Source organism: Nymphaea colorata, chromosome 2, assembly GCF_008831285.2.
Source record: "Nymphaea colorata isolate Beijing-Zhang1983 chromosome 2, ASM883128v2, whole genome shotgun sequence".
Lineage (NCBI taxonomy): Eukaryota > Viridiplantae > Streptophyta > Magnoliopsida > Nymphaeales > Nymphaeaceae > Nymphaea > Nymphaea colorata.
The window spans coordinates 16974156-17115106 of record NC_045139.1 but is presented as its reverse complement, the minus strand read 5'-3'; the positions used below and the strand labels follow the sequence as shown (position 1 = coordinate 17115106).

General features: G+C 38.9%; 12 protein-coding genes and 1 long non-coding RNA gene across 25 annotated transcripts; 8 read left to right on the top strand and 5 right to left on the bottom strand.

The window, feature by feature from the left end:
* Positions 1-6081: 6081 nt before the first annotated feature.
* Positions 6082-6896, bottom strand: LOC116247468 (protein WUSCHEL-like). The gene is given in 4 exon segments (XM_031619647.1): positions 6082-6131; positions 6134-6169; positions 6255-6651; positions 6741-6896. Coding segments are annotated over 4 exon segments (639 nt in total).
* Positions 6897-8136: 1240 nt separating this feature from the next.
* On the top strand, positions 8137-9574 carry LOC126409818 (uncharacterized). Its single transcript, XR_007572602.1, has 2 exons — positions 8137-8916; positions 9231-9574. It is a non-coding gene; the product is annotated as an uncharacterized LOC126409818 (long non-coding RNA).
* A 7539-nt stretch (positions 9575-17113) lies between these two features.
* LOC116248420 (HVA22-like protein i) lies at positions 17114-27098 on the top strand. 3 transcript variants are annotated; one of them, XM_031621196.2, is made up of 8 exons: positions 17114-17386; positions 18750-18851; positions 20000-20099; positions 20201-20299; positions 20981-21037; positions 21131-21194; positions 21286-21492; positions 26148-27098. In XM_031621196.2, the coding sequence occupies exons 3-8, from the start codon at positions 20068-20070 to the stop codon at positions 26730-26732; spliced, it is 1044 nt and encodes a 347-aa protein (XP_031477056.1). In that variant the 5' UTR covers positions 17114-17386; positions 18750-18851; positions 20000-20067; the 3' UTR covers positions 26733-27098. The 3 variants fall into 3 exon arrangements, with proteins under 3 accessions (XP_031477056.1, XP_031477058.1, XP_031477057.1); XM_031621198.2 differs by having other exon boundaries at positions 18750-18858; XM_031621197.2 differs by lacking the exon at positions 18750-18851.
* An 870-nt stretch (positions 27099-27968) lies between these two features.
* On the top strand, positions 27969-37750 carry LOC116248419 (RNA demethylase ALKBH9B). Of its 4 annotated transcripts, none has more exons than XM_031621195.2 (10): positions 27969-28323; positions 28808-29515; positions 33178-33263; positions 33350-33660; positions 33758-33829; positions 33934-35397; positions 35815-36075; positions 36185-36403; positions 36994-37122; positions 37228-37750. In XM_031621195.2, the coding sequence occupies exons 1-6, from the start codon at positions 28137-28139 to the stop codon at positions 34181-34183; spliced, it is 1614 nt and encodes a 537-aa protein (XP_031477055.1). In that variant the 5' UTR covers positions 27969-28136; the 3' UTR covers positions 34184-35397; positions 35815-36075; positions 36185-36403; positions 36994-37122; positions 37228-37750. The 4 variants fall into 4 exon arrangements, with proteins under 4 accessions (XP_031477055.1, XP_031477052.1, XP_049932376.1 ...); XM_031621192.2 differs by having other exon boundaries at positions 27970-28323; positions 33916-35397; XM_050076419.1 differs by having other exon boundaries at positions 27970-28323; positions 33916-35397; positions 35809-36075.
* LOC116248421 (uncharacterized) lies at positions 35866-37428 on the top strand. The gene is made up of 4 exons (XM_050075896.1): positions 35866-36075; positions 36185-36403; positions 37027-37122; positions 37228-37428. Exons 1-4 carry the CDS (start codon positions 35866-35868, stop codon positions 37426-37428), a joined length of 726 nt encoding a protein of 241 aa, XP_049931853.1.
* A 4505-nt stretch (positions 37751-42255) lies between the features above and the next one.
* Positions 42256-43931, bottom strand: LOC116249054 (protein WUSCHEL-like). The gene is made up of 3 exons (XM_031622168.1): positions 43520-43931; positions 43349-43434; positions 42256-42600 (listed from the first exon to the last, which is right to left on the bottom strand). Exons 1-3 carry the CDS (start codon positions 43929-43931, stop codon positions 42256-42258), a joined length of 843 nt encoding a protein of 280 aa, XP_031478028.1.
* A 6063-nt stretch (positions 43932-49994) lies between these two features.
* Positions 49995-61813, bottom strand: LOC116248917 (uncharacterized). Of its 2 annotated transcripts, none has more exons than XM_050076343.1 (13): positions 61493-61813; positions 61219-61346; positions 60166-60286; positions 58102-58183; positions 57942-58012; positions 56779-56820; positions 54344-54468; positions 53603-53696; positions 52910-53299; positions 52732-52837; positions 51417-51503; positions 51109-51302; positions 49995-50951 (listed from the first exon to the last, which is right to left on the bottom strand). In XM_050076343.1, the coding sequence occupies exons 1-12, from the start codon at positions 61606-61608 to the stop codon at positions 51195-51197; spliced, it is 1470 nt and encodes a 489-aa protein (XP_049932300.1). In that variant the 5' UTR covers positions 61609-61813; the 3' UTR covers positions 49995-50951; positions 51109-51194. The 2 variants fall into 2 exon arrangements, with proteins under 2 accessions (XP_049932300.1, XP_031477814.1); XM_031621954.2 differs by having other exon boundaries at positions 49998-50948; positions 61493-61812.
* A 1059-nt stretch (positions 61814-62872) lies between these two features.
* Positions 62873-74684, top strand: LOC116248311 (zinc finger CCCH domain-containing protein 1-like). Of its 5 annotated transcripts, none has more exons than XR_007572590.1 (6): positions 62873-63162; positions 69309-69402; positions 69507-70348; positions 72143-72246; positions 72896-73020; positions 73730-74310. XR_007572590.1 is itself a non-coding variant. In XM_031621039.2 (5 exons), exons 2-4 carry the CDS (start codon positions 69366-69368, stop codon positions 72242-72244), a joined length of 981 nt encoding a protein of 326 aa, XP_031476899.1. In that variant the 5' UTR covers positions 62873-63162; positions 69309-69365; the 3' UTR covers positions 72245-72246; positions 73730-74310. The 5 variants fall into 5 exon arrangements, 2 of the variants coding, with proteins under 2 accessions (XP_031476899.1, XP_031476898.1); XR_004170995.2 differs by having other exon boundaries at positions 73727-74310; XR_004170994.2 differs by lacking the exon at positions 72896-73020 and having other exon boundaries at positions 62874-63162; positions 73727-74031; positions 74138-74684.
* A 7069-nt stretch (positions 74685-81753) lies between these two features.
* Positions 81754-84353, top strand: LOC116247127 (uncharacterized). The gene is made up of 2 exons (XM_031619102.2): positions 81754-82550; positions 83569-84353. The coding sequence occupies exons 1-2, from the start codon at positions 81860-81862 to the stop codon at positions 84243-84245; spliced, it is 1368 nt and encodes a 455-aa protein (XP_031474962.1). The 5' UTR covers positions 81754-81859; the 3' UTR covers positions 84246-84353.
* Positions 84354-90243: 5890 nt separating this feature from the next.
* LOC116246910 (uncharacterized) lies at positions 90244-93720 on the top strand. The gene is made up of 3 exons (XM_031618825.2): positions 90244-90403; positions 92559-92667; positions 92773-93720. The coding sequence occupies exons 1-3, from the start codon at positions 90324-90326 to the stop codon at positions 93592-93594; spliced, it is 1011 nt and encodes a 336-aa protein (XP_031474685.1). The 5' UTR covers positions 90244-90323; the 3' UTR covers positions 93595-93720.
* Positions 93721-99784: 6064 nt separating this feature from the next.
* Positions 99785-102437, bottom strand: LOC116248532 (WEB family protein At3g51220-like). The gene is made up of 2 exons (XM_031621379.2): positions 102073-102437; positions 99785-100462 (listed from the first exon to the last, which is right to left on the bottom strand). Exons 1-2 carry the CDS (start codon positions 102190-102192, stop codon positions 99956-99958), a joined length of 627 nt encoding a protein of 208 aa, XP_031477239.1. The 5' UTR covers positions 102193-102437; the 3' UTR covers positions 99785-99955.
* Positions 102438-105691: 3254 nt separating this feature from the next.
* Positions 105692-110159, bottom strand: LOC116246749 (AP-2 complex subunit sigma). Its single transcript, XM_031618608.2, has 6 exons — positions 109946-110159; positions 109744-109842; positions 109548-109598; positions 107854-108027; positions 106814-106873; positions 105692-105985 (listed from the first exon to the last, which is right to left on the bottom strand). The coding sequence occupies exons 1-6, from the start codon at positions 109946-109948 to the stop codon at positions 105944-105946; spliced, it is 429 nt and encodes a 142-aa protein (XP_031474468.1). The 5' UTR covers positions 109949-110159; the 3' UTR covers positions 105692-105943.
* Positions 110160-111199: 1040 nt separating this feature from the next.
* LOC116247605 (uncharacterized) lies at positions 111200-139152 on the top strand. 3 transcript variants are annotated; one of them, XM_031619798.2, is made up of 36 exons: positions 111200-111520; positions 111609-111985; positions 112882-113232; positions 113407-113532; positions 113640-113725; positions 115416-115524; positions 117360-117455; positions 117545-117607; positions 117803-117862; positions 118003-118068; positions 118810-118873; positions 119246-119349; positions 119439-120668; positions 121955-122956; positions 123154-123489; positions 123617-123875; positions 123958-124180; positions 124318-124675; positions 125517-125666; positions 125752-125973; positions 126046-126267; positions 128028-128678; positions 130343-130606; positions 130683-131039; positions 131377-131768; positions 131854-132283; positions 132381-133679; positions 133760-134020; positions 134125-134415; positions 134575-134997; positions 135942-136373; positions 136853-137131; positions 137235-137637; positions 137723-137871; positions 137967-138170; positions 138757-139152. In XM_031619798.2, the coding sequence occupies exons 1-36, from the start codon at positions 111463-111465 to the stop codon at positions 138874-138876; spliced, it is 11517 nt and encodes a 3838-aa protein (XP_031475658.1). In that variant the 5' UTR covers positions 111200-111462; the 3' UTR covers positions 138877-139152. The 3 variants fall into 3 exon arrangements, with proteins under 3 accessions (XP_031475658.1, XP_031475657.1, XP_031475659.1); XM_031619797.2 differs by having other exon boundaries at positions 111201-111520; positions 118792-118873; XM_031619799.2 differs by lacking the exons at positions 111200-111520; positions 111609-111985; positions 112882-113232; ... (5 more) ...; positions 117803-117862; positions 118003-118068 and having other exon boundaries at positions 118867-118979.
* The last annotated feature ends 1799 nt before the right edge of the window (positions 139153-140951 follow it).

Genomic DNA, 140951 nt, shown 5'->3' with positions numbered 1-140951 from the left:
ATGCCTAGGACCTTACAACTCATCGTGACAACCAAAGAAGTTGATTCTACAGTGGTATCTAGAATTATCTGTGAAACAGAAAATTCTTTTACCACATGCACGAATCTGTTTGTACCAACATATCTCTTCATGGAGTGTGACGATGTACACCAAGAAAAATGTGCAAAAAATTGTGGCTTTTATGTTAATAATACAGAACAACATTCATAAACAATCAGAATTATGATAACAGACATAATCTTGAATCCAATTCCAAAAGGATCCTATAAGGTCTAATGTGTACTTGCTAATGACTAAAACAATGAAGATAACAAATATTTGCCTCAAGAAGATTAATTCCTCTACAACCCACTTTTTGAGACAACTGTTGGAAAATTGCATGCATTGAATGTCATAGACTTGCTATACACAAGCTATCATTTGTGTTCATGTGTCCTGCTGATCCATAATCTTGGATGAGTGGATCAAGGATTATGTAAGAAACAAAAACTATAGATTTAGAAACCAAATGTTTCTTTATGCACACGTATAACAAGTACACTGCTGATTTCTTACAAAAATCAACTATCCAAATCATGGAAAACAGTTCTCTAGGAAATAAGAATGAGAAACAGATAGTTATCTTGTAATATATTAGTCCACCAGATTTATTGATGATAAAGAGACTGTAGATAGCAGCCATGAGCTTAACCTGAAAACAAATGAAAAACCAATCAACTCAATAATGAAACAATTTTCATGCATGTCAAGAGTCAAGTAAATCAAAGCACAAAGTAGAAGCAAGTCTAGCCACTCAAATTCTTTCATATCCTTCATAACCGGAGATGACATGTTGAAAGCTCTAAGGCTGTTCTAAATCTTCAAGTATGTGCTATCTTTGCATATCACTCTTAGGTCTTATCATATGCAGAGAACAAAAAAATAATCAGTAGTTCCCTTCGAAGAAACGAAATAAGTAGTTTTTAGCCATCATCAAGAGAACATGATAACAAAGTATAAAGGTATAAAGAAGAGAAACATATCCACGGAATCACGAACTACAGATAATTGAACTTACATTTCAAAACTTTGAGAATTCAAAGCTAAGATATTATCAATAACTATTTGGGACCAAAGACCAATCTTTGTGCAACTGCTCATTTGATCCATTAAGTAGCATGTTGCACCACAAATCATTACATAAGCTACCTATCTTCACAACTCAATGTCAATATATTTATAAAATAAGAAATTTAAGAATTTAAGTCGTTCCAATGTCATGATGGATGAAGATTTCATTCACCATTCAAGGAAGGGCGAGTTAGCTCTAGAGCTAATTGATTCACTTTTTTTATGGTTATTGAGAAAAAACTTGTCAAATAGCTAGAAAAGAGAAAAATAATACAAATCAATGCGATAAAAATCAAAGTTCTGCCACAACTATTGACTATAAAAAATAAGAGTGGATCTGCTTACAAATATTACAACTTCGTTTGCTAACATCAAAAGATCTCAACATTTCTATATATATGACATAAAAAATGAAAACTGTTTGAACAAGTTGCTTGCTCAATAATGATAAAACTAATGAAGAGATCTCCAACAGAAAAAAAACAACAATAAAAACGAACAAAAATTTGAATAGTAGTTTATGACTTCATGGTTCAACTACAAAAAATATGTGCACAACCTAGTTCGATCATTCTAGAAACTGTTGGCAGAACTGAAAAAGAATTACACAAATCCAGTGAGGATTTGCAAAAGAAAACCTACTCAACTCCCTCCACACTATCAACTTTGCTGCCCATAAATAAAATATCTAGGGAATTAGATAAAGGAAAACTAGGACTACCCAATTCTCATTCAACTAGAAAACAAACTAGGCTAGACATATGGACAAAGCAAATGAATAGATAACTACAAAATCACAAGCACAAAAGGCAAAAACCATAGCTGAACATTAAAATTGACTTGATTCGATAAAAATTGGTTGTATACATTACAGAACACAAAAAGAAAATGAAAACGATTGTTTTTTGCTCAATTTCTTGTGCTCCTCTCATGTCTATTCAATGGGCTGAAAAGCAAATTATGGCAAAGAGATATTTCACATGTTGCAGCTACTCATAACTACCACTTCTCTGTTTTCTTTTTACATGGGTCCCTTTCATTTGAGGTCATGCTTAATTAGAGAAAAATTGTTGGAATAGGAGGTCGTTGGTGCATTTGGGCTCCAGGTGGCGGGCAAGGAGAAAACAATTGAGGGAGTGAGAGATAGAGAGGAAGTAAGTTGGTGAGAGAAACCAGAGAAAGCGAGAGGGAGATGTCACCTGCCACGAGCACTGCGGGTGGCCGTCAATGGTCCGGTTTGCCTACAACTATTGAGTGAATAGAGGGAATCAATGAGATAGAGCTTTGGGGGTGAAGTTTCACCCAGGAAATGCTATTTGTCGGACTGGATCCACCCCTCGGATCCTGCCTACTTCAACTGATTTTCACCAAGTCGGTGGAGCTCATACGTATCGTTCATGTGTATTGGAAACGAAAACACTGTCTCATGTTGTTCATATGCATCAGCTTGTATAATTACTTTCAAATGTGATTAAGTTTGAAATTAATGTTAAATTGTTATTTATTATGATTTTTAAAATTTATTGCTTTTGAAATCCAGAAGATCTCTTACAGAAGATGAATTAGAAAAAGTGTGCTGAAATTTGTCATGCCTGCTTTTAACATTCCACACCCTTTTCGTGTAAAATGTAGAAGTGGATCTTGGCCCTCAAAATAATAGAACTCTACCTAAAATGGCGTTACGATGAAGAAATAAGATCTCAATAGTCAATATCATATTTTTAAGCTTATAAAACTCATTTTTGTGTTGATTTCCACCGTGTAAAACATGAAGATTAATAAAGTTTAGGAAAAATAATGACGGGTCCTTATATATATATATATATATATATATATACTTCGCTAACTTTATTTCCTTTTCATATTGATACTGACCAAAACCCATTTTGTGCAGGAATTGTAAGTTTACTGAAATAGTTTTTGGTTCAAGTTATCAAATAAGAGCATCATTTACACTAAGTCAAACAGTTCTAGCTATAATAAAGCTGAGATCGGAAGCAAGCCAATGTAATTAAACACACTAGAGAGACTGCATGCATACATATGTGTGTGTGTGAGAGAGAGAGAAAGAGAGGGAGAGAGACAAATAACTAAATTTAATGTATTATTGTGTACAATTTATTACATGATGATACATAACATCACAAGTAGGATTGTGTTAATGGGCACCAACATAGTTGATAGAGTGGGAAACAACAAATTGGATGGGCTCGGCAATGATAGAGTAGACTTGGTCCATAAACTCATGCTCCAAAACACCGACCCCATCTTTATAGTCTTACATGTATTGGGAAACCCTCGTAATATTGGAAGCCACGTTCATGAAGGAACGAGAGAAGACGGTCTGTTACTACTGCTGTTGAGCTGAGAGTTGCTCCCTGTTCTGCCTCCTCCACGCATCCCTCAACAAATTCCTTATGTATTGTCGTGCTTGCTTCTCTGCTACCATTGTCTCATTCTATTAACGATAAGGTCGAAAGACAATCGTTTTAGAGATATTCAAGAAAAGAATCTCAGTAAGATCAATCAAAATTAATGATAAAGGAAAAACAAAATCTTTCCACAAAAATCAGATTTAGTTTCATGTTTATCGTTGCCAAGTTTATAGTGTTAATGATAAGGTTGAAAGGCAACCATTCTAGAGAAATTCAAGGAAAGAATCCCAGCAAGATCAATCAAAATTAATGATAAAGGAAAAAGAAAATCTTTCCATAAAAACTAGATTTAGTTTCCTATGTTTATCGTTGCCAAGATTATAAAAACTTCAACTATTTAAACTAGTTCTATGCATTGTATAACCAAGGCTCGTGGTGGCCTTCCATGGTGAAAAACCATGCACGTTTAATGAAAAGAATCTTTTCATTGCTAGTTTTTGTTTGTTTTGCTTCTTCTTTATTTTTTGACTTGATATCAGAGCAGGATGCTTGATGAAGAAGAATGAAGCCCATAGGTGGCCTGTAACGACCAAATACATCGCTGCCTTCTTCCCCAAAATGAAAACTCGATGTTGTGAAGAAAATCTTGAGGAATCAAACCTGGGTTTTTTGAATCGCTTCTAAAGCATGATCTACCTTCGCAAAAAAAACTTCCTGAAGCAAATTTGGGCTCGCCAAATCACTACCAAGATTAACAGATAGATATGACATGATCCGAGTCGTGTTTAAATGAGGCGAGCTTGTGTAGTTGGAACTCTACCCGTTTATTAAGTCAAGCTCGAGTTCGATTTATTTATTAAATGAGTCGAGTTGAGTCAAGCTTGTACATGAGAATGTTAGTCGAGCCCCAGTTGGCTCGGACCGGTTGTAGGTCCCTAGTTATGGCCGCATGGGTGATTAACTTTAGTCTCCTTTAGCTAATGGTTTGCGTAGAAGGGACACCAGTGGTTGGGGCCCATGAAAAAGGCTTCGTTTTGAGCACACGCAACTTGAGAAAATAGGTACGTCGCCTCGCTGAGAATGATAAAGACCATCTCTCCCTTTTTTTGTATGAAAGAAGCCACATGGAAGGACCGACAGCAGCTTTTTAAGCGGTTTCTATTTTTTATTGGGGTTCTATCGATTCCTCCAAGTTTATGAGTGAACAATTTGAGAAAAGAAACTCATTTCGGTCAGAAAAAGTTTGAGATTCTTCATCCAAAGCTGAAACTCACCATGCGCCTCTGATCCCAATCACGTTACAGATATCTAAAATATGTAAGGGTATATATATATATTATATTCTATTTACAAAATAGGACGCTTTTTGAGAGTTTCATGCATTTGGTTAGTAAGTTGGGTTTGAGTCTTTTGAAAATGAACAACATGAATTTAACGCTTTGGTATTTTAAGCAGGTCTGGTATTTTAGGCGTTATTGTGAGGCACTGAAAGCATATTTGGTATTATGAGAAGATTAAAAAAAGGGTGAAGGTTTCAGCTTTTTGTTGAATGGTAGGATGAAATATTTGTGGTTCTCACTTAAAACCAAATAAATAATTAAATTTGAACGTTGTCCAAATAAACACTATTATTAAAGTAGATCATAACTAGTGTTAATCAACTAATTTTTTATTCAATGCAGCAACCAATTCAAAAGGGTCGAACAATTTGGTCAATTTTTTGCAGGTTGGTCCGAATCTATGTTCAACAACTGATTGAGCTGAATAATTGACCCTTAAAAATTAAAAAAATAATAATAATAATGACGCTAGGCTCTTTCTAGCATCTCTACTTGCTTCGTTTTTCTTTGATTTTTAGTTTTTTTTTTTCATAAAAACAATCCCTGTGCAGCTTAATTACCTCTGTGCAGCTTAATTACCTCTTCCGACTATGTTCCGATTACTGTTTCTCTGATTGCTCAATAATGTGGAACGGCGGAAGGTTTGTGTGGGCAGGCGTTCCTACCAATTTGTTCATTGGCATCAAATCACCGGAACTGCCCACATGCCACACCACACGAAGAGTTATTTCACGGTTTTCACTGTTTTCTCTTCCTCTTCTTTTTCTTTTATTCAAAATGTCTTACTTCTGGGTGGAATTGCCACAACATGGGCATCCTTCTTTACAAGAATTATTGTTGTTGCATCCTATTAGGTTATTCCCCATACTAATATACTCTAAATCAGATTCGGTTTTTTTTTCTTCGTGAAGAAGGTGGATTTGGGATAGAAGATTACGGATAAAAAGAGAGTTGAAGCCCCTTTTCCCCCGGCCTATTGGGTATACAGCTGCTTTAACCTACCAACCATAGCCATAGACATGAAGATTCAACCTACCAACCAAATATTCTTATTTATTTTGTTTATTTGCTCATACATTATGTTGGTAATGTTCCTGGTATCTTAATATCGAGATTTGACCAGTAAAAGAATTAAAAGGCAGAAGATGACATGGTGGGGCCATGAAGTCTCTCTCTCTCTCTCTCTCTCTCTAAATAGGTGGCTAACAAATACGAAAAGAGAAGTGAAAACAAAGACTGGTTGGCCGCCGTTTCTCTTACCCGAAACTACCTCTTTCCACCAGGGCAGAGCTAACACCAGCCATCTGCCCCCAGAGACTATGCTTGCTCCACATGAAGAAATTCCTGCATCAAGAAAGAAGAAAAAATCAGACAACAGAGAGGGAGAGAGGTCTAGAGAGAGGGAGAAGGTTGTGGTTGGTGGGTGCACCAGGAGCACTGGTATGAAGGAGGGAAGTGGAGGAGGAGGTGAACTTGGGAGAGAAATCATCGGAGCAGGAGCTCCACCCGACGGCAGAGCACCTTTGCTGCACGGCCGCGTCGGTGCTCAGCCTCTTCTTTTGTCTCTCCCTCGCCTTATGGTTCTGGAACCAGTAGAACACGTTCTTCCCCTCTATCTTGCCATACTGCCTCAGCCTGGCCGATATCTTCTGTATCTGCTCCGCACTGGGAGACCTCACCCCATTGTTATAATAGAGCTCTCTCAGAATGCGTATCTGCTCCGCTGTTGGTATCCACCTGGTGCTCGACTGCCTGCACAGGAAGCTACTCTTGTTGCTGCCTCCTCCTGCACCACCAGCGGAACAGATACGTATTCTAAGGGAGCTCTATTACAACAATGGGGTGAGGTCTCCCAGTGCGAAGCAGATACAGAAGATATCGGCCAAGGCAATATGGCAAGATAGAGGGAAAGAACGTGTTCTACTGGTTCCAGAACCACAAGGAGAGGGAGAGACAGAAGAAGAGGTTGAGCATCGACGCGGCCGTGCAGGAGAGGTGCTGCCGTCGGGTGGAGCTCCTGCTCCGACGATTCTCTCCCAAGTTCACCTCCTCCTCCACTTCCTTCCTCCATACCAGTGCTCCTGTGCACCCACCAACTACAACCTTGGAGAGACTTGGCTGCAAGGAACAATTACCCATCTACCACAAGGAATAATCATTCATCTGCAAAAGGAGAAACCAACAGTGTTGGGAGGAGTGCTTAGAAGAGGCCGCGAGCCTCTTGCAGTTGAAGCAACTTGGCGACAACACAACTGAAGACACAATGCCAAAGCCTGATGGACCTCTTCAGGTGAGCAAAGAAAACTGACCGCAACACGACAAAACAAGCGATTAAGAGGGAGGGGGTTACCCGACTTGATGCCACATAGACCGGTACCACCAACCCAAGCCCCCTGGGGTGGTCGCAAAGGCGAAGGAGGAGGGAGGGTGGCCATGACACGAACCCTGTATAAGAACAAAGTGGTCGGTCCAAAGCAATGAAGTCCATCACACGTGTGTGCGCACCCACACCAAGGCAGTTGCGTTTGGACCCGCTCAAAGCCTAAGTTGAGCACTGCTCCGTAGGTTGGTGAGACACAACTCAGCGCAACTTGAGAGCAAGACATCGAATAAAGACCAATCAACTAACAAAATGCTTCAAAGATGGTGATGAGAACACAAACTGTAAAAAACATTTCATCGAACAGTTGTCCCACAACTCCAAAGAGGTGAGGAGAGAGGAGGTGAGGTGAGGAGAGGGAGAGCGGGCAGAAAGAGAGAGAGCGGATAAAATGGGAATGTATATCAAAATTGGAAGACAAGACATCCCTTAGATACAAAAATTGGGGACAAGAAGTCCCCTAGTTACAGTAACAAACTGTAAAACAAAAGCAAAAGAGGAAGTATAAATACAACGTATAGAAAAATAAAAAAATAGGTAGAAAAAGAGTGGAAGGACAGACCGACATCATCTCTCAGTCACAGAAAAAAGACGACATCGCAGCTCGAAGAATGCCGTGTGGCAGCTTCCACATCTTTGACTTAAATGGCCCACCGTGTTATCTTGAGGCTTTTAAACCTTTCACTTGTCAAATCTGACATCTAAGATAGCATGACCTTAACTTGTTCCGTACCAACATAATGTATAAGCAAATAAACAAAATAAATAAGAATCTTTGGTTGGTAGGTTGCATCTTCATGTCCATGGTCCGTATTGCTTGTTATATCCCAACAATGGCGGAATATGAATCTGTTTAAATGCTGAGTATCTTGAAGTTGTTGAATGATACGTGCTGTTCTTGTGCGGCAGGACCGGTACGGGGAGGGTGGCTTCTGTTCAGGGTCGACTGGGGGATGACTGAGACGAGTGCGGACTCGTACGGTTGTTTCGGCCAACATGATTCGAACGAGACGCATGGGGCGGAGGGGGACATCGAGACTCTTCAGCTCATCCCCCTGCGTGGGGGGGAAAACTCGGAAATCGGTTCTGACAAGCCGGAAGCCGACGAGTTCTATCCGAGCTGGTACTTCGGGGACGCCGGCGGCGAACAAGGAGCGTCCCTCGAGCTCACCCTCGGCTCCTTCCCAACCGCCGATGGCTTCCTCCGGGGGTCCGGCTCCTCTGGCATAGGTGGGCTCTGTCCCGGTTCTTAACCGGCCGAGACATTTCGCTTCGGTGCATGTCGAGAATCCGGTGTTCGAGTTTTTGATCGACTTAGGCATCGACCACCTCTCTCGCTTCTCCTTTCTTCGGAATGGAGACACAGAACAGACAATATAAATATTTGTTTTTTCTTCGGAATGGAGACACAGAACAGACAATATAAATATTTGTTCTGTTCCTTAACGTTCCGTGGTTTACCACGGAACGCCGTCGCCCGACCTCGTTGCAGCTCCCCCCGATTTCACCCCTGCTCCCTCCATCTCACCCTCTCGCTGCTTCCCCTCTCATTTTCTATTGCTCTCTTCTCTTTCTCTCTTCCTCTTCCTACCTCTTTCTTCCTCCCCACTCTTTCTTTTCTTCCTCTGTTGGCCCCTTTTTCTGCAGTTGTTAGCCTAGGGTTCAACTATGAATGAGATGTGCTCAATTCTGGACAGTATTGCAGTTGCAAGTGAGTCTCCATCCCTCTCTCTCGCTCATTTCATTTTTTGCCATCTAGTCCAGCTTGTAGGGCTGCCCCTTTTTCAGTAGGTGCATTTCTTAAATGTTTTTTTCTCTGTTTCTCTCTCTCTTTTGGTCATTTGGATGTATATAAAGTGTTTGTGCATTTGACTGAATGAGTTAGTGTTTGCTTTTATTTGTAATTTATGTGTAATCATAATTGTTTGTAATCAAATTAACCGTTTTATTAATAGATATTATTTTCAAATTCTGAAAAATCAAAACATCTTCTTTAATTTCATGTTCATCCACTTCTTCTGACAGGGAGGTGGATGATTTTTATCCCTCTGAAAGAGTAATGTGGACAGTTCGGTCTGAACAGTTGCGCATGCTCGTTTCAGTATTCGGGCCGTCGGTCACTATTAACACCGTCGTCATCCCCCAAGAAAAATGGCCTTCCAAGTGGCAGTGAAGAAACCACACACCTGCATTGTCACTCGTCCCGATAAGTCAGTCGGCTATATTCAATTGTGGCTTGTTATCATATTCAATTGTGTTCCATATTTTTTTGTATGAAAATTTTACAAAATTTTAAGGAAGCCCACTCAAACTCCTGGTTTGTTTATATGTTTATCATATTCAATTTGAGCATCTCATTTCTATCGTTTCGGTGGAGTTTACTTTTCTTATTCTCTCATATTATCTCTCCTTTAATTATTTTTAAGCTTCACTCCTCACGCAATTTAATTGTCTCCTCGTAAGTCTCATATTTAATAAAACACTTTCTCTTCTCCCCTTCTTTATCTATATTTCACCTTCTAATATTAAATTAATAAATGCTCAATTTTTATGGTTCGAAGGAAACAAATACTTGCGCAAATCAAGTTTACAAAGATGAATGAAAATGATGAGCAGACTCTTGGCCATTGGGCCATTGTATAGTACTTCTATAGAGTGTAGAAATGGAGAGACCATTATTAAGAGCATAGCAAAGTAAATGCAATTATGAAGAGTTGAAGATCCATGGACAATGTAATTGTTTTTTGCATAAAAAACAAAAATTATTTTTTTATGAGTTGGTGATCTCTCTCTCTCTCTCTCTCTCTCTCTCTCTCTATATATATATATATATATATATATATATATATATATAGAGAGAGAGAGAGAGAGAGAGAGAGAGAAAGAGAGAACTAATACTTCATCTTGGCTATTCAAACACTTTTTTTTGAGTATTCTTATAATGGAACAAGGAACTTCAAAAAACAAACATTGGATAGAACGAACTAGACAAACAATACAGATAGAGATAAAACAAACGCTGGACATAAGGAACATAGTGTTCGTTCCTAAAACTGTCAAATAATAGACAGAGAACACCATTAACAGGCAGAACAATAGTATGATAGATAGGATGTCCTGTTTGTTTTGTCCTATGGTACAACTATCAAACGACCTCTAATGTCTCCCGCATGTGCCACTGTGATCTTGTTCGATTCGTGTTCAGTGCACCATCATCTCATCTGAACAATATAATTGTTCTCTCTCTCTCTCTCTTTATGTAGTTCTCTTTCTCTCTACCCGTTACAATAACTTAAAACATCAGCTACTTTTCATGATCTTGGTTCTAAAAAACATCGAATCAAACCCTCAAATAAGTTTAATACCATATGTTAAGGTGTCAAAATATCATCTATTTTGAACATGTCGGTATATTGTAACAACCTACGATCAATCTTTTGAATATACATATAATGGATCAAGAACATGTTGTTCTTGGGAGACTCTCCCTATCTCTCTGTAGGATTACATAAATAAATATGAATTAATTACAGCACACTACAAGGGCAGGTGAATGTCCACTTAGATGCACGTGAACAGCATAATCTCTCATTGTTAATTTTTCTATAATAATAAGTCTATCATTTAGACGCCCTAAAACTGACATCATAATCATCCTCTTATTTAAGATCACGATCGCGTTCCTGATTTTGACAAGAGTGATTTATACGGTTGTGAATCAGCAAGATGTTCTTTTGAGATCTTCCTGACTTGTTCGTTTTCAACAAAACCATTATTAACTTCCTGAGAGAGAGATAGATAGAGAGGTGTTCACAGCTCACGTTAATGGTACTGAACTAAGCGATGGTGACGTACTGCTGAGAAGGGATGAAGAGACTGCTACCTCCTACTGTTCGCAATATCCCTGGTTATCCCACAATAATGGGATAAATAACTGATCAGAATCTGGGACAGCCTCTGAGCAGTCACTACCTCCTAGCTGTAAACATTTAGATGCAGTAGACTTCCCTTTAGCTATATATATTGAAATTCAGCAATGTACCATTGAAGCTTTGCGACAGCCCAAACTCTGGAGGAAAAATTGCAGACGCCCAACTTTACATACCATATATAATATCTGGATAAGTTGTCTATATATTAAAAAAGAGTTCTAACCTAGTTTACCCCAGATAAGTGAGTGTGAATCATATCCTGAAATAAAGGATAACATCTCTGGCTGGAGCATCCTTGTGAAAAGGTAAGCTGATGCTGCAGACGTCTTGATAACAAAAGGCAGTGTTATGTGAGTTTCTGATCAGCCCAAGCACAGTCCATGCGTTAGTTAACAATTTCACAAAGAAAACTAAAACTTGGGCCATCTTAACCAATTGACACTTCGATTTGGCAGGAAACGCTGTGGCACGTGTGTGTGTGTGTGCGCGTGCTTATATATATTAACAAAATATAAAAGAAAAATAAACAAAAATAGGGTCAAGTATAAACGAGAAACTTTTTGCAAGCAATTATTTAAGAAACTTTCTGCTGGTTACTTACAAACTTTATGATCATGGTTTTAATTTTTAACCCAAAAAAATTAAATGAAAAAGGACAAATGATTCTTCCCTAACTTCAGTTTGTCCAAGGTATCAAAGCTAGGCCCCATAAACTCCAACAACATTTACAATTGAAGCATTGTGAACCACATGAACTTTTACACCTTTTTTTTTTTGCCCGAACAACCATATCAGCATGAGTTGTAGCTTGGGGCGGAGCTAGGATTTTTTCAAGGGCGGCTCAAATGGTTCGCGGGTCGAGCCAAACTAAAAAAATTCTGCTCATAATATTCAGTGTCATAAGGATATGCAACAACTTTAGCATATAGCCACCTTACTCCCCCACAAGTATAGACATTATCAAACTTATGGAGAATAGGGATCAAAATAGCTACTGCATGTGAGAAAAACAACCAAATGCAGCTATTTATTCAACTCGAATTTTCTCAAAGTCAAGCATTCATACCAGGGCGGAGAAGCTGGCAGCAGCCTTGCCCTTGCCACTCTCAGATTTTAAAAACTTTACTAATTTATATGTAAATCTAAAAATAATAATTTAATATATATATATATAATTTAAAAATTTATCTTTTGGCCCCTGTTAAAAGAATAAAATATTAAGCTAAGGCAATTAAGGTGCCCTGTTAATTTAAGTAGAAAGAGGCAATTAAGCTGCACAGGGATTGTTTTTATGAAAAAAAAATGAAGCAAGTGGGGATGCTGGAAACAGACCTAGCATTATTATTATTATATTTTTTAAAGGTAAAATATTCAGCCTCAATCAGTTGTTAAACATCGATTGGGACTAATCCTGCAAAAAAATTGACCAATTATTCGACCCTCTTGAATTGGTTATTGCATTGAATAAAAAATTAGTTGATTCACACTAATTGTGATATACTTTGATAATAGTGCTTATTGGAACAACATTCAAGTTAAATTATTTATTTGGTTCAATTGAGGATGATCCAACAAAAAGTCGAAACCTTCACCAAAATCCGCTTTCATTGTCTAGAAATAACACCAAAATACCAAACCTGCTTAAAATTACCAAAACGTTGAAATCGTGTTGTTCATTTTAGAGGTCACATCCAACTTCCATGAAACTCTCCTCGGTTTTCCTTTTCCTCAAAAGCGACCAATTTTGTAATATATATATATATATATATATATATATATATATATGTGCCCATACATATTTTAGATATCTGTAACGTGATTGGGATCAGAGGCGCATGGTGAGTTTCAGCTTTGGATGAAGAATCTCAAACCTTCTTCTGAGCGAAATGAGTTTCTTTTCTCAAATTGCTCACTCTTAAACTTGGAGGAATCGATAGAACCCCAATAAAAAATAGAAACCGCTTAAAAGGCTGCTGTCGGTCCTTCCATGTGGCTTCTTTCATACAAAAAGCGATAATGATCTTTATCATTCTCAGCGAGGCGACGCACCTACTTTCTCAAGTTGCGTGTGCTCAAAATGAAGCCTTTTTAATGGGCCTGAACCAGACTGGTGTCCCCTCTACGCAAAGCATTGGCTAAAGTTAATCACCCATGCGGCCATAACTAGGGACCTACAACTGGTCCGAGCCAACTGGGGCTCGACTAACATTCTCATGTACAAGCTTGATTCAACTCGACTCATTTAAACTCGACTCGAATCATGTCGTATCTATCTTTTAATCTTCAGGCGGGTATCTTTTTATAAAACTTAATACCCTTTTTTTTGTGGTTTCCATTTTCATTTAATGAAAAAAAAAATGTATGTATCAAGTGACACGAGCTTAAATGAGTTGACTTATAGTTCAAACTTAATTTATCAAGCCGAGCTCGAGCTCTTGTCGTATAGCTCGACCCCAAGCTCGAGTTGGGCTCCACCTGCTAGAGCAGAGCTCAAGCTTGAGCTCGCTTGGCCAAGAAATCCAACTGAGCAATGTGTTACTCAAGCCAAGCTGGCCAGGCCATGGCCTGGATTTGGGCAGGAAAAAAAAAAGATTGAACTGAAATCAGCCAACTTAATGGATAGCTAAATATGAATCAAAATTCATAAAACTAATCCAGATCTACAACTAATTCGATACATACAAGTCTAATACAGGTTTTTATCTTTTCCCATCAATTTAAACTGTTTTTAAATAATTCACAAAATTCATAAAAGCAAGACAAGCGATACAGGAGGGGTTGTCGGTATGCCGTATCGGTTGCCAAACCGATCCGATGCTGTTGTATTGGATTGTGCCAACGGATGGTACAAGACAGATTAATAAACATAATAAGCTTTTTCTAGTGGGGGGACCTTTTAAAGACACAACAATTATTAGGGGACTTCTGACATGTTTGTCTGGCCCTACAACGTTCTCCAACCATCTCGTCCTGCCAATATCTGGCATGTTTGAGTTGTGAGCTGTCTCTGTCTCTATTCGTTTCTCTCACACGAGTTGAAAGCTGTACCACTATCGTCTGTAGCTGTATCGCTCCGGTATCTATTGTATGGGTTGCCGATCAAAACCGTTTCGGCCGAATATGAATCTTAACATATTAAGCACAGTTGCATTAATCAAACGTTTATTTATGGTTACTAACTACTTTAGAGTAAAATGTTTATAAACATATCTATTTTTTAGATTGCAAAATATTGCAAACTACTAAATACATACAAATACTAACATTAGATGTTATTGAGCTATAGTAGATGAAAAAAATAAAACGTGAAGTTTTGACATACTTAACTTTTTCATCTATTTATAGAAAAAAATGCACTATAAAAGTTTACAGCCTAACTCCGCTTAGTAGCGGAGTCAACTTTATAACTTGATGATTTTGAGTCACAGGTTTGACAACTATGTCGTACAACACCTTCGCTACAGTCAGGGGCCAAGGCCATAGCCCCACCCTAACTAACTTAAAAAAAAAACATTAGAAAAATAAAAAATTATTAGTTGTATAATGTATTTTTTTTTTATTTTGGTTCAAGATCCTATCCAGATCCGAAGTTGAACTATTTGACCCGAAAAAATCTTGGCTACAGTTTTTACAATGGAATGCTTTCGTAATTTAATTTTTTAATTGAATGCCCCATTTAATGCTTCTATATGTATATGTTGTGCTTGAGGACAGCGAAACTTAGATTTCCCATGCACTCCTCGATTTGCTACTTACCTGGCTGCCATACCAATGGACCAAACTATGGTTTCCGAGCCTAATAATATTAATTGCGGTAGCTGCAAATATTTGTAGAGGAAGACACAATGTAACGTAAAACATATAAAAATAAATACATATCCCTGTTTGACCCGATTGTTTAATCAAGTGGGTGTGTCCAAAAACACGAGTCTAGCTCATTGCTTTCAGTAAATTCCGCCTAACCGTAGTCAACCTAATTTATTTTCACATTATATTAGACATTAGCATGACTTCGAGACTGTGAATATGAATTTCGTGGGTTGGGTTTGGTTCCAAGGGAGATGCGATTCTTGGATCGGATTGGATCCATTTACTATATTTGATTTATCAGATGTTAACATGTTTGGATTTTAAGCTAGATTCGAATACAAGGGAATAAAAGCTTATACCATATTTATTTTTTTAAACGTTTCGAATCCAACTTCTAGATACATCTGAACTCGAACCACGTTTCTTGTGTGTTAAAAAGTGACTTTCAAAATGTATGGATATTTTATGTATGATGCTTACTTGAAATTGAATATGCATTCAAACCCATATTCTTCTAGATATGGATCGGGTCGGATAGCAAAATCGGAACCGGATAGGAGGAGCTTGACCTGAGCGATGGGGGGCTCTGCGTTTGCGTGCACGCACGCTCCGCTGGTTGGTGGGGGCCACGGATTCGTTTGGGGAGCCCTCGTGGCTTGCCACGTCAGCACGTGCGTATCCATGCTGGGCAAGTAAGTGGGGGCCACCACGTGTTTACTCTCCGGCACGCTCACGACTGCCTCCTCGTGCGGGACCGGGAAAGAGAACGTGGACGGAGGAGGGGCGCAATGACCAAAGAATCCTCGAGCGATTGGCGTAATTATCCCAACGGTTAGGTTTCCTGTTTTTGGAATACCGAACTCCCGTCGCTTCGTCCCCTCCTCGATATCGCAAAAGGCAGAGAAGACAAAAATGCAAGGGCATTTTCGCCATTCAAAAATGAACGGATGCGTTGCTGGTGCTGGGGTCTGCGACTCTGCGGGGTCAAAGGTAAATTCCGGATAAATGTTAAGGACCCTTTCGTCATTATCCGCGTTCCTTCATCTGGTTCGGGTACGACCCGACTCGCGTTTGGTGGAGCAGGGGTCGTACTGATGATAGTTTTCAAGGCTAAACAATTGTCCTACTCTCATATGGATCTGGATTTTGTGTTATAAAAAATTAGACGTTAGGTTGGTTTAATATGCGATTCAGACTGGTATTTGCATAATCAATTTCAAGTCTAATTGTCCAAAAAAAAGTCCCACAAAAAGAAAAAAAAAATTGAATAGTGTTGAGGAAGTGTGTAGAGTCACCACCTCAAAAAACCATAATCTCCTAGAAAACACATATATTTTTTGTTTTTCATGGGTATTATTCATATTATACATTTAAAAATATTTCATACCAACCTAGGTTTTGTTGGTTAAGCTATATAGTTTTTTGCATCTTATATGTGTTCATTTTTTAAAACATTGTGTAATTAACCAATCAATTTAAATGCTAATACAAAGCAAAAAAGTTCGGATCAATCTTCACTATTAGTTCACAAAACAGCAAATAGAAGACGAAGGTTTTATGTTACCAAAAAAACGACAAAATCTCTCGGCTCGAGTGCAATTTCCTTGACGAAAAAAAAAACTGGTAAAAGAAATATTGGAAGGGATTTGTTGTTTAATAAAGTTTAATGTAAAAGTATTATCGAGTGACAATGTGTTCAAAATCACAACAGGAGCAAATAATTTTTGTATTGTAAATGTTTCAACTAAATAATTGAAATGTTCCACTAACGTTTGCTACAATACCAACGGGGTTCCAAAATATCACGGTATTTTCGCGATAAGACATTTATTTATCCTTTTATTTTCAAAGACAGGCGTAATCTCATCCAACGGTCTGCAGGTGAAAGGGTTCATTTTCTGGGGACATATCCGTGATTTTCATAAAAGATGGGCCCCATTCGGGTGGAGCCGTTGTGCCACACCAAATTATGGAAAAGACCCTGCTCTTGTGTGTTAATGCCCGGCACGTCCCCGTCACCTGAATGGGATTAGCATTAGGCCCCCAGAGTGAGATGAAATTACAACTGAACCATCCATTCGAAAATGTGGACGCTCTCGCTTCGGGGAGTGCTCGTGGAGCGGCGTGAAGGCGATTGGAGGGGGCGGACGGACTATAAATAGCGGGAGGGATATCGCCGTCGCCTGAGAGAATTTCGAAAGCAGGGGGAGAGGGAAGGAAGGGAGGGCGCGCGTCTGTCCGTTCCGCTCGTTCATCGGCTTCTACCGGACGGCCGCCGTGATCTCTGAACTGAAGCACCTCTCTTTCTCTCTTTATCTCTCCGATCGGGCACTCGAATGCCGTAGACCTGTTGCAGGCCGACGATTCTCGCCGTTGTTGGCCGTTCGATGAAGGGATCTTTTACCTTCATCTTTTCTGGCGTCTCCGAGATACGGAAAGGTGCGGTAGATGCATCGTCGGTTCCTTCTCTTCATTGTTCTTCTCATTTGCGTGCTTCCCTGGACTTCATTACCCCCCTCTTCTGTGCTTGTTTCCTGGTCCATTTTTCTTTTCAGGCACTGCTTGCTTTGTTCTTCAAAGTTAATGGTGCCGTCTGCGGGAACACAGTATCCAGGAAAACAAAATTTCCGTTATTTGTCGTCAATATGCCGACATTTTCGCGTTATTATGAAAAGCTTTCGCCATTCTGGGCAAATCAGATGGCTATCGTGTAAAAAATTTCCAGGATTTTTTTAAGAATAATTTTCCTCTGAGTTTCACGGTTCTCAGTTTTCCATTTGTTCCTCCTCAAGTACCTTTTTACTTTTTCCTTTATTTTCCTTCTGCTCTTGAGTTCGTCCATCATTTTTGCGATGGTTGCTGGTTTTTCGCCCAATTTTTGTGTGCATTCGTCCACTGTTTGATGTCGAAGGCGTTCCGATTTTCATTTCTTTTGATAACATTTGTAAATTTTAGCCTGATCTTCTCCGTTGATGGAACTCGTAAATCGGGCTCGTTTATTTGAGGTGATTGATTTGTTTCTCTGAAACTTGATTTTATGTCAATGTGTCCCTCGGGGACGACATATGTCTATAATATACACACACACACACACACAAACACGTACCATTATCGTCGTGCATCGCTTGTGAATTTCGTGATCTTGTCATCTGTTCATTTTTTTCTTGTATTTTTTTTCACTTATTGGTTCTTATTCTGCGATGCACTTTTACATGTTCTGGTTACTGGGTGCGGAATCTTGATCAATTCTCCCATCATTTAGACTGTTCACATACTTTACGTTGATTATGACAACATATAGTTTTTTCAGTTTATTCTTTGTCCTCAGCTCCATGTACTGTGGATACGACGGTCAATTTTGAATTGCTGAAACGTCTCCCGGCCTGTAATTTTCCTCTCTCTTTTCTGTTTTGTGGATTTTGGACGCATTTGTCTTCCCTTTTCTTTTGAACTCTTTTTTTCCATTTGTTCCATTCTTTGGCCCGATTTTTCTCTGCGCTTTTTTTCTGTTCCTATTTCTCCCTTCAGTTATCTAAATTATCTTTTTCCGCACACTATTTTTCACTTTCAGTATGATTACGCAGGTATTCACTTCTTTTCCCGTTTCTATTCAGAATCTTGGCTGATATTAGCATTTGAATGCTGGATTTCATTTGTATTTTCCTGCGCTCGTCATAGGTTCTTTTATTTGAATATTTGGATTTTTTTCCCTTTGTGTTTCTGTTTAAGCGTGATTCTTGGTTCTTGGCCGCTGACATTGAATTTTTATCGTGATTATCCTTTTCTTTTGTCATGTTGACAGCTCATGTCGTTTTGATTTTGACATTCCTTCGTGCCTGACGTGGTGGAGGGGTTCTCGAGGTTGGACCATAATGTGAATGTTTGGAGTCGTATCAAGGATTTGGTAAAGGGTTCCTGTCTCTCCTCTGTCTGCCCGCTATCTGCTTACTCGATTTGTCAGAATTTCGTCCCTTTTTTTGGTTTTGAATCTCCTTTCTTTCTTGTCCTTCTTTTGTTTTCATTTCTCTTGGATGCCTTTCTCGTTTAATTGTTTGATTTTTTTTCTCCTCGCTTGCTTCCCTTTAGCTATCCGAATCTTGCTGCCAGATGCTAGCATTGAAAATTTGATTTCAGATTTTGTACTTTCCTGATTTAAGTTGTAGTATCTTTATCTTCAATAACGTCTATTTCTTATTTACTTCTATGTAACACCCGCTGGACACTTCATAGCTTTGGAACTGTTCTTGGTTGTGAGAAAAGACACTGTCTGATATCTTTCTCCTCTTTGTTTTTCTAGTAAATAAATCACTTCTTTACATGTGACGAATTATATTCCCTCTCTCTCCCTTCCTTAGTGGCTTGTCAAATATTTGTACATGAATTTTTTAAGATTCCAACTGTTTATCTTTCAAATCTTATTTTATGCTTATCTGTTATTAAGTTCCCCCTAATTTAAACTTTTTGAGGATATGCCATACGGCTGTTGTCATTGAATGCTGGTTATATAAAAAGCCACTATGCCTGCCCTAATGATTTTAAATGTAGGTCAAGATGCGTTTTCTGTGACTATGTTATACATTGTGTCTTGGGTGACTTCTCCATTGGCTTACCCATTATTTTTGTTTGTGTTAGACATTCATTTTTCAGGTGAACCAACTATTGTTTGGTAATTGATAGAATTCGTATTGGACCATTTCATACTTGACTTCATAAGTTCTTTGAAGGAGTTTTAATGTCTCTTCTTTATCTCTTTAGTATTCAACAATTTTTTAGACTTTTTTCTCCCAGTTTGGATACTTATTTTGTAATATTTCTACTTTCTTTATCATTAATATTGTTCTAATATGGAGTTTTACTTTTGACTATCTTATCATTTTGTTTTTATGGCAGTCTATACACTTGTTATAATTTGTTTTTTCAAAGCACTGTGCATCTACTTAAATTGTTCCTTTGGTTATGTTCCAATTCCTTTTCTCATATTCACATATTGTTGTGTCTACCTGTTCTTTGTCCAACTGTCTTTTTGTTGATAATCCTTTCCCCTTTTCTCAGGCTTGCTTAAAAGTTGGAGGAGGACTTTCAGAGCTTGGAAAGTTTTGTGTTTGTGCTAAACTGCAAAAATGATAGGGTCATTTGTCACCAGAGGCCTCGTGTATGTTGTTAGCAAAGCATGCTTTCTTCCCTTTTCATGTTCCGTGACTACATATATTTATTTTTTTCCCATTTTGTTTTTGTTTTTTCCTATTTTTTCAGGATGCTTCTTGGCTACATGTATCCTGCCTATGAATGCTTCAAAACTGTGGAGAAGAACAAACCAGAAATTGAGCAGTTGAGGTTCTGGTGTCAGTACTGGTGGGTGTAGTTTTCCCATTATTCCATGCGAGGCATTGTTGGCAAACTCAGTGAAGTTTCTCATGAATAGTCCAAGTGCAATCTGAGTGTCTATTTTGGGGTTCACCAACTTGGGGGAGTTTTTCAGCGTGCTCCATCAACATGGTTCTCGTGCTTGGTGTACAGTAATTTTTATTTTTTGGTGTGTAAGAGCATGATATCTTAAATGATTTTGAAAATAAAAATCTGACTTTGCTTCTTATGAATCTTCTATCATTTGTTTTATGATCTTAATGGGAAATACACATAGAAAAGGTACATCTTATGAAGGTAAAGAAATGTGCTAGTTGTCACTGTTAATCAATTTGTTTATATGTGGCTTTGTTACTGATATTATATGTCTATTTTAGTTTCTTTGGGTGATAGCTTAAGTTTTGATAATTTCTATACTCCTATGCATAGTGAGTTAGTGACGCTTAAAGAATTAGGGTCCTGCCTTGTCCTTAATAGTGAGCGAACCCACCATTTTCCATCAAATTTCAGGCATTTTAGGTCCAAGCTATGGGTTTGCCAACTATGATCTATGTAATAAACACAGTAAAAACAATATCGTCTTTGAGGGAATTTGGTTAGAACAAGTATGATTTAAATTCATTTTTCCTGTTATCTGGATACTGAAGCGAGCAATCTGATGAATTTCAGGATTATAGTTGCATTTTTGACAGTTTTTGAGAGAATTGGGGATGCTTTTGTGTCATGGTAATGTACCTTGACCGTTGGCGATTTTGTATGGTTTCAAAGTTTCAATTCATACTGTTTTTGATTGGTTCCTGTTGTTTTCTCTCTTGGAAGGTTGCCAATGTATGGTGAAGCCAAGCTGGCATTTTTTGTCTATCTGTGGTGTCCGAAAACAATGGTATTGATTTCATGCTAACTGCACTCATTCCTTTTGATAAATGGGTATGCCATATATACCTGACTAATTCTTTTCTCTCGTAACTCATTAGGGTGCAGTATATGTCTATGAAACTTTCTTGCAACCATATGTTGCAAGACATGAGACAGAGATTGATCGTAACTTGCTTGAGCTACGCACAAGGGCGGGTGACATGGCTGTTATGTACTGTCAGAAGGTTGCAAAGTATGGTCAAACACAAGTCTTTGAAATTCTTCAGTATGTTGCTTCACGATCATCCGGTTCTCGTACAAATCAGGTATTTGTTGATCATGACAAACAAGCTTCTTCCACAAAACTGTTGATTGTGAAATAGGCTTTGCTGATTTAATTACTTTGGCTGTGAGAATCTGTTTGATCTTTATTCTGTACAGATTTATGCTTCATTAGGATTCAGATACTCATAAAAATAATGCATTCTCCTCTTAAAAGAGCAGATCCCTGTATCTGAGGAATTTAGGCAGTAAGTTCTTAGGGGTAAATGCACATGGGCGTTTCAACTCTTGTGCAAAGGTTGAAATCTAAGAGAAGCTGGTTAGTCCTGTAATTGGGGGGCATCATCTCCTGAATAATCACGAAGGAGCAAGGAAGGGCATCAGCCCTAGTGATCAAGATATGGAGTGAGTTAGTATCAGCTGCCTCACAATCAGGAAAATGCGGGGGAGCTCTTGTGACTGATCAGAGGGATGTTGCCAGAGGCTCCAGCCCCTACAAGTGAGGGCCTGAGGGCATGATGCCATGAACCCAAGCAATTCTTAGTAGGTAATGCTCGGGAACTTCAGCTGCTACGAGTGAGGGGGTACCATATGCATATGTGTGTGTGTGGCCATTGTAGCTGTATTCACGTTAAATGTGGTGGGTCACATTAATAAGCAAATGCTTTTCTAGAAGCCGACATCTTTTGAAGTATGTCCAATTTTGGAAGTGCCTAGGTGAGTTGATATATATTGATTTTAACATTGGTAACGCCAAGGTATTTGTTAAAATTGATATATATTGATTTTAATGTAATAATGCTTAAGCACAACTATAATATATTTAGTTATAACTTTATGAAGTTGGTAATTGGTCGCATAAAAGGATAGAGATCCTTGTGTAAAGTCATAATTACTATGTAAGCTGCAATTTAATTTGTCAACTAAAGTCACATGAATGCTGACATGGGTATCGGTATGGGGGGAGCGGGTACAGACAATGGCAATGCATTTTGGACAATTAATATGCAAAACTTTAAAAGTAATGTGAAAAGAGCAATTTTTTTTTCTTGTAAGCCATATCCAAATGTGTTACCGTCCGCTTGTCGACGAGTCAACAACTCAACACCAGTATGGTGGCAATTTTGCAGTGTTCATGTCATTTAGGTCATGCATAATATGAAAGCATAAGGAAGTCTAGGAAGGCCTAGTACATACCTGTTCCAACAATGCCTAGGCATGGCTACAGCCATACAGGCTTGTACACAGCTGGGATGTGGGTTTGATTGCAGGATGAACCCTTCCATTTTTTGACCTGTTCGAAATTGACAGAGTCCAAATTTATCCAAAATTTGGGGGCTTTTAAGAACTGTTATGTGTACATGCGGGAAGGGTTGAGCCCTCGATCCTTCCTCACGATTCCCGAACATTTCTAGACTAAACCCTCCTGTGAAAAACCATGTGTAAAGCCTTGTGCTTTTACGTTATCCGAAAACACTCCAGCTACTGTGTATCTAGTGAGAAAACTCGATGTCTGTGAAGCTGGCGATATACTTTGCTTGCATCTTTGCTAGAGTTCAGTTCCTCTCTTGTCTTTAGTGAAAAACCTGAAGACAGACCCTATGTGAGACGTTGTGCTTCTCTGGTGTCTGAAAGTACTACAGTAACTATGCATATGGCGAATATTCATTCAGTGACGTCATTCATTCAGCAACATTCACTGGCGTCTGTGCATCTCCTATGAAGTTCCTCTTTCGTCTCCACTGGCTATCTTCTCTTCGGCATAGGTATGCCATTTCCTTCTGCAGCATCTTCATGATGTCCTCCTTATCTCGTGCCTGCTGTCTTGCCTGCTGTCTTCCCCTTTTTCTTTGCATTCTCTTTCCAGCATCTCCATCCCTCTCCCTTTCTCTCATCCTCTGCTTCCATCCCTCTTCCTTTCTCTCATCCTCTGCTTCCATTCCTCTTCCCTTCTCTCATCTCTGCAATCTTCCTCCTTTTTTCTCTCCCTCTGCCAGCTGCCAATCCCTCTCACTTACTTTGACTCCTCTCCTTTGCTCTCTTTCTCAATTTCTCTCTGTTTGTTGCCCTTTTTCTTTCTCAGTTTCTCTCAATAATCTTTCTTTTTTTCTTGCATGTCAATGATACATACATGACTGAATCACAATCCATATTGTTTGTTGTCATCCTGAATGCACAAATGGATATGCTTGTGCTGGCCGAATTGAATATGCTAGCTTTGTTTATCGACACACATAATGTAAGTTATGTAACTGTTCCAACTGTGGTTTAGAGGATTGTTGCCCTAATTACTCAACCACTGTTGTCGACACTGAAAACCCAATCTAAGCACTTGCCTAGGCATTGAGCAGCTGTCTAGACTCCTGTTATTTTCCTTGCTTCTTTCTGTTGAATAGGACTGCCTAGTGGCTGTCTAGGACTCACCTGGACCTTCTTGTGGAGTCTGCTACCACCTTGTGGGGTCTGCGGGGTCTGCTACCTAGGCTTCACTTAGCATTAACATGCTAACGATAGTGGTGCTTCTTGTGGTTTTAAGACCACAGTTGTGTGTCATCTGGGCTTGTGTTGGATGAAATCAAAATTGTTGTAGAGAGGTGTTATTGCATGTGTTTGACTGTTTGTCTACCTGCTATCTATCTGTCGTGTTACAGCATAATTATTGATAAGCAAGAATCTTTCTCTCACAGACACATGTGCAAACTGCAAACACACATACACAATTCCCCCTTTTCCATATTCAAATGAGTTTCTCATTTTAAACCTTATGGTAAATTATCGTGTAGAGCTTGCAAATGATTAGTTCAAGCCTGGTTGCTCAAGGGAGCTTAAAACTACAAATAATCTTCAATGGTTGTTGTTGTGAAAAAATATGATATATCGTATGCTACTTTCTCCCTCTTCTCTCTGTTTCTGCACAAACAACAATATATGCTGTTAGACAAATATTTGTGGTTTCTTCAGGCATTTTGTTCATTAAAATCATCATTTCCATCATTTAATTCAAACCCAATTCTATGTACACCTATGCCGCGTGGGCGCCAAAAAAAATTGGGTGCAGGTTGGTAAGGGCAAAATTATATAATCTCTTATATAAGTAATTTTATTTGTGTGTATTGTTATTTTCTTTTATCATGATTACCTTTATCTCATACAAAACTCAAAGTTTTATAAATACATGGAGGAGAGTCGAGAAAAGAGGGCAAAAAGATGAGGGAAAAGGATAAGAAAAAAAAAGAAAAAAAAAACAAGAGTGAGTGCGGTCAGCTGCACCGGACTCAGTCAAACAGAGTCGGGCGCCGTGTCGGGTCGCACCCGCTCCTGCATTCGAGTCGACTCGGGCACTTCAACAGTTTTGGCGCACCTGTGTGACTTAGATGTACACACTTCCAATCAAAGACATCTCTCGTAAGAGTGAACATTAACCAATTCACATGATTTCTCAATTAATCCTCTTCTCATAAGATTGTGATCAGTCTGGCAGTGCTCCTAGCGGGCCACAATGAGCACGACCTTCCCAAGCTAACCCAGCCAACTGGACTGCCTCCTTGAGGTTGCAGCGAACATCACCAAACACTTCATGGAATGGAACCCATAGAACACCCGACCGTCCCAATTGGACCATGTAACAACAGCAAAATTTGTATGCATAATCCCATTATCTTCCAGCCGCTTATCATGCATAAGGAGAGCCTCACTTAAAGGAACACCTCTATCCACCTGAATCTGTTGGATGCCAGTCAGTTCCTTGCAGAAATCTGTCAAATGGTGATGACAAGCAGAACAACATAGGTCTGAAGATATCCTTCTAACTGCCCAGTCATGCTATTCACTAGAACAGATGGAAATTCAATAATTTCTTGTGGATGAGGATTTTTTTTCCTTGTCACGGGTTGCCTCAAAATCAATAACCACAAAATACTGAAAATCTTGAGGATAGCCTAGACGCTGCATCCAGTAGGGCATATACTGAATGTTACTTTCTAATGGGAAGGGATGTTCTCTATTAACTGGACAAAAATAGCTCTCTGGGAAGGCTTGCCACTGGCTGGGTTGGACCTTTTGATACTCGTTCTGAAAGTTTGACCAAGCAAAGAATTTTGTTGGTATAACCACAATGAGGAGATTAAAAGTACAACCTTCGCAGAAAATGAAGCTTAGTGCTTAACTATTTCTAGAACTCAATCTGAAATTTATGCCTAAAAGGAGTTGTGTGAATTGTTCCTTCTAGTTGCACACGTGAAGGCCACATTTTCTTTTGTTATTTCATTTTTTCTAACAGTATGCTTCAAGGTTGCATTGAAGGAAAGCAAATTATTAGATATCATGGGCTAGTACTATAACCAACTAATAAGAGGCCTGGTGGTTGAAGCCATATTTGATGTCCTGAAAATACCTCCTTTTGAAGAGTTGGAGGCCTGTCTTGAATCAAGTTTTTTAAATTGTGAACTGTTATTTGATGTTGTTAATGCATAAAAACCCATGTTAAACATCATATTGAAGCGGAAGCAGTTGTATAAGATTTGCACTGCATTTTGGAAGGGAATTAACATAATTCACTGTTTTTGGGTTGCTATGTGTGTCAAAGTGAAGTAATTTTTTGCAGTAAAGAGGGAGTTCTTAGGAGGCCATCGCGTTCCTCTGCCATTTGACGATACTTCTAATATTTACTTCAAACCTGTGATTGGTTGTTCTGATACAGCCGCAGCAGCCGCCACAGCCGCAACCACAGCCACAGCCCCAGCCACAGCAGCAGTCGCAGTCAAACCCACCTTATGTCCGGCCATCTCAAGTGGCTTCTGCAGCTCGCCAACCAGTTGCAAGGCAGCAACAACAACCACAACGTGAGCCACTTCAACGTCAAACAAGCTCTGCTGCAAGCCAGCGGCGAGGGCTAGCCCAGGAAACTAATCAACCAGCGCTGCAGGCTTCAGCTCAGCCACAGATAGAGGAGCCTCCTTCCCAGCTTCAACCTTCAACAGCATTACAAGCCCTGCCTCCACCACAACGATCATCCTCTGGGCAAACCCTGCCTCAACCACAACGTACATCCTCTGGGGAAAGCATTTCTGGTACTCGGGAGGCATCTGGTCAAGTGTCAATGCCACCTCCTCCAAGCGTTGCTGAAATAACGGAAGCAGAGGCAACCTCTGCAGAAACCTTACCAGCATCAGAAAATGGTGTTGAGAAAACTCCTACTTCCGAGGATGTTGTCATGGAGGATACTATTCGAGTTACACGTGCGAGACTACGAAGGACCCGTGTGGTGAAACAGAATGGTGTATAGCAATTTCTTTTTCCTTTTTTTTCCATTTCTTCAAAATTTCATTGGCGGCCTATCTCATGTCTTCGAATGTGCATCCAGCATGATGGAAATGCATAAATGGCCCAGTAATGATCTTCCTGTGTTTAAAATTGTGGAAGACGTTTGGAATATGTTTTACGATATCAGGTTTGCCTCCAAATCTGTGTTTTCTTATAGCCAGACAGTTAGTTGTATGCTATGCTGATCTCCATTTGGTGTGGAAAGGGCATTAATGGTGCCAAGAAGATATTGTATCATGCTGAATCCTGAAGCTACTGTTTAAGGACAGAGGCAGACAGTTGAAATTTTGGAAAGCAATGAGAAACTAGAATCTTGTTTTTGTCTGCATTACTTGCAGGGTGTGCTTCAAAACCTGATCTTATTTCGAATCTTCTTTGCGCAGCCAGAGAATGACGTTCGCTTTGATCTCATGGCGGGGGTTTTGGTCGTGTTGAAGAAAATCGCAAATTGAAACCGTTACAGATTCTGGGGCTTCGTAAGCAAAATGTTGTGCCCATTTAAAGCGAGTGTTTTCTCAATTTGATTTCCGACTTAGCCAATAGATGCATGTGGTAAGTACGATCGTATTTTTAAACTCGCGGTTAACTGCTTTTCACGGTCGCAGGTGATGATAATCGTTGTTGGAACATGGTTGGCGGTTGTATATCCGAACACAGGCTACATTTGTGCAATCTATATATATAAAATCTTGGAAATCGACATAAAACATATGTTTTTTAAATGTAAACAATTTTTGTTTATATACAGGTTCTGAATTGAATGTTTTTTCTTCACTTACATCCAATTTAAAAATGATTTTGTTATCTTTAGACTTTTGGACGTCGAGCTTACGTTCATATAATGATTAACATATTATTTGCTTATCTTTTAGGATAACATTTGGTATATCTTCAACCGTTTCTATGTATATCAGGCAGATAGATAGTCTATGAGACGGCAACTGTTTTGCTGAAAAAGTTCTGAATAACCTCTCAATTTTGTATGTATCAAAAAAAGAATCACTTGCACTTTGAAGAGAGTTTTACTTTAAAAGATTCTTAAAAAAAATTCACGGTCACATTTTTTTAGTCCAATACTGAACAATTTTACATCCTTTACATTTGCTCTTGCCTTTAGCAGTAAAAGAGATAGTGACTTACCAGAAATTACAGACAACTTTCGATTATGAAGATATTTATTTGTTATGCAGTTCTTTCGGAAGTACCTAAAGAGGAAAGAGATAAAATCTACCTGCGGATCCAAAATTATCACGGAGAACAGCGCAGGGAGAGGCAGAAAGGCATTGGCGGGAGGTCGCCGGGAACTTGGAAGGTTGACCCGTGAGAGAACCAGAGAGGGTGCAATCGGAGGCGGGAGACGAAGGGAATGGCGGAGGCGCCCCTGTTGTCCGAGGCAGGGTCTGGCGACACCTTGGGGGAAGACCATCCGGTGGAGAGGGAGACGCAGTTGGCGGGCGAGATGCTGGCGCGGTGGCTTCCCTTTCTCTCGCGCGGCCTATGCAACCACTGCTCCCGTCTCCTCATGGATCGCGCCAACCACCTCCTGGCCTCCTGTATATCTCTCTCTCTCTCTCTCTCGATTCTCTGTTTCTGTATCGTTGTAGGCTCTTGTCGGCGGGCTAGGATTTTGATGGAAAGCTACGGCATCGGCCTTACTGTCTTCCTGTTTCGGTTTTGATTTCTCTCTTTCTCTCTGTCTCTCTCTTTCCGGAGTGTAAGATTTGGACGGCTGGCTAGGATTTTGATTTACAGCTGGGGCATCGGCCCCGCTATATGCCTGTCTAGATCTTAATTTTATGTTTCCGGCAAGGTTAGGGTTTTCTTGGGAACTTTGCTCCCTCCATCTGGCTCTAATCTATTGTGATATTGTTTTTCTGTATTCTTAGTTTTGAGTTCGAACGATGGGTAGGGTTCAGTAGAAAGGGTGGTTCCACTCTCTCTCTCTCTCTCACACACACACACACACACAAACATAAGTTGTCGTCCATCATAAATTTAGTTCTACTGTAACTCGCGTGCTGATGCTTTCTCTCTCAGGCAGTCTTCCACCTTTTGACGAGGAAAACTCGTTGGCGAATCCCTCAGAAGTTGCTGCTCGTTCATATGATGATGGGCACTGCACGGAGTACCCGTTAGAAGAGATTGCTTATGCACATGAAGATGAAAACTGGCCGGAGAACCTATCAGAACCGACTTCTCCACGTGAGAATAGTCAGTTTCCGGAAAATCAGTCAGAGTCGATTTCGCCTCGATACAATGACGGGCACTTGTGGGAAAGCCCATCTAAACGGACTTCATCACCTCAATGTAATGACAAGAGCCCGGAGGAGAACTCACCGGAAGCAGCTACGCCTCCACACAAGGACAAAAGCTTGTTCTTGGCAGAGAATTCAGCTGCGAGCAACACCACTCACATGTCGTGGGCTGATATGGTACAAGAGGATGAGCTCGAAGATCTGGCAGCAGTTAATTCTCGAGCAGAATCTAGCAGGGGCACCAATGGTGAGGAAGGTCCAAAGGATGTGAAGAAACCATTCTTATCGAGGAGCCGTAGAGAGTACTTACGGTTCATGAATGTTGGAAGGAAGACGGATTTCATTTGCTTGGAGCGGGTCAATGGCAAGATTGCCAACATACTGGAGGGACTGGAACTTCACACGGGTGTGTTCAGTGCTGCCGAGCAGAAGCGGATAGTTGATTGTATCTACGGGCTTCAAGAACTGGGGAAAAGTGGGAAGCTTAAAGGTAATATATTATATGAAACTTACTTTTCTTTTTAAGGTTATTCTATGTTTGCTTTTATGCATTTCAGAAATATACTAGATCATGAAGCTTTGCTCTTGTAGAAGATACTACCTATCAAAAAAACTAGTAGTGAATCTAACAAGTATCTAATAATCAAGTACTTTAAAATATGTCCGAATAGTGATTATTGCTAACGACTCGTGGATTGGTCAGGCTCTGTACACTGACGAACTGAAGTATGCATATCTGTGAATGCTTGAGTATTCTTTTTGTGCAAATTTACACGAGGATGATCTTGTTATGGTTTGGTTGCCAAGGGTAGACGCTTTAACGCTTGGTGAGAACTGCTCCTGACCAATCTACACGTAACGTACAAATGATCAATGTCTTCTGCTAGGTCACACTGTATATTTCCATTTTATAGATGTGAATCCTCCATTAATAACCATAGCCACAAACATAGCGGTATGCGAAATTAACATAAACATAGCGGTATGAGAAATTAACAAGAAAAATGCCAAGAACGAAGAAAACTTGAAAAAACAGTCTTTAAAAAAAACGTGAAAAATATATTTGTCACGTTTTCCCCATCTTTTCCTTTTTTTTTTGTTTTTAGCTTTTTTAAGGTTAGTGACATCATAGATTCACCTTTCAACTTAAAATTAAATTATTTATTATAATTCGTATCATCATTAAGTAATATTTTTTGTCATTTTGTCTAGTTTCTTTTAATATCTTATTATTTGTTTCTTATTTGTTTTATTTTTTCATTTTTCAAAAAATTGCTGAAGTATATTTTTTGTCATTATTTGTTTCTTATCTTAATATTTTTTGTCATTTTATCTAGTTTCTTTAATATCTTATTATTTGTTTCTTAATCATGCTTTTGATGAAGTATGTATTTTTCGGCAAAAATACTTATGGGGAAATTTGCAAGCTTGTTGCTTTTTAAATACTTCTTGATGCTAAAATATGCTCTCCAATGAAGCAATCCAAGTAATATTGATTTACAAATATTCAGCCTGCTTGCTTCAGTTTGTCTTATTCGATTTAGGTCTTCTGATGTGTTTGTATACATTTCTAGGCTTACGTTCTTGTTTGTATGTATATGATGCTTACTGTACCAAAATTTCTTACTAAAGGCTTTTTAGTTTTTATTGACTAGGTTGCAAGTTGCAAACAGGAACAAATTAAATGACTAATGATGAAGTAATCAGGATAATGTTTTAGAAGTTGGAGAAGTAATTAGTTATTACGGACTAAGTGACAAACAAGCTGATTCTTCCTTTTATGCCTTTGTATCTGTTGTGCTGTATGCTTACTTTGCGAATGTTTACCATGTTTTCAAAGAAAGACATGTTATTGAATAGATTGCAAGTTGCAAACAGGAGTAAGTTAAATGATTAATGATATAAATCAGGTTAATGTTTAAAAATTCGAGAGGTAATTAGTGATTGGTGACTAAGTGACAAACAAGCTGATTTTTTCTGGTATGCCTTTGTCTGTTGTACTGCATGTTACTTTACGAATGTTTTCCATGTTTTGAAATTCCTTAGAAAGATGTGATTCATCTATAACATACTTTTTTTGGTTGTCCAGTGGGAATTAATCTGATATGGTTCCATATGCTATCTGCTTGCAAGCCTGATATAGAATTCTTTCTTAATTTTACTTGTTGGTCCATTTTCTGAGAGTGAACAAGCCAATGGGCTGTGTCAATCTGGTCCATTAATATCTGGTCCCTTGGCAGCCTTCTTGTGATCCAATGTGAAAGTAATCCCAGCCCTTTACATTTGGGTTGAGAGTGTATATAGTTGTGTTTGAGATAGAAGATTGCAATTTTGCTTTGCACTAAATTAGAATGAATTTATACATCATGGTGATTACATGCTTAGGAGTTTATGGATACAAAACTCGTATAAGTGGAATCAGAATATTCGTTTTATAGATGTGCATATTTCATCTGCATTTATAAATCTTTATATTTGAAAGTCTAGAACACAGTTATGGTAGGGAAATTCTGCATTGATGCTATACCTTTGCCTCCTATTTTAGGAACAAAATGCACCTAGTCTTAAATTAAGAAAGCAGAAGCTATACTATACTTTCTTTCTTTGGTAGCCACTTTTGCTTTATTTTTGTATAATAGTTTCAGTGAAACCCTAAACTGAATGATCCCAGAACCCCATCCTTGTAATTCATATTTTTTTGTTGCCTAATAAGAATAAAATTTCTTAGGTAAGCATCTAATAGCAAACAACAGGGTAGTTAGGACTTAGAAGCCAGTTCCAAGCTGGCTTGTATACCTTGTTACAGGAATACAATGCCCAGAGCCTCCACAAACATATTCTATCAAGTGAAATGGCTTAAGAATCTGATTGTTTGCTTTATTTTGTATACTAGTTTCAATAAAACCCTAAACTGAATGATCACAGAAGTCCGTCCTTGTAATTTATATTTTTTTGGTGCCTAATATGAAGAAAAACTCTTAGGTAAGCATCTAATAGCGAAAAACAGGGTTGTTAGGACTTAGAAGCCAGTTTCAAGCTGGCTTGTATACCTTATCACAGGAATACAATGCCCACAGCCTCCACATACATATTCTATCAAGTGAAAGCCAAACTGGTGTTTAAAATGGCTTAAGAATCTAGATTGTTTAAGTGCTAAAGTTGACATGTGCACACCTATCCGGAAGCGGACAAACTGTAGTATGGTGCTACAGTATTATAAAACGAAAATCTGATGGAGATATGAAGGGATTACTCCAAGTATCTTCTTCGTTGTCCTTTGCATACGAAAGGGATGTTATAATTTGGAGATCATCATCCAGTTTATTGGCATTTGATGTTCTTTTTATGATGCTTATAAGCTAATTTTCAAGATTATGTGGAAATGTGAAGAATGATCTTTCTGCAATGTCAGAATTGATATAATTGGCTTGTGAGATTGTGCTGTTGAAACGTGAAACAATACAGGGATGCAGCATTGAAATGTTAACCTGGTGTAATATTGAGAATTATTGTGGTTGGTTGCAAAATTACGCCATGTAAGGTACATATGTTTGATATCAATATGGTATGCTACTATGCTTATTTCTTAAGATCCACGATGTTCTTTGATATGTCTAAACCATGTTTAATGTATCCTGTAATTTGCCATGAATGAGTCGCTCATGGCATTAGACATATGGGACCTAAGGGTCCTTGTCAGACCTGGGAAGGGGCTGCTTTCATTCAGTCATTTGGTACCTTCAAAGTTTGAGGATAGTTATGTCTGATGTGAAGTCTGATTCAGGTAGTTGCTTTCAGGCAGATGCTATGCAGTCTTTCAGAAGATGGATAGTTGTTATGCAAGTCTAAACCCAACCACATAGGTTATGCATTGGAAACTCCTCTTCATTTCAAGAAGGGAATAGTTGACTAAGCATTTGCTTCTCCTTTTCATTTCCCTGTGCTGAGTACCAGTTTAGTGTTCGGCTGATGTGACTGGATTTCGAAATTTGAAGTTAAACCCTTCTTGGTATTTGTTGGAGAAGCATATGATTTTTTAATGATGTGGTTTATGTCTGATTGCTTGATTTTCTGTTTGACATGAAAGAATGATTAATATCTGAAACCTGCTTCATATGAAACTGAGTGTCTGATATGCTAGTTTGCTTCCAGCTCGTACATATTCCGAACCGGAAAAATGGATGCGTGGCAAAGGGCGTGTTACAATCCAGTTTGGTTGTTGCTATAACTATGCTCAGGTGAGTGGGTGTTGAAGGATCTACACGTAAGAAACTGAAGATGTTTTTGCTTCTCATCTTGTTGGCACTTGCCCATGTCATTGCAGGATAAAAATGGCAATCCGCCGGGAATATTGCGTCAAGAAATTGCTGATCCTCTTCCTCCACTTTTCAAGGTTATGATTCGACGGTTGGTTGGGTGGCATGTGCTTCCACCTTCATGCATCCCTGACAGTTGCATTGTAAACATTTATGACGTTGGAGATTGCATACCCCCACATATAGATCACCACGACTTTGTCAGGCCGTTTTGTACAGTTTCATTTCTCAGCGAGTGTAACATCATCTTTGGAACAAACTTGAAGGCTATTGGTCCAGGAGAGTTTTCGGGTGCAGTAGCTATACCGCTGCCATTAGGGTAACTTGTTTTTTTGATCTCTGCAACCCAGTATGCCTCCACTGTGCTTGATTTCAGTTTTGTGAAGTTTATGTTCCATGTTGTTTTGAGCTTGCAGATCAGTTTTGGTCTTGAATGGGAAGGGAGCAGACGTGGCCAAACATTGTGTTCCAGGAGTCCCTTCCAAAAGGTAGAAGTTTTTGTCTAAAATTTACCATGAAGTGAAAAAAAATCCCTTTCTTCTCTTTTTCAATTGAAAACAACTCTCTTTACCAGGATCTCTGTCACGTTCAGAAAGATGGATGATAGCAAACGTCCAGTTGGGTTTGTACCGGAAAAAGATTTACAAGATATTGAGCCTCTTCCATACAGTGCCAACCAAATAAGGAGAAGTGAATCGGATAAACATCGAAATCATGAAAATTTTTCAGGGGAAAAAGAACGATATCAGGGTAATCCTTTTCATTCAGGAAGTACCCGATTTTCTGGAACTCGTAGTTCTGCAAATAGATCAAGGGGCGGGCCAAGGAGATCAAGGCGCTAATCTTTTTGGAATCATGTGTCTTTAAATAACCATATTCTATCTAGTGTGCTCATATACTTGTCATCAACTGCCATTTTCGACATCATTTTGTTCTTGTAAATAGATTGGTGAGGCGGCATGGAGCTTTGATTGATTTGTTCAACTAAATCTGTTTAACGCGATAAATTCTGTTCCAATTTTATCGGATACTTGTCATATTTTGAACTCTGTGCGATGCCATGTAAACTGGCTCTGGTTTCCTTTTGGCAATAGCTGTACAAACAGAATCTTTGATGGTGTCTACTAATGTGTTACGATCAACGGCACGCTGAACCTTTGAATATTTCATTTGATCGGGAGTAGGATGTGTGGCTGTTTTTGTACCTTGCTAACTGGACAAGGGGATCCCCTTTATAAAAAATATTAAAGATAAAACTCACAAGTGTACCTGGTTAGACGGTGTATGTTTAATTGAACAATGTCAATAATTTCATGATTCTTGGTGTGCATAGCTCGCTTTAAAGTGAGTTATGCAAAAGGGAAGTTCTCTGCTCCCTGGTGGGTCTACCTGTCAAAAAGTGGGTAAAAAGTTTGTAGTGTTAAATATGCTGCTTCCATTAGTAAAGCAGTAAATTACGAAATAAGAAGAGAATAATATTTTAATAGATTTTACGATGACCCTTCTGAAACAAGAAACCACGTAAAGGCTGTTAGAAGTTTAGAACGACGACTGATTTTTGGAGAATAAAAGTCTATAGAATAGCTACCTTGATTTTAAGAGCTATTATTATTATTATTATTATTGGTATAGCTCAAATGAATGAAAGCACCATCGTTTTGTCCATATACAAACCCTTCGGAATCAAGGAATTGACTACATAGACAGCACCACTTTCTTTTGCTTGTGGCAGAGAGCCACCGTCCAACCTCACACGTGTCCCAACCACTAGTTGGTGGCTCACGATCTTCTCTTCATCACCAATAAAGATCAATCCATACAGCTAAAAAGAAGCGCCCGTACACAAGAAAACCGTGGAACTTGAGACGACATGCTTTCTTCAGCAACCAAGTGTTTTGGCAACTTCATAGAATCACAATGTTCAGCGCCTTGATCAAAGCCACGAGAGGAGCTGTCTGTGAAGGAGATCATCCCTGCGAAGGCCAACATTAGGTGCCGCTCTCAGATTCCCTGCCAGCAGGGTTTCCTATGCAGATTCGATCACATATATCGTGAGGTGATAGTAGCTAATCTCTTGAGCTTCTTTTCTTTAACTCCAATCGTACTAATCGTCATGTAAGTTCTAAAATAGTTTGCAGTAAGAAATTTGCACTGCACTAATATATCAGGAAGTACTTGTGTCAGTTAAGGTGGTTTCTTGAAATTTTCTAGTAATTGAAGCTCATATACGCTCTGTTCCTTTCAGAAAATTAACTTGTTCTCTTATAACTTGGCTTTTTAAAATTAGCATCGACATTAAGAGATCGTAGTGCAAATTTAGTTTCAAATTGGCCCCAGTATCGGCAGAAAGGTTCAATGATCATTTTTAACTAAGTTGGCTACATCCACTGGTTTTCATTGTTTGTTATCTCCAAAATAACAGAAATAGACCAACTTACAAATTAGCGATTATTTGCATATGGAAAAGATGCAGAAGTAGGCAAATTTCAGTTTCAAAGAAGTGACCCCTGATTACGTCCGAGGCATGGCTTCTGGATCGGAGCGCGATCCCATCCTAATTCTTCGTATTGATGGCGAAGATCTTCAAGAATTTCTTGCTGCACCTCAGCTGGAGACCATCGCAACTAGCATGTATTCAGAAATTGCAGATGCAAACGACATACATGAGTGCACTGTTAAGGCCTTGAACAAGCTTACTGTGGACCATGGAATGCCACCAACATCTGATCCATGGGTGAGTCTTTCTAAAAAAACTCAAAATAATAGAATGGTGTTGAACTTTGATTCTTTAATACCTTGTGAAGTTTGTTCTGTGGTTATATACATCTTAATACCGACTTCAGGTCCATGCTAACATCGTGGAGCCATCTCTGCAACTAAGTGATTTACCAAGGAACGAGGGCCCAATATCTCAAGAGATCTTCTTTGAGTCGCTTAAGAAAGTTCTGGGAAATGTTGTGGCTAAACTGAAGGATCAGCCTGTAATAGTTGCCCATAGTGAGAAAATATTTGATGGAAGTGGCATAAAGAGGCTCTTCTCTAACAATTATCAAATGGATCAGGTAAGTCCATCCAACTGCATGCCCCAGGACAGATCTCCTTTCGCCACTCTTGTTTGAATCTTATAAACAAATAGGAAGACTTGTTCAAGAGAGAAAATCATGAAATATTTGCTTGCTCTTGTGATTTCTAACAGCAAACTGTTAGTGTTTGTGACTCACATACACAATCAAGCGAAAGGCACTATTTATATATTTTTCATGGAGGTTTTCCTTTACAACCACATGAACTTGATTTTTCGTGTCTGAAAGCTTTGATATGAAGACTCGAAAATCTTGGCACACGGGAAAATCGGCTCTCACAAGGACTGAAATTTTGATCCTTTTCTACTTTTGCGCGGGGAAAAGCATGATTTTTTATGTTGGTCATGGTGTTTTGTGAATGTGATGATGAAAGTGTCCACTTCCTAAGAAAGTGTCTAATGTATCTATCACTTTTGGCAACTCAAGCAACTATTTTCCTACGAATGCTTACTTTTTAACATTTAATGCAAGAAAGAGAGTTTTTGGAATATATATATATATATATATATATATATATATATATAGAGAGAGAGAGAGAGAGAGAGAGATTTACTGGGTTTTTTTTGCAGGCACTAGACTCAGCATGGAAATCCCTACCAAAGGATCAGCAAGGACAGCTCTCAAGGGAGTATCTACGTGTTGCCTTGGATGTCATAGCTCCAGCAGTGAGCCTTCCCGCTTACGGCACCGTGGATCAGGTCTGCCATATCCAGATCCAATTTATCCAGCAGCTTTCTATTCTTCTGACTCATCCATGCTTCTGCTCCCCCCATACACTGAATGCTCTTTCATGGTGATTGCAGATGGATGCAGCAACTGCTCAAGTGTTTGAAATGGTGAAAGCAGGAGAAGAGAGCACACTTGACCAAGAAGAGTTCAACAAGCTGATTATAGAGATACTCACCCATTTGATGCTCAAATTAGAAGGAAACCCAGTGACTGTGTCCTCAAACGCTGTGGTAAATGAACCTATTACCTCAACACTTGTTGCACCATCACAGTGAAATCAGCCGGGTGTCGAACTCGATGCGGGCACATGGCAGGCAGTGACAACAGCAAGAAGATGCTCAATTATATTATAAATTATTGGTTGTATTGCATTATATATTATGATTGGTTGTGGTGCATTATTAAGCTTGTAATGGAAGAAGAACCCCTAGAAATAGACCTTTTTGTTTCTTTTTGCAAAAGAACGTCTAAAAAAGCTTTTGGTCGGTTCCTAACTTGGGGTCCCCTCTCGATAAAACAAGATGCGGCTGGCCCATGAACTCAAAAGCATCATTGAATTATTCACAAAGATATGCATCGATTTTGCTTTTTCTCTAAGCTTTTCTTGCTCATTATTGTGCTTCCTTGACATTGTTTGAAAGAATTGGGTGTTGTTTACATAAGGTAGAAGTCAATTGGATCAAGATGCCTAAGCATAAGAGAATCTGAGTATAAAGTGTGCATTTAGATTCTGGCCATCTTCAAATCCAACTCTTCCCATGCAAAGCAAACCTCGCAGGCCCCTAGTAGTAGTGTAGCCAGGAATTTTGGGTTGAGAGACACTAATTCAAAAATTCTCAAAAAATTTTAAGAGCACCACTACGTACAAACTAGCCCATACTTACTTATATATATATATATATATATATATATATATATATATGAAGTCCGGTGCAATATCTAGATTAGACGGAGACTGAAGTGAACCGTCCAATCTTATAAGTACGAGAAACTATATCATGTGTTGTTAATTAAGAAGATATATTAAACTTAATCATTTCTAAAACATACTGCTGATTGTTTAAAAGGCAAGGGATGGACGGACAGGACCATCTAAACTCTAACGCTTTCACTAAATTGTCGTCGACAGACCCCAAAAAAAAAAAACATGAACTTCATTTGACAAAGCGTAACTAATTAACCCGTTGTAAACTAGAGCTCGACAAGAAGGGGAAGGAGCAAAGTGGAGAGGGAGATCCGGGGCGCACTCGATTTGGATCCGCTCTTAATCATTGCTATTCCCTTCACCAAGTTCGAAAAATGGAACCCGTCCCGCCGTACACGACCCGGAACCAACCGCACTTCGCTTCGCCTGCTTTCGCTCCTTCCGACGCACCCTGCAACATCAACCTTCCTCCCTCTGCCATCAATAAATAACGTGTAACGATGGAGCCCCATGATTTCCGTTCCGACATTCTTCTCTCTCTCTCTCTTTCTCTCTCTCTCTCTCTTATATATATATATATATACTTAATTGTTTGTGTATTTACAAAAAAATTAATCTAAAAAAATTATTATTTCTTGAGTTTGGCATCTCCAATGAAGCTTTGATACAGGTTGTGTCCTTCAAAAATCAAAACTCAATACATCACCAAAGAAGCTTTGATACAGGTCGCGTTTAAAAAAATAAAAAAATGAAACGACTATGTAGATTATTTGTATAGACTATGTTGATTGAAAACTTATCTTCAACTAAAGTTAATTGAGCTTCCTTATGATGTGCATGATTAATCACCAAATGCTATATATATATATATATATATATATATATATAAAGAGGAAAATAGACAATCAAATGGTCTTTTTAGTACTTTTAAGTATGAAAGCTAGCTCGAAATAATTCAATATACAAGGGAAATAAGATAAAATATATATTATTTAATTGATATAGTTTTTAGAAAAATGCCAACTTCCGCCGCCCAACGTAGCCTTCAATTGCAGCAGTCTAGCGTAGCGATGGTGATAGCACGCCCGACTGTCAATGTTTAAGGCGCGTGCTGCACGGCTTGGTGGCGCACGTCACATCTCCAACTACTGGTAATACGCCGTATCACCAGTTATTAACCTCGGAGAAGCTGATCAAACTACTGCAGCTTGCGGCACTCCTCCCTCTTCTTCTACAGATAGTGAAGCTCTGGATTGTTATGACATATTTTTTGTTGCTTGGCTACAATTGTATGTAATTTTGACGTTATCAAAACTTGAAATTTTAATTATTAAAACTAGACATTTCATAAAGAAAAGTTTGATTTAATGTATTTCTTTATCAAATTGTTCTTGAACTTATATTATAAAAGTTGTAATACAACAAATACTTTGGTAATCTATTTGAAAGGGCCTGATTATTGTCCCTTACTTAATTCATAAGAAACAGATGTTCTAGGCGCAGTAATGATATTCAGTTTATTTGTCTGAGACACAAGTGAATTCCTTGAAAAGAATCTCAGTCGGTCTCTCACCAAGAACTTGGAAACACTTGTGGGTGCTTTTGAATTGATATTAATAATTGAATGCATCAAACATCAACTAACAAAACCAGGCATAAACTCCTGTATTTCTAATGCTCGTCGAACTTTACATGCAGAAATTTCGCAATGAGGATCAACCTTTTTCATGTTGTTTATGCAACCTGAAGTATTTTCTCTTTGTATGTATGCATGTATCATCGTTTACATTAACACAAAACGAATCTCTGATATATATAAACATCATATGTTCTATGAAATCTGAACTCAAGATATATAATATCCAAAGACACACTTCAGATCCGAACATAAATCTAAACCCCAAGTCTCACGTTCCGCGGATATAGATCAACCTGCTATAACCAGCCGGTTAAGCTACAATATAGCTGACATGCATTTTTTATGATCCTTTCCCTTTAATAAGATGATATCGAAATTTTCCGCAAAACAAGAAATGAATCCTGCCTTCGAGAAATTTGCACTTTTAAAATGGGACAGCAGTTGGTAAATATGGTGAAGAAACCGCAATGCTTTCAAAAACTGGTGACGGTGAATCTTGAACTGAGATTCAGAGTTCAGGCGAGAGCTGAAGGAACCAACCATCTAGAGCTTCCTCTTCCTGACTGTTTTCAGAGAGCGAAAGATAGAGAAGGCTATGGTGCACGCGCGGGCATGCAAACGAAAGCAAATACGTCACGTTATCTTCATGGGTATTCGTAGAGACGACAAATTCTCAGAGAGAAAGAAGGAAAAGAAGAAGAAGAAAACGAGAGGAGATCAGATTGCAGAGGAGAAAGAAGAAAAAGACAACGAGATAGTCGAGAAGATGAAAAAGTTATCAGACATGAAGGCGTGAATCTGAAGGACCTTGTTTTGAGCGTCGAGTCCTAAAAAACTTCGTTTGACAGAGACAAGGAAGAAAAGGCAGCAGCCTCTTCTCCTAGAGCTTGCTCTTCTCTGTGCTACGCATATGGCCTACCTTGTAAGGTAGCCAACGACATCGGACCATTTGTTCTGAAAAATAAATCTGATATATATATATATATACTGCATGTTTAGCAAGCAGTTTCCTGTTAAATATCCGTGGATTTAGATAGGTAAGGCTCTTCATCCAAATTAATGCTAAGATGTGAGAGTTTACGTATCTCAGAAATGCCTTTTGCACGCTTTAATTACCTGTACCGATAATGATGTTATAATGGCTGAATTGATAAAAAAGTACGCCAATATTTGCAATCTCATGCTTAAATGGATTTAAAGAACAAAAACATCCAAGTATCAATTGGTTAAGATGGCCCAAGTATTAGTTTTCTTTGTGAAATTATTAACTTACGCATGGACTGTGCATGGACTAATCAGAAACTCATAACACTGCCTTTTGTTATCAAAACGTCTGCAGCATCAGCTTACCTTTTCACAAGGATGCTCCAGCCAGAGATGTTATCCTTTATTTCAGGATATGATTCACACTCACTTATCTGGGGTAAACTAGGTTAGAACTCTTTTTTAATATATAGACAACTTATCCAGATATTATATATGGTATGTAAAGTTGGGCGTCTGCAATTTTTCCTCCAGAGTTCGGGCTGTCGCAAAGCTTCAATGGTACATTGCTGAATTTCAATATATATAGCTAAAGGGAAGTCCATCTAAATGTTTACAGCTGGAGGTAGTGACTGCTCAGACGCTGTCCCAGTTTCTGATCAGTTATTTATCCCATTATTGTGGGATAACCAGGGATATTGCGAACAGTAGGAGGTAGCAGTCTCTTCATCCCTTCTCAGCAGTACGTCACCATCGCTTAGTTCAGTACCATTAACGTGAGCTGTGAACAGCTCTCTCTGTCTCTCTCTCTCTCTCTGAAAGTTAATAATGGTTTTGTTGAAAACGAACAAGTCAGGAAGATCTCAAAAGAACATCTTGCTGATTCACAACCGTATAAATCACTCTTGTCAAAATCAGGAACGCGATCGTGATCTTAAATAAGAGGATGATTATGATGTCAGTTTTAGGGCGTCTAAATGATAGACTTATTATTAAAGCAAAATTAACGATGAGAGATCATGCTGTTCACGTGCATCTAAGTGGACATTCACCTGCCCTTGTAGTGTGCTGTAATTAATTCATATTTATTTATGTAATCCTACAGAGAGACAGAGAGTCTCTCCCAAAAACAACATGTTCTTGATCCTTCATATGTATTCAAAAGATTGCTTGTAGGTTATTAGCAATATACCGATATGTTCAAAATAGATGGTATTTTGATACTTTAGCATATGGTATTAAACTTATATTAGGGTTTGATTCGATGTCTTTTAGAACAAAAATCATGAAAAGTAGCTGCTGTTTTAAGTTACTGCAAAGGGTAGAGGGAAAGAGAGCTACAGAGAGAGAGAGAGAGAGAGAGAGAGAGAGAGAGAGAAAGAGAACAATTACATTGTTCAGATGATGGTGCACTGAACACGAACCGAAGATCACAGTGGCACACGTGGGAGACACTAAAGAAAGGAGAAGCGAGACAGGTGGTCGATGCCCAAGTCGATCAAAAACTCGGACACCCGATTCTCGACAAGTACCGAAAAGAAATGTCTAGGCCGGTTAAGAACCGGGACAGAACCCACCTATGCCAGCGGAGCCGGACCCCCGGAGGAAGCCATCGGCGGTGGGGAAGGAGCCGAGCGTGAGCTCAAGGGACGCTCCTTGTTCGCCGCCGGCGTCGCCGAAGTACCAGCTCGGATAGAACTCGTCTGCTTCCGGCTTGTCAGAACCGATTTCCGAGTTTTCCCCACCACGCAGGGGGAAGAGCTGAAGAGTCTCGATGTCCCCGTCCGCCCCATGCGTCTCGTCCGAATCATGTTGGCCGAAACAACCATACGTGTCCGCACTCGTCTCGGTCATCCCCCCAGTCGACCCTGAACAGAAGCCACCCTCCCAGTACCGGTCCTGCCGCACAAGAACAGCATTTATCATTCAACAACTTCAAGATATTCAGCATTTAAACAGATTCATATTCCGCCATTGTTGGGATCTAACAAGCAAAACAAACCATAGACATGAAGATTCAACCTACCAACCAAAGATTCTTATTTATTTTGTTTATTTGCTTATACATTATGTTGGTAAGGAACAAGTTATGGTCATGGCATCTTAGATGTCGAGATCTGACCAGTAAAAGAATTAAAAGCCATAAGATAACATGATGGGGCCGTTAAGTCAAAGATGTGGAAGCTGCCGCACAGTATTCTTTCGTCAGTACGTGTGCTTCATTCATTCTCTCTCTCTCTCTCTCTCTCTCTCTCTAGAGTGTGACCCACAGAAGACGTTTGGTACCAATGAGATAGGCAGCAAACATTCCCGACCCACCGAAAATTTCAATATAAAATGTTTTAAATTTCATTCTCATCAACTCTGCGTCTCTGTGGGTGTGTCTGTTTGTGTAAATGTAGTTAAAATCTAAAGGAAGAGGCAGTATGAGAGGATATTCTGGCTGTGATGGTATATGGTATGACTGAAAAGATACGATATGGAATAATCTACATGCGAGAAGAGAGGGCATCATGGTGTTCTGAAAAAATCAAGGGGAAGAAACTGTTCTCTCTCCCTCTCTCTCTCTCTCTCTGTAAATAGGCGGCTAACAAGATACGAAAACAGAACTGAAAACAAAGTCTGGTTGGCCGCCGTTTTCTCTTACCCGAAAGCTACCTCTTTCCACCAGGGCAGAGCTAACACCAGTCATCTGCCCCCCACAGACTATGCTTGCTCCACACGAAGAAATTCCTGCTTCAAGAAAGAAGAAAAAATCAGACAACAGAGAGGAAGAGATATCTAGAGAGAGGGAGAAGGTTGTAGTTGGTGGGTGCACCAGGAGCACTGGTATGGAGGAGGGAAGTGGAGGAGGAGGTGAACTTGGGAGAGAAATCGTCGGAGCAGGAGCTCCACCCGACGGCAGCGCACCTCTGCTGCACGGCCGCGTCGGTGCTCAGCCTCTTCTTCTGTCTCTCCCTCGCCTTGTGGTTCTGGAACCAGTAGAACACGTTTTTCCCCTCTATCTTGCCATACTGCCTGAGCCTGGCCGATATCTTCTGTATCTGCTCGGCACTGGGAGACCTCACCCCATTGTTATAATAGAGCTCTCTCAGAATACGTATCTGCTCCGCTGTTGGTATCCACCTGGTGCTCGACTGCCTGCACAAAAAGCTACTCTTGTTGCTGCCTCCTCCTGCACCACCACCACCATTGCCATCCTCCTGTTGAATCTGATTCTGCGATTCCATCTACAGCCTGATATTCAACTCACCCTACTAACTCAGTAACACAAACTGGAATTATAAACAGTGGGAGCAGCAGTACTAATATTATAGTAGGACGAGGAAGAAGTAATGGCCGAAGGAATTTGGGATTCACTAAACTGTAAGAGGGAAGTGCATGGTCCTGTGTCTTTATATATATATATATATAGCTGGAGATGACAGTAGTGATTGTTGAGGGAAGGAGGAGAAAAGTGGGGTCACATGCATGAAGGAGATATCGAAGAGTATCTGAGAGAGAAGGACTGAAGTCGACAGAGAGTGTGGAGAGCAGAAAAAAGGTGAAAAGGGACAATGTAGGCCTAAGGAAGGGCGGATGCAGAGGGGACCTTTCTGGAAATTTCTTCAGTGAAAAGGCAAACGCTGTTATCATTATGCCTCTCTCTGTCTCCCTCACTCTCTCACTCATATATTTATGAACCATTAAAACTTATGAAAATGAGCTTCTCATGTACTTTTCCTATCAACATGAACCCATTAAATATGTTATGGTCGTCCGCTAGACTGGTCAAGTACAGTCTATATATTTTCTCTCTCTCTCTCTCTCTCTCTCTATATATATATATATATATATATATATATATATATATATATATATATATATAAAAAGAATGTGTGTATTATTTATTTATTTTGTGCATGTATATTATTGTAAAAGTGTTACTTAGGCGTGTTGTCAGCCGAGTGAGTTGAGTTTGGAGAAGGGTGGCAAAGGAGCGTCCGGCCAGGCGTGCTCAGATCGGCGGATAATCGGCGAGGAGAGGGGGACGGCTTTAGCCGAGGGATTGGGGGCCGACGCGTAGGTTTTCTCTCCGCGGCGGTACGCACGTGCGAGCGGTCGGGAAGCACGTGCACGGTGACCGAGGAAAATCCGTAGCATTGAATTCTTCTGGATTAACGCGCCGCACCAACTCTCCCCCTCTCCTCTCTGGGCTCTATAATATGTGGTGTTGTAGGGTGCCATTAATAATTGCCATGGAATCTGACAGGTATTTACGAAAACGTCACTGGCCCCGAGCCAGTGGGGCAGCTCGGGGATTTGGATTAGGCACGGACCCGACCCGGATTTGAAGCTGCTTTTTCCTGATGAGCGCCATTGGATTATATTTCATGGTCGAGGGGGCTTTATTCTCCTGAAATTGGGATCTTAATCCAAATGAGTCTCGTTTGCCAGTATTTAGAATAATTCCCGGATCCCAATGGCTTGTTCCAATCTTTTCCGATGGATTTATAGTACAATCCGTATTCGAATCGAAAGCCCTGCCGGGAATCCGGTCGCCGGTGGCCTCATAGTGACCGGCGGTACCAATAGGTATGGAGAGCAATACGCTCACTGAATAACTACAAGAATTACATTTTTTGTCGTTGATGTGATTCCAGAAGATGATGTTAATCACAAGATGCGGAGTTTTTATAAAAACTAAATTTGAGAAGATAAATTGAGTTTTTCGACGATCATAGACACTTTCTTTCTGTAAGTATGCTTCGTTTTGGTTATAATGTATTTAATTGCATAAGAATCTTTATATAAATGTTTGTCTCGAATACAAAATGAAAACTATAGTGTCGTTTGAATTTAAAAATATAATTCCAGAGCAAGCAATGAAATACTCTTCTATCTTGTATGAATGTGTTTCACTGATCGAGGCAGTTTTATAAAACAAATTCATGGAATACTGTATCACTGTGTTCTATAGTTCTGTCCTATTTTTTTAGAACCGATTCAATATAAAAGATAACAAAATATTTCTACTGCCAAAATTCAATAATTACGAATTCATGAAATCAGTAATAACAGTCCCTCCTAAGTATTTGTAAATCTAATATAAATGTAAAGGTCTTACATCCACATTTTCTTGATATTTATACTTGGCGAGGTTTGTGGATTTCAACCTGCGAAATTTACGTCATTCTCCGAGCCTGAAATTCCGTGTTTGCTCTTCTTCCCGTTTTTCTTGGTTTTGGTTTTGCGGGAAATTGGAAATTCATGATTTTCCGTGTTTGCGTGATCGGGGAAACTCCCCGACTCCCTCATTATGGCAAAAGCGAAAGGCGGCCCTTATTTAATACACCAAAGACAAATAAGAAACTACGATATACGCCATCCCCCTTTGTAGGCGCCCGGATCGACGAGAATGACCAAATCATTATCGTGCCCAGGTCTGTCCAGTCGATCGTAGGGGCAAGTTCGTAATTTCAATGACTTGTCCTTTGTCATTTTGGGAAATAGGTTGCGGCTACCTCAGAGGCCTTGTGTCAGTTTGCTCTTTGCCTTTGAACGGTATTTTGGTAATTACGAATGCTATGATCCGGGTCGTCCCAAACTTCGGACCCTGGTCTTGATCCGTTTGGTCCAAGAAATTTGTTGGCATATTGACGAAGTGATGACGAGATTGTTGAAGACGCAAAGGCGTTGGTGTCTGTTACAAAATTTTTCTCATATTTGTCCTGTTCATAATATACATTAATGATTTTAATATTATTCTTAGCAAAAGAAACATGTACGTGTCTTCTTATCGAGGATATGACAAATTTCTTTTGGGATTTAAAAACAACTTCTTTTATATATTACGAGGATGATAAGGACGTAAACGGGTTAGATTCTCGGATCCAAAGAAATACATAAATGGTCGGACCCGTTACAATTAAAAAAAAAAATCTTTAGGTTCGCTTTTTTAGGCTGTATCTGTTTTTTAATGTTTAATTAGGAGAACCACTTTTTGAATAAAACTTTCATGGCAACAGTTATGCATTTAATATCCCAGTTAGTTTGTAGACTGTAGTCGTGTTTATCATCATTTATAATCAAAATGAATAATATATTGAAACATGGCAGTAATCATAGGAACCCATTAAGCAGTAGTTATATCAGAAAAACATTTGTTTAAAAATAGGGCCACTTATATATATATATATATAAGAATAAATATTTAAAATTCTCATTTAAAAATAAAAAACTTTTAAGTGACTGACAATGTGGCTACGCCACTGCCATTAAGTATGAACCACCTTGCATGCATAGTATATTTTGGATTGGACTAATAATTTCAGATCTAATGGATTGGACTAATAATTTCATATCTAAAAACAAGAAGGTCCAATGACAGCTTTGATTAAAGGAAATGGCACAGCGGCAGTAGCTCAGATAAATTTTGAGCTAAATGTGAATGGTAGGCTAAGAAGGAAAGGAATATGAAGAGAATAAAAAGAAAAAAGGTGGGAATATATATACCACACAAAACTTGGTCCGAGCTCGGTTAGTCGCATGCAAAGTTGGCCTAGCCACCATACCAGAAAACATGAACCTCATGGTTCAAAACGCGGCTTCTCGGCATCTACTAAGAACTCGTTTAAACTTGCTTAGGCCGAGCCTCTATTTGATTCGACCAAGTTGGCCGGTTCAGCATTGCGAGTCACTGCCCTCACTCCTGCTAACAAGCTGCAAGCGGCTGCCTTAATAAATGTTGTACGGGAAACGCCAAACTCTTAGTCTCCCTACGAGAGGCAGTGAAATTAATGAGAGACAAAAGCAACGAATGTCTCTGAAATAACTGTAATTAAATTAGTACGCGTCATCTCCTGAACCAGTGGAAGCAGCGATTTCCCTTTACTGAAATTTTTACCAAATATTTATTGGAATATTGAGTAAATTTGTATGATCCAAACCACCGGGTGGGCAGTGGAAAGTTTGAGGAAAGGAAATGAGGGAAAACAATTTCTGAATTTGGAGGAAAGGAAATGAGCCAGATGATTTCAGGCACCTGGGGAGCTGTCGACCTGGGTTTTGATCTCCGCTTGAAAAAAGTCTGAAAAAGAAAAGACTGCAGCCAGATCTTTTAAAAGTTTGAGTTTTTGACACGATCTACTCGGCAATGGAATTCGTGGAGACTAATCAAAATACTTACTGAGTTATTTACATCTCTTTTTGACACTAATTTTTCAGAGAGCGAGAGAGAGAAGAAACGGGTGTTCGAGTGCTTTTTTCCTTTTGTCTACAAAATTTCAAGATCGGAGAGGAAAAGAGAGTATCTTGGTCTGCAAAATTTCAGAGACAGAAAGAGAGAGGGAGAGATTGGTGGCTGACACTGACACAACAACCATAATTACAGGAAAGCTTGTGGGCTGCCTGTCTCTGCAATTATTTTTGGTTTGATTTCTGGTGTCAAGAAAGTGATAAAATAGAAGCAGGAATGGAGAGAGTCGAAAGAGAGGTGTGACCTGCAAAGGGAGACGAGAAAGGATACTGATGACGTGAGTTTATGGATTTCTGTTCCAAGGGGATTTTTCTGATTTGTACACATGACTTTCTGAGCTTTGTTGTGGCTGCCCTTCTGGCCTTCACCTTCCCCTTTAGAGGGAGGGTCCTAGGCTTCTAGGGCATGCTCGGTACCTTTCCTCCTGCTCGTTTTTAGGCAATCATGATTCGCCTCCCTCATGGATGGTTTCATCCCAAAGATTTGAAAAGATACATCGAGATATTCATCAAGATACAGTCCTTTCAGCAAACCATCCTCCCCCCTACTCTGCCCTCATCCCTTCCCCTACTTCCTTTCCTCCTTTTTTCCTTCTGCTCCTTTTTAATTATTCTTGCTTTCCACAGCTACTTCTTCCAATCACAGGAAACCCCACCATATCAAAATCTCTGTCTGATCATGCCCGTAAAGGTATGCAGATTTGGAACAAACGAAACCAGTGATACCATTTACCCGAGCCTTCTAACCAGTCAGTACAGTGCCTGATAATGGTAGAGAGAGGGAGGGAGAGAAAGAGAGAGGGTGCCTTTTTGGTCTCCAAGAAAATATGAAGCAGTTTCAGGCAAAAAGGAAGTGCAGCAGACACTGCAGATTGCATTTAAAGGGCTACGTAGTGTGCCATATGAAGGCACCTTCTAGGCTCGACCATTACAAGCAAAGGTTTGTTTTGTGTCTCAGTTCAGGGAAATGACAAATTTCACACAACACAGACAAAAAAATGCATACAAGAGAAAGATGTGATAATGATGAACACGTATGTACTAAAGTGGATCATTGTCTGTTCTAATTATGATGGTTTAATGAGGTTATCACGGACACAGATCACGTTACTAGAAACTTTGTTAACAAAGAAAATGCATATACCGTTCAAAAAGAATGATCGACTTGAAAGTTGAGAATGTAACAAAAAAAGAGATCTGTCATGCCGGGATAAATATGCGATATTTCAAGGAAATACCTTTGCAGATACCGCCTTCTTTTCAAGATCACAAGAAAATGCATATACCGTTCAAAAAGAATGATCGACTTGAAAGTTGAGAATGTAACAAAAAAAGAGATCTGTCATGCCGGGATAAATATGCGATATTTCAAGGAAATACCTTTGCAGATACCGCCTTCTTTTCAAGATCACAAGAAAATGCATATACCGTTCAAAAAGAATGATCGACTTGAAAGTTGAGAATGTAACAAAAAAAAAATCTGTGATGCCGGGATAAATATGCGATATTTCAAGGAAATATCTTTGCAGATACCGCCTTCTTTTCAAGATCATAATGGTCATCAGAATAATGTCCCTAAGGTTTCCAAAAGTTTGATCGTATGTATAGCACTCACATTGTGATGAGGTGAGGAAGAAGATTTGTGCAGGGACAAATGGTGATGGTGACATTTACGGAACATCATTTTGGTGACGCATAATGGAATGGTCAAGTATGACAATATTGACGGTTGATGCTGCCAGCCTGCTTGACAAAGGACAAACTGATGAATTCAGATACCACTTGGAGGGCGTACGGCGAATGATAATATGATTTCATAATGGTAATTTATGAAAAAAAAAACACGATGAAAACCAAGTTGCAACAGCGACCAGGAGCTCCATCTACGTAGCCATATGTTTCAACTTGAAGGACTTTTTTAGAGTTAAAGGTCAGAGATCCAATACCTGAGGTACAGCTCTCAGAACAGTCCAATTTGAAACTACCCAAACTGAAGCTGTATAGACAAAAAAAAAAAGGATAATACATTTATTTCTAAGCTGCCGCCAAACCAACGAAATATCATCTCAAGTTTTGAACCTGGTTTTACTTTTATCCAAAACTACTTTGAAGGCATCGGTTCGGCCAAATCCAGGCCAGCTAACAAGCCTCAAGGAATCAATGTGTTCAATCAGATTCGTGCCCAAAAGAGCCATCCCTATCACTCCTGCTAGGTTCAGGCTCTGCGCCAATCAGCATCATGGATAGAGCTGGGCCATCGGGCCTAATGCTGCAACAGAGTCGGGAGACCAGCCCATCTCAGGTATGAGGGCATAGCTCCACGCCCATCCCAAGGTGAAAATCTCAAGGACTATAGCTGCATTTTCTCTCGTAAGCATTTCCTATTCTTTCTTCACACATATTCCAAGTCAAATTTACAGGTCGTCAGAAATGAACCAATAAATAGATTTCAGAAAAAGTAACCCCTGTTGTTTGCCGTCAAAATTTTAGTGGTGAATACTCACAGAAGTTCTGCCACCACCAGTGGCTCGCTAGCTGCCAACCATTTGCATCAGATAAACACATTTGGAGTTAGATCTGAATTGGATAGAGTGCAGCCGAAGACCACAAACCCTCCATCTGATCCATTGTGCAACCACACCACCACCACATGATTATCGCACTGAAATCCTATAATACATCAAGATCCAAGTTTTCACCGTACTACATCCCATGAGAATGGGAACGATTTACTGATTCCAAATAAAAGCTCAAATCTGTAGGTATTGTGCGATCGTGAACGTCAAATGTATGCAAACCAACTTGAATGCAATCTGAAGGCATTATACATCTAAAAAGCGACGATTATTAAGCAATACAAAATTCCTTGATACAGATGATATAATAAACATCAAAAGGAATGATAAGCTCAGATAATAACTTATCTCAAATCATACAAGTGATCATCTTCACTCTACTTGCCTAATTCTTTGAGGAGAAATACATAAAAAAAAATTATCTGAATCTCTCACCTGCTTGAATGAACCAAAAAAGGGTAATCGAATAAGTTAAGAATATAACCTTATCAAATAGAAGAACATTATTTAAGATCCAAAATTATGCAAAAGAGAGCAATGAAGCAAAATAAACGGAACATAATTCATTTTCTACTGCATGTGATTAACAGGATACCTGCATATTTATGCAGCTGGAAATCATTTGTAATGAGGACCTGCAATGTTGTGGAATACTAGTTCTCGCAAAGAAGAACTAGTCTTTTAACAGTTATCCAGGCATATGTTGTCCCTGCATATCCGAGTACCACTCAGGATGTATCCACCAAATGCACTCATTTGCATGGCAGGATGCGTCCTTGATGGCAAAACCTACAAGAATTTAATTTTCAAAAAAATTTTAAACAATGAAGAACTAATAAAAAACTGATGAATCCACCGAGAACAAAGGAAAAAGGCTTTCTGGACACTTTCGAGAAATGACACCTGGTATTCACGTAGCCAAGGTTCAGAAATTTGCAAGCCAACAGCTATCTTCTCAGCCTGCATATTATGCATGCACACTGCAAGAGGCTGGACATGCACACAAAAAGAGAGAGATAATTAAACATTAGCTTGACATACACAAATAAATAAACAAAAGCAGACATAAAAGCACATTGAAGTGCTTATTTTCCATAGATTCATTATGGATCTTTGTGTCCTATTATTCGATAGGTATTCAACATGTACCTGTCCTAATCCCAGCTGCTGTTAGATGAATAGCAAGGACAATGATGAGTAAAAGTAGCTTTTTCCAAAATAAAATGGGGCATTCGACTCATGCACCATAAGAAAAGCTATCTATCTACTGGAAAGGAATGGAGGTCTCCATGGAAGATGGCTTGGTTGACATAAAACAGATAAAAAACAATACCGTTCAAGAGGAGTATGAGAAACACATATTAAAGGGAATTAAATTTTTTCTAAGGGAATCAGCATCATAACTAATAGTCTGGTGACAGTAAAAAACATACCTACTTTTTCGATATTGTTAGAAACACACCTAATTTTACACCAACCATAAAAAGTTAAATTATGACAGTTAAACCTGGATAAGTGCGAACTAAGTCAGATTAATGATATAATATGACTAAAATACGTCAAAAAAAGTTTCATGCTCATTCGTTTGCATTAGCCTCTGGCATGCCCTGCCACTAGCCTGTTGTGCAGCCCTCCCATTGGGTGTTCTTCCGGGAGACCAGGAGGACCTCTAGTGTTTCTTGCTGCTACTCTCATGAGAGTTCAAGAAGGGGTTTTCTATTCGCCTTTAAGCAATATATCAAATAATAGGAATATGTGTTTATTATATCCAAATTAACTAGTTTCCTTCTATTAATACCCATCTTAGTTAGGTGGTTGTTTCCTTTATTAATACCACAAAGTTACGCAAGAGAAACCTATGTATGCTCACAAGCTAAGCTGCAATTTTTATGCCATTCTGTGGAGGCCAAAATGGTATTTATTGATTTCTCAGTTGAAAGAAATAAACTATGATTTAATTATGAAAAAATTTAAATGTGCTTTTAACAATATTGAAAAGCTACGTGTGTTTTTGGAGGAAGCTTTGTACATGTTTCCAAAAGTGAGGTTGACTGCCACAGCAAATTGTTGAGAAGAACAGAGAGGGCATGACTAAACAAACAATACCAAAAATTTCAAAGGAACTTCCTCTGCATCTGCAAAGAAACAGCATATGCAAAGTATAGAAAACAATGAACAAATATATCAGCTTAACCATCGTGAAGCAAGTTTAATGCACCTGAAGATACTGATGGTAGATAGCAAAGGGTGCTGAATAAGCTAAAAGGGGAAGCAGCTCTTGAACTATATTCCATGGATCTAGATCAGGTGCAGCCATTATCAAACTGCAAAACATGGTATAACTTGTTAAAAACTGGTCACAAGCACTCATAGGTTCCTAAATCAACCATGTTTACCTTGAGAAGCCATTTTGCTTCCACAAATCTACGTATGCTAATGATGGATGCCTTCCATATTTAGCTCCATTTGGAGTTCTGATTTTTTTATAATCAATACCTTCCAATGCATCATCTGATGAAACATTAGTACCTAAAATTCCATTTAAATTAACCGATTTTTCATCTGCAAGGCCATCATTGTGATTTTCCGACTTCATGGAGCTATCCTGTTGAATGACATTCTCACTGGTAGGTGTAGATGTCAAGTCATCAGATGCTACAAGATCCAAAATGCTGTTGTCAACATCTGATACAGAATTTGGTGGTTTGGGATTGGATGCTGATCCAGAGTTCTGCAAATTCATCTCCTGAGCTAAACAGAAATCAGATGCAGCAACAGAGAAGATCCTGCATCGTACAGAATTTTGTTGTTTAAACTTTAAACACATTTCTAAAGTGAGACGTATCAAAATTAATAATTTGCAACGTTCTAAGATGCATTATATGGAACAATAGAACACATCCAGATCAATAATTAAATAAGCAATGAATCACCTTTTAAGAACAATCTTGCATTAAAAACAAAAAAAATAAAAATGTGAAGTTTAGAGAATCAGATACTAATAACAACCAAGGACGTGAGGACATGTAGTATCCAGTACTGTCCATAAAAAAATCAGAAAAAGAGAGAATTCTGCCTTTCAAGGATACCTGCTCCAGATTTCACAATCAAAATTAAATATTCCTATGATGTCCATTGGATAAGGCTTAGTGCCGTAATAAGTGCTGCATATGGAACCAGTACCTACAAAAACACAAGTATCAGATAATGACCAACAACACATCTCTGGAATGCAAACACAGGATTAAAATATACCATACAAATAAGAGATATTTTCCCCAGAAACTTTTTATTAAAATGAGCAATGATAAGTTCCAAATAAAATAGTTTCATACACCTATCAAAATGACTAACCTTGGATAGAAGAAGAAGTATCTTAATAAGCAGTAAGCACAAGAATAAGACTATCTTGTGCATAGCAGTTAAACTACTAAAAGCAAAGGCCTACATGATCAACCACCAACAAACCTTCGTCCTAAGGAAGACCCATAGGATGCTCAGTGTTTCAAAAAATCCAGGATATGCGTTCAGAAAGCTCAGACATCTATTTAAAATGCTATGTCTAAAAGGAATGATGAGCTATTTTGGCAGTCCTAACATCCCTCCTGAATCAACTGATTAATTTATCCCAACTGGTGCCCCCATCCTGAGGCCTCCTCTCCTCCACCATCCATACTCACTCTCTTTGACAATAGATGAATACTGCAACACATAAAGAATGCATCCTTCAAGCTTATCCACCGACTTTGTGAGCAACATGCCACATCATTGTAGCATATCAACAGAAGACTCAAACTAGTGAATGGATTGAGAATCATCAGAAGCTATACCAGAAAGACGTTCTGCCACAGCACCAGTAACAATGCCTCCAACCATATCCACCACTAGAACATCAGAATATGCAGTAATATTAGCCATAGATAAAAGAAGTGACAGTGTATCCATTCGCAAAAACCTGCAAGAGCAACAAAAACTTGTTAACTGGTCAAAAGCAACGATAACACACTCAGCAATATTAAGACGTTTCAAACATTGCTAAGTAAACCCATTTTACCTTACCATTCTTATATAAGATATCGATTAGGTTCTGGACATGAGCCAGTTATTTCACATGTACTCATACTTTGGCACATAGCATACAATACTATCTTAAAGACACTTGAAGGCTGAATCAAAAACTCTCTGTCAACCTAGGGACTAGCTGCAGTCTATGTTGACTAGTCCCTTTTAGAGTATTAGTCAGTGAGCAACTTGGATTTTGGGTCAGTTTTAAACTAGGGTCTTAGGTCAGTCGTACATCTGGTCAGTTTCCTTTTTCCTTTTTGTTAAGATTCTTAAAAAGACAAGCTTTTTTTTTCCTAAAGATTTTTCAGTAAAATACAGAAACACACACACACACACACATATATATATAGGAAATGGCTTCAACTTGCTCCCACTGCGAGAGTGGTTTTTTCAAACCAAACCGCCCTCCCCCTTCTTTTTCTCTCACTCTCTCTCTCTCTTCCCCCTACTTTTCCTTTCTCCCCTTTCCTTTTTTTTTTCCCCTCTTTTCACAGCCATCCTTCCCATGCTAGGATTTGTGGATCTTAAGGAGGGATAGGCACTTGAAAAAACAGTCTCAAAATGGGAATGGTCAACTTATTTCCCACATATATAAACATATACATTATGTCACACTGACATGCCTGGAAGGGCACAATACCTGCCTCGGACATGGGGTGCAGTACATGGCAAAATTATAGTATGTTTTCCTGGTCTGTTTGTTACTTGTTTAGTAATTTATATTTGATGAATATAACTAATGAATATATCTGTTTGTTTAAGATATATATATATATATATATATATATATATGGGGGGTGTGTGTAATACCATTATTGGGTTTTCATTGGCAAGGATTTTCTCAAATATTAATTGGAAAGCTTATTTTCTGGAAAAATCACAGAAATACAAAAAACTAAATATATAAAAAACAACAGAGAAAATTATGAAATTAGAAGTTTTTAGTAATTTTCTTTCAAAAAAAATGGTGAAAATTCAAAACAGTTACTAAAACGTTAGAAGAAACCCCAAAAAGTTTAATATATATTTAAAAATGATTTTTTCAAAAGTCTCATGATATTCACAACATCCACGAGTATATGTGTCAAAATTTTACTCGCTTAGTTTTTTATCGACAACTGACTTAGATTGACTCAAACCATTACTAGCAACTAGTCATAACTAGTACTCTTAAGGCCTTCACCTGCTTGTGTCCAATATTTTGAAAGCAAAATCCAGCAAAAGGATGTTCATTATTTCATCATGCAAAATTTTACCTTGAAAGTTGAAACATATGCCAATATAGAATATGAACTTAAGCAGATCTGTAATTTAGAAAAACATAAAAACACAAACGCATGAGCAGGTCACTCAAGCGATAGGATGCCCACTTTGTGATACTTTTCACTTATTGAAGAAATTTTATCACCTTAAAGAAGTAAAAAGCAAACAAGCATGTTTCAATCTGGCTTTCTGATGAACTGTATAGCTATGACAAGAAATCCACCAAAGTTTGTTTTCAAGGGTCCACTTGCAAAATAATAAAAGTTCAAGGTCCAAAATCATATTTATCTCTAACATAAGAATAAGGTTGCCATCATAGTCATAGGTCATGTATTATCATGAGAGTACAAAATATTCAAATTTTGCCATTTAATCAGAGAGATGATCGAAGCTAACAGTTTTAACTTTAAAGTAACTCAGGTACCAACTCCTTCAACTAGTTAACATCCTTCCTAAGGCAGTCAATGATAGACTGAGACTCCAATAAACTGTTGAGAGGTGAGGATAGTTTACACTTTTACCCAACTTGAAAAAAACATTCGACTGTGAAGGAGTTATGCATTATGCTTACTCTTAGGGTCTTTTTTCTGGTTTTCCCACTCAGAATATATAAGAGCACCTTTATTCCCTTTTCAGGTACTCTTTGACACTGCTGATGTATGTCTTCATTTTTTTGCATTTCTTCAACGATTTTCCACGTTTATAGAGGTGTCATATAGCTATTGCAGACACTGTACAAAAATTTTCCAACACAGCATGGTTTTGCTAATAGCATGTCGAAATAAATTGTGCAGGCGCATCCAGTAATCCAACTAAAGAATCATAGTAAAACAAAAAGAACAAAATTCATGAGTATATGAGAAATCCTAGCAAAAAAAAAATCCCAGCAAGAGAAAATTGAAAATAATCAACAAAAATCAGATGCCCAAATTTGTACCCAATTTTTGCAGGGTTCTTCCGAAAGTAAGTCTCACATATACTGCAAGTGAGAAAATTCAAGATGTTAAAAAGCTTGTTGAACAAGCACCTACAATTTGGTAGCTCATAAACATAAGCTATAGACTAGAGGATCCGTAAAAGGTCAATTGAAAAGAAAACACATGAAGGATGAAAGACCACAAAGAGTAACCTGAAATGAAGTCATTAAAAAAAAAAAGTGTAGATCATAAGAACTGATGTCATTAATGAAACAGTTGTAAACTTGAAAATGCTCTTGCAATTACTGACCTATCAAAATGATAATACAGCAGGTTCCCTATGCTGATCAGTTAGGATTTGTAATTTTGTACAAGTAAAAGTGCATATTATTCATTGTTTATTCGGGACACCAAACATGTTACCATTGTCATTATCAACATTACCAACATTTGCTGAATCTACAGATCCAAGTGTGATCACCTTAAAATCATAAAATATATATCACTAAGCCAGTCCTACCAAGTCCTGAATTCACTTTTCCTAATTCCTTGTACTTGTGTCATATTAATCTTTTTCAGGCAATGTTCTAAATTCTAATAGTTCTTTATACATGTGTGTGTGTATATATATATATATGTATATATGTATATATATATGTATATATGTATATATATATGTATATATGTATATATATATATACACATAGCAGTAATCTAAAACACATACTGAAGTATTCATTTTTAGTGTAACTGTACTTTGATTTCGTGAAACCATGTAACTCATAAACATTTTATTTTGTCACTTAGTCAGGATTTCCCCCTTAGACATAAACCATCACATAAGTACCTTCTACTACAGACATGGAGTCGCCATCAAACATAACTTCAGTTTCGTTTAAACACAATTCTGCAGTGGAAGCAGGTAAAGCAAGTAATTGCCCAAAAGAAATCACTAAGCAAGATAAATAGTTTATTAAAATGTTGAATAGAGCATCCACCCACCTCCTTAAGGGATAAAGAGATTGCACATAACATACTATCAAATCTAAAGATGGCATGGAGTTAAGGAATGAAAAGATGAATGGTTATTAGATGACATGTTTTAGCTGGAACCATGTCAGAACATGACCTTTTTAAAATGGAAGATGTTGTAAGACAAGTCATGTAACAATGCCTCTCATACCTTCGAGTAAATGGTCGCCTCATAAGTACCTTTGGAGCGTATTTCTTTTGTTTTCTGACCTTGTATTTTTCCTACACAGTACACATGTAGGGAAAAAAAAGTAGTAGATGCTTCAGTCAATATACATGATTCTAAGACAACAAAAACGAAGCAAGACTACCTGAGAAAATGCAGTTTTTTTCCCAAATGTAGAGCTGTTAGCTATTAAAGCTTCGATTATTTGATCTCCCGTAGCACCTTCCCTGCAAATTAGACAAACATATTCATTTATTATTGAAAATCAGAAGCTGTACAATCATGTTACAGAGAATATGTTTAACTCTGTCGAATCACTAAATCATTTAATAGATAACTCAAAAGAAAATCTATTAATTTAAATTTATTTTTGAGAGTCCACGAGGACATAAGAAAAAGAAAATCAAAAGCCACAGAGGATGCAAGTTCTTTGTTACAGGTAAAAAAATTGATTTTTCTATGTAGACTGCAAAATTAAAACAATGATCTAAAAGTGAACTACAAGAGGCAATATGTCTTCTAGAAATAATCGAGAAAAGAGGCCGAAAGAGGGTTGACATTTGTTTCACATAGGCCACCTTGCACAACTTTGGAAAGGATACAAAAGACTTTCTGCAAGTCATAGTCACCCTAGGAAACTCTTATTGGATCAGAGTCAGATCACATTCAACGTTTCCCTTAACTGGGTCTTGCCAAGGTACATCCTAAAAATTTGCCATAATGATGGGAACAAAATTAAACTTTGACCCCCAGCATTCAGATAAACAATAGCTTTCCACGTTACTTGCAAATGCAGGTCAACCTTTAAAGTGTTAGATTTGCCACTTGAAAGCGAAAGTTGTACCTTCATACTTTTGAGAGAAGTGAGGTAAAGAGGCTGTCCACTTTGATTTTGTAGCATCCCAAACTTTACAGAAGGAATTTCTCAATTCTTCTAGCCTGCAGCCTTTTTCAGTGTTCCTAATGAGTCATGACCAACCAGCTGTAGAACTATCATTTAACCTGTTTTGCTCTAGTAATTTTAAAGCCTTCATATTGGTTGCCAGCAACCTACAACTGAAAGTCTCCTATATTTTGCCTCCAATATCTATTTTACATATCCTTTTCGCAAATGGTTGCTCCACAATGCAATGGTCTCATTTTCGTGCGTCAGCTTTAACATCGAACTTGAACATTCCAAATTTCCAAGGTGCCCTTAACAAACAGGAAAGAAATCATAGAATAGACAGTTTCACATGGTTCAGACTTCAGACTTCAGACAGAACTTCTACATCCACAATCCTCACCCACTCGACTCATGCATGGGGAGCTCCATTCAGCATTGAAGTAATCAATCTATAGCTGATTTCAAGGAGAGACAATCATGAACCCTTGATACAGGGAGATTTCAGCAAGATATATTTTTATCAGTTTGTTTCCCCTTGCTATTATCATCATTGCAATCTAGCCTGATAGAAGTTGTTTTTTAATGCACCAGCTTTCCTCATTGATAGCAACAACCTTCTCATGTTGGGAAGAATATCCCTTATCTTTATCAGGATACTGTCTAACAGTTCTTTCCCTAAATTCAAATAGTGATTGGCCCTTCTGTTGTTAGACTTGTTACTTGAAAGTGACCTCAGTGAGATTCCATCACGTACTAAAATAAAAAGAGTTGTAGGTTTGGGGGCACATGTGCATGAGAGCAGTTTGCAGCTTCCACTCCCATCCTGCTCATCTGTAAGCATTAACTAAGAGCTTTTTTTTATCCTCCTACCATTGGTCAACCTGTACCACTTGCAGAACTAACCCTTTTGGTGGACACCAAGACAATTTCTTGATATCCATCGTATGCAAGTAACAACTGCTAATAGAAAGGACTTTTGCCAGTGCGCACAGATACAAGAACTGTTTTTGACTTCTTGATCAACCATAAAATAGACTGACAAAACCCCCTTCCATGAATAGCTTCAAAAGTTGCAGTGAAGGATTCACCAATATGTGGAAGATATATAAGAGAATTTCAACGTGCATGATTAGACACACCACCAACAACTGCCACCACATGCGACAATGCAGAAAGCCAAAAAAATGCTTTTGCACCCGCAAAATTCATTTAGTTTCACAAAACATCAAAATATAGTTAAAATAAATAAAGAATAAAATAAGCTGTGGTTCAGCATGAAACTGGGGCAAAAAGGATGACTGTGCATGCAGAAAATAATGTTACCTGCGCAAGGCATCTATATCTTCACCAGAGAGTGCTTGTGCTTTGTTGTTGTCCACTAATGATCTATTGTCCCTAGTTTCATTGTTTAACAATAAATTGTTTTTTTCTTGTAATTGACTACCTGTGCCAATCAAACAAGAAATACTACAGACAGCTGCTTATCACAGAAAAGAATATAAAACAAATATGAGGTGGCTGATCATAGAAAAGATAGTGCAACTGTGCAAGTAATCAAGTACCATTGAAGTAATCAAATGAATATGTATCGTAACTGTAAGACTTATTTCAGAATATATTATTTAAAATACAAAAGAATTAAAAAGTACATGAAAAACAAAAAAACAGCCATAGGTATACACTATACAGTCACAGCAGTTCACATAAAAACGTAGATTTTAGCCTTGAGGTAAGAAAGGAAAATGCTTTCAAGAAGGTCTCGGACTCTCACATATATACAATTTAAAACTAAAAGGGTAAGTACTGCCAATTTTTGCAGCTAAGTCACATGGGTGCACCAAATATGGTGGCGCACCCACATCAACTTGGGTGCAGGTGTGGGCGCGAGTGTGGCTCGGTCAAACCGAGTCGAGGTGCTCCTGGCCGCACCAATTCTTCTTTTCTCTTTTTTTTTTCTTCTATCTTTTCCTCTTTCTTTTTCCCTCTTCTCTCTCTCCTCCCCTATTTTATTTAATAAAACTTGTAAAAAAAAAGTTCAAAAATATAGACAAATAAAATTGCTTATATATATAAGAGACTGTACACCAGTTATATCAAATTATCAACAACTGATTTAAGAGACATCTGAATGCCATAGTAACACTTTTGCAGAAACATCACCAGAAGGGTGCAGCATCTGTTAACCATATTAACCATATACATATACATGCACATCCACAATTGGTATTTTATGCTGTGTGCAACTACATAAATAAGTGCATGTACACATAGTATATATAAACAACATGGATAAAGTAAGAGACATGATTTGCGAGTAATAATACATGTAAACTTCCAAAGTTGTGAAACGAAACGAATTCAGCGAAGGAACCGGACCTGCCGAACTAGAGGAATCCCGAGAAAGGAAGGCGCCGGAGGGCCCAACTTCTAGCCGGAAGAGCGAACCGAACGGGCATCCGATCAATGGCCCCAGCGAGCACTTCTTGTTCCCGATTTTCAGTGTACTGTAAAACACACGCTCGATCGTTAAACAAAAAAGAACGAAAACACTCCAGTCTCCAACAGGTCGTAGTTCGGTTAATCGTGGATATACATATAACGACGAGAACAATAAACTGATGATGATTCTGACAGAGAGAAAGACACGTACGAGGAGGGAGTGAGGCGAGCAAAGACAAGCCGATCTCCATCATTGATGTCGAGTAAGACGCTGCATCCTTCCCAAGCGGTGCGTGGGTCTCGCTGTTGTGGAGCATCTTCCGCCATTCTCTGAATTGCAGAGAAGGAGATGGAGGGAGCGGGAAAGAGGTGTAGGGTTTTAGAGACTGGGAGTTATGCCGCGAGAGAGAGTTCCCTCCACTTCTTGGACTGACCTGCACGAGTGGACGTTCTGTTCCGCGCGGGTACTCGTACGAATGGGTCAGATCTTAACGTCCGTTGTCAACCTACCCGAGTCCATGATCTTGATTGTTCTCTCCGACACTCAAAAACTTTTTCCTCGATCCGCTGCACTTGGTAGAAGCTCCAACATTAGTCACGATATGAAAAATCTTTTGCATATGATATGAAAATCTTTACAACAATATTATACACGAAGGGGAATTGAAAGCGGTCGTGTTGCCAGGTGATTTTTTTTTTTTAAATCCTTCTTTGGAAACGATGTAATAGGTGCTTGAGCAACCGTTTTTGTTTTAATACTTTACTTCAAACCTTTTAGCAGCAGTTTTTGGATTTTTTAGCAACGCGTTTTTGTAAAAAAATTATCCCACAAGGCCACAACATTCAACAGCGGGCAGATTTCAACCTCTTTGAAAATCTACATGTGTGCATTAGCATTTAGCAATAGTTTTTTATGGACTACTTTCTTTCAAACCTTTTAGCAGCCATTTTTTGGATTTTTAACGACGTATTCTTATATTAAATTTCATTCAGCAACATCCAACGGCTGCCATATATATATATATATAATGTCATGTTACATCAAGTATGCTGTTGTTCAAAGCAAGTATGTCTTGTGTGAAATTTTATTTACAACTCATGCTAAGATTGAACCAATGAAAACGCATGGTTCAATTACGTTTGTTATTTATTTCCCCACATCATGCCATTCCCATGCTTCCACATATAACGTAATTAATAAGCGTTCGTGAGGTTCGAAAGCTACTACAATAGTATGTTGCATGTGTAGATATATAAATTTAATTTATTGCATTAAAACAATGTCATTAACATTATTCACAGGTTCTTGACTTGACAAACTCCTATATTTTACAACCACTATCACGTTGTCTTTCGATAATGTTAAATACAAAAAAATAATTTTGTTGATGTACTCACTATATTTGAGGTGAATTCCATTACAGAAATCTATCGCGTTAATAAAGATAACTAGGAAATTACAACATTTTGCCAATAATTAGTTTATTTTATTTTATCAAATCAAAACTTGTTCAATTGATTGTTCACAAATACGAATGAAAGAAGGGAAAACCACAAGAAATGTAAAGAAACGTTCATGTTCATCCAGAGTTCCTAAACGCGTTTGGCAGCAAATGAGAACAGCGCGTTCCAGTTTTTCCGATCCCTTTCAGAACCGCCCGTCCCACAGATTCACAGAACTTTTCGTGCTCCCATCTCCCCCCGTTCTCGTACGCACTGCATTTCATCAATTTCCTCTCTCTCTCTCTCTCGCGCGCGCGCACTCGGGCTGCAGTCTCTCTCAGTCGTCTCTCTCGCAGGTAACCCGACTGCGCGCTCTCTCTCTTGCGGCGGGAAAGGGCGAGGGCAGCTTCTGTCTTTATCTGTCGTCGCCGTTGGCAGGTTAGTGTCCCTATCTCTTGCCGCGTCCTTCTTCGGTGGTCAGGGGCTGTAACAGCAGCCCCTAATCTCTTTCTCTCTATCTCTCTTTCTCTGCTACCATCCTGGGGATGCGAAGGCATCCCCAAATCTCCCTCTCTCTGCTACCACCACGGGGTTGCGAAGGCAGCCCCAAATCCCCCTCTATCTGCGCTGCGGCCGAAAGGGCGTACTGCCTTCTCTGGCAGGGAACTTATATTACAATAGATTTATCTATTTCACTTTTCATTTGCCATATATTGCTGATTGTAGCCTGTTTCCCGAGTTTTCTGATGGATGTCGATCATTTTTTGTTTCAACTCATGCGAATTGAGCTTTTTAGTGGACTTAATTTAGTGATAGAAACGCCCGAACTGTGATTCTATGGACAGGTAGTTTCCCAACATTGTTATGGAAGAACATCTTTTGTACTCATTTCATTGCTGCTTTGATGCCAACAGAGTGCTGCTCAACTAGGGGAGAAATTTAGTTCCTAACTGAAATTTTCTGTCATCTAACCCTTGCATATGATAATTTAGCCAAATTTTATCCTTTCACGGGGTTTCTCATTATTTGTGTTATCCTTATAGCGATGAAGTTATTGTTGCATCATATATGGATTTCGGTGTTTATTATTAAGTGTATCGTTTGTCATTAGGAAACAGTGGTTGCATCTGAAATTGAACTATTCTACTGATGCAGTAGATTAGTTAAATAAGAATTGTTATGTCATCCTGATTTCATCATAGAATTTGATCATTTCAAATTTATTCAATAACATGTATTATGTAGCCAAGTTTTCAAATTCATGACCTTTTAAATAACGTAATGGCCTCTCTCACAAATCAAACTTCTCACCATGCTTTATTCAGTAATATAGCTCCACCAGTATAAAAAAGTTCCACATAGATGAAGGGCCCGTATGAGGTTTAACATGAGCCGTGCAGCTTTATAAATAAAGAATGTGAAGGTTTGATTTGTAAGCATGAGATTCACCAAGTAAATCAAGGTGACTTAATGCCCACAAATCACCTAGGAGCAACGCTCCTGCATGAAAATTGGGGTCCATTTATAGCACCTTCAAGAAAAGTGAATGTAGTCCTTTGGCACCTCCTCATCAAAATAAACGAGATGTCAAGAGTAGAACTTCATGAATTGACAATCAGTAAAATAGTTTTCCAATTTCGCGGCAAACAGAAACTCCAAAAGAACATGATCTTTGCATAGCAAATCCCATGGTTTTGAGGTCAACCAAATTACTTCATGTACATATCCTGACAATGTAGAGCTCAATTAGAAGTTATAATGTACATCTTGCAGACTTGATGACTACTAAAAACTACAATAAAATTGAACCCATCTGGATCTAAAAGAATGTACACTACAAACTTTGATGGGAAAGCATGTATTGGAGGTTTTACGTGCTTCCTCATGATTTTTGTTGTTTCTAGAAGATGATGACTTTTTTGGTAAAGAATATGCAAGAAATTTGGATATTTGTTACATGATTTTTATGACAGTGGAAGGCTAGCATTCAACTTAGACAAAGATGACATGTAAGTAGGCAAATATTTTACACATTTGGAAAAACAGAACTTGAGGCTCTTATTGGAGTTGTACGAGAAAAAATCAGATATATATGGTCTTTCATAACACATATTGTGAGCACTTGATAAAATATTTCCGTATTACTTTTTCATACTTGGGTCTTTTGTTTCTTAACTTCACCTTTTTTTTGTAGTATAATTTCATCTCCCAACATCTAGTGTGTTGATGCTTATGCCTCTAGAATTGGTAGGCAATTTTATCTGAATTTCAGTTAAAGCTTTTGTAAGAGACTTTGTGTGGTGCCCCTTAAATCTCAATGTATATGCTGTAACGTTTTAATCAAAATTAACCATATAGATGTGATATGTATGGTTGCTTTGGTAAGTTATAGCTGATTTTTTTGTTCCCTTAGCAATTGGCACATTTATCCACTGAAGAGAATGTACAAATCAGTTTCTATACATGTATGTATATATGCATGCATGTATGTATGTATGTATGTGTATATGTATGACTCGTGATAATCCAATGAAAACTACTATGATCTGTCTAATAAATTTAATTGAATAGCTCATAGTGGTTGTCACGAAGTAGTTGTGTTTCTCAATTATTAGGATCTTCCAGTGATATTGTATAGAGAAGTCAGTGGTATCTAAACCTATCCATCCAATGCCTGACATCTAGAACAAGCCAGGGTTTGACACAGTCACACGTAGCTCAACAACCTTCATAGGTGTGCACGAATCCATGCTTATTCATCTGATAATGTGCTTGTGATAGTAATGGCACCAACTTCCACGTTATCTGTCAACATACTACATTTGATTTTTGTATACTACTAGTAAGGGTCTCACACATTTAAAGGCCCTTGCATTTTTCACCACATATTGAATAGAGTGCCAATGTTATGTGGTGCTGAGATTGTTGATTTTAGGTCATTTGTATGTCCATACGTGTGCACGAAAAAAAGGGGGGTGGGAAAAGAGAGAGAGAGAGAGAGAGAGAGAGAGAGAGAGAGAGAGAGATGTAAAACATATGTTCAACATGACTGTTTCATGGTTCAAACAAATGCTAGACAAGGTGGACACATTGTCTTAAATTTGGCAAACAAATGCTAAACACTATCATAGGATATCAATTATCAGATCCTTAATTAACAAACACCATCTAAAGGAGGAGAAATAACAACTGCCAAAAAAATTGGCAGTAAGTTATTTTCTTTTGGCATCACATAACATTTTCTATTAGTACCAGTCATAATTGCAGCTTTGTGAAGAGTACTTTGTTAACCTTACTGTGAGATGTAAATGTTTTAAAACTAAGCATCCATTTATAAAATGATCAATAGATGAGTGCAATCTTAGACTTTTCGCAGATCATCCCACCTTCTCTCTCATTTGATAATCGACACTTACTCTCACTTTTCAGCACCAGTTCCGCTATCTGCAACATCCTCTGGCAGCATTATATTGCATACCAGAGCTGGTTGAAAGTTGCCGTATCACCATCTTCTCCCACAAGGGTTGCCTCTACCAAGTTGGTCGATCACACTCTTCCTTTTTATTTTCTTGGTTACCCTGTTGCTTGTTATCCTAAACCAACTTAGAGGTTTGCAACCTAAGGGAGGGCAAGGCTTTCCTTGCAATTGGAGTAAGGATTTTTCATACTTCCGTTGTGAATGAATATTTTTCTTTTTTTTTTTTTGAATGTTTACATGTGGGGTTTATAGCCAAAAAAGGGCGAGGGATTGGGCTTAGAGTTGGGGAGTGACAAAGAAGATTTATCTTATTTAATGAGTTGAGGGCTTTCAACATATGGTTGTTTTGAGTTCAGTATACACATTCAAGGCTGTGAATGAGAAAAGGTAAGGGTTGAAAGAGACAGAGAGAGATGACTTATGTCATTGACTTATCTGTGCAGGATCTGTAGTCGGACTTGCGCAAGTCCGATGTGGATGAACCGGAAGCCACTCCTGTTGAGTGCCTGGTAGCTTTCCGGTTGGATGAATGGCCGGTCTACCTGCTGTTCGTCAAGACATGATATGGCCTCTTCTGATAAGTGTTGGTAGACACGATGTTGGCTTGTATTGCTTTGTGAGGTGTATAGTACCTCTGCCGGTACCATATATCATTGTCGAGGAGGACCAATGCGGTATGCTCCGTGATTTCATCGTCATCTTCGGGAGCAGGTTGGTATTCGGCGAACCGAATAGAAATGCGTCCATCAATCAAGTTGGTTGATTCCATCTCTGTTGGTTGCATGGGCGTGGACGTCGTTGAGGGCCGGATGATCCAGTTGAGGCCCTGCATATCCTGTACATTCAGCCTCCTTCCTGGAATGGCCGTTACACCGTGGTTGGCCAAATAGTCAGTGACGTGACTAATTTGGTATGCAAACGCCATATTTGGTGTATTTGATAGCCTTTCAATTAATCATCTTGTAAGGATTAAATTTGCTTCTCCGTTCCTCAAGTTGGTGTATCCTCTGGTTTGGATGGAGATTTGGAAGTGGCGGTAGAAGTCGCCTAAGGTCATGATTGTGTCCGGGACTATGAATATGATATGGTTCCCCCGTGACAAATCTACCTCCATGGTGGCAAAAATTGCTTGGTCGTTTTGCCACCTGTTATCGCGGAAGATGACTAAGGCTTGTGTGCCTTCGTCCCTTCTGTGCAGGATCTGTAGTCGGACTTGCGCAAGTCCGATGTGGATGAACCGGAAGCCACTCCTGTTGAGTGCCTGGTAGCTTTCCGGTTGGATGAATGGCCGGTCTACCTGCTGTTCGTCAAGACATGATATGGCCTCTTCTGATAAGTGTTGGTAGACACGATGTTGGCTAGTATTGCTTCGTGAGGCGTATAGTGCCTCTGCCGGTACCATATTTGCTCGTTCTCTTAGGGATATACTCAGCTGCTGTTCTGGTTGCAGTTGTTCCTCCAGAACTTCCCTGTAGTTACGCCTGATTAGAGAATTTACTCTTCTCTGGAAGTTGTGGCGCCTTCTTTGGCTGCTTCGGTAGTCTCGGATTTGGTCCTCAAACTCGGGTTGTGATGTTGAGGCTTGAGTTTGAGTGGAGCTAACTGACGGTCGTCGATCCATCCTTGATTCTCTTCTTTTCATCCTTGAGGATAGAATAAGGATCTGTAACGACGTGCAATTTTCCTTTCTTCTCGACTGGTTTGCTGATGGAAAGGTCTTTAAACTTCTTTCCGAGCTCGTCTATCAGAGAGTCTGATAGAGTATTTTCTTTTGCAGTTGTGGTCTTGATTTGGGAAGAAAGATCCGCAAGCTTGGCTGCTAGTTGTATCTAGTTGTCAATTACTTGAGTAACCAGCTGGATCAATGTATTGTTCTACTTGATTAAAGCAGATGTTGCAGCTCCGACTGATGAGTTCTCAGAAGGCTTGACGTATGCGACTGAAGGGGGCTCGAGAGCATTTGTAATCGAAAGAGCCCTTTTAATCGCAAGATTATCGTTCATGAGAGTTGCCTCTGAACTTGTAGGATCTTGGTTTCTATGGTTTGGGTTCGATTTTCTAGGGATACTAGATGACTCAATACTAGATTTTGGAAAGGGGGTTTTGAGTGTATAGCTGTGGTTATAGGTTTGGTTTGGGAGACTAGGTTTGAGAGATTGCCGACTTGGGTTTCTAATTTCAGAAGATGGTTTTCAAGAGACAGAAGTTGTGCCTGGACATCTGCAAGAGCAGAGAGGACTTTCTGAATTTCTCCTATCTTGACTGCAAGGGTTTAGGATTTTAGGTTTAGTTTGCAAAAAAAAAACCTGTGCGCAACCTATGGTCGTTCTCGAGGGCTTACCCACTGCCTCTTTGACCTGGGTCTTTAACAAAGATTGTTTGCCAACTAAACTTTGAACCAAAAACACCTAAAAGAAAGGATAACAGAAACTAGAAAATCTACACTTACTTGTAAATGTCAGGCTCTGATACCAAAAATGAAATGCGGGGGTGGATGGGTGAACACGTGATGATGGATGCGTATACCAGAGTGTAAGAGAAACAAAAGAAGAAAAAGAAGAATAGAACACTAGAATGAAGGAAAAACCCAGAATATTATTGAAAGAGGAAACGATGCTCTCCATTTTCTTTTTTTTTTGGGGGGGGGGGTGGTGGTGGTGGGAGGGAAGCTGTTGTGATGCTGGCTGTTTCCGGCGAGGATGAGCTTGCTTTCCATCTTTCTTTTCTTCATAATTTATTTTATTAATTTAATTGTCTGTCTGATTTATTCGGCTTATTGATGCTGGTGAGGCAGCCCCGCCATTGAGAAAAGGTTGCACCCTTCTTCTTGCTTAGTCTTCCCCTTGTAGTTTTTTGTGGCTGCACGTGCCGGCAGTGACAATAGGGAATGAGAAGTTATGGCTGCTGCTTCCTTCTCTCTTTCTTTTAATTGTTATGAGGAGGGGAGGACCAAGTCTGCTTTCTTTCAGGGTGCGGTTGGCAACTGGAAGGCAGACCTTCCCTGTTTCTTCGTTGCACTATATTCGAGTGTATTCATTGTTGCTACCTGCCATTTCTTAAACAAAAAATACTGATGCAGTAAATTGTGACTGGATTTGTTATTCAGGAAGCATTATCCATTGAGCTGACCTTCATCAAACAAATTTGTCTTGCTTTCTTGTTAATGGCGGATTCTCTAGATCCCAACCAATCTGGACAAGGTACTTCTTTATATTATTGTTTTAGTTGCTTGTAAGTAAGTCTACCTTTCTTGCATGTTTTCCATCCAAATTTGAACTAGTACACTCTTAAATTGTTATTGCAGTGTGCAATTACTTTAAGAAACCATCTAAGAAGCCAAACATCCGAAAGCGAGCCTTAGATGATGAAGACGAAGATGCAAAGGAAGATGGTGGTCAGAGCTCAGGGTCTTCTGCTGTTCGGATAGAAAAGGCTGCCAGAAAGGCTGACAACAAGCTCTACTTCTCTACTGCCACGGCTAGGACCTCCAAATCTTCGGCACAGTTTGATGGGGACTCAGAAGAACCTGTGTTTCAATTTGAATCATCAAAGGTGATACAAGTTCAGCATGACAGTAAAGCAACAGCAACACTTGAGACTGAAACAGAATTCACTCGTGATGCTCGAGCAATACGTGAGCGGGTACTAAAGCAGGCTGATGAGTCATTGAAAGGAAAGGCCCCTGCAGGGGATGCAAAAATCTACAAGGGCATGCATGGATATACTGACTACACTGCTGGGTTTCGACGTGAGCAAACTGTCTCCAGTGAGAAGGCAGGAGGCGCTCATGGTCCTCTTCGGGCATCAGCACACATTCGAGTGTCAGCGAGATTTGATTATCAGCCAGACATTTGTAAAGATTACAAGGAGACAGGGTACTGTGGGTATGGAGATTCTTGCAAATTTATGCATGACCGTGGGGACTATAAGTCGGGGTGGCAGATGGAGAGAGAGTGGGAGGAAGCAGAAAAAGAGAGGAAGAGGAAGTTAGCAGCTGGAATTGATGTTAATGGAGGCGAGGGGGAAGGTGATGATGATGATGATGAGGATGACTTGCCATTTGCTTGTTTTATCTGCAGACAACCATTTGTTGATCCTGTAGTCACCAAATGCAAGCATTATTTCTGTGAGCATTGTGCACTCAAGGTGAGCCAGCATTGATCTTCTTGTTGCATGAATTGTGGTTTTCTTTATCGTGTTGCTTTGTGGTTTTTACTTCATAATACAAATGATTGGATCATTTTTTGTCTTGGCATGGCTGACTAGGTAAGCCACGAACTACATTCTTCCATATATGTGTATGCATGTGGCCCTTTGCACACATTACATTTCTCATGCATGTTCAGCTCATGCTTGTTGATTGGAAAAAGATTGCAGACTTTGATGTGTCTTGTTATACATGTAGTTTTACGCACGTAAGTAACACAAATAATATGTACATGTCCAATGTCCATCCTTGAAAGTATATAGGTTTTATCATACAAGCACTGGTCAGTGAACATGGATTTCCATTTGATTTTCTGAATATTATTACATGAGTTTGTCTATAGTAAGACTGCACAAAGTTATGTCGTTCATCTTTTGTTAGATTGGGTGCACAGAATGATCTTAATAGTTGTATGCATGGACTTGACCTTAGGAGTGTGTATTTTATTTACAATATTTATCAGTGATTTATCACAAAAATGAATTTCGACGAATATAAAGCTGCTGAGGTCCAGCTAAAATTAAATTCTGCATAGGACAGACCGAGAAACAATTGTAGCTTTATCTAGAATCTGAGTAAATGTTTCTTGGTAATAAGCTCCGTAGATTTGTGGTTTCAAAACAAAATTTACCTATAGTCATAGATCTGTAACTAGTGGCGGAGTGAAAGCTTTTCTTTTTCAGCTTCTAAGTTCTGGTGGCTGCATGCTATACTGTTGAATCTGAAGTCGGGGTAGCGGGTCATTTAGGTGGACCCTGTCTGTGGTTTGGGTCATGGTAACAGGTAGGTTAACCCACCCCAGCATACACTTTCTATAAGTTGAGCAGGGATTAAACCCTAAAGGGACGACGAGATTTACCGTGTTTAGTGAAGGCTGAGTTTTTCATTAAGGCTGTGTGCATGAGTTTATGTGTTATCTTGGGAAGTTAACAGAATATTTTTGCAACATGTACAATTCGTTATATTTTTCTGTTGATTTTATTTGATTTCACATCTCGCTTCTAAGTATGTGTTGCTTTCCTTTGGCACAGCATTATCCAGAGAAAAATAATGCTTCTTTATGACAAGCCAATTTTTTGGATTTTCCATTATTGCTTTGTGTATATTATTACATGTATTTTTATAGGGAGATTGTGCAGAGTTGTGTAACTCTTCTTTTGTTAGATAGCTAGATATATAATGCCCTTTCTAGTTGTATACAGAGGGTTAATTTAGTTTAGGGGGTTAATTTAGTTTAGGGGTATGCATTTTGGTTACAGCATTTGTTATTTTTTTTTTCTAATATTTTTTTCTTAATGAACATGAATCTGCTGAGGTACTGCTGAAACTATAAGTTACATGTCTATATGATAGACCAGGACATAATCGTGGCGCTAACTAGAATCTGCATACATTTCTTTAGGGATAAGCTTGTCAAACTGATATTAACTTATAGTGGTAAAGGTATATAAGTGGTTAACTGAAGGCTTTTTCTTGTTCGGCTTCTAGACTTGGTGGCTGCATGTCATAGATGGGTATTGATATTGGGATATACATTTCTTCTTGTAATATGCCTTCATGTTCAACTTTGAGTTGCAGTTTTCATCTTGCGATGAAGTGTTCAATTTCCTTAATTTCGCTTTAACGACTCCATGGGAATATATGTGGAACATGCGCGGCTTGTATTTCTTTGTTGGTTTATTTGATTTCCTTTCTCATCAGCATCTAAGTATGTGTTGCTTTCTTTGGTGCAGCATCATTCAAAGAACAAGAAGTGCTATGTTTGTAACAAGCCAACTCTTGGTATCTTCAATACGGCCCATGAAATTCGAAGGAAAATGGCAGAGGAAAAGTGAAGGTTCATTTTCTTAGTTTTTTGCACTTTCTTCTTTCTAGGAAGGAATACATCTTACACCAATTGGAGGATTGATCCCTTAATATTCACAGGAGTCGACTGTATTCTTGAGCGCGTTTGCTGATGTTTTTTTTTACATGATTGGAAAATTAGCTTCTGAAATTAATGGAAGTGATGTTCTCTTCTGTTTTGCTTTTTATTTTCTTATTCATGTGGTATCAACAAATGTTGAACAAAATGGTCTTTTGCTTTTTCTGTTTTATGGCCACCAATGAGGCTTTTTAGTAAAGAAAATTTGTCAGTTGCATACAGTCAATGACTTTCAGGGAATCGTTCTTTCTCAATTGCCTAGTTTTGAAACTATTTCCTCCTATCTCACTTCGCATTCCCTCTCCCTTCCCCTCTTGAGGAACTTCTTTTCTTTTTAAGGGTTCTTATACCTCTGGATTAGGATGATTCATTCATTGGTTCTTCTTGCTTTTCTGTGGGATACTGGGATGCGATTGTTCAAGTTATATTCTTCTATGTGTGAATTTTGCTGATGCTATTGGTAAACATGTTATGATTCATGCATCCCTTTGTTGTTTTTCGTTGCTTTTAGCATAGTGGATATTTTAATTAAGAGGGTGCTACTGCTTTACCTCTTTCACAGATGAATCCTTGCATATTCCAACATAGTTTGAGAATGAGTAAAGATGTGATATGATGGTTAGGCATACATGGTTGCCTTCATATATCATTCGAAAGTGGTTAGTTTTTTCCCTACGATGGGCATGAGTGAGTACCTTCAGTTCCTGTATCTTGTCAAATCAGTAAGGCAGTATTAAATATTCTAATCCATTGCCCAGGTGCTTCATGTTTTTGAATTCTGTTTGTTGATATTTCTTCTTGTTAGAAAATTAGCGGACTGCTTTATCTGTATTACTCATGTCCAAAATCTTGCTTGTGAGAAATGATTGAAAATTTTCTCATTTAGGTTTGTAAATCCTCGTGGGGTACAGGTTTTTTGTTTTTAAATAAATTTATTTCATTCCTTTATGCTGGTTAAAGATGGGTCATCTAGAATGTAAATATTTGCCAAAATTTTGAACTTTCTTGAGATTACTTGGTGAATTGTGAAAATCTTGGTTTAATGGAACTCCTCTTTTAAACTAACGCAAGCATTCAAATGCATGGTAAATAAAAATGTTTCAGATCTGTTTAACCACTAATATTTTCTCAGTATTTTCGTTGAGCAACTCAATACTAGAACTGCAGTACTGTACATTGCTGTGTCCATATCTTGTTAATTTCAAACTGTGCCTTTGTGCTTGTAAAAATTTAATTTGTACTTGGCGATGTGGTATTGTTTCTTTCGCTTGGTCTATCACCTTTCTCATAATAACTAATTGATATTCATTTTATGTTTTACAAGTACCTTTTTTTATGTTTTTATTGAAATTCAAACTCAAAGCCTCATTATTGGAATTGGTAATACCTTCAGCAGGACTAGTGCTTCCACAGAAAGTAGAAGGTACCACACGTACAACAAATTCTGATTGTAAAGTAACTTTCCAAATGTATCGGGAGTCCTCTCATATACCATGAAGGCCAAGTGGCATGATTATTGAGGAGTTCAGTCGGATTTTCAAATGAGTGTACTTCATTTGCTAGCACAGAATGCTGTATATGCCACCAGGTTGATTCAAGAAGAGGCGTGGCTATGGCTTTTCAATTAACAGCCAAGCTTAGTTTGACTTCAGGAAGATGCTCCTGCCGAGTTTCTTTTTCTTTTTTCAGTTGGAAGAGGTGCTATGAACTTTCTTGTGATGTCTGAAATGTTGATGTTGCATTTTGGTTTCTTTCAAAGATCATTAGCTAACTTCCTTTACTAATTTTCTGCTTTGGGCCTTAGTCGTCATAGGCTCTGTCCGTCGAAATTGTTCCTGCAAGATGGCATTCCATCATGAGATAATAGATGGCCTGATGCTCGAGAATGCACCGGATACATGTAATTTTTAATCTACAGGAGCTTGATGACTATTTTCTGGATAAGAACAAGGTTAAGTAAATGGGTATCTTGTTCCAGTTCCTTGTCCACGAAAATTGTTGAGATATTCTGGACGAAGAGAGGACAGAAAAGCTGTTGTACGATCTTCATGGAAAAGGATGGATCTTACAGATTCCTGTGTGTCAGGTCATTTATTCTGCAGCAGCGCTCTGTTTGAGATGCATTACTCATTAAAGCCGCCCATGCCATACTATTGGTGATGGGCTTGATATCCATCCTGGAAAATGTCAAATTGATGCTTTGCAGGTTTTAACCTGTGGGGCACGATGATGTCATATTTCTACTGGTGATCAAGATCACGAGCTGTATTCTTCTGAGTCTGAGTCTGATCACCAAGTGTATTTAGTAGGCACATTTACCAGAAATGAAGTCTGATTTTTTCTCCTGGCAAGTCACAATTTTGTAGAGATGGTATGGTATATTCCTAGAATCCTTCCAAAGATAGCTTTCACCGGCAAGAAATAAATGAAGGTAGAGAACCAGAAGTTGGCCTTTTGTCTGCCAAGAGATGGGACAAAACAGTCCCATTTTTGCCGAGAGACGATTCCAGTTTTTGGACTCTTGGCTTTCTTTGGCTTGAAAACCTTAAATCTACCCCCCATCCTGGCCGGTTGGGGTGGGGAGATACTTTTGAAGACTCAACATCCTTTCTTCTTTCTCCTTGTCCTTGGGGATTCAAGGCTGTTTCTGAACTTGGGTAGAAAGTGAGATACCTGTCAATTACAGTGTTATTTGCAGTTCAAATGAATAGTGCTCGAAGTCAAAGTAATGACATGATATTTACTGCCCCTCAATTTGATCGGCTACATCATGCCCTTTAGGATTAATTTCTTGCTGCCAAGAAATGCAGATTTGCTTTGTGGATCTGTCTTTGGGGCTTTGGTTATGTTCTGTGGTGCCTACAACTATATATCTAATTCATTTATCTATTGTGGATCCAAGCTGTTTGCAACCATTGAGTTGTGAAAAAAAAGAGGTGGAAAGGCCTCGAGATGCAAATCTTTTACGCCACCATCTAAACATAAACATGCCCTAAGGTGTAGCCTATGGCGGGTGTTGGCAGGTTGTGTTGAGGAGTTTTCCTCTACCCAGACAAGGCCATGGTCAATAGTGGTAGGGGGTTGTGTTGGGCCGTTTTTGAGCCCTTACTTTTCAAATTGAATACGGATCTAACTACCATAAGCTTCACATGTATATGTCATTGGTTTGGATCTATATTTGATCTTGATGCATTTCAGATTGTTTACCAGCGCAGCCGATTAGATTTGAACCATTTTTTATATTGTCTTAGAACCGCCACCATACACAGATTCGGCGACTACCTGGCCCCGTATCAACCTATTTTTATTATCATTTTAAAAATAAAAAACAATTTTAAAGAGAATAAAAAAAATTATAAATACATTAAAAGAAGACCACGTAGGTCCAGTAATAATTGTCTCGCATAATGCGATTATGACAACCACTCTCTATCGTTCCAATCGCTACAAAACGGGCAGTAGCCATTAGTCACCATCGGCCACGCTGGAACGCGGCCGCAGCCGATATAGTAACCCTCGCCCGTGCTTGAGATGTCTTAGTCTGTCATGGCTTTTTGTTTCTTCTCGTTCTTACTAAAAGCTAAACAAATATCACAAGTGAATGCACAATTAGCTAGCCGGTGAAAAATCGACTGTCATCTCTACCAACTTATATTATTGCTATGGCCAATGGACTCGTATCTCATTTTTTGTCGGCTAGATGATTTCTTCTTCATTTTAGACTTATTTTTAACTAGAATGGCAAATAAACCGATACGTACCGACGATTTATCTCCTCCTGTGCTGTATCAGTCCCCCAGGTTAGTGTGATGCTCGTACCAAAATGACAATATTATTCTCCTAGCCCTACCGTTGGTATATTATCAAACTAGCCATATAACTAACTTTCAATAGTGACGCTGGTTATCTAAAGTCATCCAACTGATGCATGAGGACTGTTAGATCCATGGTTAGTGACCGCCGATGGTGACAGAAGAGAAGAGGGAAAGCATGTCGGCAGCAGCAGATGTTAGTAGTTACTACGACCAAGGCAATGCGCATGGGATTATGTTTAGGAAGGGTACAATAGTAGTATTATTATATGGCAGGCGATGCAAGTTATCAGCTTGAAGGAGGAGACCGGTTGAGACGGACAAGGGCTGGAGTCGCCAACTAAGTCACTTTATAAATTAATACCGACTCTCCAGCTAGCCTCTGTTCTTGTGTGCTCGTACGCATTCGTGCCCCCCTCAAGCAACATCTCATAAGTACATGCCAGCCAAGTTAGAGTAATATGAAATGCTATCACAGTTCAGTTAGTCTCCCTCTTTACATATATATATATATATATCAGAAGTACATCTCAGCCAAGGTAGAGCAATATGAAATATTAACCCAGTTCAGTTAGTCTCCCTCTTTACATATATATATATCAGAAGTACATCTCAGCCAAGGTAGAGTAATATGAAATATTATCCCAGTTCAGTTAGTCTATATATATATATATATATCTATATAGACAAATACGTGTTATCAAAATCAGTCTGTGCTGCCATGAATCAGCACATATGAACATCAAACAAGACGAAGCTAGTTCCCTCTCTCTCTCTCTCTATATATATATATATAGAACTTGGTAACACTTAGGTTTTCCTGTGGAGCTTAAAAAGTGAAGAAAAACAAACTAAAACAACTAAAAGGTGGCAAATAACATGCGAACCACACCACTGACCAAAACAACTCAAACCAACTTCAAAACACATACCAAATACACCACTTTCTTGGCTAGGTTGAAATGCTTAAAGAATTGAGAAAACAAGAGAGAGAGAGACAGAGAGAGAGAGAGAGAGATTCAAAAATCAATAGAGTGCAGGAATGAGAGTTTGGGAGGGAAAATAAGTCAATCGATCTTCTTTAAGTTAACATCTTTTGAGATGAAAGGGATAACCATTTGGCCATAACCTGTGCTTCTACACAAGTACTCCTTTTATCACATACCTTTTTGCTTTTTATATAGTTTCACTTTGAATTAATTGCATGGCATGCATAATTTATCGCTTTGATCGGCAGGAGCTTTGCAAAATATGGTTTTTATATGGCACTCCAGGGACGTGCACATGCACATGCGCCTGTTCAAAATTCAAATTAAAGAAGAGCACAAATTTTAATTGCGAATCAAATTTTTTACCACAGTGTCGTGTCATACCTCGATGGCATGTGACACGCACGCACATATTTGCATATTCTAAGTCAAAAGTAATAATATCGCGAACAAAAGACACGAACACTCTCGTGTCGTGTCGTGTCGTGTCCCACAACAGGAGGTGCTGCAGTCTTCATCTACAGGTATGGATTGCCAACTTCAGCATAATGTTCATATTAGTTTAGCCCAATAAATGATGAACTTATTCACAGCAGCTAATCACCAACTCCGTCTCAATATATACAATATATAGCCACATACACTTATTGAGCCAATGTAATATGATAACAATATATATATATACACACACTTGTCTTACAATAAATGCATCATTTATTGGGCTAACTTAGTAAGATAACAAATGAGCTGATGTTGGCAATCCACAACCAAAGTATTTAGAGAGAGGGGTTAATTTGGTTGGGCCAGGATAAATGCAGATCTCCAAGATCGAGGAGGAATCTGGCATGAAACTCACATCGGATTGGTCTAAATCCCTCAAGTGGTTAAAAGAGTATTATGCATTATCCATCCGCAAGGACTATGATCTCCACAGCGTGGACCCGAACCAATGGTTTTAAACTTGTTTTTGGGGTTAGTAGGTTTAGTTGAGGAGAGTCAATTAAAAAAGACCATGGGGTCAGATCCAGATCATCGAGCCTGAACTAGTGTTTAGCCTCAAAATTTAAGTTTCAAGGTTTGGATCTGATATGAGGCCATCTTAAATGGGAGGTTCTTGTCGAAATCCAGATTCGAGAATCATGAATTTATGATGCATTTAAAGGTCCATCAAATCCGTGGATCCATAATCCAAGCAAAGGAGGTCCAACATCATACGTTTAGATTAAAGATGAAAGGGTTAGAGTCTGGCAATCCATATATTATCTAGGGATTCAAGATGTTTGTTGAAATCCATGGATCTAGGATCCAAAGGATGTGATTTATCTTGAAATTGGAGGGTTTTGATTAGCTTTACTTTGAAGAGAACTCGAATTTGACCTGAATTTCCAAGTCTTTTATATATGCAGGATAATCTTTATAAGTCAACCCAGAAAACATATTAGAGAACATCAAGTTAATCAAGCAATTAATGCATGTTAATTAAGATATGTCTGTGAACATTATATTATTCATCATAATCATGATTGTGGAGCCTTGTCTCAAGCAGACATGATCAGTGAAGCATCTACACGGTCTGCATGCATGTTCAAATATTTAAACACTCAAAACAAAAAACACACCGAATCTATACAATTGTATAGGATTTAGACAGTCACTTAAGGGCATGTTTGATGCCCCGGAGAACTTCTCCTGGTGAATTCTTTTCAAGATTTTCAATGATCGTATTGAACGCCTCCTTCCTTTTTTACTGGAAAAAGATCATTTTTGAGGGAGAATTCATCCATGGACTTTCTATCGCCCCTACCGTTCGGGGCATCCATTCCCCAAATGGAGGGTAGTGATCTGCCTATCAAACGGGGTAGTTTATTTTCCAAAAAAAAAAAACCAATGAAAAAAAAAAAAACTCACTGAAATTTGAACGCTAAGGGGATCCCAAAACAGATCCACCAAATATATAACCAAAGACACCTAAATTAGGTCACCTTAGCTTACCTCATGTAGATTGAGTAGAAAGAGTACACCCACCCCACAAAAGTGGTGAGAGAAAAAACCAACTCCTCACAAGGCATATGGATGGTAGGCGAAGATCATGAACCAAGTTAAGCCACACTTTAACAACATGAAAAAACCCTACTCAGACAAGAAGACCTTCTTAACTGTTGTTGGTAGTATAAAACCCGGAGTCTAAGACCTCGGCGGCACTGCCTATGACCTTTCGCCAAGTGTTGTATACCGAAGTGTTGTACCAGAAACATCAATGATGCTAACTAAATTTTTGTTTTCTATTTTAAACTTCAAAAACCAAAATTAAATTGACATCTGATCCTTGAACCCAAGCCATTCATGAGGGATAGAGGTAGTAGGGGCCGACCTAAAAATTTTTCATGAGAGGAGCTGAATTAAAGTTTTTAAATTTTGATTGGAGTCGAAAATATCATTTTTCAAAAATTTTATATGTGAAATTTTCTAAAATATTTTTTTTTTAATTTGAGGTGGAGTCAGGGCCCATGCGAGCCCCCAAGAGGCAGGTCTCACGACAATTTCCCACATAAACCACAAAAAGTACATAATTTTATACTGATACATTATAAAAACTTTTATATTGACACAATTTTTATCATTTACATGTTGATACCTCTTAAAAATTTAAAATTTATCACTAGTGCCCTTTGAGGCTGGCTCGGCCCCTGCCATTCAATATATTGCTTGCTTTTCTATAGCAACTGATCCTTTTTTTATGTATATAGCTTATCCGGGCCGTCTGAACTGTCAGACTGGCGGTGATCAGAGGTTCGACAACCACGGGCGTCACTCCTTGTGCAGGAGAAGCAATTTGTTTTGTAGACTGTCTGGAATCAAGGAGGTATGCTTAAAAATTTTTGGTTGCTACTCCCAAAGAGGTTTATGACAGAGATTTCGTTCAAAATTATGCATGAATGGCTCCAAAAGAAGATTAAAGAGTCTTCAACAGTTTATCATTTTTATATAAGTAATTATTGAGTTTGTTTTATATGCAAGAGTGAGTGGGGAAGGCGGGAGTGAGAATCTTAAAAACCAAGAAGCAATAACAATAAAAAAAAAAAAAGTAAGAGCAAAGATTGAAGACTAAAGAATTGACTGGTGGCCATATGGATGCTCTGGACGAGGAGGCACAACAACAATGGCAGCCCTGGCTTCCACAGGTCGCTCCAGTTCTTATTCTTCCTCTCTGTTTTGTTTTACAGATCAATCTCTCTGTCTCTGTTTTCCTGTATGATTTTCTTTTGTCCTCTTTCTCTTTCTCTCTGTCTTCTCGGAATCCGAGGGAGAAGGGAGGGGAGAAGGAGGGTGAATGATTAAAGGACGGTCGCCTCGGCATTGAAATACCAGAATGCCTCCTGCTTTTCCCACTTTTCTTCCTTTGTTAATTCGACAGATTGTCCTCTTCTCAAACAGCTATTCTCTTGCGTCCTCTTCTCGAATGCTTTGGCGACGGGTCCGCATGCACGCGCCCATAGAGGGAGATATAGTTTTCTAACGTTTAATCTTGGATGTTTCTTTTGACATAAAAGGTAAAAAAGATAAGTTGGCCAGAGAGAGAAAATGTCTTGTAATTTATTTGTACAAATCTAGGAGATCAAAATGCGAGAGAGAGAGGTGGGGCTCTTGCAATATAATAGAAGAGATTCTCCTACTCAACCGTTCTCGTTGGCCTAATACAAACCTCTCTCTCTCTCTCTCTCTCTCTCTCTCTCTATATATATATATATATATATATATATATATATATATATATATATATATATATATATATAGAAATAATAATGTCTAGGACTATAGTTGCATGCAGATTTGGCTTAACTTAATCTCGTTTAATCTGTGGAAAGCATCATGTGTTAGGTTGTACTTTTATATATTTTTGTGGAACAATTGGAAAATTGACGGCTCATAACCCATCAACATGCCTGACAGAAATTAAATCGAGCATGGTACGCTTTTGTTAAATTGATTTCACTAGAAACCAAACTCATTTGCGCTGAATAAGCATCCGTATCGAAATTCATATTCACATCCGGAGAACTTTGTTTTAAGGAAGATCGCTGGCATACGCAAAGCTAAGGGCTTCTTTGTTTTTTGATTTGTTTTCTCCTTTTGAATATGTAAGTTGGGAGTAGGCGCAACCCAAGATGCTCACGCTTGAAAGTTCGAGCTCTTAAGTTTCTAAGGTACTCAGAGTTCAAATGTCAAATGCACAACCTTCCGTGCAAGGGACTTAATGCTGATGTACTTAGTTACATCAATGACCACTAAATTAACCTTTGAGTTGAATCTACACACTCTATAGTACATCAGTTGAGTTGAAGTAGTATTTTATTTTACGGCTCGATTAAAAGCGAAGAGTATTTTCATCTTACCGCTCACAGAGAGATCTTATATGATGACCCAGCATTTCTTTTAAGCGCTGAGATTTGCCAACTTAGTTTTATTGTTCTGAAAGTTTCTCTCTCTAGAAAGAAAGGACACCTTAGTAAATATCATGCAATACGTGGTCAATAGTTAATGAGATAATATTAGTCCATCCATCCGCTCCTTCTTGCTCATGATTTATATATAAGCTTCGCCCCAACTTTGCAAAAGTAACTCTCTCTCTCTCCGGCCGTGGTCATCTGAAAATACTCGGCGATCTCAAAAAGCTCCATCCTCTCTGAAAAAGCATCATCGTCGTCTATCTCTCTCTCTCCGACAATGAGAGGATCGTCGTCGCTATTGAGACTGTTACTTTCCTTCTCCCTCATCCTTCTCTCCACTTTCCTCGTAGCCAGTCCCACCGCCACTCCTTCCCACCACCGCCACCGCCACCATCACCACAACCACCACCACCACTCCAATTCCAAGCGAAGAAGGAAACAACAACCACCACCGCCGCCACCGCCCCACAAGCCGTCCTCCTGGGAGCTCTTCAAGAACCTCCTCACCTGCAAGCACATCGAGCAAGCCCACGTCCACGACCCCACCGCCAGGAGGACCCGCGCCTACCCCGCAGCAGCCGTCGTCGCCGCCGCCGCCTCCTCCAAGTACAGCTACGCCAAGCTCGCCTCCTGCTCCTCGCTCTGCGCCCTTGCCGACGTCGTAGACCACGCCGGGACGCGCGTCGTCCACCGGTCGGACTCCTCCCCGGAGACCAGCGTCTCCGGCCACCACGAGTTCACGCCGCTCGTCAACCCGGCCAAGGGGCATTCTTCGCTGTCGTCGACGGCGTCGTCGGCCCCGAGGGGATTGCCCCTGAGGAGGCTCTCCGGCTGCTACGAGTGCCGACTGGTCGTCGATCCTAGCCGCTGCCCCATCTCCCGGCCGTCCATCTGCTCCTGTCCTGACTGCGGCGAGGTTTTCCTCAGGCCCGACAGCCTCGAAGCCCACCAGGCCGTCCGCCATGCTGGTAATCATCCATCACCTCTCCCTCTCTCTCTTCAAAATTTCTTTACAAGTCTGCAAATGTTTGCATTATTGCGTCGGAAAGTTAAGATTTACAATTACAAAAGGAGGAAGCTTTTATCTAATTAAAATTACTCAAGGAGGAAGCTTTTATCTAATTATGTTATTGAACATTGTATTATATAAACTTTTATTTTTTTTTTTGGGTTTTTAGAGTATTAATGTTTCTGTTTGCCGACATTCATCTTAGCGGCGATGGACCTGGCTTGTGTGGGCAGTTGCCCACAATGTCTCACATAATTTATTTGATTTACATATTGGTTCCTCCATCTAATTTGCTTTGTTGCGTATTGGTGCTCTTCAAATTTAAGATTTTCTTTTATATTAATGTCCCTCAGCCCTTTCTCCTCTACTCCATCTTACTCAACATAGAAACCAAATCTTAGTGCAATATTTTTGTCTTTCAGATCAACCATGTGATCTTCGCTCTGCAATAATAAATGAGGCCCTAGTAATTCCCTTTAAAAGTTTCAAATTTCGTTACAAATACAGCAAATCTAAGTTACTTTTTAGCTGTTACTCAATATTAATTAATCTCGAAAAAGAACTTGCTTTCAAATGTTTCTTCGTTCACGTGTGCCGTGTTTCTTGCTGACATTTTAATTGTTTTAAACCTAAGAGTTGTTAAATGTGGCTCTTATTTTAATTCTTAAAACTTGAAATTAGTTAAATATATCTGTTATTTTAACTATTGTTGCATTCGAGTCAATGATTTGGTTCATAAGTGAAAGTAAAAACCAAATCTTTAAAGACACTTTGCCCTTCAACATCCCTAGATGCCTTATTTGTAAGATGGGGAAGGCACCTCACAAAAGTAAAATGTTGCGGTAATTTTAAAAAAGAAAAATTCAGTAACATAATTTGTTAAAGTAGCCCCGTTTTTGTGAATCTTAAAAAGAGGAAAGGCATGAAAAAGAGTAAGTGAAGATATCTGAGGGCATTAGTGAAATTTCATTTGGCAGTCTCGGAGCTGGGCCCCGACGACTCGGGTCGCAACATTGTGGAAATCATCTTCCAGTCAAGCTGGTTGAAGAAGAAGAGCCCGGTCTGCCATGTGGACCGGATCCTGAAGGTCCGGAACACACAGAGAACCATCGCCCGGTTTGAGAGCTACCGGGAATCCGTCAAATCCAGGGCGAGTCGCCGGAACCCGCGGTGCGTGGCCGACGGGAACGAGCTGCTCCGGTTCTACTGCACGACCTTTGCCTGCTCCATCGGAACCCGGGGATCCACGAGCCTCTGTGGTGCGGGTCTCTTATGTGGGGTGTGTTCCACGATCCGAAACGGTTTCGGCCATAAGATGGATGACGGCCGGGGTCTCTGCACCACCGCCACCAGCGGCCGGGCACACGACTGCATGTCGGCGACGGAGGAGGAGAAGGCGGCGTCTCGGGGGAGGAGGGCAATGTTGGTCTGCCGGGTCATTGCTGGGAAGGTGCGAATGGGCGGGTCCAGCAAGGTGGCGGACGCGGAGGACAATGAGGAGGAGCAGGAAGAGTGGGGCGGCGAATCGGTCGGAGAACGATACGACTCGGTGGCGGGCATGGCCGGAGTGTACTCGAACCTGGATGAGCTTTATGTCTTCAACCCTAAGGCCATTCTACCGTGCTTTGTGGTCATCTACAGGGTCGAGGAATAAAAACCTATGCTAGTTTTTTCTTGTAAATATGTAGGTTTTTAGGGGCAGTTCTGTTGTATCTTTACAAGTTAAAAATATATTAACTGAGTTTGGATGTTCTTTTCGGAAGCATATTAGCACATTGGGTCCTTTTTCTCTCTCTCTTTTTTTTCTTCACAACTTTTGTAGCAAAGGAAATTTTTCATTAGTTGATCAATGTTTTATGTCTAATCTCAAGAGCGAGCCTTGTTTTTCTAAAAATTTAATATGACCTAGAAATGGGCAAATAAAGGCCACTAAGCATAAGAACCTGGAATAGGTTATATGTTATGTTATGCGCCTATAACAAGAGACCATGTGTTATACCCTTGTTAGCTAAAAGAAAGAGCTCCTACAAGGGCAAAAGTGATACGTGTAAAAAATGCCCTTATAAATGATAAAAATGCTCCTCTCATGTTAAAACAATAGGAACATAGTCTTTTTGTATTAGAAGCATGACACCAAAATCGTTTCCATAAAAGCCGTTTGACATGTAAGTGTTTCGTGAATCTACCTTAAAATTGGAATAGGTTCATGAGGCACTTGTTTGGGTGAAGGTAGATTCATAGAACACTTACACGTTGTTTTTAATGTCAAACAACGCTAAGAACCATGATCTTCAAAACCATATTTTATCGAACTTTTTCAAATTTATTTTTGTACTTTAAAAAACGAATTTCTATTATCTAAAACGTGAACACCAATTAACAACAATGGGGACATCAATGTTTTAATTTTGAGATTAGATTTGTTTTGTGAAACAAAACTTGCAAAAAGATGCGGTCAAACGTATAATTCATATCCTCCACAGCCTTTCCCAATTCGCCGATATATTAAAGTGGAATTTGTTAATCACTAACAAGGAAAACCAGAAGAGATACAAAGACAAAACAAAACGGATAATGACAAACGAAGAAAAATAATCACTGAAAATATTATATTGCGGTGCTTATATATATATATATATATATATATATATATATATACATAAATGGTACTTTTTGTTTCTTATAGCTGAATAGTGTCTTCTTTTGAACTCCAGAGATAAAGACAGCCCCATCACCAGTGTTTGCTTTGACCTCTTTAGCCCATCTTTGGCTCACTGTTAATTGAAAAGGCATCACATACATAATGCTTCAGATTCACTCAATGTAGTTATTTTGTTTCATGCAAAGAGGACATGTTGATATCGCAAAAAATCTAGGGAATGGGTACGGACATGACCAACATAAATTTCGTTGGTAAAGACATTTTTTATAATAAAAAAAATTAATCATCATTTCCAAACATAATATTGATTAAAATATGAAAAATTTGTTTCAGGATTTTTTTTTTCTGAATTATATAACATAAGCCACATACTTCCCAAAAACTGCTCTGCTCAACAAATATTGATCTCGACTCTTTCTGGAATTAACGGCGACAGAAACCGTCCACCGGAATAGAATTTCCCGCACTGGTGTAAATACTATACGACCCACCATTGGAGAGAGAGAGAGAGAGAGAGAGAGAGAGAGAGAGAGAGGCCCACCATGTTTGTCCGGGAAACCGTGACTTTTGTACTGCGATTCTCAATAGCTGCCGACTGCATGTATATCGGTTGGATTCGCCAAGAACCGGGAAGAAACCAAATTCCCCATTGTAACGATTTTGAAGATTCAATGACACCACCGAATGGGTCAAACGCGGGCAGGCCATGTTGATTTTTGGCCCTTCCAATTATTGAGCTTGGACCTGTGAGACACGGTTCGCTTCCGATGCACCTGGGTCAGGTCCCGCTCGGCTCGCTGCACATCGCCAGCACCAACATAAATTTTAACTGCAGACGGAATGACAAATTATGGACATTCTCGTTTTCCCACTTGAATTGGACGTGGTCAAACGAAAAATCATGAAAATAAACGCGCTTTGATGCATTTCTTAAAAGTAAAGTACCTTTTGTATAATTTATCATTAATAAAAAGTGCATATTTGTGTGTGTACTATGAAAATTGAATGGTGACTCTACAAGTAAGAAAAGGTGATAAACATTTTCGTCATCTAATATCAGTTTACAACCCCAATTACTTGCTAAGTAAAGGAAGACTCTTTGCTTTAAGCAAGAACACTGCACATTCACATGAGAGTACGCGCACACACACACACATATATATATATAGCAACTGATTGGTGCCGCCACTGCCAGTCATTGGCAGAAACAGAATTTTTTTTAGAGAGACACTAATTCACATATTTTTATGCTTGAAGGGGTACTTACAAATGTGACAAAGTAAATATTAAAAGACCTTAATGTGAAAATGAAGGAAAAATTGAAGGGCTGGGGTGGGCAACTGCCCACACCAGTCTATATGTAGCTCCACTACTGCTGCCACTTCGCCCACTCGCTTCCCTCCTATTCAAGAAACCTGTAATTCTTGGCCACCCACATGTCCAGAGAACTCCTCATCAACTGGTTTGAAATAGACCCTCAAATAAATTATCACGAGCTGTAACATCAATCCATGCGGTACCGATGAATGGCTCTCTTTTATTCATGGACGGGTCTCGTGGCAAGACGATTCTTACCACATGAAAGGTACCGCTGAATGAATAATGCGCTAATTAGGATCCAGATTTAATTTTAAAAGAAACATCATCCAATATCCATACATTTTGAGAGTCCGTTTTCAACATATGATTTGCGGATTTGATTGGAACGTGAATTCAAAAGTGGGATATTAGATTGGATTCATATTGTGGATTTAAAAATTGGGTTTGGATTCGATATCGACTTTTGTGCACTCTCATTCAAATTCAAATATACGAAAATCGTATACATCGAGTATAATAAAAAGTAAATCCGATTGAATTTGATCCATTGACATCCTTAATCCCATAAAACTGTGATTCAGAAACTAAAACGTAATTTCAGAAATTCTGACGGAAACCTCACTTGGAACACCGAAGATCCACCATCATGTGGCAATCAAACACACTCCAGGTTGTTCCAGAAACTAGAGTGTCCTGTTCTCGCTTGGACTTTCATGATCACGAGTGCACGTCTAAAGGTGAGAGAGACAAATGGCGGGCTGCATTGACTCTTGCGTTCTCCACTGAGGTTGACCCGGCAGCCATGGCCGGCGGCAGTTCGTTCTTACGTCTCCTTCCCCTTTAACCACCGCCCTCGGCACCTCGCAGCTCCACCTATCAATTCACCTCGAGGAGAAAATGAAAAAGTTTGAAAACGGAAAACTATTTTTTGTTTCAGTTTTTATGGATTTGGTCTTGATCCATTAACATCCGAGCTTATAAAAACATCAGCATTTGAACACTAATTGGATTTGGATATGCAGTTACTTAATTGAATATAAAATTTGAGTTTGATACCCATCAAAATCTAATTAACTTATGTAAATAGTAGCATCCAAATTTAGTTAATAAAAAAAAAGTAAAATGAGAATCCCATTGCCCGTCCAGATTTGATGCCGAGTTTGGTAAATCCTAAATCCCATTCAAATCTAAGTCTGAACAATGTGGCCATTTTTTAAGCTTGCATTCGTTCAAACTTTATACGGGAAAGACGGAAAAAAAAAATGATACCCTTTTTTTATACAACGGATTAAGCTTGGGCATTAAATAAAAATACATATTTTAATATAAAATAATAGATAAATATAATTAATTGTAAAAAATATTATAATAATATATATAAATCAATAAAATGTATATTAAAAAAAATTATTGGGCCAAATTAGGCCTACCCATTGCCTTTTTTTTAGGCCTGAGTTAGGTATAGTACACCCATAGGTACTTGACCCGACGCCCAGCCTTACGACAGATTGGTGGGCCTAGCTATTAGGTCGACTATTGTGAAAGCGCCGTTAATTTCTTATTAGAAACATAGAAAGTAAGCAGTCTAAATTTAGTAGGGTCTGGTACGGTTTTGGATTTGGGTTGTGCCCGACCTGATCTGTGTCCAAATTATTATGTATTTATGAAGAACTTCCTCTAAAGTCCAAGTAGCTGGTGAAAGTAAAAAAGCCCATCTGATTCTTGGACCAGCTTTAATGAGTGTGGATAGGATCCAATCTCCAATTTGCCAATCTATCAAATAAATGCCATCTCAATTGACCTTGTCCCTACACTTACACTTTATCAATGCGTGCTTTGTGCAGAAACCCCAAACAATAATAAGCTGGAAAAAGTAGTTGGCGGCCTTAATCCTTTGTTTGGATGTAGGGATAGGGAAGGAAAGGGAGGGGTGGAAAGAATATGAAAACAAAGGGAGGAAGGACAAAAGAAAATAAAAAGAAATGAAATAGGTGAGTATGAAGCCTATTCGGATAAAAATGAAGGAATTATTAAAATTATATTTGTTTGGATTACATAAAGGAAATAAAATAACAGAATTTATATTACTTTACAATAATACCTGACTATGGAAATGGGAAAGGAGGCATAGTGAATGGTTTACGGTGGTTAAAGGCTACTCTGGATCGAAAAAGATACTAATATCACGTAAAACCTTGTTCAAGCATGCACAAAGAGAAAAAAAATGGCATATATGGTATAAACCGATATATCTTTACTTTACTTTCCAATCGGATTTGTATTAGAGCATCTTTTCAATTTTCTTCCTTTTCTTTCCCCCCTTTGCAATAGAACAAGTTTTTGACCTCCCTTTTTTTTTTTCCTTCTACTTAATTAATCAACCAAACAAATGATTGATTGTGTTTAACCTTGTTCACATCCTAAACTTTATCCCCTTTTCCCGAGTATCTTAAACCTTTATTAGGCAATACAGTTATATTGGAAATAAAAAAAATTGCACCCTTTTAATATTAAGTTTGCACAGATACGAACTCCTCATTCAGCAATTTGCTTCATAATAATAATAAGTTTGTGCAACTTTCGAAGCATTTCAAAGGTGTTTGGCTAAAGTAACAGGTGGTTACAGAATAACATCAATGTTTGGAGTAGATTCATGCATTGCATTGCAGCATTATATAAATCCACCCCAATTTTAAGATGAAAACAATAGCAACGTATTATTATTGCACAAACGGAAGAGTTTTCATCGTTTCTTTTGAAACTCGTGATAAGAATAAGGCGATCTTTTTAAAATATCATGATGTTCGCTACTGCATGCATTTAACGAATTCATGACAGACACTTGGTTTTCAGTAGATTTGATACGCAGATTTGACTCATTTCACGCATTACATGAGCTGTACCAACTTTTTGTAGATAGATACTGATGAACAGTTGTCTAAGCGAGCGTTTGGTGGTCGCAAATAACACGACCAATTTCATGAATTTTAAATGCGGCTTTACTGCTTATCGTGTGTGAGTTCGGGATCTTCGTCACACATGCCACCCAGTCCCCATCATGCCAAACATGCCTTCGACATAAAAGTGACTGCTCATAAAAGTGAGCACTCCTGAGTGGATCCATCGTGTCCGATCGGGTGCCTTTCGATCCAAACGCGGCCACCAAATCTGGATCTGAATTCCGTGATCTTGTTTAAAGGGTCGATGGGGCAGTTGAAAGATATTAAGGCCACTTTTTTTTTTCGTTTAAGCGATTGAATTTGTTCAAAATTTCAAGACAAGCGGACAATTTTCAAAAAACTCGTCGAGCTAGCTGTCTTGGTTCGTATGGATGTAAATGGATCAGATCCTTCCTCAGCTCCATGCTGGACCCAAATCCTACACCTGGATCTTGGATTTTGCTGTGAAATCTGGATACAACTAATTGAAGAAGGTTAAGAGTTTAATACTGAAGTTGCATCTCTCGACGGTGAATCAGAAGAAAAAAGGAATGTTTCTAACAAGTTTCAACTAAAAACATTATGAAATAGTGGTGAGCATTAGAAATTGTTGAAGCCTACAGTGGAATTTCATGGAGTTAGAGGGTGTCAATTTAAGGGGGAAATGATAAAGATACAGGGGTTAGTTGAGTTAGCCAGCTACCCGTATAAATGCATGCAAAGGGCTTGTTGCCCGCGCACTCTCTCTCTCCGGCGACTCCTCCTTGGCCAGAGAAAGAAATACTCCAGGCCTGTCTTCCCCTTGCCTGAAATGGCGGGAGTCCTGTACTACGATGAAGAAGCCATGCACTCATCATCCAACAGAATCCAGCCTTTTGCCTCAACTCCAAGGTAATTCATCACTATATATATATATATATATATATATATATAGAGAGAGAGAGAGAGAGAGAGAGAGAGTGCTTTGTGAAAATTGTGGCTTGTCTGTATGTGTTTTCGTATATGTGGTTGGTTTCGGCTTGTTGGCTTATATCAGTAACAAAAACTGTCTGCATTCCTGGTTAGAAGAAATCTAAGTAGAAACATATAACCTTTTTGCTGTTACCTGTGCATTTGTGGGTATAATTTGGTAGAGGTCATCCAGAACGTAGTTCGAGAATGTAGATTTCAAAAGAAAAATGTCTCTCTCTCTCTCTCTCTCTCTTTCTCTCTCTATCTCTCGAAGTTGAAATGACAGTATGTTTTGCTGTGTGGTCTTTTGCAAAAACTTCCTAAATAACATGAGCCATGGCTTCCTTTTGATGTTAAAGCTTCTACCACTTCCCTATTGAAAAAAAAAGGGATAGCATAATGGCCTAGCCAGCTAGAATTCTTGCCATAAATACTTATAACTGCACAGAAATGACTGATTAGATGCCGGCATCTCACCAGGTATTGTGTGAGAAGGCGTTGAACCTGGGGCCTGTGTGTTCAATGTTAGATATGGCTAGAAGAGTTGTGTATGGTGGTTGGAAGTAGAGGAGCCGTTTGACAATACTAACATATTGTATGTGTTACTATTTTATAAATTTGTCTCAAAAAATTAGACAAATTTTGAAGTAGATTCATGAGACAACAATAATTGTGTGCTACTGTTACTAAACAGCCACTTAAACAGTGGCGGAACCAGAAAAATTTTTTAAAAGGAAACTGATGCACAGGTTTTTATACATGAAGGGGCACTTATATGTATAACAAAATAAATATTAAACGATTTTAATGTAAAAATGAAAGAAAATTGAGAAGCTGGTGTGGGCAACGGCCCACACTAGCCTATATGGCTGGAGTTAAGTGTACTTAGTGGGTTGAGGGGACATCAGCATTCTTACTACTACCATTTCCAGCAGCGGCTATCGAACTCTTAGCTTGAAGGTCTTAAGTCTGAGATCTTAAACGAGAAAAGCCCCACGGTAGAGAGTGCGGCCATTAAAGTTTTCACCAACTTTGCAAGGGATGGGAATGAGGTCAGACTTGAGACAGAGGGGCATTTATCATGTTTGCTCGATTTAAAGGATCAAGCATTGGATCCACTTGTAACCCTATCCATCCCGGGGAACAATTCTTAGCCACTTTCTTGGGTGTGTGTGAGAGACTCTTACAAAGTTGAAATTCCAAGTAAAAATGCTTCGGGAGCTCTTTCTTTTCTTTGGTTTCTTTCCCGTAACTTTAATGAAGCAGCGGCCGGCCGACAATGTTTTCAAGTCTAGTTAACCTCAAGCTAGCACAGCACCAGCCTGTACATTTATTGTCCAAACAAAGCAATTATATAAGATGCAGACGCACTTATATGGGCATGCCAATGACAGAGCTAGAAATTTAATTTTAACTAGGTAAGGTACACACGCGCATAAATGGAAGCTTTAAATCAAGTAAGACTGCACCAAGTCGATCCATTGACAAGGCTAGTGGAGGTACGATACATACACATATGCACATAAGTTTTAAATGAGGAAAAGCCGAGTCAAGTCGGGTCTAGCGATCTGTCGTCGCGATCAGCAGAGCTCCATCTCTGCACCACCCAAGGCCAGTGGAAGCACCATGTCAGGCAGGGAGGACCTGGAGGAGTGGCTTGATTGTACACTACTACTTATAGAGGTAGAGTTAGATATTTTTCATGAGGAGGTCAAATTAAAGTTTCTAAATTTTGACACAAGCTAAAATATTATTTTTTCAAAATTTTTATAAGACGAGTAATTTTTTTTTAAATTTACAAAAAAAAAAGATTAAGATGGGGTTAGAGACTATGTGGGCCCTCCCCCTTGGCTTCGCCCCTGTATGTCAATGCTCTGTGGTGCAACGAGTTCTGGTCCCGCCTCCATGCAATGGGCCATCACAATCAAGGCAACTCTGAGCCACATTTAATTTGCTGCTAAGGCATGGCGGATTTTAAAGGTCGTTTGACTAATGAAACAGTAACAATTTGTTAATGTTACTGTTCCATTGGCCAAACAATGCTAACAAATGGTAATTGTTAGGAAAATTTATTGGATTGTGTGGAACCATGCAGGATAAACGTACAGGGAGAAAAGCAAGGGGAGCAAGAGAAGTTTAGTAACCTGACCACCTCTCAGCTGATCTGCAAAAGGCTAGGCCTTCCTGATCTGATCAATTTGCAGGTAAGATCAACTTGTTTCTGACTTCCTCACTTGGTAGAGATCACAGATCACAAGTGTCTTGAGACAAAAGGGACAAATTTACAACAGTCTGTTGGACTATGGCAGGTTTGGAGGGCCTCAGTGGGCGAGCTCATTGGCACGGCCGTCCTGGTCTTCGCTCTCGGCACCATCACCATCTCCTCTTATGGCTCCGGAGTCAAGGAGCCGAACCTCCTCGCCGCCCTCCTGGTGTTCCTCGCCGTCACCGTCATACTCCTTGCCGTCTCCCCAATCTCCGGCGGCCACATCAATCCCGCCATCACCCTCTCGGCGGCGCTCATCGGCCTCATCTCGCCCGGACATGCCGCGATCTACATGGCAGCCCAATGCACCGGAGGCATCCTCGGCGCACTCGCTCTCAAGGCCGTAGTCTCCGAAGCCGTTCAAGCCATCTTCTCCCTCGGTGGCTGCACCATCAGCGTGATCGCCCCGGGACGAGAAGGGGTTCCGATACGACTTGGAGTAGAAACCGAGACGGCATTCTGGCTGGAACTGTTCTGCACCTTCATTCTCCTGTTTGCGTCCATATGGATGGCGTTTGACATCAAACAGGCAAGGGCACTGGGGAGGCAACAAGTGTGCGCGGCCATCGGCCTGGTCGTCGGCCTGATGGCGTTCGTGTCGTCGACGGTGACCGGTCACAAGGGCTACGCCGGAGCCGGGATGAACCCGGCGAGGTGCTTGGGCCCTGCCGTGGTGAGGGGGGGCCACTTATGGGAGGACCACTGGGTCTTCTGGGTTGGGCCCATGGCTGCCTCTTGTGCCTTCTACTTCTACACCAAGTTGGTGCCTGCGGACCACTTTCATGGGAGCCATGAGTTCAAGTATGACTTCCTCAAAACTGTGAAGTTGGTCACCTTGTCAGCCTTGGGCGGCAAGGGGAACTGAGCCCGCTCCATTTCACTCTCTCTAAAACGGTTTCTGCTACCATCTCTCTCTCTCTCTCTCATGTTCACCTATGTTTTATGTATTTGACTTACACATTTGCTTTATGTATCTAAGTATTTTCATCCATATGAGTAAATTTTCATCTTAATTAAAATGGGACTTAACTCATGGCGCGCATATATATACTAATCCGACTCTGGATTTGGTTTCTTTCGAAACCCATCAAATTGGTCATGTTTTTTCTTTCTTTGGGCAATAAAGCATAAAGATCCGGTTTGAGAAGAGTTCTTTCCTTTCAAGTAATGCTAAGAATAGATGACAATAATTATAATAATAAGCGTGCTGACAAACTTACTCAAATTGTATATTAGACAAGTCCGAATGGATAAATTGGACTTAGCACTTACTGGAGAGGCAGTAAAATTTGTTAATGGACTCTTTTAGTTGAAGAATGAATCGAACCTATACATCTAGAAGATATTTGGCAAGAGGAACAAGATGTTACTATTTCATGAATCCAAAATTGAAGTAGATTCATGAGACATTTATTACAACATTAAATGAATATGCCTCATGTTTTGCCGATATACTTCATGTTTTCGGCAAATTCATGAGATACTAATAGTAACAATGCCAAACAATTCCTTAAGTGTTGTTTACTAATATGCATCTGCACCAGAAAGTGGGAAAATTTATAAAACACTTGTTTAAAGTGCCCAATGAATCTAACCAATTTTTAGGTTCGATGACAACAGTAACATAATGTTACTGTTCCCAACCGGCTCATTAAGAATTGTTTGACAATAAAAATACTCTATGAATGTCCCATGAATCTACTCGTATATTGAACAGGTTCATGTAACACTAGTTCTACTTTTTCATAAATCTCCCCAACCATTAGAGTATATTCATGGGACACCCAAATATACATCTTCCCATATTCATGAGACACCCAAGGAGTGTCATTTATACAAAACTACCCATTAGTATTTCACTGCTTTCTAAAAGAAATGGAGGCGTTCACTTTTCCACAATTATGTAACACTAAATTTCAAAGGACGCCTCTTACCAAGCATCTCCTTACACAAATTCATTTTCATAAAGTGGAACCTAGGGCCGATTTTCTTATATATATATATATATATAATCTAGTTATCCTGAATTGCAAAACAAAATTAAGAAAGATTTTTGGAGCCCGAAGCTCTCATACAGCTGGAGACATTCGTTTCAATGTCTCTTTTCACATAACACGAAGAACATCAAAGCACGTCAGGTGTTGGCCATTGGAAAGCTGAGACGGTTACGTTCCATAGTTGGAGTTACTCACAGAAAAATTAATCGAAAGAAAGACACATTCGACCCAGATAGCTACTACATGTAAAAAGAATTACCTAAAAAATTAAATAAGTATATATATTATTTATATATTCATGACCGGAACATTTGTATGAAAATGGCATTTTCATTTATCTAGCTAATATTTAATAGCCATCCTTACTTTTTATCTCATATTTCATATTTAAGAATTAAAATGATTTGACATTGTTGTTCATAGCTTTAGAGCTTATTAAACATAAGAAAACGTCTCAATTCTTATAAAAAAATGTGACTGAAGAGACCAATAGACTCGCTCTACTCATATTTCATACATATATTACAAGCTCATTCATCGAAAGTCACATGTTATACATTGTAATATAAAATAGCAAGCTCTTATCTTCGTCACATGTTCCTCTACATAGAGTTCCATTCCTGGAGAGAGAGAGAGAGGTAACCGCAGTTTTATACGGACCTTGATTCCAACGTTACAAACTAGAAGCATATCATATTAACATGACGACCATCAATGAACAACGTAATTCACAACCCGCCGCTAGTCTGCATTATCATCGCCGTCACCGGCACCGGCCGCCTCCTCCTTCTCTGCCGGGGATGTCGCCGACTTCTTGAAGAACTCAATGCAGTCTGCAATGGCCTCGCTGTGGTGGGTGTCCGGATGGCAGCGCCTCCGCACAGCCCCGTCGCCGGGGCGGCGGGTCCTGGTCTCGGTCGTACTGCCCTTGGAAATGGCGGAGATCATGATGAACCTGAACATGAGCTCCCTGAGCCTCTCCAGGAGTGAAACTGGCGAAGCATCTCTGCCCTTGAGGCTGGGCATGCAGAGGCTGCCCTTCAAACCTCTTTTCCTGCTCCTCTTCTCTCTTTTTCTCTTCTCCCCCTCCCCTGATCTTTCGTCTCTGTAATCCATTCTCTTTCCTGATTCTCTTCTCCTCTGGTTTAGGCAACAATTTATATACGGATGTGAAGGGGAGAGGCTTGCTTTTTCACATGGGCACATGTGCATGGCCTTCCTTTTTTATTCCTCCCCCTTCTCTCGTTACCGGCCCTTTTTAAATTCAAATGAGAAAGAAGAAAAAAAAAAAAACTACTACTAACCGATTTCTCCTGTTAACCGTCTGTGTGTCCCCACATTGCTATGATTTTCCGTTTACTAAGATATATATATAATCTCCATGATTGAGAGTGAGTTGCCGACCTTCTTGAAGCGAATATATATAATTGCAAGCAGTTTTAAAATTATCGCAACGAATTTAAAAGACGATCCAGCGACGTAAGAAAACATGCAGTGTCATTATTTCTTGTGAGAAATAACGCAAGTGGACTTTCACTAATATAATCGATTTATTTCTCCATCAAAGCGCAGCTGATTGATTCATGATTGTTCGCTCTACAGTGGGAAAATGCATATTGAAAGACATTCGGATAAAAAATATACATGAAAATTGTATCGCAAAAGCGCCCAGAAGAATAGAACACAAGACAAGCCCATCTCTCAGCCCCTGTTTAACCAGCCACATGACTATCCGTAGGGTGCACATAGCGGGAGAGAGATATGTATCCCTAGGACAAAAAGTCGCACCACTTAAGCACTGACTTTTTCTTGATGTTTATTTAAGGAGAAACTGTCTTAGTGTTAAACTCCAGCCGGCGTACTGGTAATCCATCAAGATTTTAGCAGGGTGCATCGAGTATCGCCTTTATCGTTGTAATATACTAGCGTATGATAGCAACTACAAGATTTGAACCTCAAACCTTTTCATTATGGGTCGACTTACCACTACCATTCAGTTGCATTGCGCCCCTTGAAAATGAAAATTGTTGTCTGCGTCAAAGGCAGAGACAAGGTAGGGTTCACAGGGGGGCCCGGCCCCACCTTTAAAAAAAAATATTAAGTTTATATTTAAATTTTAAAAAATTTCACTTGTTTTATATAAAATTTTTGAAAATTGATATTTTGACTTATATCAAAATTTATAAACTTTAATTTGACAAAAAATTTTGGTTCTGTCGTTCCACTGACATTAAAAAAAAAAAAAAAAAAAAGTCGTGGATTCAAACACTTCAATCAGCATGTTGTTGGGAATGTCTACTTGCACATCAAGAAACAGCCCGTAGTTCTTAAAGCATATAATAGTGAGACAGCGGGTTTATCTCCTCCATTATAGATAGAGGTAGGTCACCTCCCATGGGAGTCACCCAACAATTTCATCCGTTCACTTGGCTATCCGTGCCGCATATGGACTACGCCGGAAGATTATATTTATATATCCCTAACGCTGACATACGTTCACACTTTTGTGTGGATTTTTATTATTTAAATCTATTTAAAATGTTTTAATTTTTTTCTTAACTTCAAAAATCGAAAAATAACGTAATTCCGGCTGGAGGATAAAGAAATGCATCATATATATGCATATCAATAATTTGAGCAAAAAAAAATTAAGAAAATTCTGAAAGCAAACCCAAAGGGTGCAATCAGGGATGGTCCGGAGTAATTAGCACATTAGTTGTAATTGGTAGGCCACGGCCTTCAATTCAGCAGTGGAACCAAGGTAGGGTCCGCATGGACCCTAACCCCACCTTAATTTTTTTTTAATTACATATAAATTTTAAAAAATTTCACTTGTTTTATATAAAAATTTTGAAAATTGATATTTTGAACCTAATCAAAATTTAAAAACTTTAATCTGGTCTCCTCGTAGCTCAACCCCTCCTACCATCTATGTTATGCTATGTCAGGCACGAATTTTCTAATATCTAAAATGCGACTTTTTCTACTTACGTTTCGTTTTTAACTATTTTTGTGATGAATATTATAGTAAGCTCCAAACTCTTTCAGTGCATTCGATGCCCCGACACATAATCTGGTTAGGGGACAAGAAATCAGTCTATCAAGGCCTTCTTGCTTAGCATGTGGCCAGTAAGAGTAGGGTCAGTAGCAAGTTCAGATTTGGAAGATGTAAAGTAAGGAAATTAAAGAACAGTTCAAGTCCCAGTTAACATAGCGTTTCTGTATTCCAATAATCTATTTTGATCTTAGAATGCTTTCCGTGTTATGTAGTTAACATAGAAAGCCGCGATGCCAATGTCTAATCTAAAAGTATTTTTGTCGTTTTACAAGATACATTCTTTTCGGTGGTCAATAGTAAGAGCATTATGTTCACTAACATGCTGGTCAAGTAGCAAACTGGTGGCAAGTAGGGATGTCAATGGATCAGATTTAGATCGGAAATATTCGTGTTGATATTCACTTTTTCGGATACTTATATATTCGGAGTCGAATTTGAATAAAGAAAAGTCAAATCCGAATTCAGAATCTGATTTTTATATTTATATCCAAATTCAAATGGGAATTTTGAACTCAATTTTTTAAATTTAATAACATTAGATACAAGATATTTATCTTAAAATGAACCCGATCCAAATCCCTATCTGAATCTGATTGGATATTTATGTATATCCAAATCTAAATGCGATCGGATGTCATTTATTAAATCCGAATCTGATCAGATTTTGTAATCGAATATTTTTTTTTTATATCTGATTTTTTTGAATCGTATCGGTCGGATATCCGATTTGACATCCCTAGTGCATGGCCTGTTTGATTTTTATGGGTGTAAGAGCACGATGTTCAAATTGAGGAGTGTTCCATACTTCATTCTGATCGCAACACAACCCAAAATCCCGAAAACAAAAAGAATGATAGGCCTTAAGGTCTTCTTTTAAATGATAAATCACTAACCTCTTACTCACCTGTCCAACCAGCAAGGCTCTGTGGCCATAACATATAAAACTCTTCCAATTTAAGCTCCTGTTTTTAACTGGGTTTCAAGGGTCTTCGGTCGAATTATAATTTTTTTTTTTAATTTTTTTTCCATGATGCCGTGGTCGGTGAGGTGATTGGAGCAATGAATCTTCCAGAAGAGAGGAAAATAAATCGCGTGCCGCCCTACCCATTTGACTGCCGTTAAAAAATTTTATTTTTTTTTTTGGCTAAGGACTCCAATGCAAGCACATGATATTGACCATGGTCCCATCTTAATAATCATCATCCCTTTATGGATTTGAGGTACCGAAAAACTTATTATTAAAGAAGAAAAATGTTTAATATTGTTAGCAGGTGGGTCGAAAGTACTGCATGCTCGATTACCTTCTCACGTTCCCTAACGTGCTTCTTGGAGTGAAATGTGGAGCTTGTCATTCTAGTTCTTCCGACTTTCTTAGAGAGAGAAAGAGAGAGAGATGGGTTTTAAGCTTGGGTTTGGGTTCATCTGATGATGATAATCTTAAACCGCCACTAGTAAGGATGCAAAGGTTAGGATTCGAATCGAGATTATGCTTTTACTCTTGATCAGCTTTCATATGTTTGGATCTGAATTGGGGTCTTAAATTTTTTTGAACAGATTCCAAATCTGGTTATATATAAAGTTGTACATGACGCTCGAGCTCAAGTCATCAAGCTCGGCTTGATAGACCAGGTCCGGGGGCTCGATATTGACTAATTTGAGTCCCTATTTAACTTGATCTCTTTCTTTGGTTTTAAGTTTAAAATTTACAATATATATATATATATATATTAGATTAAACAAGTTTACTGAGTTTTCATGTGACTCACACTTGGCTCATTGTTGGGCTCAAAATAGCAATTAATTTTATGAAACTGGTTACATGCACAACCGTGTTTACGAAAAAATGTGCATAGAGTATGCAATTACTAAAATAGTTCTATGAAAATAAATAAATAAACTTTTAAAATGATAAAAAAAGATTGTATAAAATTGAAAAAAGACTAAAATACCTATAATTTTATAAAAAATTTCACAAATATCCTCGTCCCCTATTCGGTGCAGAAAGCAGGACAAGAAAAATTACATTGACATTGTGGAAATGAGAAAATTAAGGGTTTTACGAGAATAACAACACCAGGATTACTTTTCTTTAGATCTACGCACAAATCCTGCCTCCGTCCAACTTCACTCACAAACTGATGATCATCAAGCACTGGTAGCCATCTTCTGGCCTAGTTCATTGAAGAAGCAGCTCTTTCTGAGCCTTTCTTCCTGGAGAAGATACCTCCTATCAATGGAATTAGTGGCTTCTTCTTCTTCTTCTTCTTTTTCTTCTCCGACGGCATATTGTTGCCCGCTTCTGCGTTCCTCCTCGGGACGGATTCCACGTCTGTGCTCAGGACCTCAGCAAGGGACGGCGGGTCCGCGAAGCTAACGTACCTGACCTTCCGGCTCTGTTCGATCTCCGCGACGTCCTTTTTGGTTTCCTCGACGAATTTGATGTCCGTGATCTCTGTTTCTTCCGGTTGTCGGCGATCTTCTTCCTTTCCCTTGGCCTTGAGGCTCTCGAGTTGCTTCTTTGTTTCCTCTAGCTCCTCGATGATGGAGTTCAAGCACTCCGACATGGCTTCGCTTTCTGCTCTCGATTCCTTCAGCTTCTCCTTCGTGCGCTCCAATTCTGCTGCAATTGACGCCAACCTTGCAGACCCGCTTCCGACCTCATTTGTTCTCGATTTTGCCTGACAAAAGAGGGGGAAATTGTTGGAAATCGAAGCGCTGCGAATGCTTTGCGCCCTTGAGCTTTGCTCGTCTCGGTGTCACCAACTCCAAGGAACATGACAAGTTCTAAATTCACTAGAACTAACGCACCAAGTGATCATACTGATTTTTTATTCACGTTTTATGAGCTGCTACCTCCCTCATATTTTGGTACTTTTTTAGAATGTTTTAGGAATTCTTATTTTAAATTGCTTTTTATGCTTTCTATTTTTTAGAAATTGACATTTTTAATATTGTTTTAGCCGAATCCAGTTGGAGCTTGTATAGGAAGTTCATGCCTATGAGGATCGAATTAAGGGACATCCTTTTTATCAATTACGGATCCGATCAACTATACTAAGCCCCTTAAAATGATCGAATTAAGGGTTATTCTTTTATCCATTGCGGATTTAACTAGCTATACTAAGCCTCTTAGAGTTTATCAACTGCAATTCTCCTCTATAACAAAATACCAACAAACACAAGCAGTTGCTTCACAATTGATATACTATTTATTTGTGAAAGCGAGAGTCTCAAGATGTACAAATCTCAGCCTCTTTCAGATATGAATCCAGGACCGCCACTTGTAAGTATCACCAAGTTGATAGGATATCGTGAGTTCAATGCATATTTCCTTTGAGCTTTGTTACATTATGTGTCATTTGCCATTCGGTAGAAAAGTGCTGAGCTTGTTGAGAAAGACAAGACAGGTGTGGCTGATTAGGAAGTGAACCCCTTCAAGAGGGGAAAAAAAAGGAGAGGTCTCTATATGTCATTTTTAGATATTATAAAGGAGGAGGAAGGTAAAGGAGATTCCACACTCAAGGTATCTTTGAAAGGGTTATGTTCATGTCACATGGACCCAATTCCACCTTTTCCAGAGAAAAATCTTTTAATGACCAGAAACAACCTCAAGTTTCTAAATATTTCAATAAGACTACACTTGTAGAAAAATACCAAGTGGGAATTCGAGTCAGAAGCTGCTATTAGCTTGTGCATTTTCGTGTTTTATTTGGATTAATATTCACTTTACTAGGAAAAAAGTGTATTACAAGGTATTACTTTCATTTTGTCCAATTTAACATAGTTTTTAACCTGGGTTAATCTGACAGAAGAAAACCCTAATTTGGCAGTTGTCTGGATGTGTTTGCTCATATAAAGTCTATGTACAAGTATCATTGAAATTACCCAAATTTCAATGTTTTTAATTAGCTCCCTTTCCTTGCATATGAAATGTGGGAATATATATTGCCAGGGTCCAAAATGTGTATAACATTCTAATTTATAGCTTTTATAAGCCAGCTTCCCACCACCTTCACTATTATGACTCGTTAGTTCTATCTCAACATTTAGATATTAAACCTATTAATAACAGTAAATATGGCATTCTAAGATCATCTACAATGAAACTGAGTCTGCATCCAAACAATATGCACTTCTACATGATATGAAACTTGAAATAGCAGCATATATTTCTTCATGTAGAGCATTATTTCTCACACACATAAGCACGCACACACGCCTGTGTCCGTGTTTCATGGAGAGAGAGAGGGAGAGGAGCAGTACAAGTAGTTATGGTATAAGTTGTTACCTCTTTGATCTTGTTGGCGTATATCTCTCCTGCTAAGACTCTTTCCCCGAACAGGACTATGGCTTCCTTCACCGACTGGAAGGGCGCCCTTGTGTCAATCTCCACCCTGCTGTTCTCCATTTTGTTTCCTCCTGCCCTTTTCTTCCGTTGCTCTGGCGTTGATGACGATGGCGGCGACGAACGACGACGATGATGATAGAAAGGAGTTACAGGAGATTGGTCATGGCGGAGGAGGAAGAGGAAGGCGCTATTGCTTTTCTACTGGTCGGACAGAGAGAGGGGTAGGAAAGGAGAGGGGGAATGTTTGGTTTCTTAAGTGGAAAAACAATGATTTTTAGCTTTCATTTCCTTCGCGTCCACTTCACTTGCCATTCTGTTTATTGAAGCAGAAGCCAGAGGTTTGGCCGATCGAACCCCAATTTGTGCATAGGCTTCATGGGGGCCCCACCAGCAAAGCCATAGTGCTTCTTTTTCTCTCCATTTTTTAACTCTGAAGCAAATCCAAAGTTCCAGAGTTGAATAAAAAAACTCACAAAAGAATGAGAATATATATATATATATATATATATATATATATATATATATATATATAAAGAAGGAGAGGAAAGGAGGAGAGAAGAATTAGTAAGTGAAGGAATCAACTTAGTCGTTGGTCTCTTCAATGAAAAATTTTGAGAAAAATCGAAAGACTGAAAAAAAATCAAAGAGAAAAAGAAACTAACATGTTTTAATCATCTAGCATTAATTAGCACACACCTCTCTCTCTCTCTCTCTTATATATATATATATATATGTGGGCCAAAGATGTCTAGAACCAGGGGACTGTGAAAATGATACCGTTTCAAGATGTAACGATTTGTATTGAGTGGAGGTGAATCGATCTTTTATGAGTATGTATGTAGTTAAAATAAACAAAAAATGAATTGTAAATGGTTAATGTTTAGAAGCTCCATAACTTCTCGATCCATACTGGTATTTAGGATTCTCAAACAGATCAGAAGAGCAAAACATATTGGAGGACAGATCAAATTTGCATCTAATACTATGGAAAACGACAAACTTAACCTTCAAACAATATTCGATTGATTTGGCTTTCCTGATTTGAGCAGCTCATTATAAAGTTCGCTTTGGGTTTGAAATCGTTGGCATGGGTCGGGTCAAATTTCAGATCCACTGATTTTCAATGTATAACAAAAATTTATGTCTCCAATTAACACCTTTTAGATCAGCCTTAGAACAATCGCGGATGTCAATAGATCATATTCAAACCGAATATACCATTAATCATATATGCTTTTTCGAATATTTACGGATCCGAATTTGAATTCAGCTTCGAATATTAACAAAAAAAAATGACATATCCAAATCTGAATCTGAAATCCAATTTCATAACCTGAATCCAGTTTTGTATTCATGTTTGAATCCAGATCCGAATTTTGAACTCAATCTGGCTGGTTTTCAAAATCTAAAAGTATTTGATAAAGGATATTTCTATAAAACTAAATTCGATTTGAATCCAATCAGATGTCATTTCTTAAATCTGAATCCAATCCGATTTTCAATTGGGTATTAATTTTTTCCTCATGTCCAAATTTTTTAGACTGGTTCACTCAGGTATCCGATCCAAATTGTATATATCAAAAGGGTGGCCAAGGATATCCCTCCTCTATCAAACACGAGGTCAAATGTTAATTCACCCTGTTTTTCCATTCAGTAAAATTACGGAAAACACAGATCACGGTGAACCTGTGTGTTGTAAAGACAGCACGGACGAGTTCGCTTCAGCATCAAACACGAAGAAATTTATCCAAGGGGAAAAAAACTCACCTTCATTCACTCGATTTCAAGGTCAAAGAAATGCCACAGTAAGTGTGCACCAGGACGCAGACACAGTCAGCGAGCACTGCACCCATTCTCGTCATGGTGACTGCCTGCTGTAAAGAAATGGGCAGTAAAAATTAACTGTAGATTTCTTTCATCCAACAATTGTTTTTTGTGAGTTGTTTTACTTCATGTGGAAAAAAAGACTTAGCAACTTTTTGTCATAAATGAAATGAAAAAAGTAATTTTCATCTAACTAAGATAGATCGCGATGAATGTTATTATTTTTAATTACTCTGGGGACTTCTTAAGCAAGAGATGGAGAAGAAGCGCAAGCCACTTTCGGTGCAACTCCATGTGAGACGTGACAAGGTTCTTGATTTTGACAAACCACGGTGATCTCAACTTCAAGTTTGAAGTTGATGGCTCACCGGAGGTTAGTGCAACAAACTAAGAAATCGCTTAGATAGGTTGGCAGGTCAATTCATGGCTGTTATGTAAATGATGAGGACATTCCTCCCCATCCTCAAAAAAATGATGCAATAATTTGACGAGGTAGGGATATATATATATATATATATAACACAATTCAGTCCTATCATATTCCGGATGTTACCAGATAGCCAAAATTTGAAAAAGTCACTACATTGGCATTGGTGACTATGTTTCAAAAACACTATGTTTGTGTTAAACGTGGTGTGATTACAGTCGGCATTTGCCTGTTAGAATTAGAAGCTACTTCTCTAATGAATGATGATATCATGTTTCATGGGAAAAAAAAAAAGATGGTGTTGTTCAAACACGTGATATAGAAACATACATCCTAAAGGTGCAACGTTCATCTTAGAAAGCACCTTCCGAGTATTTTCGCTGTTTGATGAACCTTGCATGTGGGACTCATCAAACGCCGTAAAGGCCACAAAGAACATGTTTTCACAAGGGGAGGAGTACTCGGTATTTAGTTGAAAAAGAAAAAGAAAAGGATAGGGCACCGGGCTAAGCTGGTCAGAGTTTTGCGGGTTTTTGCCGTTAAAATTTTGAACGTCCATAGATAAAGTGAACACCGTAGCGACAACTTGTCTAGGGTTAGTTTCCCGCTGCCCTATGGACAAGCAAACGCGGGTGTCGAATTTCTTTTTATAACGATTTCAATATTCTATATTGTTCAGTTTAAGGAATAGTTCCCTTCTTTTCTTACTAAAGTTTCTTTATTGATAAGATAAGAAAGCCTTTTTTATACAAGGGAAAAAATGTTTCTCAACGCCAATGTTCGCACTCTTTTCGTTTGTTCTATTTGTCTATGTGACGCGGTCGGGAGCTGGTAACAAGTCAAATGTGTGAGGCTCCAACCATTTTTATTGCAGTGGACTGGTCGGCTTTGAAGCGCACCAGAGACAAGTTCTCCTCGTAATCAAACAGCCCCGTTCCATCAATATTCACTATGTGCATGAAACCCTTTAGTTTTTCAACTGGGTAGGCTTGAAAGACTCGTAGGCACACAAAAATCCAGCATTCCCAATTTAAGCCCATCGTCCCCAAGCTGGTTCTATGGAGAAAGTCATGGCATTACAGTATCTGCTTGGGAAAAACAAGAAATGCCAACATGGGTGAAACTTATAAAATAGGAACTCATCAGTAAAAACTAAAAAATGTGTTTTTGTCGCATGGATCTCCCAATTATGAATGCATGATTTTCAGTCCAAGTGCTTTATAGAATTATTATAAGTGGCGCTGTAACAAACTAAAACTTCGCCGTCGTGGCAACAGAAACATGTATCCCAGTAACTAGAGACGCAAGGACCATCGCAAACTTGTACATACACAAGTCTCAGGATAAGACATCCAAAAATACAATGAACATGATCCATTAAACACGATCCATTACATGATCGATCAATTCCACCCCAAAAAAGACTGTCCAACCTATATCCACAAAAGGCATCAATTTCTAATGAAACAAGCTCCGTCGCGAAAAGTACTGGTACTGTTTTGCCACCTCGCAGCCGTGTGAGGACGGATAAGGATGTCAAGAAATAAGCAATACAGATCCTCACTCTTGCCTCTCCAGCTCTCCCATCCTCTCAATGATAGCCTGGAAAATGAAAGAAAGAAAAATGAATTTGTGAACAACTTTTATGAAAATGGTTGTTTGTGCCAAGTTCTCCCTGTTTCCAAGGGAAAAAGAGGACAGGGTCACAGGAGATGATATCAAAGTTATGAGCAAACAGAATCCAGATTTTTTTTTCCTAAAGTAATGACATATTTTTTTCTCCTTACGAGCGTCCAGACCTACATGACCTTCCTCATTTGACGTTTAAGAAGAATTGCAGGAAGAAATCTTGTTTTGTTAAATGAAAATTGCCAGTTCTGACAGTCCCAGAAAAGAGTTTCCAAATCCAGATAAAAGGTCTTTCATGGTGGGAAATCTAGTCTACTGTGTTTTGCAGTTTTCCATTCGTGCACTTTTCCCTGAAAGCCATCCCAAGCCAGAAGGTGTTCACTCGGAGTCTCGGACCATCAAATAAAGTTTAAAACAAGCCCCAAACTCGAATACGTTTTGCTAGTTTTATCATTTGGCATGCTTTTCCCAGTTGAATTAACTTTTTTTCTTTGTGGAAAAGGAGGTACAGGTGGGATAAAGTGAGAACTGAGGTAGTAACTTCTTTCCACAAACACTTGCCATAATGTCATAGATAACAACTGATTCATTCTCATTAGTATCCAGGCCCAAGTCACCCAATACAATTTTTGATGAAAACAAACAGAGACAACAATAACGACAGGTGGCTTTTTCCTCAACGAAAAGGAAATCTAATAGCCTTGAGCAGAGGAATATTCATACAGAACCTACGTGTGTGCATGTGTGTGTGTGTGTATGAGAGAGAGAGAGAGAGAGAGAGAGAGAGAGAGGAAAACACACCCTTTTGCTTGTCTCTTGCAATTCACCAGCAAGGATAAACTCATCCAGTATCAGATATACCTGAAACATTAACAATATTTCCAAAAGAAAGCAGGCAAAAGGGCCATGATCAGGTATGAAAAATAAATCCCCATAACCTTCACAATCTAAAAAACAAATGCAGCATAAACAATGACGTTTGAGACAGGCATTTCTTGACCACTTTCAAAAAACAAATAAAGAAAATGCATTTCAGACCATCTTGACAGACGTGAGAATATCCTGGTGACTTGTCTACAAGAAATTCTTTGATATCACTAAATGTATGGTTGGCCAAATTTTCAAAGTCAGCCAAATAAAGAAATGTCACTGGTTTGGTTTCCTGACGATAGTTTTTTTCTGTCACTTACTAACATGATTAACAACACTACAACATCAGAAATTCAATTTCTCCACCACTACAACTAGCAAAGAACTACAAAAAGTGTAACAACATAAGTTCCCTAACCAGATTCTTCTTTAATGTTAACAAAACTGCCTAACAATAATGTAGGAACCCAAGTCATGAGATAGTGTGCAGGCTGGTTATTCTTGTTTCTCATGGTTGCAGAAAATGGTCAAAGCCTTCTTGTGGGTAGGAAAGGAATGTGAGTGCGATCCTATTTCTGGCATTGATTGCTAGTAAGGCTGGTACTTTCAAATTTTTCTTGATGTCCCCTTGTCTTCTGTTTGTCCCAGTGTGCTTGTTATCTTTGCTAGTTGAAGCTCCCTGCTTGTTCTTAGTGCATGTAATCTTGTAGCATGGGAACCAGATTCATGTGGATTCTGGAATCTGTCCATGGGGATTGTCAGTGCACCGACAGAGAAAAAGAATGAATATGTGCATACAGTGTCATCCTATACTAATTTCAAAAATGCAAATCAGATAATCTTACTCAACGGGAAAACATGCACAAACGAAAGTAAAAGTATATATCTGCCCGAGAAGTCACCATTAGTATGCTACTAGCATGAAAATATTAAAAAAGGACAAAATACAGAACATAAATCATATGACAAACCTTGTGAAAATTAAAGACCAAATCCAGCTCACAAACATTGCTGAAGAAATGATCCAATATTTCAACAAATAAATGAATGCACTCCAAGTATGCCAGTTCATTATCTGTGATATCAACACACATTGAAAAGAACAGTCCAGCATACCGCCTGTAGATGACCTTGTGTGTGCGAAACTGCAAAGTCCAGAAAAACTAATCAGAATAAATAAAGAGATCATGCTTTCCCAGTTATCAGAAAGTCAATAAATTTTTGTATTACCAATAGACACAAGAGTATCAAAATTAGCTTGTAGAAAATACAGATCTTTGACAATAGAGACAAGGGCGGTCAACTAAAAAGTAAAAACCCTATATTATGGACGTTATGTAACCAATACCTCATAAAACGCATGGCATCAGAAAGCCAAGATGTAGCTTAAGATGAAAAGACAAGCACATGTTCATGTGCGCGTGGACAGATACATCATGCAAGAGCAGAAAAAAGGTTGCTTTGTCTTCTATAAATAGTCAAATTTCACATGTTACCACTAAATGACTAATTTTACATCAAGTAACCAAGTATGTCACAACTTCCTAAATTGGTCCACAACATACTGAAAGGTTTTGTCCAAGCAAGAGATGTACCTTTCATGCTTACAAATGAGACATGACTCCATTTTAAGCATGTTTTTCTTTTGACAGTGAGAAGTTATTAGAAATTATTTATTTCTTTTAAATCACAACATGACCCACTCAAATACGCCACAGTAACATGTTCTTTGCAATAAAATCGTTATGACTCATGACAATGTATCATTCCATTTACAAATGCACCAAATCAAGATTAACTGTACATTGGTACTGACACGAGTCACAAGGGGAAAAAGGTTATGGACTTTCATAACAATACACGTTCGCGCCAAACTTCAGTTCTTTAGTTCTACTTGACATAGCACAAAGAAAACCATTGGAAGTGTCAAGCCTCTCATGGGAACAAAGATTACTGTCTACATAATTTATATGTCCCTCTCTTTTCACATGCACATATACATTTCAGTATACAACTTTCAAGCTGCACTGATTGATGGAGGGAAAAAGAGACCAACGCATAAATGACGCAATAACTATTTGACAACCTGAAGCTGCAGTATTTGATAAATATTACCATCATCACTACCACCAACCTCTAGGACAAGACAATGTTCAAGATTTTTAGTACCGTGTACTCAATACCTGATCTACTATTTGCATTTCTTTGGATTGTACATAAACATTATGTTCATAAAATACCTAATCTTTTTCCGATTGAACAGTAATATGTAAATATTTACCAGAGATAATAAATCCTAGATCATCATGCTGGGAACTCTACTGCTAGACAATCTGAAACGTTGCTTCCTATGGAAGAGAACGATGAAACTGCAATTTAATCTTGTCGCATGTTACCCACGTGGCCACCTTATACGTCCAACGAGAATCAAGAAAACTCCACATGAAGCAGACCCCTAGAAATCCCAACGAAAATATATTGGTACTCAACATACGGTCGAAAACGCAGGGCACGGCAACATTTCAATACAGCAACCATGCCACAAAGGGGAAGAGAGGGAGAGGATCATTCTTACAAAAATCGCTATCTGGAAAGAGCAGTACCCAAATTGAGGATCTCAAGATATACAGATGTAACCAATGAAAGGTAAAGGGGAGGAACCAACCTCGACAAAATTGGTGAATTTGGGATCTCTGTTGACTACCAGACGATGGACCTGCCAGAAACCATTTTTGAGTGAACCCACAAAATTCAGATATTTTCCTTCGAATCTCTTGAACCAGTAGAAAACGAATAATGGACGCCTTGATGAAGAGGGACCCGAATGGAATGGGAAGAGAGAAGAGGAAGGGGATTCTCACCTCATACTCGACCTTGTGTTTCTCAGATTCTTCCAACGGCACGTAGTACTTCGCCAGGCGCGTCTTCCCTTGCCTATTCTGAAGCAGAATGAACCGGATCTGCCCATCGCGTCATGGCAAAGACCATAATTTTTTCAAGATCCCTGATTTTTTTGCTCCTGGGATGTAACAATTGAACAAAAAAAAAATGTCGAAATCTTACCATTTTTCTGGTTTCCCCGCAGAACGAATTCCTCCTCCAAAAGGGAACGATAAAGAAACAGAAAACGATCCCAGTTCCTCAAGTTCGCCGGTCGTTGTCAGAATCCTCCGCGCCGGTCGCCAGTGACGGTGGTTTGAACACAATCACTTGTCGGACGGGAAAGAATAGAGAAACATGTCTCTAAGATGAAAAAGAATAAACGTCGCATCGTCTGTTGGGTAGAAATTTTCAGTAAGTCTCAGAATGTTCCGCGTAATTTGAGAACATATCGCATACTTTTAAAAAAACTGCATGAGCGCCCCACAGCTTTTTATGAACTTTCAAATAAAGGTTCCCAACGATCTGACTTTCAATCCGTTGATGCGCATCAAACGCTATTTTTTTTTTCCCAGAAAACTAATGCATTGTTTGACAAACACAACCGAGTTTTGGAAATGTTGATTTTCCTTCTCATTCTCTCGTTTCACAAAACTAAGTTCACCATTTGCAAACACAACCAAGTTTTGGAAACGTTGATTTTCTTTCTCATTTTCAAAATTCCAAAATCAATGGTGTTCTAGAACTTTGACTATAGAAGAGCAAACGGTACCTTAGTTTGGAAACGTGGACTGGATTGCTGGAATATTCGGTTCTCATCTAAGACCCACCTTCGAACTTGTCATCCTTCCCTTGTTTTGACATTTCATGTTGGTATAGATGGAGCCAAAGTTTTTAGCTCTTCATCTTCTGTTGATTGATAAAATTGCTCATGTATTTATACATAGTGCGAGAAACACTAGCTTCATGGACCATAACATAGCTGGTATAGCTATTGATAAAGTGGATTATACGTTTAGTGTTATTTGAGTTATGGCGCATGAACGAAAATACACTGAGTACTATGTTATAAATGTTATTTTTTATCGTGCATGTTCTTCTTGGCGGTTAGTTGAGAGTCAAGTTGGTTATGGATGGCAGAAGAGGAAGGGGAAATGGATAAATATGAGAATTTACTTAGTTTTGTAATGAATCATTTGGACATTCATCTTTCGACGATAAAGATAGATATAATATTTTAAGCACTTAACATGATATAACATTCTAAGAACGTAACATTAATTAAGTTATTTTTCTTTTATTTTTTTATCAACCAATTGTCTTGAAAAATCAACCGCCAATATAAATCTTGATGAATCGAGAGTCCTTGTACCTTCCAATTCTCCCAAGAACTGGTTCGAATTTGGGGCGAATTGATTGAACAGCTAACAACAGGATCCTCCCCGAGATTCACATAAAAGCTTTGCCTGCCGGAAAACCCCAGTTCGCACTTCGCAGTCTCGCACCCGAAGCAGTTTCTAAATCCCTCCCCCCCTCCCTCTCCCCTTTCCTGTTCTCTCTCTTTGGCGCGCGCTCTCTCTCTCTCTCTCTTTCGCTCTCCGAGTTTGGTTGAATGCTGTCTTTTACTCCTCTGAAGTCGTAAGACCTTCTTCTCACCCCTTCCAGAGGGGAAGGAGAAGGGAAATCATCGAAACTCGAAGATGAGCCCTATTCAGAACTTCGAGCAGCATGCTCGTCGTCTTATTGAGCCAGAAATCCGTACTATCTCAATCCCTCCCTTGTTGACTCTCCTTGTTTGGGCGTTCTAGGGTTTTGCTTGGATACTGATGTTCTCGTGGTTTTGCAGCGATGCAGACGAGGTTGCAGCTGGCCATGGAGGTCAGGGACAGCCTCGAGGTCGCTCACACGTCGGAGTACCTCAACTTCCTCAAGTGCTACTTCAGGGCCTTCTCATCCGTGCTGACGCATCTGACGAAGCCGCAGTTCTCCGACAGCATCGAACACAAGGTGCGCAACGTCGTCGTCGAGGTCCTCAACCGGCTGCCCCACAGCGAGGTGCTCCGCCCCTTCGTTCAAGACCTCCTGAAGGTTGCCATGCAAGTCCTTACCCTCGACAACGAGGAGAACGGCCTCATCTGCATGCGTATCATCTTCGACCTTCTCCGCAACTTCCGCCCGACCCTCGAGGCCGAGGTCCAGCCTTTCCTCGACTTCGTCTGCAAGGTTGGTGCCCACCTTGCTTTTCTTCCTGTCCCGGATCATCTTTGTCGATAATCCACCTCCGGTAGAGTCCTCCTTGGGTGTCTGTTGTTTCGACGTGGTATTTGATGGTTGGAAGTTGGCATATGGACTGGTATGCTTCCATGTACTAGTGAAATGATTGAAGAATGTTAGTCGTTTTTCTCCCCAATTAACCGTTGGTTTGGACGGTGTTGTGAAATGATTGAAGAAGGTTAGTAGTTTCGCTCCTCAATTAGCCGTTGCTTTGACACAGTATTACGAGCGGAGACCTAGAACCACTATGGGAAGTATGTTCTTGCGCTACACAATATGTGCGTGGAATTCAAGTTACTGACCAATTAATAATCACACATGACCTCTTAACGTGAATCGATCTGAACAATTGTACCCCTCAAGCTTAAATCCACCGAAAATTTGATATTAATATGTTAGTCCTCAATCAATTCTACGGAAAGGTTGACAGGGATACCTGACTCGTCACTCCAACTTATCCATGTGCTAAAGGAATTCATGCCCATTCGTTCTAATCTTGTTGGTGTGTGTTGGTGAGAAGTTTATATCAGTCTATATTTTAGGCTATTTGCTGTGTCAAACAGAACAATTTGTTATAGTCTGAAAATGGTAGAACCCAACTTATACCAACTTTCTGCACGTGAAAGAGAAGAAAAGAAGGCCATGGTGTAACTTTGAGGGTATATAGTGGTCTTATTGATTGTCTCAAATAGAATTTGGTAGGGAAGGATGATAAAGTAAAAAGACCTTCTTGAATCGCTATCTATGAATATGATATTCAGGCACTGCAGTCTGGTTCTTGTTCAGACTTTTTTATTTTATTTTATTTTGACTGGTGAATTGTTGTTTGTGCTGAATGATTGCAGATATATCAGAATTTTGAGAGTACAGTTAGCTACTTTTTCGAGGAGATGAATGTTGATGATATGCATCCAGAACCAACATCTTCTCTGCCTTCATTGGGATACGTTGGGCCTCAGAAGCCACATGAAGGTCCAAACCCTGTGCCGCTCAATCCCAGCACTCGCTCCTTCAAAATAGTAACAGAGAGCCCGCTGGTTGTGATGTTTCTTTTCCAGTTATATGGGCGCCAAGTGCAAACAAACATTCCTCTTCTTCTGCCTTTGATGGTCACTGCTATATCTATACAGGGACCTGCTAAAGTCCCTCCTAGCTTAAAGAGCCATTTTGTTGAATTCAAGGGTGCACAAGTCAAGGTATGATTTCTACTCTTTCATGTTATGGTTTGCAGTGCAGTCCAGTTTTCTGTTAGTTTGATTATAGCATGGGTGGAATTGGTTTTACCTGTTTCATGAGTTTAGTTCGAAACTTTGAGGCACTTTTTGAAATATACTGAGTACTGACAATTATGTTGTTTCCAATTTCTGCAGACGGTTTCATTTTTGACTTATCTTCTGAAGAGCTTTGCTGAGTACATTAGACCACATGAAGAGAGCATATCTAGGAGCATTGTAAATTTGCTTGTTACATGTCCTGATTCTGTATCAATACGTAGGGTATTGGCTGTGATTCTCCTTCTTCCTGTTGATACCGGTTGTTACTCTTCTGCTGTTCCTTGTGAACAAAATTCTATTCTAATCAAGAGTTTTTTGGTGCATTGAAGGAGTTACTGATAGCTACAAGACATGTTCTCTCAACGGATTTTCGGCAAGGGTTTTATAAGTTAATTGATACACTGCTGGAAGAGCGGTATGTAGTCATTTTCTTTTCCTAAATCTTGAACAGTTCACGAAATTCAATTGGCTTCTTGTTGCTTTACTTGTTACCTTAAGTGGCGTAGTGACATGTCCTACTAGTGTTCGCAGAGACAGGTCACCTTAGTGCTATTCTTTTGTGTTTTTTGGTGGTTAGTTTTAAAGATGTCTTCTTTCACTTAAGTCTTATGTAGTCTGTTTGCTAGAGAATTTGAACAATCATTGGTTGGAAACAGGGGACTTGATCTGGCACATCTCATTCTTTATGGCCTTCTCTTGGCACCCTTCTTTGTGCTACTGGCAAGTTGAGATAGTGCAAGCATCCACCCCTGGTGGTAGTTTGAGAGGTTGTTTTGTGTCCATGCTAGTGTAATATATCATGGTTTACTAATTTTGTTGTTGAATGAGATTTTTAAGATAAAACCTGATTGTGAGAATTTCTTGATTGTTCCAATTGATGACTAGTGGATTGCTAGTTTTCTTTAGCTGGAGGTATTTCCTTTTAAGGAGTGGATGTTGTACTTTGCTTTAGTTCTGCACTAATTGTAGTCAGTTCACTTCGAAGTTGAAATGCTATGCTAAGCTGATGCATGGGTGTTTTTTATTTGTCTAGTTTTCTCTTTCTATTTTTTTCTTTTACTTTTCTGAATTATCATCTAGCTGCTTTAGAATAACTTAAACAATTACCATTGTGCACTTCACATTTGAATTTTGATTGTTATGTAGGTGTATGCTTCTCAAAATGGGAAATTGTGGAAACTAAAAATAGGATTTACATGATCAACCATAGTCATTGATGTCTGCGATCTCGAGACTATGGCAAATACATGCATATTAGATAACTAGAGGCTTCCTGATAATGTTTTTCTTTTCTTTTGGCAAAAAAGTCCTGTGAAAGAGGTATCATGATATATGAAAATGGCACAATAATCATGTGAGAGTTTCTTCAATTTTTTGCACATTTTAAGCATAAAATCGCCTTGTGAAAATCTTTTTAGTTTTTTTTTTTGCAACAAAATACCAGTGGGCATATTATTCCATACCATTCTTGAAAAACCACATTTATTTTTTTAGTTTTATCGAGATTTTCATGAGAAAAGTCATTTTTCAAAATAACCACTGAGAAAAACATCATGGGAAATTGCTGGAGCTATGTTTATCACTATGGAACAATTTTTGAAAGTACCAAAGCTTTTGATCTAATTGAGACACTAGTTAGACTCAGATGGGAGGGGCCTCTCAAAGGTACTCCTGATTTTGGCTTAATATGTTATTTGTTGTTCTGATTACATTTCTTAACTTGTTGGATTATTTGATTCAGTCCTTGAAATATTTCATGTCGTTCTTTACTTATGAACATGTCTTTTGCCCTATCATGAATTACGTCCTATTGATATGGTGTTTGTCATACTTTTGATTGTTGTTAATATGATCGTGGTGGATCAGACTAAATTTCGTGAGTTTTTGGATTCCTTCAGTGAGTCCTGGAAATATTTCATCTTTTACTTTACTTTGCAAACATGCCCTTTGCCGTAATACGAATTGCATCTTTCTGATATGGTGGCAATACTGCTCTATGTTTGTTGCACTAACTGTTTTTGTTTTACATAACTTAGCTGTTTAAATGTGCCATCACTCCCATCTTATAGTTTCTGTCTTTTTTTTTTTTTATTATTATTATGTAGGGTCCTAGTGGGAACTGGAAGATTGTGTTTCGAGACATTGAGGCCGTTGGCTTACAGCCTGCTTGCAGAACTAATTCATCATGTTCGGGCAGACCTTTCACTTGCACAGGTTTGTTTTGGAAGTTGCAACAATTAAACTTAAGCATTCAGATTCAATGTTATCAAAGGCGTAGCGTATCGCGTATCGTTACGTATCATAAATGTATCATAAAATTATTTTTTTAATTTTTTAAAATATTAAAAATTCATAAAAAAATAGAAAAAGATCATAAAAAATCCAAAAAAATCCGAAAAAACAAGCAAAATTCAGAAAAAAATCAAGAAATATGTATTTAAAGGAACATTCATGTATATGAAGTATGAAGTATGAACAACACATTCCAAAATAAGAACATACAACTAAAAACATACAAATAATGAAATAAATGTAGGAAATAAGAGAAATGAACTATTCAACGGCAAAAATGAGTTATTTCTTACCTTATTGGTGTTAGAAACCAAAAAGCCCTCTTTCTCCAAGTTTCCCACCGTCCCCAGACTCCCCACAACGAGAAAGAAAGCTTCTTCACCGGCAAAGCTTGATGCAAATGGAGAAAATCTCTAGCGTAGGTTTTAAAGGAACACGCACAAAAGGGGCCGTCGGTCCCCTTTTTGATTTTACACACGTATCGTACGATACGGGGTGTAACCTGATGTTCTTTCCTCTAAAAGTCATTTAAAAAATGAACAGGTTGATTGCGCAAATTTTGCCGCACAGCAGATAAGATGTATGAAACCTGATGACAAAAGGGTTCTACCGCAAAATTTCTAAGTATAACTAGTAAAAGCATGTCCAACATGTTTGTAGAGCCTACCACTTCCAAATGAAACCAATCTGGTGCTGAGCCAAATAGCAGGACTATATTTACTTGATAATTCCAAGTTTCCAACCAATGGCACTTAAAAGACATTATTTCTATGGTCAAGGGCATTGGTGCAGGGCAAGCTGCATCACCTAACAGGATAGATGCTCTACTGGGAAAATCCAACGCAAGCATGAAAAAAACATTGAATGTGACGCTGCATTACAAATTTTCTTATAACATGACAAGTAAATGGTTTAACTCACGAAATCCTATGGCCTAAGGCTGGAGAAAGGTGGCTCCTTTATCAACCAAGGGAACATGGATGAGAAAAGGAATGAAGCACCACAAGAATGGTTTTGGCCTCTTAAAGTAAATAAATAACTGAATCATTTAAACATCCTGCTTATACATCCTAAAGAAGCTTGAAATTAAAATTTCAAATAATAAGGACATAATGCTTGAGCATTGTGGAGCGATTTCAAGGGGACTATATTCCCCAAATGCATGCCTTTTTTATTTTGCCCAAGTATCCATATTCCATAGATAGGTCCCCATCTTTTGACTGCCAGCTATGGGCATTGCTGGCAGTCCTTTAGACTTTAGAGAGAGTATATCTACTAAATGAACACTGATGACTGAACAATAATTGCTACGCTGTCCATTTTGAATATGGAGGACCCCATTGCGCACTTCGCCGCCCCCTCCAAAAAAAAAAAAGGGCAGAGAAAGGAAAACTCTAATCTGTAGGCTTTAGAATGTCAGACTGTCTTACCAAAGTCTGGAATCATTTGCTAAGGGAAGATGAGTGGTAGATTGAATAAAGGGTTGACTTAAGTTTAATTCTATACGTTGCATAAATCTATTGGTCAGGCCACTTAAGGATAACTGCCTTTGGCAGCAAAAAAGATCCCAACAAGCAGAACTCTTGATGAACATAAAAATGTTCCTTTAACTTCATGTGTCAACTGTGTCCTGCCTTGACAAGTGTATCTTTTCATATCAGTTAAAATTTTTGCTTATTTGCATTGTTCAAACATCAGAAACTTTTGAATGCTTTTGAGTCATCTATTGAGATTTGAGAACTAGCCTTGTTTGGCAGCTTTCACGAATTGTCTACCTATTTTCAAGGAACGTGCATGATTCTTCCTTGCCGGTTAGTGTCCAAACCACATGTGCTAGGTTGATGCTAAATCTGGTAAGTAGGTATCCTTTTTATGTTGCAAAAATTTAACATCTTGATCAACTTTGCTACATGAATTGATTTGTTTTGGGGTGCTTTTGTAGGTGGAGTCTATTTATAACAAGGGTGATGATGAAGAACATAGAGAAGAATCCCGCACTATGCTGGTTTGTATTTTATAATTTATACTGTTTTATGATTTCAATGGTTCGTCTCTTTGTTGCTTGTACTATTGGCTCTGCTTCTTATCTCACCTGCTTAATTATTTGTAACATTTTTGTTGCATATTTTACCCTTTTGGATCCTCTCACATTTTTGTTGTCATCTTCTCATACTAATTTCACATTTTCCCTTTCTTCTAGTTAAGGGTTTTAGATGCTTTTGTGGGGAAATTTGGTACATTCAAGCGCACGATTCCACAGGTTGGGAGTAGTTTTAAATTTTGATTTTTTTTTCATTTTATTAGGTGTTTTTTTGAGAGAGATTACAATATAATTACTCTCTCTTTCTCTCTTCTACGTTTTGGGTTTCATTTGTTATTGTTCTTTTGCTTTGTGATTAGCTGCTTAAAGATGGCGAGGAAGGAAAGCACAGTTCTTTGCAGTCGAAATTTGAGCTTCCTGTGCAGGTTTAAATTCAACCTTTCTTCTGTGATACTTGTGTCTGAAGAGTGAAGAGTGTAATAGTTAAAGACTTGCAGTTTTTTGCTTTAGTGACGTATTTGCTTGAATATGTCTATGACTGGAGTATGCTTGACATAAGCTTCAGAGTCCAGACCTGAGGTTGCAATTGTATGCTATGCAGCTATAGTAGGTGCATTTATGTTCACATATGCATATTGATGGCATGTAATCAAGTGTTCTTTTACTTGATCTAAATAATAGGGGCGTGAATATCATGTTAAGAGTGAAATCCTTGAACAAAGAATTTAAGAAATTATGATTGGCAACATGGAATATTTACACTTAGATTGTTGATATGCTCATAGTCAATAAAAGAATATTGTATCAAATGTTCCTATCTGCAATCATGTGTGATAGTCTTTTGCATTTTTGTACCTTCTTTTGTGTGCCCAAGACCTGTATAATGTTCCATATCATAGCTTTTTGGGCCATGGAAATGTTTGCCATAAAAAGTGTGTAAAATGTTAATGTAAGTGCAATATGCAGATTTCTTTTTTTCTTTAACTTGGTTATGCCATTTAAACTGTTAAACCATCTAGACCATACGGATGTGGCCGCAGATTCATGGATGTGGCAATTTTTATGGAACTTGTAATATTAAAATATATGAGAGGACATAAAAATGGAGAATCTGTTGACACAGAATATTATTGTTTACATGATTGCAGGCAGTGCTTAATTTTCAGGTTCCTCAAGAACACTCAAAGGAGGTTGGTGACTGTAAGCAGCTGATTAAAACTTTGGTCATGGGTGAGTATTACAAATCTTCCATCTTTATTTTATTTCTCATAAAGTGGAAGTGACAAAATACTTGAACATAGATTTTTCCTTTTGTGGCTTCAGCTGCAGGATTATAGTGAGTACCTGGGTCTTTATATTTTTCTCGTTCTTTTCTATATCTCTAATACCCTTGACCTGTTAAACACAGGTTCAGAGTCTTAGACTTTGCTTATGTTGTTTCGTCTTTTTCTGTTTATTTATATGTTACGTATGGCCGCCTAAGGGCATTGGTTGAAATAGATTTGTTATGGATTATAAACTTCGCAAATGTCGTGCTATTGTAGCATTTCTATTCTACAATGTGCTTGCGCTAAGCGGTTCTCTGGATGTGCTTTTGTCCAGGGATGAAAACTATAATTTGGAGCATCAGTCATGCTAATGTCAATCGTCCAGGTCAAGTTTCACCACCTTCTCCTGAAACTTCTGCAGGGATGAGGGAAGATGAGGTAATTAAACAATACTAATGTGTGCACTCAGACCCAGTGATCTTTTCTGTTTGTTTGAAGGCTCAGTCATTGGGATCTTCTCTCTCTAGGTCCGTTACATATCAGGCATCCTGAAGAGTGGCGTTCATTGCTTGGAAATCTTTAAAGACAAAGATGAAGAGAAGGACATGCTAGTTCAGTTTTCCCAGATGTTTTTGATAATGGAACCTAGAGACCTCATGGATATTTTTGCATTGTGTATGCCACAATTTTTTGAGTGCATGATCACTAATAATCAGCTACTTCAAATAGTATCTACCCTTCTACAATCTCCCAAGATCCTAAGGCACTTTGCAGATGTACTGGTTAATTTTCTTGTGAGCCGTCTTGATGTACTGAAGCAGCCAGATACGCCTGCCTCAAATTTGGTTCTGCAACTTTTTCGACATCTTTTTGTGGCTGTTTCTAAAGTTCCTGCAGACAATGAACGTGTTCTACTGCCACATGTTTCCGTCATAATGGAAGTTTGCATGAAAAATGCTACTGAGATTGAAAGACCACTTGCATATATGCTGTTACTGCGTACAATGTTCCGTTCTCTTGCTGCTGGGAAGTTTGAAGGGCTCTTCCGTGAGTTGGTACCATCACTGCAACCGTGCCTTAATATGCTGTTAGCGATGGTCGAAGGTCCTGCTGGAGAAGATATGAAAGACCTTGTGCTTGAGCTTTGTTTAACATTGCCTGCACGATTGAGTTCATTACTTCCCCATCTTCCTCGCCTCATGAAACCCTTGGTATTGGCACTTAAAGGAAATGATGAGCTTGTTAGTCTAGGTTTGAGGACACTTGAGTATTGGATTGATAGTTTAAATCCTGATTTCCTTGAACCAAGTATGGCAAATCTTATGTCTGAGGTGATCTTGGCTTTATGGTCTCACTTAAGGCCAAAACCATATCCATGGGGTGCAAAGGCATTACAGCTTCTCGGTAAGCTAGGTGGCCGAAACAGACGTTTCCTTAAAGAGCCACTTGCATTGGAGTGCAAGGAGAACCCTGAGCATGGTCTGCGTTTGATTCTCACTTTTGAGCCCCAAACTCCTTTTCTGGTGCCTCTTGACCGTTGCATCCACTTGGCAATAGCTGTTGTTATGCAGAAATCCATGGCAGTTGACACTTTTTACAGAAAACATGCTCTCAAGTTTCTTCGTGTATGTCTATCATCTCTTTTGAATTTCCGTGGAAATGTATCAGCTGATGGGGTTTCACCAGGGATATTGGCAACCTTGCTGGTCTCATCTGTAGATCCTTCAAGGCGCCGAACTGAGACATTGGATATGAAGGTTTGTTGTTTTCTTTGCTTCTCTAAAATTTGGTGTTGCTTTCCATTTCTTTCCCCTTGCCATTTAAGAGATTATATTTTCAGGATTTGAGAATGGTTTTCAATGCAAGCCTGGTCAGATGATCAGCACGAAAGTTACTGTTGGAAACCATTGTCCTGATGACATCTTTGTGCTGAAAATGCTAGGAAGCTGTTGGTGGTTGCATGTTGATCTTGCCCAGTTTCTTTTTGACTTGATTTTGGAAGTTGTCCAAGTCGCAGTCCTCTGTCACAAGCAAAACTTTTGTAACAAAACTTTTGTTAACTTGTTTTAACTGTCATTGTTTTGTTCTTTCTGAGTATCTGGGCTTTCAAATAGTCAGACTCACGTTAGATAACCATTCATATCGAAGTAGATGGATATGACTCAGAGAATACAAATAATTGAAATTTGGGTAAGATTTGTATTTATGAGGTGATATCCAGTTGAGTCATGTTGTTGCTTTCCCAGCATTAGCTTTCTTATTCCCATAAAATAATTAGTTCATAGGTAGCTCAAGATGCTCACCTTAAGCAACATGAATGACATATAAAATATATTTATGATATGTATGACATGGAGTAGTAACAAACTATGTTCCACAAGTTGGAAGGCACTGCTCAACTCCTTTATCTCATTCATCTTTTTGCACTCTAAGTTCTTGGGGGTTCTGTGCCAAGCAATTAACAATCTCTAGAAATTTGTATTTCACAAAAAAAGGTTAAAATGCAGTATAACGGTTTTGTTTCTTGTCGCATAATGTTGTAGACAAGTTATTCAGTAATGACTGTTAATGATTTGTGTAAAGCATTCTAAGGAGGTCAATACATTACTGTAGCATATATTCTGGTCATTTGAGAAATGTATTTCATTTTTATATATTTTTATTGACAAAAAACTTGAAATCCAAGGATTTGTTGTTGCTATTTGTTTCCTCTGTTCATGGTTATTCTCCAATAAGGTGCTGGATTTTCTTTATAAATATCCATTGGTGCGGAAAATAAATCAGTCTGGTCAGAAGAAGACTATTCTTCATTCATTGGTATTGCCTGGAAAATGTTCTCTAGTGTGCAGTTTGATATGAAATTTACCCTTGTGTGGTTTTGGGAAAGAGAAAGCTTAAGTTGGTTGGGTGATGGTAATCAATGTTGGTTGGACGATGATAATTTTGTTCATTATTGGTACTTAATGAAATTGTCACCTTGAAACTCATTAAGTCATTGTACTTCCTGTAATTGTAATGATGCAACTTGCATTGGGTATTGTAGGTTGACCTTGGTGTCAAGACCAAGACCCAACTCATGGCTGAGAAGTCTGTATTCAAAACTCTCCTGATGACCATTATTGCAACCAGCACTGAACCTGACCTTCAAGATGCTCGGGATGATTTTGTGGGCAATGTTTGTCGCCATTTCGCCATGCTTTTCCATATGGAATTTTCTTCTAGCAGTTTGTCAAGTGCAGGTGCTCAGGTTGGAGGCTCAGTGCTTGCAACAACTAGTGTTCCTGCTTCAAAGTCTCGAACAGCCACATATGGGAACCTAAAAGAGTTGGATCCACTGATATTCTTGGATGCTTTGGTAGATGTCCTTGGAGATGAAAATAGAGTCCATGCTAAAGCTGCTCTTAATGCTCTGAAAATATTTGCCGAAACACTTCTTCTCCTAGCTCGATCAAAGCATGCTGGTGCCTCAACATCCGTAGGTGGCCCTGGAACTCCAATGATGGTATCAAGTCCATCAATGAATCCTGTCTATTCTCCCCCTCCAAGTGTTCGAATTCCAGTTTTTGAGCAACTTTTGCCTCGCCTTCTGCATTGTTGTTATGGAAGCACATGGCAGGCTCAGATTGGTGGTGTAATGGGACTTGGGGCTCTTGTTGGAAAGGTTACTGTTGAGACTCTCTGTGTTTTTCAAGTGCGGATAGTTCGTGGTTTAATTTATGTTCTTAAGAGACTTCCTGCACATGCTGCCAAAGAACAGGAGGAGACAAGTCAAGTGCTCACGCAGGTTCTTCGTGTTGTAAATAACGTTGACGAGGCAAATAGTGAGCCTCGTAGACAAAGCTTTCAAGGAGTGGTAGAGTTTCTTGCGCAAGAGTTGTTTAATCCCAATGCAACACTTATAGTGAGGAAGAATGTTCAATCATGCTTGGCTCTTCTTGCTAGCAGGACAGGAAGTGAAGTATCTGAGTTACTTGAGAATTTGTATCAGCCTTTGCTCCAGCCTCTCATAATGCGCGCTTTACGAAGTAAGAATGTCGAACAGCAGGTAAAATCTGTCTTATCGTGATGTTTTTAGGTTTTTTCTATTTTTGTTAAATTTCAGCTTTTATGTGGCCACTAAGTCCAAAAATTTCCTGATTTCTCTCTCTCTCTCTCTCTCACACACACACATACACACACACCCACCCTTTCCTCCCTTCTTCTCTGTTTAAATTTCTTATGATGCAGTGGCGTTGAATTCAGGTAGGGACAGTAATGGCCTTGAACTTTTGCTTGGCTCTTCGGCCCCCTCTTATGAAGATGACACAGGAGCTTGTGAACATTTTGCAAGAAGCTCTGCAGATTGCTGAGGCTGATGAGACTGTGTGGGTTGGAAAGTTCATGAATCCAAAAGTGAATATGACAGTGACTAAACTCCGTACTGCATGCATAGAATTGCTCTGTACTACCATGGCATGGACAGATTTTAAAACCTCTAGCCATTCTGATCTACGTGCAAAAATAATTTCTATGTTTTTCAAGTCACTTACTTGTAAGACACCAGAAATTGTAACGGTTGCAAAGGAGGGTCTTCGGCAGGTAACTCTCTGAATTTTTACATACATGCAGTTTAATGATGACACATTCAACCTATTTGTTTCTGTAGTTTTGAAGCTTTATCTTGTTCTACTTCGGCACACCAACATTTTTTTGTTGAATGGTTTAGGTTATTCAACAACAGAAGCTTCCCAAGGAGTTACTGCAGAGCAGTCTCAGGCCTATTTTGGTTAATTTGGCACACACAAAGAGTCTCACTATGCCTCTTTTGCAAGGTCTTGCTCGTCTTCTTGAACTCTTGTCAAACTGGTTCAATGTGACATTGGGTGGTAAACTGTTGGAACACCTAAAAAAATGGCTTGAACCGGAAAAGCTTGCTCAAACTCAGAAATCCTGGAAACCTGGTGAAGAGCCGAAGATTGCAGCAGGTAAATTTTATCTATGCTACTTGTGAGGGAATAACATTTTCTGCTTTTTGTTTTTATCTGACAAGCTTCTGTTATGCTGCAGCTATTATAGAGCTTTTCCATCTTCTTCCACCAGCAGCGGGGAAGTTCTTAGATGATCTTGTTTCCCTTACTATGCAATTAGAGGCTGCCCTTCCTCAAGTTCATGTTTACAGCCAACTGAACAGCCCTTATCGCTTGCCACTTACAAAGTTTCTAAATCGTTATGCTACTGATTCAGTTGACTATTTTTTGGCACGTTTGGGCCAACCTAGATATTTCAGAAGGTGGGGCTTGTGTAGAGCTATTATTTGGTTTACATCTCTATGCTTGTTCACTATTGTCTTAGCGGGTTTATAAATATAATCTGTTCGGAGTCTGTGCTTCATTCGTCCTCTTATGTTTCTCTTGATTGTATGAACAGGTTTATGTATATAATTCGTTCAGAGGGTGGGCAGCCTCTTAGAGAAGAGCTTGCAAGATCACCTGAGAAGATACTTGCAAATGCTTTTCCACAGTTCGTCAATAAAATGGATGAGTCTGTTACTACTCCTACAAATAATGATGGGAATGTTGCTACTGAAAACTTTGGCCCCTCATCAACCACTGCACCAAATTCTGATGCTTATTTTCAAGGCCTTGCGCTCATCTCTGCCATGGTGAAATTGATGCCTGATTGGCTACAGTCAAACCGTGTTGTTTTTGATACCTTGGTTCTCCTTTGGAAATCTCCAGAAAGAGTAACTCGTTTACAAAATGAACAAGATCTTAATTTGGAACAGGTAAAATCATACATATTACTCAATCAAATTCTGTCCTTTGACTGGGCTAATTTTATAGGTGATGCTCAAAATTTTGACTTTTCATACTTGTGTTTTTCTTTTCTTGCTAATTTAGTTCTTGCATGTGCTCATCTAATAAGAAGAATATGTGCTTTATCTTCAGAGATTATGAACTTAAGTTGGTGAATTAGTGGTTAAAAGACCTAGTTGATGTCTATGAAGCCTAAAGAGTTTATTGATGTTACCTGAGAGGCTGAGACTAATTGGCCTCGTTGGGACCCCATGAAAACTGAAATAATTAATTGTAGTGTTATTTTATAATTTTTAGAATAATAAAAGAATCTAACATTGAAGATTCCACTTTTGCCCCACTTCAAGACATTAGGAAAACATAAAAAAGGAACCAACTTGGGTGATATCCACCTAGGCATGTAAGGAAGGCTGCACCAGGGTGCCCCTTAGACCAACACATTCTGTGTTTTCATTGGAAAGGCGTATTGAGATTGTGGCATGAAAATGGCACAGGGATTTATCTCTTTAGAAGCAATTCTCACGTTGATGCAATCCAGTGTGGGAGGATTCTCTGTATCTCTTTCTCTCGTGTCTTTCAATTTACTTCATTCTTATATGATGTCTATTTTGGATAAAATTTCCTTAGAGACCAGCATAATAAACAAAAAGGGAGATGTTATGACCTTTTTAGAGTCTTCCTTGTCCCACATTGCATTCCTTCTAACGTGAATGGTGTACATTGTGTTTGATCAAAGGTTTCATCTGTCCATTGTGGATCCTTGCATTTGTATTCACATGAGTTAACTGGTGGGTGGTTTCTTTCTAACAGGTGAAAGAAAGCAAGAGGCTTGTCAAGTGCTTTCTAAATTACTTGCGTCATGACAAAACTGAAGTTAATATCTTATTTGATATGCTGTCCATCTTTTTGGTCCGGACACGTATAGACTACACGTTTTTGAAGGAATTTTATTTTATTGAGGTTCTCTCTCTCTTCTTTCTTTCTCTATCTCTTCACATTCATATGTGCACTTCCTAAACTAAACTTGCTGTGTGCTCCTTTTCAGGTTGCGGTGCATTATCCTACTCATTTGAAGAAAACTCTTCTGTTACACTTCCTGCTTCTTTTTCAATCAAAGAAATTGGAACATGAACACATGGTTGTTGTCATGCAAATGCTCATTCTTCCTATGCTAGCTCATGCATTTCAAAATGGTCAATGTTGGGAAGTTCTGGACCAAAATATTATCAAAACTATTGTGGAGAAGATTCTTGACCCTCCCGATGAGGTGGTTCTGCTTTGCTTATTGGAATTACTTGTTAGTTGGGTTTGGTATATATAAATCTTTCTTTACATGCAGGTCAGTGCCGAATATGATGAACCCTTGAGGATAGAACTTCTGCAGCTTGCTACTTTGCTTTTGAAATATCTACAGGGAGACCTTGTCCATTACCGGAAAGAAATGATCAAGTTTGGTTGGAACCATCTTAAGCGTGAAGACAGTGCCAGTAAACAGTGGGCATTTGTTAACGTTTGTCACTTTCTGGATGCTTATCAAGCCCCAGAAAAAATAATTCTTCAGGTACCATAATTTTTTAAAATTTCTGTGCACTTTTCCTTCTGGTAATAATGTAACCGAGTATAAGAAAAAGTCAAGTGATGTTTTGAGTTCTGAAATTGAGCTTCCTATCTGGCCTGTGTCAGGTTTTTTCAATGTTAGGGATGAATAATTCAGCAATTTATGTACATGACATGAAGCTTAGGCATTTTTATTGATCTTCCATTTTCACAAGCATGTTGTTCTTACTTCTATCAATTAAAATGTTATGGACTGAGCTCTTGGTGAGACACAAGTGTCTCTGATGAGTTAGTTGCTCGCTCATACGAACACTTGACGAGAACCAAATGTCTCTTATGAGTTAGATGCTCCTTCTTTGTACTTTTCCCAAATGGGACCTTTCATTTACCAAGGACTACTTAATGGTAACCTACTGCTTGCCATTTTCAAAAGCAACTTCCTTCATCTTCCCTCTCTATCTGAATTAGTGCTTCCAAAAGCTGGCTCGACAGTTTCATACATGGCTTTTCAATTGGCTAGCACTTATTCTGAAGAATGTTTAGTTAGGTGGGAGAACAAGCTGAAAGCCGGAAACCATATGGATCAATTATGAAGCTAGCAAGCAAATCAGAGTCAGTAATTCCAAGTAAATTTTTGTTCGTTCTTGCACAAGCTGTCTTTGTTTTCAATAGAACTTGTTAATGGGCTTTTGTATAATGGTGGGAAGTTATGAGTGAACTCCATCGCCTTCATTCTGTATAGGCTATCCACTTCTACTCTTTACTATGTGATGGTATTTTATTAGTGGTGTTTCCGTAACAAATATGAGGAGTATGCATATGTTGTATAATTGGTTAATTTAATAAATTGAAGTTATAATTGGACAAGGAAAATGTTACAATGCGTTTATAAGATTTTGGGACTTGTCAAGTTTTCTGAGCACTCATTCTTGCTGTCATCAAGTGACTGGTATTGAATGTTCTGCTCTAAGATAGTTTTATCTAGTTCTTGTTGTCGTACTTTAAAATTTTGTTGCTTTATTTGTGAGGTTGATATGCTGAGTACTTTGTTGGTTTATTTATGAGGTTGATATGCTGAATTCTTAAATGGCTCAATGCACTATCCTCATATGGTTTAAAATTTAAAAGTTGTTGCTTTGATGTTTTGGTAAGATGCAATATGGATTTTCTGGTAGATAATATGTCATCATTTAGCATTTATTCATAGTTCATACTAAAGGCATGTAGCTGGTCAACAAATCATTATTTGACCTCATTATTTTCTTCCCATTCTTTGCTGACTCGGTGAAGTCTAATGCTGGAGAATTGGTATACTAGACCAGCGTTATCTGTCCGACGAAGATTTTGGCCGCGATTGGTCAAGCCTTGCATATCAATTGGCGGGAGAGGTCCTGGCCTTGCTTGGGTTGGTTTGTCTAAATATAGCTGGTTCATGACGTTTTAGTGGTGTATGTGTGTGATCTATTATTGTGTATGGATATATTCAACCATTAGTAGATGAAATTGACCTAGGGCAGCCTGTGTCAAGCTCACTAAAATCTGGTTCAGGGCTACCACCTAGTTTGTGTGGGATCCTGCTACAAAAACCATCCTTGGGGGCTAGGGTCAAACCCATGGGCTTGCCAGACTGTTCTGCACTTTTGCTGAAAATCTCGTCCGAGTTGGTTCTTCAGGTTCAGTGGTTTGCTCTCATTTCACTTTGAAGCTTTGGAATAAGTTTGCATCTTATTTGAGAGAATTACTGCTAAGGCAATTTTCATGCAGGTTTTTGTTGCTTTACTGAGAACATGTCAATCGGAGTATAAGGCCCTGGTCAAGCAGGCTCTTGATGTGTTAATGCCTGCACTGCCTCGAAGATTGCCTCCGGAGGATGTCCGCATACCCATTTGGATCCGTTACACCAAAAAGATCATGGTGGAGGAGGGTCATTCAGTCCCTCATTTAATTCACATATTTCAGCTCATTGTTCGGCATCCAGACATCTTTTACCGTTGCCGAGCTCAATTTGTACCTCAAATGGTGAATTCACTTAGTCGACTTGGATTGCCTTATAGCACCTCTCCTGAGAATAGGCGTCTTGCTATTGACCTGGCTGGGCTGGTTGTGGCATGGGAACAGCGAAGGCAATCAGAAATGAAGGCAACACCAGACATTGACAGCCATAGTCGTACTAGTGAGGCATTTAATGCAAATGCTTTGGACAATGATACAAAGCTTCTTCCAGATAGTTCTTCATTTGCCGATGATCTGAGTAAACGCGTCAAGGTGGAAGCTGGTTTGCCATCGTTAAGCATGATGTCACCTAGTGGCTCTTCAATTCCCAATATTGAAACACCTGCATCTGCCAGCCAACATGATTTGTCTTACAAACCAAATGCTGCCATGGAAGAAATGATTATTAACTTTCTCATCCGAGTAAGTTTAAGTTAGTATTTTTTTTATTACTCATGCCTCCTTCAAAGTTATTTTTCTCTTTCTCTCATGCTCATTATGGGCTATTCCATCTGGGAACATTCTCCTGGCAAGTGTCATCCAGAGCTTATATGCAAATTTTGTTCATGTTTCAAAGCGCACTGTGTTCAGTTACTTTATGTACTTGTTCTGTGACTACAAGGCAGAAAATTATGTCATGAAATCAATTGAGTTTTTGTTGACATATGCATAAAGTTCTAACGCTGAACATACTTGAGTAAAAACTGGAAAGATTATGTTGTCTCTTATTAAATCTTTTGGCATGACACTCTGATATGTACAACTGAAAAATATATAGTTTGTGAACAAACATATTGTTTGGCTACCATATTGCGGAAGATACAGAAACGTGTGACCCTTTGGTGGAATATCATCTATGAGTTGTCTAAGGGGACAGATGTTTCTTGATGAATAATGATTGTATGTGTTTTGGGTAATCTTGCTTCCTTTATGGTTGATATCTTTCACTTTACCCAACTAAAATAACAATTTCCTAATATAACAAAGTAGAGGTTGAAGTTGGTCTTTTGATTCTTGATAAACCCTCCAGCCTAATTGTTTGGAAAAAGTCAAAGAGTCTTCTTGTACTTTTGCTGGGGTTGGGTTGTGGCTGACCTCCAGCCATTCATTCAGCAATTTACAGCCTTTTCAGCTACATCTTATCTTTCTCCACTTCTTTTTCAATACATCCCTTTTTCTTTTGCGTGTTTTTTTTTTTCTTTTTAGTCTTCTTCACATCTCTTTCCTGTTTGACACTTTGACTTCCCTTTTCTTCCTCTTCCTTTTGTTCTCTTCCCCATTTCCTCCTTTCATGTCACAACATTTTTTTTTCATTTTCCTCTTCTTTCTGACATTTTTCTTCTTCCTACATAGAGAGCACCATGATTTGCTTTCTTCTCCGCTTCTGATCACTGCCTAATTTTTTTTCTTTTCCCTTCTCAATTCATTAACCTTTTTATTTTTTTTCTGCTTCCAATTTGCTTCTGATTCACTTCAGGATCTATTTCTGGTTTGAGGGAAAAAAAAGAAAGAAAAAGATTAACCTGTATTGACCTGCCTAGAAAGCCCAGTGGTAGTGGACTTCTTATGCGAAGATCTTGGTGTGCTTCAGATGACTTAATTTCTTTGCATCTCTTAACAAGTGGAATTGGTATTTGGACATGCTTGTAGAACTTTCTTTCCATTTTATTTTATCAGCAATATGATTTTGGTCTTGCTCCCAAATGGTGTATTTTACTTGGATGATGTTGTTAGAAGTTTTTGTTCCTGTTGGTTCAGATCAATTTCCTGTTATTCTGAACATGTTGATAATATGTCATCAATCTTGGTCTTCTGATTTCAATCTTGTTTACTTGGAGTTGAACTCTTGCAATCATGAAATATTGGTCTAGAATCTCTTACTTGGTTGTTCAGAAGGTAATTTCATTGTCAAGTTTTACCAATGCCACTTCGTTATCATGTTTAAGTGTTTTAGCTAACTTGCATTATGAATATTATAGTGAGAGAATTTGTTATTATTACCATCTTTTATCTTTGGATAACAACTTATAGCTGTTAACTTTTGGTTTGTATTATTCTGCATATGTAACTTTTGTTTTTCAATGCAGGTTTCATTGGTTATAGAACCGAAAGACAGGGAATCTACAGCCATGTATAAACAGGCATTAGACTTATTATCTCAAGCCTTAGAAGTCTGGCCAAATGCGAATGTGAAATTCAATTACCTTGAGAAGTTACTTGGTAGTTTCCAGCCTTCTACGCAGTCCAAAGATCCTGCAGCAGCTCTTGCTCAGGGTCTTGATGTCATGAATAAGGTACTGGAGAAGCAGCCACAGCTATTTATCCGGAACAACATCAATCAGATATCTCAAGTAAGCTTGGAATATTTTGTTTACTTAGGTTGGTGCAAAAATATTTGAGGTTCTAATTCCAATTCCTGTTTGACAGATTCTCGAGCCGTGCTTCAACAATAAGATGCTGGATGCGGGGAAATCACTTTGCTCCCTACTGAAATTGGTTTTTACTGCATTTCCTTTAGATTCTTCCAGTACACCTACAGATGTGAAGATGCTCTATCAAAAGGTTGAGGATCTTGTACAGAAGCATCTTTTAGCTGTAACTGCATCTCAGTTATCTCTTGATGTTACCTCTGTAAATCCAGTGATAAGTTTTGCTCTCTCTGTCATTAAAACCTTAATGGAGGTTCAGAAGTCATTTGTTGACCCTTTCATTATGCCCTTAGTTCGTGTTCTTCAACGCCTATCACGTGAGATGGGATCTTCAGCAGGGTCCCATGCCAGACAAGTAAGTGGGTATTTTCTGGCTTGCCTTTTTCATGGAAACCATGCACAGTTCACATTATGCTTTTTTAGTGCAATCTATATTGTGTTTTTATATCTTCATAACTTTGTTCTGGTTGGTGGGTAATAAAAAAACTCACATGTCAGCTTAGGGTAACTGGGTGAGCTACTTTTGTTTGTTATGATCCTGTGCTGTCGGACCTCTTACCATCTAATCCTTAATGAGCTTTGATACAATTCCATCTCGACAGCATTTTTTTAGATCTTTATGTCATTTACATATAGGTTATTGATTTACCATTACATTATACTCAATATAGTTATGAAACATCTTAAATCAGGTTCAGAGGTTTGACCAAGATTCTGCTTCAAGTAATTCACGTGTGGTTCTTTCAGAAGCTAGCTCAGTGTCTACTAATCTGAAGTCTGTGTTAAGGCTCATAAGTGAAAGGGTTATGCTTGTTCCTGAAGGCAAACGGGCAATAAGCCAAATCCTGCATTCAATACTTTCAGAGAAATGTGTAGATCCAAGCGTTCATTTATGTATCCTTGAGGTGATGAAGTCTTGGATTGAAAATGACTTCCGGCCAGCTGCATCTGGTGCGAAGGACATTGTTTCATACCTTCTGAAGCTTTCACAGGTTGATAGGCAGAGTTTCTCAATGAGTTTCCTAGAGGAGTGGGATGGAAAGTATCTTGAACTACTTTATGGGCTTTGCGCAGATGCGAATAAGTAAGTGCTTTTTGCTTTTGCAAGCTAGTAATTGGTGGCTCTTAATCCTCAAATTTTAATTGATTTTTGTACACTTTGAATATAGATATCCAGTGCACATCCGCCAAGAAATTTTCCAGAATGTCGAAAGGAAATATATGCTTGGACTTAGGGCAAATGATCCTGAAATAAGGCAACAATTCTTTAAAATCTATCACGAGTCTCTGGGGAAGACTTTGTTTCAGAGGCTACAATATATCATTCAAAACCAGGACTGGGAAGCCTTGAGTGATGTTTTCTGGTTGAAACAAGGCCTGGATCTTCTTCTAGCTGTTTTGGTTGAGAATGAACCGATTACACTTGCTCCGAACTCTGCACGTGTACCCCCATTGATGGCAGCAGGGTCTTTGCAAGATTACGCTGGAATGCAACCACAAATTTCTGAAGTTTCAGAAGACCCTGAAGGAGGCCAACTTACATATGACCTTCTAGTGTTTAGACATGCAAAGTTTTTGAATGAGATGAGCAAGCTTCAGGTTTCTTATTTTCTACTTTGATTTTTTCACCTTGATTGACATTTTGTTGGCTGGTTATTTTTGTTACAGTTGGAACTAATCTCTTGTCATTTTATAGGTTGCTGATCTTGTCCATCCACTAAGAGAGTTATCCCATACAGATTCTAATGTTGCATACCATTTGTGGGTTCTAGTGTTTCCAATTGTTTGGGTAACTCTTCAAAAGGATGAGCAGGTAGCATTGGCCAAACCCATGATTTCCCTTTTGTCAAAGGACTACCATAGGAAGCAGCAGGAAAAGCGGCCAAATGTTGTTCAAGCTCTTCTGGAAGGCCTGCATTTAAGCCATCCTCAACCGAGAATGCCTAGTGAGCTTATTAAGTTTTTGGGTAAGACGTACAATGCATGGCACATTTCTTTAACACTTTTAGAGAGCCACGTTATGCTATTTATGAATGAAACTCGGTGTGCCGAGGCACTTGCTGAGTTGTATCGGTTGCTAAATGAAGAGGATATGCGGTGTGGTCTCTGGAAAAAAAGATCAATCACTTCAGAAACCAGAGCTGGACTTTCATTGGTGCAGCATGGTTACTGGCAACGTGCTCAGAATCTTTTTTATCAGGCCATGAGCAAAGCAACACAAGGTACTTATAACAACACAATCCCCAAAGCTGAAATGTGTCTTTGGGAGGAACAATGGATCTCCTGTGCACGCCAACTAAGCCAGTGGGATGTCCTTGTTGATTTCGGCAGAAGTGTTGATAATTATGAAATACTGCTTGATTCTCTTTGGAAGGTTTCTGATTGGGCATACATGAAAGAGCATGTGTTTCCAAAAGCTCAAGTAGAGGAGACAACAAAGTATCGCTTGGTGCAGGCTTATTTTGCTCTTCATGAGGGAAACACAAATGGTGTTGAAGAGGCTGAGTCTAAAGTGGGGCAAGGGGTTGATCTGGCATTACAACACTGGTGGCAACTACCTGAGATGTCTATCCAGTCACGGACACCCCTGTTGCAGCAATTCCAGCAGTTGGTTGAAGTACAGGAGTCTGCTCGGGTGATGTTAGATATAAAAAATGGGAGCAAGCAACTATCTGGTGGTCCTGTTTCTGGTGTTCATGCAGGCTATATGGAACTCAAGGACATACTTGAGACCTGGAGGCTCAGGACTCCTAATGAATGGGACAATTTGACTGTTTGGTATGATTTGCTTCAGTGGAGGAATGAAGTTTACAATACTGTAATTGATGCTTTTAAAGATTTTGGACCAACCAATCCCCAGCTCCACCACCTTGGCTACCGTGATAAGGCTTGGAGCGTGAACAAGCTTGCCCATATAGCCCGCAAGCAAGGGCTTCATGATGTTTGTGTCACAATTCTTGATAAGATGTATGGGCATTCCACTATGGAAGTTCAGGTATGCCGTTGCTATGATTTTTCTTGAGTTACATAGAATATGAATGAGTTCTTAGCTAGTTTCTTCACTTATTTTTGCAGGAAGCATTTGTGAAAATAAGAGAACAGGCAAAGGCTTATTTGGAAATGAAAGGAGAGTTGATCAGTGGCTTAAATCTTATCAACAATACAAATCTTGATTATTTTCCTTTGAAAAATAAAGCTGAAATTTTTCGGCTAAAGGGTGACTTTCTATTAAAGCTAAACGACTGTGAGAACGCGAACGTTGCTTACTCAAATGCAATCGGCCTCTTCAAGCAGTTGCCAAAAGGATGGATAAGCTGGGGAAATTATTGCGATATGGTAGTTATTTTTTTCTTTGCTGTCCTGCATTTTGTGATTTCAGGTAGTTCAGCGTTCATTCAGTTTCACTTGTCAGAAATATCTGATGGCAAACTGTTTCTTAGGTCTACAAAGAAACCCGTGACGAGATGTGGTTAGAATATGCTGTGAGTTGCTTCCTTCAAGGTATCAAATATGGGGTTTCCAATTCTAGGAGCCATCTAGCTCGTGTTCTTTACTTGCTTAGTTTTGATACTCCAAATGAGGCTGTTGGGAGGGCATTTGACAAGTATGCGGAGCAGATACCCCACTTTGTCTGGCTTCCTTGGATACCACAGCTTTTACTTTCATTGCAGAGGTCAGAGGCACCCCACTGTAAGCTTGTTTTGCATAAGATTGCAACTGTATATCCACAGGTAAAAAGATGTCTTGCTTGATGAAATTGTTTCTTTGTTAATTTAATCTTGTCCTGCACTTAATGAACATTGTTTTCTGATTTTGATTGTTTAAGTTCTCCGACTGTATTATCTGGTGTTTGTTTGATGATCATGTACATCTGATTTCCTTTCCAAAAGGCTCTGTATTACTGGCTACGGACATATCTGCTGGAACGACGTGATGCTGCTAACAAATCTGATCTTGGAAGGGGCATGTCAGTGCCTCAACAGCGCTTGCAGCCAACTACTTCAGCAAATCCTGGAGGAAATTTGAACTCTGATAGTCAAGGACACCAGTCCAGTACCCTTGGAGCATCTCATGAAAGTGGAAATTCTCAAGGACAGGAAACAGAAAGGTCCACTACTATGGAAGGAAGTATTCAACCAACTCATGAAGGGCAGATCACAAGTTCATCAACCCTCTCGGAGAGCAACCAAGGAACATTCAGGCGCAGTTCGGCACTTAGTTGGGTTGCTTCTGCGGCTACTGCTTTTGACACTGCCAAAGACATAATGGAAGCCCTTCGAAGCAAGCACTTGAATCTGGCTAATGAACTTGAGGTTGGTAATGAATACCTTTTTTATTCCTAAGAAGCTCCAGAAAAGGCTAGGTAAAAGTCATGTCCGTACTTTTCTCTTGCTCATTGAAGAAAATGAAAATCTGGTTTAGCTATTTCTTCTTGGCACTATTAGTCACTTGTTTCATTTAGATCTTGTTATTCAATTATTCAATCTACATCCATGAAACATTTTACTGCGAAATTCCTTTTCCCCGAGTCCTGGCCAGAGATAGTAGATGTGAAATAGGGGAAATATATCTACCGTGAAGGTTAGAGTTAATCTCATCTCCCTAGAAAATATTGTAAGGCTTGTAGGCAGTTCAAAAGTACATTTTGTAGATGTGCGTTCTTTTTCGAGAAAGCGATGAAGCTGGATATAGTCCATATAAACAAACAAGTCACATATACAGATGCAATAAATCAGGTAGCGTGAATAAGATCTTATGCTTGAGCAATGATCATTAACTTGTATGAGGTGGCAAATAGCAATAAAAACTACAGATATTCAAAAAATCGAACGCACTTCCATCCACTTTGTCTTGCTGTCTGTCCCACATGCTCTGATTTTTTAACAATTCCGACCATATAAATTGATTTATGCCCAAAAATTTGGGATTCCCAATTAAAAAAGATCCTGGCTTTTGGATATATAGATCAGATTTATGATGCATTTAAAAAAATACTTATCTTTGTTCCCAATCTGTTTATAGAAAATAGTTTGATTTTGGATGGACTCCACTTTTTTGTTCTTACTGAGTCCATCTCTATGGTTAGACTTATGAAAAGAAGCTGAGTGCATGCCAGATGGCCTGTTTTAGATGGTCAAACGTAAAGCTACATTACATATTATTTAGTTATTGTTTAATTTATGTTATATATGCATGTATATGTTCTGTATTTCTTTATGTATGTATGTGTATACATCTCATTAATCACTCTTTGCAGGGTTTGCTTACCGAAATTGGTTCAAGGTTTGTTCCCTTGCCAGAAGAGAGGCTGTTGGCAGTTGTTCATGCCCTTCTACATCGTTGTTACAAATATCCAACTGCTACCACTGCTGAGGTTCCTCAGGCCCTCAAAAAGGAGCTTTCAGGAGTCTGTAGAGCCTGTTTTTCAGCGGACACAGTAAACAAACATGTTGATTTTGTGAGAGAGTACAAGCAAGACTTTGAACGTGATTTGGATCCAGAAAGTGCGGGAACTTTTCCTTCTACCTTGTCTGAGTTGACTGAGCGGTTGAAGCATTGGAAGAATGTTCTTCAGACAAATGTTGAGGATAGGTTTCCAGCTGTTTTGAAGCTGGAAGAGGAAAGTAGGGTATTGCGTGAGTTTCACATTGTTGATGTTGAAGTACCCGGACAATATTTCACCGACCAGGTAAGCTAAATTGCTAATTCACTTATGGTTTGTGACTCTGTCTATTGTTTGTTTCAGTCTACAAGATGATAAATATGTGTATTTCACTGCATGTCTCTCTTCATCCTGTGAGGCGATCTTACTTGGACTTGCTACCAGGAGAATCTTATGTGGAAAATAAAGATGTACCTTGTCCTATGTTCCGGCATTCTCCTTGCTTCATTTACTGAAATTAAAAAACATTAGAGAAACTATGTATAAAAATATACAACTTTTCATACTTTTTTAAAAGTCTAAAAACACATCAAGCAGGTGATTTTCTATGAAATATGTTACGTGACATAGTCCTGACAAGGAAAAGATAGTTCAAGAAAAACTTTTCACCTCCTCAATCATGAAGCAGTCGTATGAGAATAATTCTCTGATCAATGAAAGAGTGGATCCTTCTGGTACTTTTGTCTACTGTTGGAAACTTCTTTACGTGCTGCTTGTTTTTGCAGGAAATTGCACCTGACCATACCATAAAACTTGACAGAATTGGAGCTGATGTTCCTATAGTTCGTCGGCATGGGAGCAGCTTCCGTCGACTAACTTTTATTGGTTCTGATGGCTCACAACGCCATTTTCTTATCCAAACATCTTTAACTCCTAGTGCTAGAAGTGATGAACGTATTGTGCAGCTATTTCGTGTTATGAATAGGATGTTCGACAAGCACAAAGAATCAAGGCGGCGACATCTTTGTTTTCATACCCCGATCATCATACCTGTTTGGTCTCAGGTATAATTTTTCTTTAGATGCACTTTTTTATTGCTTTTGTAATTTTTTAAGTGCTTGCTTTTTTCTATTTTAATTTATATGGCTCGAATATCTGTAATGATAGGTTCGAATGGTAGAGGATGATCTGATGTACAGTACTTTTCTAGAGGTTTATGAGATAAACTGTGCTCGAAATAACCGTGAGGCAGACCTCCCAATTACTCATTTCAAGGAGCAGCTTAATCAAGCAGTTTCAGGTCAGCTGCAGGCCGAAGCTATCGTGGATATTCGTCTCCAAGCCTATAACGAGATAACAAAGACCTATGTGACAGAGAATGTTTTCTCACAGTACATGTATAAAACTCTTCCAAATGGCAACCACCTCTGGGCTTTCAAGAAGCAATTTGCAATCCAGCTTGCACTCTCTAGCTTTATGTCCTATATATTACAAATTGGAGGGAGGTCCCCAAACAAGATCCTCTTTGCCAAGAACACTGGCAAAATATTTCAGAATGATTTTCATCCTGGTAAGTTGACTTTGCAGACTGGCCATGCTGTCTAAGTGAGTTTATTTCTGAGTGGTCATGTGAAATTGTCTGATCTGTTTTACAGCTTATGATGTGAATGGAATGATTGAATTCAATGAACCGGTGCCATTTCGTCTTACGAGGAATTTTCAAGCTTTCTTCTCCCATTTTGGTGTAGAAGGGTTGATTGTCTCTGCCATGTGTGCAGCAGCTCAGTCTGTTGTTTCTTCTAAGGTATCAAGCTCATGCATGGCTGGTATTTTTTAGCATAAAGTTTTCAACGAATCTTTTCAGATAGATGTTTACCTTGCTAAAAATTGAACTTACAGCAAGCCCAACACATTCGCCATCAATTAGCTATGTTTTTCCGTGATGAATTGCTTTCATGGTCATGGAGAAGACCATTGGGCATGCCTTCCGCACCTGCTGCTGCAGGGGGTATGAATCCTTTGGAATTTGAGCAGAAGGTTGCCACCAATGTTGAGCATGTTATTGGCCGCGTCAAAGGAATTGCTCCTGTGTGCGTTGAGGAGGTGAGCTTGTTTTGAGTTGTAGATCTTTTATGTTTCCTGATGAAAGTGTTGGACGGAAGTCGTTTTGGCTAAGGTTTTAACTAGACCTCAGCCTGATAACTAATTATGCGGAGGTACCCCTCCACGGCCAGCTAATTTTATTTGCGAACGAGTCCTCAGCCTGCTAACTAGCTATGTGGCGGTACCCCTCCTCAGCCAGTTAATTTCGTTAATGAATGAGACCTCAGCTTGCTAACTAGCTAGGTGGGGGTATCCTCAACAGCCAGTTAAACTTGTCTATAAGACTTTTTGATGTTTTATTCACCTTAGTTTGCAAAACCAATAAAGAACTTTCCCTCATGAGATTTCTGATGGTCAAGCTTTGACATGCACTCTAATATATGTTCGCTTTTCCAATTTATATATCAAAGATGTTATTCCTTCTACTACCTGGTCTAGAAAACCAATGACGTTAGTCAGTTTCCCTTGTTATATTGCTAGATCACCTGTGGTTTTTCACATTGCTCTCATGTTCTATTCCATGTTACTTTGAGGGTGGCCGTTTGACCTTGGTGGCTACTGTTTCATTTTTTTTCCCTTCATGCAGGAGGAGAGTGCAACAGATCCACCCCAGTCTGTTCAGAGGGGAGTGACTGATCTAGTTGAAGCTGCACTATGCCCCAGAAGCTTATGCATGATGGATCCAACATGGCATCCTTGGTTTTAACATACCTCGGGATCTTTTCTTGCTTAGGTACTACTTGTGCAGAGCCATCCAAGTGTTATATCGAGCGGTTACCATAATTAAATTCCTTTTATCATTTTATGTATTGTCTTGTAAATATCTACAATTACAAAATCAGCTCTCAATTCTGTAAATCATTCAATAGCGTTTCAGTGAAGCTAGCCCCTGTATGTGTTCCACGGGCAAATTATTGTTGAACTTCTATAATGCAAGAAATGTGCAAGTTTATGATCAATTCTTGTAAGTTTGTCTGATCAATAGGCTTTAACCAAGGTGTTGTGTCGTGGGTTTTCAGGATGCATCTGACTAGGAATGATCCCTAAGAAAGTGGCAAGTACTATCATTTTGTATTTATACTGTTAGTTTGCTTTTCCTGGGTAAGAAATGAAACAGACCACTTTCGGAGCAAGTTCTATTTCCAATTCAGTGATGCAGATCTCTGTGTGGCTGCTGTAATTAAGAAGACAAATTGCCTTCTGCTATATAAGTGATGAAGAAAATATTTTGTATGCAATTGCCTCGTCAACCCATCACCTTTAGAAAATTTTGATATCATTAATTTCTGCAAGATTCTTTGTTTATCATGAGGATTTTCCCCTTTTGGCGAACCTTCTGAGCAGACGGGCCGATGGTGGATTCTTCCGGTAGCAATTGAACACAGGTAGTGGACTCGGAATCCAATTGGTTCCAGCTCCCTGGTTGATCACAGTGCAACCATTCAAAATCACGACTTGAGGTAGGTCACGGGCCGCAAGGTTGAGGGCTCCCAAGTGGCTGGAAATTACTCGGCCAAGCACGGGCACATTGAGAAAAGAGTGGCCAGTAACCACTGGACTGAAATGGTAGAAGTGGATTGTGGGCGGTCATGGTTCAAGTTCTATACATGGGTTCATTATCAGTGGCGGAGATGGAGGGACGTGACTATATATATATATATAAGTTTATATACGAGTGTTCCTCTTCAACTACTATTTTATATCTCTATATTATTGTCACTTAAATTTCTCTGCTAGTCTTGCCTAATGTAAGTTCTTTGCCTATTACAAGTTATTTGCATTGTTAGAAGGATATCAGATGCACATGCACATGCATGCATACACACGCGCATGAAATTTTCTCAAGGATACCACTGGTGCAGTCAAATGTCCGTGCCCTTCAAGTGGGAGTGCAATTGGATGCAGATCGAGTCAAATTCCATCAATGTGCGTCATTGACTAGGGGCCTTCCACCTGATCACAGCCTAAGACTGAGTGCACTTCTGACATGGCTGCCAGGTCCACGAATCCTAAAGACCTGTTTGGCAGTGGAACAATTACAAATTGTTTGATGCATCTGCTTTGAAAATTATGGTAAATTTATAGAACAATGTGTTACATTGGTTCATGTATCTGTTTCATGTTTGCCGAAAAGTTAATTTTTTACTTCTCCCACTATATCCTTTTAGCCAGGAGATTTTTCCTTTTTAACAATTTAAAGACATTTATGTCTTTTTCCCTAGCATGGCACGTTTGGTTCAATCTGAATCAGAATCTATCCGCCTTGCCTCTCTCTCTCTCTCCTTCTCTTTCTTTCTTTCTCTGCGTACTGTGTGTCTGCGTCTGTGTGTACACGGTTGCACAGTGTGTGTGTGTGTGTGTTTTGGGGTGGGGGTGGGTTTTGTGGGAAGGTGAGTGGGGTGGTTGTGAAATATATGCAAGCTGTTTGCTGAAACAAGTGGCTCAGTTTATGGCCGGTGGGAGCAAAATCAAGCTCTAAAGAAAAAGGGTTTGACTTGAAAAGAGAAAATAAAAAAATAAAGTGGAGTCGTGAGATGACGCCTTCACCCTCACGGGCACAGATGATCTGTCCTTCTAATGGTCAAACACTTGGAATACCACTTTGTTTGTTGAGAAATTTAAAAAGCAAATGAATTGCAGAAAGCTGCCGTCTTATCATTTAATTGCAGTTCGGTGGTTCTTCATTACTTGCTTTTCTGTTCTCCTCAGGGGCGTTATCGGTCTTCGTACGCTCTTTGTTCAAATAACTGCTTCCTCAAATGGTGCCTAAAATTATAAAAG

Coding starts and splice junctions, on each gene's coding strand:
- LOC116248532 (XM_031621379.2), bottom strand. CDS start 102,192: ATGGAGAACAGCAGGGTGGAGATTGACACAAGGGCGCCCTTCCAGTCG. Junction 100,463..102,072: donor ACGCCAACAAGATCAAAGAG/GTAACAACTTAT, acceptor CTCTTTTGTCAG/GCAAAATCGAGAACAAATGA.
- LOC116247605 (XM_031619797.2), top strand. CDS start 111,463: ATGAGCCCTATTCAGAACTTCGAGCAGCATGCTCGTCGTCTTATTGAG. Junction 123,876..123,957: donor AGAGCCGAAGATTGCAGCAG/GTAAATTTTATC, acceptor GTTATGCTGCAG/CTATTATAGAGCTTTTCCAT. Junction 125,974..126,045: donor TTCTTGACCCTCCCGATGAG/GTGGTTCTGCTT, acceptor CTTTACATGCAG/GTCAGTGCCGAATATGATGA.
- LOC116246910 (XM_031618825.2), top strand. CDS start 90,324: ATGGCGGGAGTCCTGTACTACGATGAAGAAGCCATGCACTCATCATCC. Junction 90,404..92,558: donor CCTTTTGCCTCAACTCCAAG/GTAATTCATCAC, acceptor GGAACCATGCAG/GATAAACGTACAGGGAGAAA. Junction 92,668..92,772: donor CTGATCTGATCAATTTGCAG/GTAAGATCAACT, acceptor GGACTATGGCAG/GTTTGGAGGGCCTCAGTGGG.
- LOC116247127 (XM_031619102.2), top strand. CDS start 81,860: ATGAGAGGATCGTCGTCGCTATTGAGACTGTTACTTTCCTTCTCCCTC. Junction 82,551..83,568: donor CCAGGCCGTCCGCCATGCTG/GTAATCATCCAT, acceptor TTCATTTGGCAG/TCTCGGAGCTGGGCCCCGAC.
- LOC116248419 (XM_031621192.2), top strand. CDS start 28,137: ATGGCGGAGGCGCCCCTGTTGTCCGAGGCAGGGTCTGGCGACACCTTG. Junction 33,264..33,349: donor GTTGCTATAACTATGCTCAG/GTGAGTGGGTGT, acceptor ATGTCATTGCAG/GATAAAAATGGCAATCCGCC. Junction 33,661..33,757: donor GCTATACCGCTGCCATTAGG/GTAACTTGTTTT, acceptor TTGAGCTTGCAG/ATCAGTTTTGGTCTTGAATG.
- LOC116248311 (XM_031621039.2), top strand. CDS start 69,366: ATGGCGGATTCTCTAGATCCCAACCAATCTGGACAAG. Junction 69,403..69,506: donor TCCCAACCAATCTGGACAAG/GTACTTCTTTAT, acceptor TTGTTATTGCAG/TGTGCAATTACTTTAAGAAA. Junction 70,349..72,142: donor GTGAGCATTGTGCACTCAAG/GTGAGCCAGCAT, acceptor TCTTTGGTGCAG/CATCATTCAAAGAACAAGAA.
- LOC116248421 (XM_050075896.1), top strand. CDS start 35,866: ATGGCTTCTGGATCGGAGCGCGATCCCATCCTAATTCTTCGTATTGAT. Junction 36,076..36,184: donor CACCAACATCTGATCCATGG/GTGAGTCTTTCT, acceptor TACCGACTTCAG/GTCCATGCTAACATCGTGGA. Junction 36,404..37,026: donor ACAATTATCAAATGGATCAG/GTAAGTCCATCC, acceptor TCCCTACCAAAG/GATCAGCAAGGACAGCTCTC.
- LOC116246749 (XM_031618608.2), bottom strand. Junction 108,028..109,547: donor AATTCACCAATTTTGTCGAG/GTTGGTTCCTCC, acceptor TGGACTTTGCAG/TTTCGCACACACAAGGTCAT. Junction 105,986..106,813: donor TGCAAGAGACAAGCAAAAGG/GTGTGTTTTCCT, acceptor TTCATTTTCCAG/GCTATCATTGAGAGGATGGG.
- LOC116249054 (XM_031622168.1), bottom strand. CDS start 43,931: ATGGAATCGCAGAATCAGATTCAACAGGAGGATGGCAATGGTGGTGGT. Junction 43,435..43,519: donor CCTCCATACCAGTGCTCCTG/GTGCACCCACCA, acceptor TTCTTGAAGCAG/GAATTTCTTCGTGTGGAGCA. Junction 42,601..43,348: donor TGGAAAGAGGTAGCTTTCGG/GTAAGAGAAAAC, acceptor CTTGTGCGGCAG/GACCGGTACTGGGAGGGTGG.
- LOC116248917 (XM_050076343.1), bottom strand. CDS start 61,608: ATGGCGGAAGATGCTCCACAACAGCGAGACCCACGCACCGCTTGGGAA. Junction 53,697..54,343: donor TGTGGCAGAACGTCTTTCTG/GTATAGCTTCTG, acceptor GTGTTTTTGTAG/GTACTGGTTCCATATGCAGC. Junction 51,303..51,416: donor CTTGGCTACGTGAATACCAG/GTGTCATTTCTC, acceptor AAATTCTTGTAG/GTTTTGCCATCAAGGACGCA.
- LOC116248420 (XM_031621197.2), top strand. CDS start 20,068: ATGATAGGGTCATTTGTCACCAGAGGCCTCGT. Junction 20,100..20,200: donor TTTGTCACCAGAGGCCTCGT/GTATGTTGTTAG, acceptor CTATTTTTTCAG/GATGCTTCTTGGCTACATGT. Junction 21,195..21,285: donor TGTGGTGTCCGAAAACAATG/GTATTGATTTCA, acceptor GTAACTCATTAG/GGTGCAGTATATGTCTATGA.